This window comes from Lissotriton helveticus, chromosome 2_1 (genome assembly GCF_964261635.1).
Source record: "Lissotriton helveticus chromosome 2_1, aLisHel1.1, whole genome shotgun sequence".
In the NCBI taxonomy this organism is placed as follows: Eukaryota; Metazoa; Chordata; class Amphibia; order Caudata; family Salamandridae; genus Lissotriton; species Lissotriton helveticus.
The window spans coordinates 1,835,317,868-1,835,462,046 of NC_136059.1; positions in this window are offsets into that span (position 1 = coordinate 1,835,317,868).

Below are 144,179 nucleotides of genomic sequence, written 5' to 3' on the forward strand. Positions count from 1 at the left end.
TTAAAATGGTGCAATGAGTGAGTGCATTTCTTTGATACACTGGAGGCAGGTGTGGCGTAACTAGAGCTTTAGCAGCCCAGGGCAGTCCCTGAGTTTGCTGCCCAGTGACGGGTGGTGCAGGTAAAAGCAGGGGGCCAGTGGGGGGAGGGGGGAGATTTGACAGACGATGACGAGGGACAATACAATTTTAAGAAAACCTCTTACCTTGCACTCGCCGGAATTGCTCACCTCACCTGACCATACCCTAACTACACCACTGAGTTGAGGACTTTAGGGCAGTATTTGGTTGCTTCTGCTTGAGGGTAATAGGAGAGTCTGTCCTGGGAAGGTACTCGCTCTTTTGAGAGGGCTCTATTGAAAGCAGACAACAGTAGTTGATGTCTTTGTCTGAGGAAGCTGCTCGGTGATTGTTGGTAGGCTTTCAGGGCTCGCTGGAGAATGTTTTGTTCATACTCCAAGCATTGCTGAAAAAGTTCCGCAACGCCTCAGTCACAGGCCTTAAACCTTGCTGCGCTGTAAATTCCAGCAAATATTGTTTACAATGTTTTTGGAGTTTATTCTCGTGTCAATGAAGGGTCCTGTCAATGGCTAAACACGAGATATGAGATGTTTGATTTTTAATTAACATCAATCTGCAAACCAATGATAATCAATACAAGCTGTAACGACTATTACGAATGGGAAGTTTGTAACCCACGCACACCGCCAAGTAATTCACAATGTTTTAAAAGTAACTGTGCTTTTATAATTTGTGTCTGGGATGTTTCCTTTAGTTCAAGATTTCATTTCTTGATTAGTTTATGGATGTGTTTAATCTTGCATTTAATCACTTCATTATTCAAATGTAATTTACATTTGATTAATATTCAATTGCTTAATTTATTTAGTTGATGAGGAAGAAATATAATTAGAGTTTAGGCTGCTAAGTTGAAAAGATGGAAGTTAATAGGAAAAGTAGAACAGCAGAAGAGTAAAATCGTATTTCAGCATTTGATATACTTATTTTACCCATTAAGGGGTTCACAGTGCCGCTGTTCGACAAGAATTCATTATATACTTAGTAAATAATAATAATGCACTGTGAACATAAGAACACGTGTTTTATTGTGATGCACTCGTTTTCAGTCATTATTGTCCCTTGACCCTCATAAAGTTTATGAAAAACACCTATGAGCAATTTCTTTCGATAGTTCCTTATAAAGGTATTTGTCATATGTATAGCCCCCGCATCACTGGATTTCCTGAAAGAAGGTTCGTTAATGGACATATGTCTGCCATTGAATCGCATTGGTATAGTCGCTATGAACGTCATTCATATAAAAACGGCCGTATGTACATTTTCTAGTACTCAAGACGACGCCTTTCACATTTTTATACGAAGTGAAGTGGAATTAATTGGTATATGCACCAAAACTGTATCTTGTAGTGTTTCTGTAAATGATAAAAGCAGAGTTCCTCCTGGCGCCTTACTATATGTAGGAGATAAAGTACCGCTACCTCTGTTTGAGACCAAAATATCAATAATGTCTGATGGTGTCAAACATTATTTGGGGGTATTTGGCAACCACGCAAACCCCCAAAAAAATCTGCTTTGACTGAAGCTTAAATCTTGAGCATTGTTCAAAAATACTTAAGTAAATAACTTCTCTGTCATTCCTACAGCCAAAGTATATTTTTGGGAAGGGTCTATTTTGTTGCTAAGCAATGGATATTTTCCTTGTTAAAAAAAGGAAGCCAGCCCAGACAAAAAGGATCGAGGGGGTTGTGTACAATGCAGTGGCGGAGAGTGTGGTTAGCCTCCTGGGCTTAACAACATGCTCCACCACTTCGGAAACGCAAGGCTGCACCTTATTTACAAGAGTGAGGTGTGGCCTTGCGTTTCCCCCTGCGATGGCGCTAAGTTTAACAACTTGGCACCAACGCAGGCAACCTTGTACCAGAGTTCAAGGGTGTCTCTGTGCAGCGGAGGATTGGTTATGTGTAGGAAGGTGTCCCTTCCGCACATAAGCAATCCTAAAATGCCATTTTGTAACTTTCATGTGTGCTGCTTCATGCACCATACATGAAAGTTACAAAATGGCATTTATTAAAAAGGTTTGTTCATGTACAAGAAGGGGCACCTTTCTGTACATAAACAAACCGTGGCATTTTGCTTTTTCCATGTGTGCTGCACAAGGGAAAAGCAAAAACGCGGCGAAATAATGCATTTCACCTCGTTTCACCAACTTAAGACCAGGATTTTTCTGGTCTTTATTTTGGCGCTGTCTCCTATGTAGGCCAAGCTTGTACATAGGGGGCAGCGGCAAATATAATGGGTGTTGCGGTGGAACACCCACCACAACACCCACCACACGCCCTTTTCACGCTAAACATATTGTGAAAGGGGGACTTATATACAAGGCAGCGTTAACGCTGCCTTGTACCTAAGGAAAGGCCCCTATCACCACGGGAATGTCACAAAAAGTGACGTTATTGTGCCAATAGGGGCTTGTACATATGCCTCTGAGTTCTTTCTTACTTGCAGTTCAGCTTTGGAGCACTGCTGCTTCTGCTCAGTCAGTGTATTGTTAGCCCTGCTCTCTTTTAGATAGAAGGTTACGAGACAATGTTGGAAATCTAAAAAAGTCTCTGAGGCAAACTAGGAAGATGTTTATTTTGGGCAGATTTATCAACATATTGCTCCACTGCAGACACTGGCAAAGTGGTGCAAAGTGTCTCTAAGTTTGATAAAGTATTTACCATAGGGCTCAAATTCTTTGCCCTGGAAAACAGCCCTTTAAGTAAAGAAAATAGCATTTATCAATGCTTTGTGTCCAGGAGGGAGTAGCGGGTGGTGAGGCGGGGGATAAGTGGGGGAATGAAAAAAAAAAACCATTTACCTGGCTGTGGCCGGTGTTGCCGCCGACTCTCCCACGACCCTCTTCATCTTCTTCCTGTCTGGCGTCTGGCAGCAGGAAGCACTCGGGATACCAGGCTCCCCTGACCAATCACAAAGCTGCATTGATCTAAGCGCCGTAGTTTGGTGCTCGGTCCAAGCTTGGGAGCCTGGGGCATGCTCCTCACCCAGGCTGTAATGCAGCCTGGAAGGAAAACATGGCAAGTGTGCATGACTGTTTTGGGTAGCCCAAGAGTACCTGTCAATATGTCATGCTCACTTGGAGTGCCACTGGCGTCACAGGGGCAAGCCCCACCCCCAGGAAACAATGGAGCCACCACAGTAGGAAAAAGAAAATGATAATACTGTTACATTATTATAATTTGTTTTCCTTTTTTATCACTGCGGAGGAGACACCACTGCCAGGAGGTGTCCCCTGGGTGGCACATGGGTGTTCTTATTCTACCACCCATGTTTTTTTTACTCTAAGCCCTATCTACTAAAGTTTCTAGATAGGGATTTGCACCAACAAAAATACAACACCTTGAAGCAGGCACTAAGTAGGAGAATTGTGTTTATTTCTCCCAACTGGTCGCACATGGCATGTGTACTGCATTACACAGCAAAAACACCTAGTATGAAACGTTTACATTTTCTTTAGGGAGGGTTTCCCTTCTAAGACTAATCCTATGCTAGACCACAAGAGGAAGTGTACTTCACCAAGTTCATACATAATGTTGAGATTGGGTAAATCAGTGAGACATAGAGGAGTTGGGAAGTACATGCTGTGTGTGATCGTCAGTGCCTCCAGAATGTCACGAACGCATTGGGAGAGAATGCGATAGTGAAGATGTAAGCAAATGGTGTAGGGGAGTGTAAACTTTGAAGTGCAAAAAGATAAATGAGCTGTTGGTAAGAGAGATCACATAATGAGGGCCAACAAATTCTAGAGAGGCTAACATACCGGACACCTTTGGCACCTCTTTAGAAACCAATGATTACAAAGAAATACATTAACATTGAAGTATTCCCAAACATTTCTGTTCGATGTTTTAGGTTACTTATTCCTTATCTTGCCATTACTAATTTTGTCTTCCTGTTTGAGAATAATTTGCCCATCTGCTTCAGGTAGCAGAAGCAAATATAGATATTTTTGCTGGCTTTGAGATCACATGAGTATGAAACATAAATGCGGAAAATAATTAAACGTTGGTACAAATTTGAGTGTGTGTAAGCATAAAAGTAAATGCACTTTTCTAGGCCAAGAAAAACATAAATGTATACAATCACAAGAAAGAAAGGAAATGGCTTTACATTCATGCATTTCTTTCACACAAGTCATCATTCGTGGCTCATTCCCTTCAGTCTATGGTGGTCATCTGTAACAGCCTATTAACATAAAGAAGTGGGTATAGTGTGGGAGTGTGCTATGATGTAAGTGTGTGCTATATAATTTCTTAGGGCCTCATTTAGAGTTTGGCAGATGGCCAACCATGCCCCAGGTTGCAGAGCTCAGTACCTGGTGCACTCTTGCCTGCCATATTTAGAGATCTCCACCAGTCTGGCATCACAATGGCTCCTCGGAAGAAACTGAAAGTTTGCTGATACGTTGCTGATAGACCGTCATATTTCATGCGGGCTTTCAGCAAACTTTTTTATTTTAACAAAACAAATTCCGAAAACAGGAATTTGGTTTTGTAATACAAAAATGTTAATGACCCTGAAACCCTGGGAAATGCTCCCAGGATATGCAGTTATTTTAGTTTTTTTGTCTGTTTGGTAACACCAGACTTCCTCTGGTGTCCCTGAACAGATAGAAAGTTTATTAGACTGTCCTCTCTAAATAGTGAAGATTGTATCATGTACTGACATTGATAGCTTCAGGTCCATCGGGCCATCGGTTTAAGGTTTCCACGAGTGAAGGCAACTGGGGAACAACCGGCGGAACCATGCCTGTCAATATGACTCTAAATAGAGCAGGCATACTGCCAGTTTGGCACCACACTCTAAATGGGGACCTTAGTCAGAAAGCCAGGAATCAATGAAGGATAATGATAAGCTTCAAGAACTAACAATGTCACTGCTATAGAAACTGAACCAATATGTAAAAATGAACGAGTGCCAAACATAGGATTTGGCTTGCATTTAAGGCAGCACCAGCTTTAGTTTGTTCATGGTTGGGTGACAAGTGGATATGCTTTCTTCTGCTTCGAAATAGGAAGTTGAATCCGTGATTAAGTGGGCACAATCAACATCAATCAATCAATCAATCAGCCATTTGTTAAGCGCACTACATACCCGCGAGGATCTCAAGGCGCTGGGGGGGGGGGAGGGATGCATTGTAGTCGATTGATGAGCTTGGTCGGTGCTCCCGCGTAGAGGGCGTTTCCATAGTCGAGTCTGCTGCTGACGAGGGCCTGGGTGACTGTCTTTATTGCATCTGTCGGGATCTATCTGTAGATCTTGCGGAGCATGGGGAGGGTGTTGAAGCAGGAGGAGGAGACGGCGTTGACTTGCTTGGTCATCGAGAGTGTTGAGCCAAGGATGATTCCCAGGTTGCGTGCGTGGTCGGTGGGGGTCGGGGCTGCCCCCAGTGCCATTGGCCACCAGGAGTCGTCCCAGGCTTTGGAGCCGAGGATGAGGACCTCTGTCTTGTCCGAGTTCAGCTTCAGACGGCTGATCCTCATCCAGTCCGCGAAGGCCTTCTTTCCTTCATGGAGGTTGGCTTTGGCGGTGATGGGGTCCTTGGTGAGGGAGAGGATCAGTTGAGTGTCGTCGGCATAGGAGATTATGTTGAGGTCATGCTGTCGTGCGGCGTGTGCAAGCGGGGCCATGTAAATGTTGAACAGTGTTGGGCTGAGGGAGGATCCTTGGGGTATGCCACAGATGATCTCGGAGGCTTTGTAACGTAACAGGGGGAGGCGGACGCTCTGGGTTCTGCCGGAGTGGAAGGAGGTGGTCCATTCCAGAGCCTTGTCTCGGATCCCTGTGGCGTGGAGGCGTGCGCTTAGTGTGCGGTGGCAGAAGGTGTCGAAGGCGGCGGATAGATCTAGGAGGATGAGTGCCGCAGTCTCCTCATTGTCTAGCAGGGTCCTGATGTCATCGGTGGCGGCAATGAGGACGGTCTCGGTGCTGTGGTTGCTGCGGAACCCTGACAGGAAAGGGTCCAGGATTCTGTTCTCTTCGAGGTACCGGGTTAGCTGTCTGTTAACGATTTTCTCGATGACCTTGGCTGGGAAGGGGAGCATAGAGATGGGTCGGAAGTTCTTAAGGTCTCTTGGGTCTGCCTTCGGTTTTTTGAGAAGGGAGTTGATCTCGGCGTGTTTCCAGCTCTCTGGGAAGGTCGCGGTCTCAAGAGAGAGATTGATGACATTGCGTAGGTGGGATGCGATGGAGCTGCTTGCTTTGTTGAAGATGTGGTGCGGGAATGGGTCTGACGGAGAGCCGGAGTGGATTGGGCTCCTGGTCTTGATGGTGTCATCGACGCTCACGCTGGTCCAGGCTAGCAAGGGGACATGATCGATGGTGTGCGGATGGTCTGTTGTGTTGCTGTCTGTTGGGGCTGTCTGGGTGTTGAAGCTGTCGTGGATGTCTGCATTCTTGGGGTGGAAGAAGGTGGCGAGGGAGTCGCACAGGGCTTGCGACGGCGGGATGTCGTTGGTGTTGGAGCTGGAGTTGGAGAGTTCCTTCACGATGTTTAAGAGCTCCTTGCTGTTGTGTGCAATGTTGTCGAGGCGGTCTTTGAAGGAGGTCTTCTTGGCAGCCCTGATGATGTGGTGGTTGCGGACCGTGTCCTTGTGTGCTGCCTGGCTGTCCGGAGGTTGTTCACTGTGCCATTTCTTCCCTAGTTTCCGGCAGGCTTGCTTGGAATCTAGGACTTCTGCGGTGAACCAGCTGGCCCTCTTGCTGGTGTCTCTGTGGGGGGGTTTCTTCAGCAGGGCGAGGGTGTTGGTGCAGCCCTCGATCCAGCGTCTGAAGTTGTGGGCAGCGACGTTGGTTTTGGAGGGTTTGGTGGGTGGGCTGAGAGCGAGGTTTGCATGTAGTTGGTCTTCGGTGATTTTGCTCCAGCGGCAGCGGGGGATCTGTTGGTTGCGGTGGTGAGTTTCTGGAAGGTGAAGTGGATGCAGCGGTGGTCGGTCCAGAGGAGTTTGGTGGTGTGGCTGATGGAGACGTGCGGGCTTGAGGAGAAGACGGGGTCGAGCGTGTGGCTGGCGGAGTGGGTGGGCGTTGTGACGAGTTGTCTCAGTCCGAGGTTGGCGAAGTTATCGATCAGGTTTGTGGAGTTGTTGTCGTTGTTGTTCTCAAGGTGAAAGTTCAGGTCTCCCAGGAGGATGTAGTCGGTGGAGATCAGGGCGTGCGTGCTGATGAAGTCGGCGATGGAGTTGCTGAACTAGGGGCATGGTCCGGGGGGTCGGTAGACGAGGGTGCCTCTGAGGGTGGAGTTGGGGTCTGTGTGGATCTGGAAATGCATGTGTTCGGTGGTGCTGAGCATGTTGTCGGTGCTAGTCGAGACCCTGATACTATTCTTGTGGACGATTGCGATTCCTCCTCTGACTCCGTTAGTGCGGTCTCTGCGGGTGATCTTGTAGCCGTCTGGGATGGCTAGGGCGATGTCGGGTGCGGAGGAGTTCTTCAACCACGTCTCTGTCAGGAAGGCCCGTCCGGGGAGGTTGTGTCGAGCAGGTCCCAGAGCTCGACGGCGTGTTTGCGTGCGGAGCGGGTGTTCAGTAGTATGCATCGGAGGTGGTTGAGGTCTTTCTTAGCGGGTGGTTCATCGGCTCTGTGGCTGTTGTAGCTGCAGTTCTGGCAGGTGAAGGGACCATGAGTGCGTTTCGGGGTGGCCTTGAAGCAGTTGTGCGTGCTGGCGTTGTTGTGGTGGTGGTCATCATGGCTGGTGCAGGGGCCAGGGTTTCTGGCGCTGGGTGCGGTCCAGGCGCAGACGGGCTTGCCGTGTGCCAACGGCGCGACCACGCAGCGGCCGGCATGTATGGGGAGGTGGGAGTGAGGAGCAGCTGGGAGGCGGGAGGCTGGGGCAGCGAATGGGCAGTCGGGGGGGCAGCCGCAGGGGACGCAGTGGCGGGGGCGGTGAAGGGCGACAAAGGAAACAGAAGGCAAAAGGGTACAACAAGTGAGGGGGGACAAATGGCACAGAGGGAAGAAAGGTCACAAAAAGGGCAAAAAGGTCACAAGAGTACAGGGGGAAACGAGTGGCACAGAAGGCAAAACGGTCACAAGAAGGGCAAAAAGGTCACAGAAAAACAGGGAGAAACGAGTGGCACAGAAGGCAAATGGTCACAAGAAAGGGCAGAAAGGTCACAAAAAACAGGGGAAACGAGTGGCTCAGAAGGCAAAAAGGTCACAGAAATGCAGGGGCAGCTAAGCAACAGAAGGCAAAAACGGGCAGAGAGATACGGGGGCCGCGAGGGGGGCAGAAGGAAACACCGGGCAGAGAGACACAGGGGCAGTGAGGGGAGCAGAAGCGAAACCGGGCAGAGAGACACGGGGGCAGTGAGGGGAACAGAGGGAGAAAACAGGCACAGACCAGGTACAGGCAGCGGGCATTCAACAACAATTATACCGGAGGGTCTAATAAAAAAGTACGCACAATGTGTCCCAAACAGATAACCTAAGACAACCTAAACATATGTGTATCCATCTAGGGTCATCCCCACAGTGGTCAGGAAAGGATGCCCATCAGTTACCACATGGAACCGCCCTTCATCATTTAAGATTCCATCAAGACCACCACTGGGAGAGCCAGTCAACTTTCACGGTCGGGGGCCCAGGTGTAAAGAAGGAACTCCTCCGCCGATCAGTTAGGTCTAACTATGGTCTTGCTACTCAGTTTATGAGGATCTTAGCACACATACCAAAAGGGGGGACTGATGTTGCAGTGCTCAAAAAGTGTGAAAAAATGAAGAAATAAGTGATTATAAAATTGGATTGGGGGGTACTAATAATTTTATTCAGGTGTTACCCACCCTTCCAATGCTAAAAAGTAGTCAGTGACAGTCGCTATAATATGGACCGCCCGGATGTTCTATATGGTCGACATGTTTCAGCAATTAGTGACAAGTTCGTCATTGCTTTCTTCAGGACCGTATCTACTGATGGCTACTGCAAAACTAGTGATGATGAAAACAAAGATGTGCTCAAAATCAAAAACCAGATACAGAGATCACCTAATATCACTAGGTGTTCATATCGTTTTTCTTCACTCTTTCCAAGTTGTATGAATGTACTAAAAAAGAGGAAAGAAAGATGTGAAGGTCAAACCCAAAGTACCCTTTGAGAAAACATGGCGTAAAACATTCTCACCATAATTATGATTAATGTTAGGTATCATCAATGTATACCAATGGCACTGATCACTAAGTGCACGTGTATTTCCATTGGGTCTTATCTAGCAAATACCAATGTAGGAAAGCATGAACCATCTTACCATACTTGTAAGAGATATGGACCTCACCCCACCTGGCCACGGCTCAGGAAAAAGGGGACGCATCGCTCTATTGTAGAAAGAGATAAGTACACAGCACTCTGTTAACTCTATTCAATCTATTGATTACTTGAAAAAATCGAATCAGCACACATAAAACCAATCACTCACCCACTGTCCACTCGTATACATAAAGATAGTCAAGAACAATTATTAGTGGTGGAAGTCATATGTTTGGCGTGGTAGAACAGTAGCGGCTTAATAGAATGAAGGCTACTCGTTACACATATGATTTAAACGACCAACGCGTCATACGGAAACTACTACCTGTCGTTAAAGCACAGATAGTTACAGGCATACTCATCCGATCAGTTTCCAAAACACTCTTCGCCTACATGTCCGTCGGTACTCCTAGAATCGGCGTCCGAGCGGATCGGGGAGGTGCCGAGGGGTAGAAGAGTTTAGGATTATAACGTCTTGCGTGATTGGTCAAGAGACGATCACGTGGTGCGTTGCATATATTGAAAATGGCATCTGGCTTCTGATAGGCCCGAAAGAGACTTGTTACCAGCCAATCAAATGCTGTATTCACTTGATACCTGCTTCTCCTCTCCGGGATTTTTTTGTAAAATGTGATCTTTACTCATAACTTTATCAATACTGCTGCACAACAGACGTTTGCAAAACTTTATCGATAAAGTTAGAAAAACATGTCCATGTTAAGAACATAAACCGTCACTTTCACAGCAGGTAGAAGTGACCAACCGCGATGTTAGAAAGTGGTGTGATAGATGTTCAAGATATTGCAAATGACATCGGGCTTCTGATAGGCCGAAAGAGACTTGTTACCAGCCAATCAAATGCCGTATTTACTTAATACCTGTTTCTCCTCTCCGGGAATTTTTGTAAACTGTGATCTTTACTCATAACTTCATCAATACTGCTGGACAATCAACGTGTGTAAAACTTTATCGATACAGTTAGAAAAACATGTCTATGTTAAGAACATAAGCCATCACTTTCACAGCTGGTAAAAATGACCAACCACGATGTTAGAAAGTGGTATGATGTCAAGGATGAGGTTGATGTTCAAGAAAAAGGTATGGGTAAGAGATAACTCGCCACTCAAAAGGGGGACTGAACCGTGTCCTACAGTCCTACGGGGAACTATTCCCAAACCATGTTCCCTATAATTCAATGTGGACTGGCCCTTTAACAACAAACTCAATGATTGCACAGGGGTAACCAATCATTGTTATCTGAAATCAGAGGGTCGACCAAGGTATGTCGTCATTCAGACCCACTCGATTAGTGCCCATCTTAAACACCCATTTTTGTTCTTTCAATAAAAGGTATTTGGACACATCCGTAACGTGCGCATGGATGTAAGGCTGTTCAATCACTGTCCATTGGAACGCAGTCGAAGGATGGTGTGCTTCAAGGAAGTGATTGGTAAGTTTTGTCGCCTGTCTCTTACACCTGATCGTGCTCTTATGTTCAGAGATTCTAACTCTGTTTTTCCGGGTTGTCATCCCTATGTATTTCAACCCACAGGGACAGGTGATGAGATAAACGAGATTGTCGCTGTTACAGTTCGTGAATTTAGACTGAATCCACGGTCTAGAGGTACCAATGTCGATTTCAGTCGTCTTCCTCGTTTGTGGGCAGGATTGACACATACCACAGGGATGATGACCTGTGACTGGGGGAAGATCCCAGAGAGAACCTAGAGCCCAAGGTCTTTCTTCACGTGGTCGTGTATGAATCAAACGATCCCTGAGGTTGGGTCCCCTTTTGAATGAAAACAGTGGACTCTGAATTGAAACATTGTCCGAGTTGAGGATAGACCAATGTCTTTTTACCACTTTCTGTATATTGTTGGACAATGTCCCAAATGTGGTTACAAAAGTGAGTCTTTCTAGAGGAGGTTTCTGCACAGAAGGTTCAAGAAGAGCCAAACGGTTTTTATTACGGGCACGTTTAAGTGAGTGTTGCACTAGTCTAGGAGGATACTTTCTTGAGACTAGTTGCTCCTTAAGGGCCAAAGAGGGTGTTTTGAAAGCCTCTGCGTTGGAACAATTCCTCTGAACCCTTAAGGACTGCCCGTAGGGCAGGTTGTCCCGCAAGGATTTAGAGTGATGACTGTCGAAACAAAGCAGGGAGTTCTTCGTCAAAGGTTTCCTGTACAATTCGGATTGCAAACCCTCCGGAGTTGCTGTGATTAGTAAGTCTAGGAACGCTAATTTGTCCCTACCTACTTCAATCGTAAAGCGGAGGAAATTGTTCCGGTTGTTCAACCACGATAAAAATTAATTGCATCTTTCCTCAGTGCCCCGCCACACCACTAGGACATTATCGATGTAACTTTTCCAAGTTCTAATACAATCAATGAAAGGGTTCGTGGTAACCAGTACGTGCTCCTGTTCAAAGGAATGAACATATAGATTTGCCAAGCTGGGAGCGTAAACGCTCCCCATACTGGTACCCGATACCTGAAGGTACATCGAATCCTCAAATTGAAAAAAATTATTTTTCATTGCCAAGGTGGCACAGGCCATGATAAAGCTAGCTGGAGTAATGCTATCTAGATCTCTTGACTGGAGTAGAAGCTGGATGACTTCAAGAGTTTCATCCTGAGGTATTGATGTATATAATGCCTCTACATCAAAGGACACAAGAAGATCAGTGTTAACATCAAATTCAATTTCGGGCAATAGACGTAATACGTCAGTAGTGTCCTTTTAATAAGTTGGCATTTCTCGGACCATGGGACGCAAAAAACAGTCAACAAATGTTGACAAAGGTTTGAGAATCGACCCAATGCCCGAGATAATAGGGCAACCCGAAGGTGGTCTCTGCTTTTTATGCACCTTGGGGAGGGCATAAAAGTAGGGGGTAACTGGATGTGTGGTACATAGAAAAGTTGCTTCTTGTGACGTTATCCAGCCTTCGGACACTGCTTCTTCAGTCATGGTTTGAATTGTGGCTTTCAGTTCTTGTGTAGGATCAGTGTCTAAAAGGCGGTAACATCTCACATCGCCTAATTGGCGCAAGCATTCTGCACGGTAGGTGCTAGTGTCCAAAAGGACAATAGCACCCCCTTTATCTGCTGGCTTGATGGTCAATTGATCATTCATTGATAGTGCCTTAAGAGCCAATTGCTCCTCTTTAGGAAAATTGTTGTAAAACACATTCTCTTGTTGTGTAAAAAGGTTCTCAATGCTCTTCTCGATAGCATGTTCAAAGACCAATACCTTGGGAGGCATCAAGTGAGATAGTGGATAGAAAGTGGATTTCTTCTTTAACCCTGTATTGACATCTTGCATTTCAGTTTCTTGTTTATTTGCAAAAAAGAAATGTAATCTGATCTTACGTAGGAATTTGGACACCTCTAGTCGTGTCTCAAAGTGGTCATTCCTATACGTGGGTACAAAACCCAAACCTCTGTTAAGAGCCTTCTCTTCAATCTGTGTTAGTACATGTTGACTCAAATTGATTACGAGCCCGGTTCCAGGCTGGTTGTCGCCTGTTCCTTGTTCTTCGTGGTAGTACTCCTCAGGTTCCTCACTGATGTTGTTGGTGGACTGTAATGCACCTGTGGTTGTTGTTGGCCTCTTCTCCTGCCTCGGGACCGTCCTCGGCCTCCGCCTATAAAAGGCTGTCCTCCAAAGTTAGTGGGATACTGTGGTGGAAAAGGCCCCATGTGTGGTTGAAAAGGGCCCATCTGTTGAGGTCCCATTTGTGGAGGGAAAGGCGGACCACCGAAGTGCCACGGGTTGGGTGGCCACCACATAGGTGTTTGGTTTTGTTGATTTCCTCTCCAATTGTTGTGGGGATTCCTTTTGCCCCGACCTCTACCTCGAGATCCTTGACCAGTGGATCCAGTATCACTGCCTGATGAATTGTCATCAGAGCTTGACGTACCGTAACTGGACCCTGTTTTCCGCCCCTTCACAGAAAAATCTGGTTAAGTGTATGTCTCACTTGTATAAGGGTATACCTTATCGAACTTAAACTTGTCAAGATCTTTTCTAAATTTTTCAATTTTGACTGACAAAGTAAATTCTTTACACTCCCTGTTGTTCTTATTTGTTTCATCCACATTTTTCTGGAAGGCTTTACTAGAAAGGGTAGTCTTGATGTGGGACTCTAGGACCTGGATCTCAATAAGTATTGCATCTGCAATTCTCTTGGAGGTCTGGATAATCAGTATGAGCCGGTCCCTAGTGCATCGCCATGCGATGAGCGACCAGCTCTTTAAAAATTCTTATCCGTTAAGAAGAGTCTGGGGTTGTTTGTAACGATCAACCCAGTTGGTGCACAGTTGTTACGTAAGTATTGTGCCATCACAGTACCATGGAGGGTTGTCCGCGTGTGTGATATTTTGAGGACTAGAATTTTGCCCCACTCGTCCTCATTGCTAGTAACAGGAGTAGGTACAGTGTCCAAAAGATCAGGGTGGTCGGCCAGGACCAATTGCACATCATCCTCATCAAATGACAGGCCTTGATTCTCGGCCATGATGTTAACAAGTGAATGTAAGTGAAAACTAGCTATACTGTGCTGCAAGAAAAATTCAAGCAAAAATTAGAGCATAAAACGCTTAACACCGTCTTGTTGGTGGCGTGGGCCGACAGTCATTTGTACTGTTGCATAAAAAGGGTCCGCATTCACATCAACTGCTCAGGAACAAGCAAAAACTGGTAATTAGGACCAGGGGGAATTTTAAAGACCAAGCTCCAATATGTCCCTACAAGCATTCAACAACAATTATACCAGAGGGTATAATAAAAAAGACGAACAATGTGTCCCAAACAGATAACCTAAGACAACCTAAACATATGTGTATCCATCTAGGGTCATCCCCACAGTGGTCAGGAAAGGATGCCCATCAGTCACCACACGGAACCGCCCTTTATCATTTGGGATTCCATCAAGACCACCACTGGGAGAGCCAGTCAACTTTCACGGTCGGGGGTCCAGGTGTAAAGAAGGAACTCCTCCGCCGATCAGTTAGGTCTAACTATGGTCTTGCTACTCAGTTTATGAGGATCTTAGCACACATACCAAAAGGGGGGACTGATGTTGCAGTGCTCAAAAAGTATGAAAAAATGAAGAAATAAGTGATTATGAAATTGGATTGGGGGTACTAATAATTTTATTCAGGTGTTACCCATCCTTCCAATGCTAAAAAGTAGTCAGTGACAGTCGCTATAATATGGACCGCCCGGATGTTCTATATGGTCGACATGTTTCAGCAATTAGTGACAAGTTTGTCATTGCTTTCTTCAGGACCGTATCTACTGATGGCTACTGCAAAACTAGTGATGATGAAAACAAAGATGTGCTCAAAATCAAAAACCAGATACAGAGATCACCTGATATCACTAGGTGTTCATATCGTTTTTCTTCACTCTTTCCAAGTTGTATGAATGTACTAAAAAAGAGGAAAGAAAGATGTGAAGGTCAAACCCAGAGTACCCTTTGAGAAAACATGGCGTATAACATTCTCACCATAATTATGATTAATGTTAGGTATCATCAATGTATACCAATGGCACTAATCACTAAGTGCATGTGTATTACCATTGGGTCTTATCTAGCAAATACCAATGTAGGAAAGCATGAACCCTCTTACCATACTTGTAAGAGGTATGGACCTCACCCCACCTGGCCACGGCTCAGGAAAAAGGGGAAGCACCGCTTTATAGTAGAAAGAGATAAGTACACAGCACTCTGTTAACTCTACTCAATCTATCGATTACTTGAAAAAATCGAACCAGCACACATAAAACCAATCACTCACCCACTGTCCACTCGTATACATAAAGATAGTCAAGAACAATTATTAGTGGTGGAAGTCATATGTTTGGCGTGGTAGAACAGTAGCGGCTTAATAGAATGAAGGCTACTCGTTACACATAGGATTTAAACGACCAACGCGTCATACGGAAACTACAACCTGTCGTTAAAGCACAGATAGTTACAGGCATACTCATCCGATCAGTTTCCAAAACACTCTTCGCCTACCTGTCCGTCGGTACTCCTAGAATCGGCGTCCGAGCCGATCGGGGAGGTGCCGAGGGGTAGAAGAGTTTAGGATTATAACGTCTCGCGTGATTGGTCAAGAGACGATCACGTGGTGCGTTGCATATATTAAAAATGGCCTCGGGCTTCTGATAGGCCGAAAGAGACTTGTTACCAGCCAATCAAATGCCGTATTTACTTAATACCTGTTTCCCCTCTCCGGGAATTTTTGTAAAATGTTATCTTTACTCATAACTTCATCAATACTGCTGCACAATCGACGTGTGTAAAACTTTATCGATACAGTTAGAAAAACATGTCTATGTTAAGAACATAAGCCATCACTTTCCCAGCAGGTAAAAATGACCAACCACGATGTTAGAAAGTGGTATGATGTCAAGGATGGGGTTGATGTTGAAGAAAAAGGTATGGGTAAGAGATAACTCGCCACTCAAAAGGGGGACTGAACCGTGTCCTACAGTCCTACGGGGAACTATTCCCAAACCATGTTCCCTATAATTCAATGTGGACTTGCCCTTTAACAACAAACTCAATGATTGCACAGGAGTAACCGATCATTGTTATCTGAAATCAGAGGGTCGACCAAGGTATGTCGTCATTCAGACCCACCCGATTAGTGCCCATCTTAAACACCCATTTTTGTTCTTTCAATAATTCAATAGTATTTGGACACATCCGTAACATGCGCAGGGATGTAAGGCTGTTCAATCACTGTCCATTGGAACGCAGTCGAAGGATGGTGTGCTTCAAGGAAGTGATTGGTAAGTTTTGTCACTTGTCTCTTACACCTGATCGTGCTCTTATGTTCAGAGATTCTAACTCTGATTTTCCGGGTTGTCATCCCTATGTATTTCAACCCACAGGGACAGGTGATGAGATAAACGAGATTGTCGCTGTTACAGTTTGTGAATTTAGACTGAATCTACGGTCTAGAGGTACCAATGTCGATTTCTGTCGTCTTCCACTTTGTGGGCAGGATTGACACATACCACAGGGATGATGACCTGTGACTGGGGGAAGATCCCAGAGAGAACCTAGAGCCCTAGGTCTTTCTTCACGTGGTCATGTATGAATCAAACGATCCCTGAGGTTGGGTCCCCTTTTGAATGAAAACAGTGGACTCTGAATTGAAACATTGTCCGAGTTGAGGATAGTCCAATGTCTCTTTACCACTTTCTGTATATTGTTGGACAATGTCCCAAAGGTGGTTACAAAAGTGTGTCTTTCTAGAGGAGGTTTCTGCACAGAAGGTTCAAGAAGAGCGAAACGGTTGTTATTACGGGCACGTTTAAGTGAGCGTTGCACTAGTCTAGGAGGATACTTTCTTGAGACTAGTTACTCCTTAAGGGCCAAAGAGTGTGTTTTGAAAGCCTCTGCGTTGGAACAATTCCTCTGAACCCTTAATAACTGCCCGTAGGGCAGGTTGTCCCACAAGGATTTAGGGTGATGACTGTCGAAACAAAGCAGGGAGTTCTTCGCCTAGGGTTTCCTGTACAATTCGGATTGCAAACCCTCCGGAGTTGCTGTGATTAGTAAGTCTAGGAACGCTAATTTGTCCCTACCTACTTCAATCGTAAAGTGGAGGAAATTGTTCCGGTTGTTCTACCACGATAAAAATTCATTGCATCTTTCCTCAGTGCCCCGCCACACCACTAGTACATCATTTATGTACCTTTTCCAAGTTCTAATACAATCAGGCAGCGGGCAGACAGACAACAGCAGTCACAGACACAACAATGAAAATGCAGTCACTACAATGGGAGCAATGAAAGAAAATACAGGCAATACAATGGAGGATGAGCAAACCTACGGCCTACCACTGGCCACCAGGGATGAGGTGCAGGTGGTAGCCTGCGGGTGGAGGAGGGCCTCGAACTTCCTCAGCAGCGGCAGCTGGGCAGGGATGCACAGGCGGTGCTGTGCGGAGGGGGATCGACCTCCCTGGAAGGGTCAAGGGTCGCTCTCCTCACCACGCAGCGGCCGGCCTAAATGGGGAGGTGGGAGGGAGGAGCAGCTGGGAAGTGGGGTTTGCGAATGGGCAGTCAGGGAGGCGGGGGCGCAGGGGATGCAGCGGCGAGGGGCGACAAAGGAAACAGAAGGCAAAAGGGCACAACAATTGAGAGGGAAACGAGTGGCACTGAAGGCTGGGGAAACGAGTGGCATAGAAGGCAGAAAGGTCACAAAAAGGGCAAAAGGTCACAAATATACAGGGGGAAATGAGTGGCACAGAGGCACAAAGGTCCCAAGAAAGGGCAGAAAGGTCACAAAAAACGGGTCGAAACAAGTGGCACAGAGGCACAAAGGTCACAAGAAAGGGCAGAAAGGTCACAAAAAAGGGGGGAAACGAGTGGCACAGAGGCACAAAAGTCACAAGAAAGGGCAGAAAGGTCAGAAAAACGGGGGGAAACGAGTGGCACAGAGGACAGAAAGGTCACAAGAAAGGGCAGAAAGGTCACAAAAAACGGGGGGAAACGAGTGGCACAGAGGCACCAAGGTCACAAGAAAGGGCAGAAATGGCACAAAAAAATGGGGGGAAACGAGTAGTTTAGAAGGCAGAAAGGTCACAAGAAAGGGCAGAAAGGTCACAAAAAACGGGGGGAAAGAGCAGCAGTCACAGCCACAACAATGAAAATGCAGTCACTACAATGGGATCAATAAAAGAAAATATAGGCCATACATTGGAGGGTGAGCAAACCTACGGCCTACCACTGGCCACCAGGGATGAGGTGCAGGTGGTAGCCTGTGAGTGGAGGAGGGCCTCGAACTTCCTCAGCAGCGGCAGCTGGGGCAGGGACACAGAGGTGGTGCTGGAATACCCCATGTCCTTAATTTGAGGTGTTGGGTGCGGGTGGGCACTCATTTGTAGTTATCAGCACTTATTCTGCCTCCTACCATGGTCAGTGTTGCTGACCTGCCAGATCTTAATGTAAAGAAAAAGAAGCAGTAGTCCTTAATTTGTAGACACCTACTGCTATGTGCCTAGCAGTCTTCCATGAGACTACAAATTTAAATTTAGAAAAAGTGCATTTCATTCACATGCACGCAGGCAGCGTTTCACTTTAATGCAACCATCAGTCCAATGTACTAGAAGTAAACATTTCTCCTGCGCATGTGAAATACTTATTTTTTATTAAAAAAATTAGTATGACTTTTGCATGCAGAACTTTAAGTGATGTGGTCCTGCCAAGTAAAATATTACTTTAAGGAGGGTACCTATCATTCCCCATATTCATAATGTACTTAAATTTACAGGAAAAAATACTGATCCTTTTCTCAGCAGTGACTGCTATAACCCTTAACTTAATTTATGTCAGTGATGCAGCCCCAGTTTCCATTTTACATAATTTACTTCGTCTTGTATTTGTTTTCTCTAGATTTTGTAGATCTGCAGTTTTTTATTGTCAAAAAAGGAATAGAGCTTGTGCCTCGAACTGAACCACCAATAGATGGCTTACTGAGATGGTTACTTACACTATATGCACATCCATATATTTGTCTTTCTCCAGAGCGCACAGAATGGTTGTGTTGGAAAAGGGACCTTTCCAAAGGGTCACCTCAAACGTTCTGCCTTCCTTTTCCTCTTTTCTGCTGGTTCTTTTTGTTGGCCATAGTACTCTGAGCACTTTTCCATTGCTAACCAGTGCTAAAGTGCATGTGCTTCCCCCCAAAACCAGGTGACATTTATTTATGCCTGATTGGCATATTTGTTGTACTGGAAAGTCCCTCGTAAAGTGGTATACCATATTTGAAGTACAAGTACTTCAAATGCTACAAGTGGGCTGCATCACTGCTTGTGCCACCCACAGAAGTAGCCTTTCAAACCTGTCTCAGGACTGCCACTGCAGTGCCTGCATGAGCAGTTTACTGTCACTTCGACTTGGCATTTAAAACTACTTTCCAAGCCTTAAACTCCCCTTCTATTACACATACATCACCCATGAGGTAGACCCTAAATAACCCTAAGGGCAGGGTGCTATGTAAATAAAGGGTAGGACATGTAACTGTATGTTTTGCATGTCCTGGGACTGAGAAACAGCCTATTTAATTTTCGCACCCACAGGATTATTATTGAGATGCTCTACTTGCTCCTGGCGACTGTCAGGGTTTATATTTATTTCAATTCCTTATCTCCATTATTTTCAGTGGAAGAGCATTGACGTACCAATGTCAGGTCATGTGGTGCTGAATATACTACTTAGTACTAAATTATTTATTTATTTATTTATTTTGTGTATTTTGTGAAGCGGGCAGCTACCCCAACGGGGTGTCCGGGCGCTAATAGAACAGACAGTAGATGGGCACATAAGGGAGCTTATAAACCGAAAAGAAAAGTTTTGAGAGATTTGCGGAAGTCAGTTTCCGATCTACACAAACGGAGGGATAACGGAAGCTTATTCCAGCACTGTGAAGCGCAGACTTCAAAAGTTTTACCTCCCATTCGGGATCTCTTAAATCTGGGTGTAACAAGCAAAAATTGAGAGTTAGAACGCAAGGTTCTGGAATTGCAGTAGGGTCGAAGGCTAGCCTTAAGATGAGCAGATCCTTTGCCCTTAGTGGCACGATAGGCCAGTATCAAAGCTTTAAACTCAATTCTTTTCGATATAGGGAGCCAATGTAATTTGCGGAGGTAAGGGGTGATGTGTTGCCTAGGTGGAATACCCTCCACCATACGAGCTGCAGCATTTTGCACGGTCTGAAGCTTGTGACATAGACCTGCTGTTATGCCCAGATATAAGGCGTTGGCATAGTCGAGATGGGAAGTTATAAGAGCATGGACTATGGTTTTACGGCTATCACTGGGCAGATAGTTGATGAGCTTTTTTATGGTTCTAATCTATGAAAAGCAGGCGGCAGCAACTATTTGAACATGGGATCCGAAGGATAGGTGATTGTCCCATAGAACCCCCAGATTCCTAACCGAATCTTTGGGTACAGGAGCCTGGCTCAGATCTTCCTGCCACCAAAGATTAGAGTCTAATGGGGATGGTTGATTAAAAAACAGAACTTCCGTCTTTCCTGCATTCAATCTAAGAGAATTTCGATCCATCCATATTGCTATGTTCCTAAGGCATGACTTCAGGAGATCAAAAGCAGTAGACGTAGGCTCATCAAAAGAGAAGAGGAGCTGAATATCATCAGCATCTGAGGTAGTTTTAACACCAGCCTGTGCAATCATTTCCGCCAAAGGGGTGAAATACACATTAAAGAGGAGCGGGCTTAACGACGAGCCCTGAGAAACTCCCCATTTAAGTGGCCTTGGCAGAGGAGGTATAAGGAGGGGAGTATACCTGCTGGGTACGATTCGATAAAAATGAGGCAATTCACTTCAGCACGGTTCCCTGAATACCAATAGAACTCAATCTTCCCAGCAGTATCTTGTGAGAGATGGTGTCAAATGCCGCTGAAAGATCCAGCAGCACTAACACCGCCCTCGACTCTCGATCCAGAGTCCATTGCACAGAGTCCGCCATTTCAGTCGGGGCTGACTCCGTGCTGTGGCCTGAACGAAAGCCGTGCTGAGAGTCATGCAAAAGCCCATGGGACTAAATAAAGCTGGCCAGTTGAAAATGAGCCAGCTTTTCCAAGATCTTAGCTGGAGCAGGCAGGAGGGAAATTGTCCTATAATTTCTCGGGGTATCAGGGTCCGTATTGGGCTTTTTCAAAATTGGGACTAAGAAGGCATGTTTCCAGGCATCTGGAAACCTGCCCGTTCTAAGAGATTTGTTCCAGACGGCATTAAGATGGGGGTTAAGAAGGGTAGCAAGCGCCTTATATTGTTTTGCTGGCCAGGGGTCACTAGGAGATCCCGATTTGCATTTAAATAATTCAGCAAGAGACACCTCCTCTGAAATATCTGCAAATTTCGTAAAGATAGGGGTGGTAATGTTGTGAGTATTCAAATCCCCCTCAAAATCCAAATCCTCAATAATGGGTAAGGAAGCATAAATAAGCACAATTTTCTCCTAAAAAAACTCCGAGAGTAGATTACAGAAAGATAGAGAGGCAGGGTGATGCCGGTTCAATGCCTGAGGATCAGGAAAAGATCTGACAATGTTGAAAATCTCTCTTGGGCCATTCCTGGCTTTATCGATTCTACTAACTAGATAACCTCTTTTATGTTTAACAATTAATTTGCGGTAATCTTTGAAAGCTGCCCTATACTCAATCTTACGTTCAGGGGCATAATCTTGTCTCCAAGCCCGTTCTATGATTTTACAAGAGGCTTTTTTTGTCGAAGTTCATCCGTATACCAGGGGGCTGCCGGTGCAGACCTAAAGGTTTTGATAGGTCTTAGGGGGGGCAGAGAATCAATGGTCTGGCCCATTCAAGCATCCAGATTGGCAATACGAGAATCCAAATCTGGATCTAGGATTGGTAGGGAATCTTTTAAATGCTCTTGAAGGGATTCGATAGTAATTTTGCTCCCGTTTCTACCTACTTCCTTCAGGATCAAGGGGGGTCTATCAGAGTGAGTCATACCGATCGAAAAAGGGATAAGATGTTGATCAGACCATATCACAGGTAAGGTATTCTCCACCCGAATGTCCTCCAAATTAGAGCAGATTAAATGTACCGTATGGCCCGCTCTGTGGGTGGGTGACTTCACCATTTGAATAAGATTACATGCCGCCAAAATGGCGGTAAAACTCAAGCTATGAGGGCAGGAAACATCTTCTACGTGTAGGTTGAAGTCCCCCAAAGCAGTGAAATTTGCGTAACGTGTACTGGCTTGAATAATATAATCTGCTAGAGCAGGAAGGTGTGAGGTGCTAGAATGGGGGGGACGGTATATCAAGAGACCCGAGCAAGAAATGGATGCAGATAGCTTGATGCAAAAAGGAAGACCCTCAATGCAGTCAATTTGATCACATGGGGGGAGGTGACAGTCCATTTAGATTTATAGATGAGTGCCACCCCACCCCCTTGCTTTCCGTTATTTCGGTTGGCACCGATAATACTGTAGCCTTCGGGGATAGCCAGAGTCAGGGCTGGGTTAGTCATTTCACTCAACCATGTTTCAGTTAGGAAGAGAAAATCCCAGTCGTTATCCAAAAGAGTCTGCCAGATGTCCAAAGCATGTTTTACCACGGATCCGCAATTGACTAGTGCGGCTCTAAGAGTTATTGTTACATTAAGGCTCCGGGGAAGAGCAGAGCAGGCCCTGTGGATGAATCTATCTCATGTTTTATGATGCGGTAGAGAGAAGCCCCAACATTTACATATATGATCTGAGCAACGGGTATTCCATGAATGTAGTAGACAGTGAGGATGCCAAGTGGGTCTAAGGGCAAGAATCTCCATCCGATCATAAATCATTCTATTACTGTTTTTCAAACGGGCAGGGGGACCGGCCCCGGTCGTGTCTTGGTCCCGAACGGGCGCAGACGAGCTTGCCTTTGGCGCGCCTTTGGCGCGCCAGTGGGACGCCCCCTGCGCTCGTCGGCTGCGCTGCCGAGTTAGAATGGCCATTTCTATCAAGTGAGGGCAGGGGGGCCGGGCTACTAGACCGCCACCCCAAACTACCCGCAAGATGGCGGCTAAACTTCACTAGACCTCCGCTGCAGCACCTAATCGGCTGCGCAGTGTCAAGTGAGGTGAGGAGATGAAACACACTGCAAAATGCCAGCAGGTAGGACACAATAAAAATAGAGCAACTAAAAGCAAAATAACAATTTTTAAAAGTTCGCCACAAACTTCCCGGCTTTCCGCCTCAGGAAGGTCTGCTGTCTGTCTGATGCACGCGATACCCAGAGCGCGTTTTATGAGCAGGTGAAGGCGGGGGGGGGGGGCAGGCTACTAGACCGCCACCCCAAACTACCCCCAAGATGGCGGCTAAACTTCACTAGACCTCCGCTGCAGCACCTAATCGGCTGCTCGGTTTCAAGTGAGGTGAGGAGATGAAACACACTTCTAAATGCCAGCAGGTAGGACACAATAAAAATAGAGCAACCAAAAGCAAAATAATTTTTTTTTAAAGTTCGCCACAAACTTCCCGGCTTTCCGCCTCAGGAAGGTCTGCGGTCTGTCTGTATACATTCGGATATTGAGAATTTAAAGAAGTGTAAATTACTCAAAAGTGTAAGTTACCTTTATCAATCAGTCCCAACATCTCTGCATGCCCTGGGTAACCTGGCTGGTGCAGGACTACAAGGAGACCAGTACAGTCACCACACAATCCATTCACAGGGGCACACTCATCAGTGAGGCCAAGTTCAGACCTTGCCAGGCATCTGCTACATTGAAGCCTCTACCACACTGTATAGGAGCAGCAGCAATTTAGGGCCTCTCAGAGTCTGGCAGGCAACACAGTGCCTCTCAGGATTTAGGTTGCAGTGCCTTACATTTTGAGCCCTCCCTAGATTCTAGTATGCCTGCTCCTCTGACAAAATAGGCAGGTGCGCATCTCCAAGGCCCAGTGCTCCCAGCAGTGTGCTTAGATCCCCCAGGGCCCACCTTACTTTTGGGCCATGCGCAGGCTGTGGCCCTGGGAATGCAAGCACACTCCCCTGGGCCTCTCACTTATTTACCTCCTTTGACCACATGGCTGCACTGGCTTGATGCACTTATTGGGCACCTGCTGTAGCTCACAGAGCTGTCCGCCTGCCATCTTAGGCCACCCCAAGACCACCATTTTATTTCAGGGCTTGCGTGTCCCCGCGCTGTTCAATTTTACAGCATCTTGGAGGCTCCGCCACCTCAGGAAAAAGGTTAGTGCCACTTGAAAAGTCTTTGGGGTTGTGAATTGTCACAGATAAAGCTCTCTGGCCCATGGAGCTACACTAAGGTGTTGCATATTTGCCTCTGGCACTCTAGCACCAACTTTAAAATCTTAAAATATTGTTAGAAATATTGTGTTTTTTAGAGATTGATTTAAAGGCAGGGTACAGATTTTTAGAGGGGAAAGAAGCTATTTATAGAGAGCTCAAGTAGTTAAAATGAATAGTTTTGTTATAAGGTGGCTATTAGTTGTTTGGCAATTTAAATTCCACTTCAAAATAATTTTAGCTGTAAGCAAAACAGAATGAAACTTGAAACAAAATAAAAAATATACATTTATTGGCCATAAAATGTGCCTATATTTATACCTATAAATATATATATGGAAATAAGTAACGTATCAAGACGCTTTTCTGCATGACTGGACCGGGTGAGGAAATAGGCAGTGAACAAAGAAAATAGTATGAATATGACATTTTGAAGCATTTTTCCGACGTTGGGAACACTTTAAATGTAAGGAAAACTCATTGACTCTTTTGATTCAAGTACTTGTGGCAGCCGGGAAGAAGACCATTATCAGGTGATTATTCAGCCACCTGCACTCAAAAGTGAACGCTGATCTTCACAGGTACCTGTTATTGGGAACAAGGAATACTGATATATGGGTTATGATGGTAACAAAAACACGTCATTCCAACCTTGTATGGCATGAAGACTGCGGGCCTGGTAAACAAAGGGCCTCCACACTTGCAGCAGAGGCCCGCAGTCGTGGGGGAGAGTCCACACTCAGGGCGGAATCTCCTCAATGAGAATTTTCATTGCAGAGAATCTGCCCTAATGCAGACACTTCCCTAAGACTGTGGGTTCCCCGCCATTTAAACGGTGGTTTTTATATCTAAACAGTGGATGCTCAAGCCTCATATCTAGTTATTCAGTACCCTTAGCTCTAATCCTGGCCCGATTAACAAAATAAATGAGTAAACCTGTTTTCTTTAGTAGAAACTGCGGGGCATATTACCAACAACTAGCGATATTTATCGCTAAATGCGCTTAGCGACTTTTTTTTATCGCTGCCTATCGCTGGATATTTTAGCGGAGAAAACATGCTATTAGCATCGTTTATCTCCATAGCGCTAAAATATCCAGCGATAGCGGCGTAATGCGAGAATATCGCTGAGAATATAGCGATATTCTCGCATTAGTGACGAAATGCTCTTAGCCATGTTATCCACCTCCCATTGGATAACATGGCTAAGAACTGGTCAGAGCAGGCATTCGTTTTTGGCGATAGCGGGAATATTTCCATCGCTACGCCAGCCTTGTGAATAGGCGATAGCGGCGTTATCGACTGCTTTCAGTCTCTAACGGGTTGGGTACGCCCACTTTGCATGTCATTAGCGATAAATATCGCTGACATGCAAAGCGGGCCCCAAACCGCTCGCTATCGCCTTCAAGCTGTCGCTAACTGCTGTTAGCGACAGCTTGATAATAGGGCGAAAGAATTTTCGCCGCTTAGCGGAAAGTGCCTATCGCCCCCCTTGATTATATGCCCCTGCTTTCCTTAAAATCTCACCAATATTTAGAGAGTCTCCGCTTCCCATTACCACATTTCCAAACGGATTTAATCCTGCTTTGGACAGGAGTAAATATTCAAAAATTAAAAAAATGTGAATGCCCACAAATCCATGAGTTTGCAGATGTGCACCAAGATTTGAGGACCTGTGGGGAAATGTATTTGTGAAACAGACCCTACATGGTGTAGTAGAAGAAAAGCCACAGCAATAGTGTAACTAACGTTACAATATCTGGAGCAGTTGCAGGATGATGTTAACAGTAATTGACAAGAATATGAGTAAAGTTTGTTGTTTGTTTCAGGATTCCAGGTTCTTGAATTTCATGTTCATGAAAATCATTTCTGATATTTGCACACTGAAAATGTTCAAGGTTTTCTGATTCTATTAATGACAAAGCAGAGATAATTTTAAGATAGGATATTTTGAGTTTAGTAGTTTGCAGATCCCTTTTGTGTCTGTTTGCTAACAATCTAATTTAGAGTGCATAGTTTAAAGTAAGTAACATCTAATTTTCTGTGCTGGTTATTAGTATATATTTGCTAATGTCTTCAGCTAATGTAACAATGAGGACAAACATTGTCCTTAATTCATATTGGGGAGGCAAACACAGTCATCAGTATAATCACAATACTAATAATTGCAAATGTGCTTTACTCTTAGAAATCAGCAGGGCACTGCACAGAGTACAATGCAAAAATAATATATACCATAATTAAAATGTAATTAATGCAGGAAATCAACCATTAGATGTACATCCTAACAACAAGTAGATAATGCATTTCATACAAAATAAAATGTTACAAGAAGCATATTTAATTGTTTTTTTAAAGAGAATGAGAGGCAAAGTAAGAAAAACATTTGTTTGGTATAAGTGGAACTTAGGTGTTAAAAAAGTGGAAATTGGTCATGTTAAAAACTGGGCCACAATTCACAAAAATCAGATCCTGCGTAAAAGTGTGCAGAGCTTACCTTAGAGAAAGACCTCTGGTTGGTGCGCGTGGATGTGTGAATGAGTGTGATAAACTGAGTGAGAGACAGAAAACCTCAACACAAAAGACAGAGTGAGAGTCAAGCATGAGGAAAATGATGAACTATGTAAAGAAAAACGCCAATTGGAGTGTTGAAGACTAGTACTGAGTGAAATGCATGCTTTAGAGAGAGAGAAAGAGAGAGAGAGAGAGAGAGAGAGAGAGAGAGAGAGAGAGAGAGAGAGAGAGAGAGAGAGAGAAAGAGACGGATCATATTAGGACATGTGCGAGAGAGAGGTTTTAAAGAAACAAAGAAATAAGAAACCGAGAAAGAACATGCAGAGACAGATAACTTGTTTGGTTGGCGAGCTTGACCAGCGAGGCAACACTGCAAGCTGCCGCTCAGAGAACTGCAAGGCTGGATACCTTTACTGTGTGGTCCCACTGAACAAGCCAGGCAAAAAGTTCTGAGCATGAAAAACTTGGGGGCATATTTATGAATGCTGAAACACCGCTGCTTTGCAGCAGAGTTACATCAGAAAAACTTGCTCTGTGTTACAGCACTTCCTTGGACCATGGATGTGCTGTATTTATGGTACGGAAATTGCAAAAAACACAGTTGATGGACTGAATGTAGAACAATGTCATACATTCACCCCATACATTCCGAACTACCAAGCCATGTCTTTCCCAGACTGGACTGTTCCCATGAGGCACAGGGTCAGAGCTGATTTGCATATAGCCAGTGTCTAACCCAGGGTGGTGTGGAGTGTAAAAAAACGATGGATTTAGGCCCAGATCCTTGTACTGGGGTGAATGTATGACATTGTTCTACATTCTGTCCATCAACTGTGTTTTTTGTATTTATGGTACGGGCCACATATCGCAAAAACCGAAGGTCCATCAAAAATTGCAATGCATCAGTAACAAGAATGGTGTAAATGTTTGTAACTCAAGTACTACCTATATGACGCAAATCTGATTTGCATGTTATGAAGCACCTTTACATGCTGCAAATGAGCTTTGCATTATGCAAGAGTGATAGGAGTGGCAGGAAGCTTAAAAAATCAATGAATTTGAATCCACAGAACTTCAGAACGTCATTAACAGGAAATAATGGAGGGAGCACCATCTACCAGCCAGAAGGGCAATAACACCAACCCCAGTCAAGATGACCAGACAGCAGCCCAGGGGAAAAGAAAGTGCAATATCAGTGAGGAAGAGAACCAAGTACTAATCATTGAGGTGACAAAGAATGAACACCTTCTCTTTGTCACCTCCAAATTGCCATTAGGGAAGAAGGAAGCCATTTAGCAATGCATAGTGGATAAGATAAACAGCGTAAATGAAACAAAAAGAGCAGTACTAAAGTGCAAGAAGAGGTGGCATTAATACAAGCACAGGGCGAAAGAAAAACTGTCCTGCAAGCGATGATAACTGGAGGAGGAGCTAACATCCAGGAGTTGGACCTATTGGAGGAGCGTGTGGCATCACTCATCCCAAAAGAGTTGGTGGGAGGAGTGGAAGGACAAAAAAGTGCTGCGGTCGAGGACCAGGACTAACTTCAGGGTAAGTGAAAATAAGGGACAGTATGTTTCAAACTGTCATGCGGTGCAGTGCAGCTAGACTCTTGGCTGCACTGCACTACGCGTTGTGAAGCATCCATCACACAACTGTAATTTTATTGCCCAGTCACAATTTATTCAGTGTAAAGTAATAATTCTTGGCAGAGGGTCAACTTGTCACCAAAGAGGGTATCCAGGTGCTGCGTTCGTGCATGCCCTCCAAATAGGATGACTTAAAAATCCAGGTGTACTGTCACTAGAAAAAGTCTTATAATACGCAGCAGTCGTGATCTGCTGGGTGAATTTCTACTGGTGTTGCCTGCCATTTTAAGGTACCACCCTAACTCCTATCTCGCACATATGGATATTGGGGGGGGATTGAGTGCAAGTGATGCTGAGTGGAGTGCCATGATTGTTTGGTGGAAGAGTAGATGGTGTGTGAGCTACTTAGTGTAGTGCCTTTTAGATGTGGCTGAGTATCTTGAACTGCTAGTGTGTCTGAATGGGTGGGCATCATAATTTGATGAGGTGAAGTGTGATATGTGTGCCACAAGGTAGGAGTAATTGTCTGGCAGCGGTGTGTTTGTTAGTTTTCCTCTTGTGTAGCAACTGTGCAGACATGCTGTGGTAGAGGGTATTGGTGTACTACAGTATTCCTGTCATGAGGGCCTGGGTGATGTTCTCACGGGTTTTAGAGGGAGTCATATAACCAAATGTCTGGCCATGCTAATAATCTGGAAGGAGGTGGAGTTGATACTAGGATTATGAAGTCACATGGTGCGGTAGGTGTCCAGGATGAAGGATAGGTTTCTGGGATGGTTGGAGTTTGAAAGGTTTGGGCATAGTCATGTGGGCAACCAGGGTGAGTTCATGTTGCAGAATATTAGCACCACCACCTTGTGAGGTTGAGTATGAGTCAAGCAATTACTGTCACGTAAAGTTAGCTATGTTGGTCACTGGCATAATGTAACAACTGTTGGTGGTATTGGAGTCTCCTAAGAGTTGTGGATTGATTTGGATGTCTTCAGTGAGATGATGTAGAGTCCTTGGGTTGAAATGAGGAGTTATATACAAGTTGAAGAGAGTGGAGATGAGTGAAGAGATTTGCAGGTCTCTTCCAGATGAGCACCTTGGCTTCTGAGGCAATGCAGTGACTTTCAGCTGTTGCATACTTCCAAGTGTGGTGATAGCTATCCCTTTCAGAGATGGTTCTCAATGCCTACTGTTGTGGGGTCTGGAGATTACTGTGTAAGTGCTAAGAAACTAGAGGAGTCCTGTGGTATTCTTCTCTTCAATATAATAGTTGTAGTAGAATGTAAAGTGGTAGAATGTTATGATGCATGCTGGTGAATGTTCTGATGTAATCCTTTACTGATACAGTTGATGCCTATGTCTGCTGTGGATGAGATCTTTCCTTACCTTGAGCGTATGATAAGAGATTGTGTTGACTGCAGTACTTCAGACAAAGTTTGTAAGACTAGAATACAGCCTATAATTATTAGAGAAGCCCCTGTACGGTGTTGGCAAGATGTAGCGCTAGATATTCTAGGGCCAGTTTCTAACAAATGTGGTCAATTCCATATATTGGTCCTGATTGACATGTTCTCCAGATGGCCCGAGGTTAAAGTCACTCAAAGCATCGAAACCAAGGATATTACCAAGTTTCTACAAGACATTTTCTGTAGGGAGGGTTTTCCTGATACAATCCTTACAGATAATGGAGTCCAATTGTTGTCAAGGGAGATGGAGGACTTCCTAACCAATAAGGGCATCAAACATAAGCGTTGCTCTCTCTATCATCCGGAATGCAACGGAATGGTAGAGAGATTCAACCGGGTACTTAAGGAATCGATTCAAGTATCGAAAGATCAAGGCACTGATTGGAAAGCGAATTTGCTTGAAAGAGTTACGGCTTATAGAATCACACCGCATTCCACCACTGGTGAGATTCCTTTTGTCTTATTTAGAGGTCGCACACCGAACACGTACATGTTCCAATCTTGGATGAGGAACCTTGGTGTTGAGACTAAGAACTCTGACAAAGATTTGGGTTTGGTCAAACAACATTTTAAGTCTACAAATAGGAAAGTGAACTTTGACATCAGACATGCTGTTGCTCACACAAATGTTTCTGTTGGTGATTGGGTGAGGGTTTGTCTTCCCCTTAAGTCCTCTGGGACAAAGTTCTCCCCTCCTTTTCATGTTACTAAACTCTTTCGTAATGCTGTTAAACTAAATGATGGACGTATATGGAATTTGAATCGTGTTGCTCCTGTTTCTGGTTTGGCATAAAAAAAAAGTCAATCGAAAAGCACAAGCAATTCTCCTAATTCTTTCAACAACTGTGGTCAGACTGCAGTTCACACTCCTGTTGGGAAAAGTGCTCGTATGACTAGAGTTCCTGCAGCTCTTTGTGATTATGTTTTGAAATAATTTGTTGGTTTTTTTCAGTAATTTTGAACAGTTTTATGTTTGTGATTTTTTTTTTTGGGGTTCCAGGGGAAGGTGTGTGCTATCCTTCTCTTCAATATAATAGTTGTAGTGGAATGTTAAGTGGTAGAATGTTATGATGCATGCTGGTGAATGTTCTGAACAACTTATCCTGCACTACGTGGTCTTTAACTTCTTCACAAGTCCCTTGGAAAATCTAAATCACAGCATATATATGTCTAGCCCCTTTCCGGCAGTGCAGCAAGGTTGATTGCTGTGTAGAGTTGTGTGAATATGTGTCAAATATGACCCCAAGGGCACAATATTACACAAATTGCATGCAAGACAGTATAGTAAAGCACAATGGTCTGTTGTGCTGTTGGAAGGGCTGTGTACGGGGTTGTGAGAAATAACAAAGTATAACATATCTTGATTAGTGCTAGGGTGCAAATCGTTGACTAGAGCAAATGCAGACACCTTTGTGACATTGTCCAATGGTCTCAGCAGTGGTGTTAAGAAGCAAATATGTCATCAGTGTAGGGCAGAAAGCATTAATGAATCACAATATATAAAAAGTGGACTGTTCCTGCACCCACTCCTTAAGGCAGGTAGGCAAGCGAGCTTCCCAGCTGTGTTGCATTGTTTGGAATGACAGAAAGCAGCCCCCCATGTAAAAATTGAGGTTGTGTGAGCAATGTACAAGTATAGCCATGTGAAAATCAATAATACTGTAACATGGCCTTATTTACTTGTAGAAACATATGTTCCACAAACCCCTGTGTAATAGAAATCCATTGCAAAAATAATCTGAATGTCATAATAATTACTTATGTCAAATTCTATCATGGCTCATTTGTAACACATTCCTATCTCTTAACAGTGAGACCAAAAACAGCTCTTGTAGATGAGCCTGACCATGATGCCCAATGTGATGGTGATACCATCCTACCCACAAGGATGAAGACAACTTCGAACAACTCTTGGACTCTATTGAAAATGATCTTCCGGCGTTGGCGTAGTGAGAGGATGGTGCAGGGTCTCAAGCTGAACCGTCACACACTGAACATGGCCCATCACAGCTGAGGACACCAAGGTCCAAGTTGTCTTTCAATGATGAGTGGTAGTAATCCAGTAGCGAATGGCTGATGAAATCCTTCTGGGGATGACAACCATTGCAGGCACTCTTGAAGTACTCCATGGTTGTCTTAGCCCTAATAAGGATTTGACCAAGGCCATCACAGACACCTCTGCGGTCCAAGGTATTGGTGAGTCTCCAGCTGACATCACTGCTGTCATAAGGCACAGGGAACAATAACAGCCCTATACATCTGAAACCAGTGAAGTTACCAAACAGCTGAGGGCCATACAAAATACCATGCAGTCCTTGGAGTGCAAGATTGAGTCCTTCATTGCAACAACTGGTGCTCTCAAAAGCAGTGTTGTTGCTTTGTTGGCAAGCTAACAGACCCTTGTCAGGGATCACCATGCTGCCTTACTGACAATCACAAATGCTGGTGGGAACCATATCTTCTAACTCTGATGTGTGTGTACCGCATCTGCCTCCCATTTAAAGCCCACCAATTACTGGGGATGCAGAACATGCACCAGAGGAAGAAGATGTGGACTTCAGCAAATTTTGTCGAAGAACTGCTACATGAACATTTGCGAGTGCCCCCTGGTCAGTTTTACAATGGTCATGTGTCTAACATCATGCTACCTTCTTTGTCATCCAGTACAGTACTTTTTAAGTGTGCATTTGTTTATCTTATGCATTTAAAAGAAGCCTATGTTTTCTAATGGCAATTTTTTCCTCCTCACTGAAATACTCCTCCTCACCTCTAAATGTCATCCGACATGTGTCCCTAATGGACTTTGCCCGGTCATCGAATTGTACCCAATGACTATTGTTGTTGCTCAAATTTGGAATTCAAGACTCACCTGAATGAACGTGAGGATGCATTTTTCAGGAGTAAAGAATATTCTTTTCAATTGTGAGAACCATTATGAGTTTTGTCTGGTTGTTTCTGGAAAGTCTACCAACGACATGTTGTCTGTGTAATATCCTAAATAACTTGTTTGCAGCAGAAGATTGAGCTAAAGTCAATTGCAATAGTATAATGAGCAATGTATACCTTATCAATGTCATGTCAGGCGGTTGCAACACAATGTATTTTCTTGATCGACACACAGTGAGAAAGCTCTGACAATGTACACGCAAACTTACCATCTATAAAAGGGATGTGGGAGGCATTTGACTATAACAAATGTCAGCATCAATGTTGCAATGTAAAGATTAGAGCAGAATGTCCAAATGTGACAAAATCACTGTTGACACAAAATACATTCTCAAATACAAAATGCCTTTGGATGGCTACCCCACTACTAGCTTATTGGCCATGCTCATAGTCCTCATGGATTTGCTTTGTACTTGTGCCTCAGAAGGATTCATGAGGGCAATCTAATACTGTAAATGACAGTGAACAAGACCAGTCAGTCAGTCATAATTACTTTATTCGGTTATTGTTAAAAAACATAAAAACATGTTCAAAATACCCATCAGAAATACAAAACTAAACAAAGAATTTAGCATAAAATTATCCTTGATTAAAATATAGTCACAGATCAGAGTATGCATATAGCATCATAAAATGCAAACAATATAAAAACATTTCATATCAATAGGGCAAAAATACATACGATCAGGACACATGAACCTGCTTCACTCGCTACTTCCTTTTTTTCCTTGTTCCAACTGCTGCTCCTAGAGAGCGAGCAATGCTGAACATTTCCCAAAGGTTACTCAACATCTGCAGGTATAAAAGAGCTGTTCTAGCTTTCAGAAAACTTTTGTTCTTTAAAATTGGAAGGATATAACGCCTGCGTATAGACAAACAAAAGTCCCAGAACAGGACAAAATGTAGTGATCAAGGCATGCAAGTGCAACTTGGCTCCCCGTGTATACTGATAAGAGTTCAGTAACTTAACACAGGGATGAATATACAATTTATGTTACTCTGCACAGAGAGCCCTAACTTGTGGAGTGTGAGTGCATGCACATATCAAATCCTTTTCACTTACAAGTTTAGCATAGGTGGAAGACCAATGAATCTGTTTAAATTCTACCCCTCCCAAGGGAGATGTAAATAGGAGACATAAATTTGAACATTGTTGTTGTTGGCTCCTCCAAAGTGAGATGCATAAAGTGGCACACTAAGCAATAATATGTTAAAATAATGATGGACATTATCCAGGCAGGTGCCACTTCTTGCACATTTACAACACACCCAATTTAGACCAACTTACACAATGATGCAAGGGGGTATACTGTTAGTGCTATGCAGCAGTTTATGTCACAACGCAGGCAGGGTACAGCATTCTGTGTCAAAAAGTCTAATTAAACACTTACACACACACTCTCAAAGGGTGTTTCACTAGGTGAATACCTGTGTTGTGCTGTGTGTCAGATCAATTGCCGAGTCACCCTTATTCTGTCTCAAGTATGGAAATGGTTCTCTACAGAAAGCAAATCTGAGGACAAACTACAGTTGCCAATAGGCCTTTGTGAAAGCAACATATACCTATTAATACATCAGGTCAATTGGTACACCATGTAGCATAATCCTATAACACAATGGTACCAACTCATCTAAAGTAAACCGCAACCAAGTAGAGTACAATTATTTTAATGTAAAAGATTTGCTAACTATTCAAACTACCTAAGCCTACCTATCCAACACTAACTTACCTTAACACTATCTTACACTAACTTAACTTATCAAACCTTAGGTTAGGACATATCCACACATGACAAATTAAACAAATTAAGCATCAACCCCCACTTCCCTGCTACAAATAGAATGCAATTCAAACAGCACCTACATCGCAAACATATGCTACCCAAACATGTAATCCTAAACATATATATTTTTTGTATTTTGTTTTCTAATTATTCATTTTAAAAACAATTTATACACACCAAACATCAATTCGTCACCCTCTTAAAATTCTAACATTATAAAACCAGACTTAAAAATGATTAACTACTAAAATATTGATCAACTAAAACTTAACTATACTACTAAATATAAAAAATTCTACAGAAAATATAATGGGGAAAATCTATGCCTAGAGTGTCAATTTGGCCGGCTATCTGTTCCATGGCCTCCTGGATTGCCAACAATATTTTGCAAATGCTGGCCTGCTCCCTTTGGATGACAGCCATCCTCTGGTTCAACCTGCACATTGGTTTCACCATCCTATAATTGTATGCTGATGATCCTGCTCAGCTGCGTATCCTTGGCTGTTGCTCTACAGATGACGGTCCCTCTGTGGCCTGTGTGTTGGTATGTGGCATGTGCGACTCAGTTAAGGGTTCAGCTGTGGCCTGGGAGCTGGTATGTGACTGTGTTGTCTGGCAACCTCAGATCCTGGTTCTGCTGCTGGTGTCTTCTTTGGGGACTTTGTCACACTCTTCCAGGGACCACTGGACTTTGCCTGTTGGTAGATGGCAGCCATTCTCCTATCAGCCGTTGCTGTCTTCCTGATGTGTCTCTATCTGTTACACCTGCTCTTAAAGGTTCTAGTCATGACAGCTGTCATGTTATCTAGGGAGTTAAAATAACCACATATTACATATAGTTGCAAATGTCAATGATATTTACAAATGTTGGTTGACATTGTCATGCTATCATAAGTGCAAGTCCAGACCTAAATCAAATATTGAGATAGAGATATGGACAATACACAATCAGTACAATGACAACTCTCAATACAGTAGGTCAATGCCTACATATCTAGATGTGGAGTAGACTCCTTGGTTGGTAGCCAGATGTTGTTGTCCAGTTTTGGGGAAGAGAAGGTACTGGGATGTGAGTTTGATTATGGATTCCATAGCAGATAGGAGAAGGCAGAAAATGCTCCAAGTGAGCTTCCTGACAATCTGGCTGTTGTGACTAGAAAGGAACCTGATGCCAGCATGTGGAGCACAGCCATATGTTTTACATGTGATGGGATGTTGGTGGGTCTTACAGTTAGGGGCTGGAGACTTGGCACTATCTTCTCCAGCAATTCCATGATGGACTCCCTTTTGAGTCTGTAAAACTGTATGACCTCCTCCCTGAGGTCAATGAGGGATATGCATTGCCGGAACAAAACTCCTCCTTTGCTGCCTAAGTGGTGGTGGTAGTGGTGGTAGTGATCTCCTAGCTACTCCCAGTTGCAGAATGACAACCTACATGGCATAGTTGTGCTTGATAAAAAGTGTTCTGGTGTATTGTGATTTACATACTACAGTCACTTTGTCATTTCCTACACTTGGTTTGCCAAAGCACAGCAATTCTGGCACATTTCAGTCTTTGTGTTGTGCTATCGCAAGATGCTTGGCACAGGGGTACACCCATGAATACCACCACAGTACAGTTGTGTCAAGTTTTGCAAGGGAACGCCTGCTTTGCATGTAATAAATGTTGGGTGACGAAGCTGCTTTTGCCCCATGCAACCCTTAGAAAACAATGGATTTTTGTAATTGCATCATCAAATAAATATGACTTTCTGCATGTGCAGCCGTTACGTATACATAGTGCAATGCCGGCACAAGCCTCTTATAAATATGTCCCTTGATTTTCTTCTCTACTGCGCTTGGACCTTCTCTTGAAAAGTCTTTGCAGTGTGTCTCAGTTCCCCAGAGTATATGCCAGAATAATCAAAATAATTTTGGTAATTTTGCCTTACTCATTTGATGAAAAATAACTGCAAATTACACAATTATACCCGTTTGCATAATTACGCTGCATAAAATTACACTAGTTCTGCCCACCCCTAGTGTTAAAGCCAGGCTTCAATCATCAGCTCACTCTTCAAACAGGTATCCTACAGGGCCCGCCCTGTAGGATGGCCCCAAGATGGCCGTCAGGTGAGGAGCTCCGGCCAGAGATTGCTGTTTCGGCCTAAATGCCCCCTAATTCACCGGAACTCTTCCCCACCTTGGACTTCTTTTTACTCGCCTGGGTTCTCCCGTGACTGCGTTTCCCCAATCTCCTGTTTCTGGATTCGGAACCGTATCTTGAGTTCTGACTGTGGACCTTGAAAACGGCATGGCCGATGCCCGGTGGAGCCGCTTGGTTTGGCTATAGAGGAGTCTGGCTCAGGAGTTTCTCCCGCGGCCATCACCTACCCACCCAGACATTAGGGCATGGCATTCCTCATTCCTCTGCTGCTGTTTTCCACCTTCTGCCTCCCTCTGAATGAATCACTGCGGATTGTTGATAACTGGACCAGCCTTGGCACGGCTAAGGCTTGAATGGAAACTCTGGGGCGAGATTTCACCCTTCCGGACCATCCCATTTGCCTTCCGGGTTGGGGAGTAGCTGTCCGCCTCGACGCTCGATCTCCTGCTGCAATGTGGCTGTATCGGCGGTGAGTGCCATGGCGATGCTGGTCCGGTGCACCTGAATTCTTGCCTGCAATTTTCCGATCAAGGGGAGGCTCATTCTCACGTTCCCCGCTGCTGCCTTGTTGCCTCCCCCCATCCTTGCTGTCTTCTTGGGTGATCCTCGCCTCAGATCTGACTCCCGGGACCCGAGAGTCCTCTCCAGTTACGGGGGTGCAGGGGTGATGAATCTACTCGGCACTGCGGTGCGACACTCCCGGGCCTTTCTGTACCTTTCTGTGCATGGGAAGCGGGCCCCCCCCCAGACTTCGCTGCTGCCTCCCTTTTCTCCTAGTCTGCTCCCTAACTCCCAGGCTGTCTTCACCGGATCTACGCCTTGCGGATCGTTGACACCGATGCCCCCGTGATCCAGAGCCTGTTCACGCTTGCTACTGCCTTCCGCCCACCTTTGGTTTTTTGGCTCCGTCCCCCCTTTGACTCTATTCAATGAATCCTGCTCTCTGGGTTTTTCTTTCAGGATTTTTGACTTTTGTGCATCCTCCCATTTTGGTGTTGGTCTCTGTCGATACCCAGGACCTGGACCCGCCATCTTGTTTAACCTTTGTCTGTTCCCCCTTTCCTCCGGACTCCCCCTGACGACCCTCAAATATTTTCTCTTTCTTGCTGGACTGCCTTAATTCTATCCCCTCTTAGGTTCCCTTCTCTGCTCACACCTATTCTCAGTATCCTATTCTTGTCCCCCTTTGCCTTCTCTGCCCCCTATGATTTGCCATTTACTTTGTAATGACTGTGCAACAAATGTTTAAATTATTGTACCTTGTAACTCGCTATGTGGTTCCTTATGTAAAGCGCTCTGATACCTCCGGGTCTAGCCAGCACTATATAAAACTTAAATAAATAAAATAGTTGGGTACATCAGAAGAAAAATTATTTTTCTTCCAATGTTGTCTTGTTAGTTCCAGGAATGATGTGGGGAGGTGGTTCTGAGGTGCTAATCATATTCTGTGCACTAGCCAGAGAATTTAGAATGTCTTTTTTTTTTGTTTAAGAATTTTTATTAAGCATTAAAGCAATAATACACAAAACATGTCATAAAAAATTAGGAAAAAGTACATATGAGTATAATAATAATTGAAAGACATCAATCTACAGAAATTTATAGAGAGAAAAGAAAGGTATGAAAAGATAGAAAGGAGAAAGAAGAAAGGAAAGAAGCGAAAAGGAGAAAAGAAAAGGAGGAAAGTGGAAGAAAAGGAAAGAGAAGAGGAGAGAAAGAGGAAGAGAAGGAAGTAAAACTAAGGGATCATAAGGGACAAGAAGCACGCGGTACGGGAGAAGGATTAGAAGAGAGATAGGAAGTAAAGGGAAGCCATAATAAATCAGATTTAATTTTCAAAGGGATAGAGGTAGAAGAGGCAATAGAAATTCTATGTTCATCACATATATAATTCCACCATGTGTGGACCGAGAGTTTAGAATTGTCTTTCCAGCACGATAAAATAACTTTAAATGCAAGTGCAATAAAAAGGTCTAACAACTTAGCAGAGGAGGGTATACTAATATCAATATCATCAGCTAAAGAACCTAAAAATATGTGTATAAAAGACAATTGTGAAGAAAGAGATAACATTTTCATACAAATATTCCAAACTTTAGTCCAAAAAGATAAAACTGGGGAACAATAATAAAGTTGGTGTTGGAGAGTACCAGGGTCTTTAGAACATGACCAACATAAAGGAGAGGAGGTTGGAGAAAATTTATGGATAGTAACCGGTGTAACAACAACTCTGTGATAAATAAAAAGTAGGGATTGAGTAATGCGTGCAGCAACAGAAACTTTAAAGAGTCGAGACCATAAACGATCCCACAATGCAGTGTCAAAGGAGACATCCAGATCAGTTTCCCAAGCAGTCTCTACTATAGACTTAAGACGGACAGAGCAATCAGATAATAAAAGTGAATATACAAGGGCAGCTTTAGGTTGTTGAGTGGAAAAAAGAGGGTAAAGAGGGGTGACAGGAGTAAAAGAAGAAAAAGAATCAGAGGAAGAGGATAATGAGGATACATGAGATTGAATAGCAGAGATTATAATAGAATATTCAGCAAGAAAAGAGGCAGGTAAGTTAAACTTATTTTGTAGATCCACAAAAGAAAGGAGATTAGAATCAAGAAAAAATTGATGTACAAACATTATATTCTTTTCTTTCCAGTGCTTAAAGTAAAATGATTTACCTTTATATCGAAGAAATTTGTTGTACCAAACTACGGATGATAAAAAACATTGCAGAGGGGAAAGGGAAGAGGAAAAAACATTTTGCAAGGTAGATTGGCAATGTTTCAAAATAGGATACTTGGATATAAAGGTACAGTTTGACATGAAAGGAACATGCTGAAATGAGAAATCTTTCAAAAAAGAGCGTTCCAGGAGCACCCATTTAGGAACAGGAGTATCAAGGAAATCATATGCCAAGGAGAAGGATTGTTTGATAAGAAAGGCAGAATGGTAAGATCCAAAATCAGGGTAACGAACACCACCTTCATTTTTAGGGCGAACCAACTTATGTAATCCAATGCGGGGATGTTTATTGTTCCACAAAAATTTTGTGCATATGGAATTAATACGGGAAAAATAGGATTTAGGGATTTTGAAGGGGAGCATAGAGACTGTATATAAAACATGAGGGGTAATCATCATTTTGATAGTATCTAATCTACCCCACCAAGAAAGAAATAGGGGAGACCAAATCTGTAGGAGGGATTGAATTTTCTTAAACAACGAATCAAATGTTATTTTAAGGGTATCTTTTAGAGAGGAAGAAAACCATATACCGAGGTATTTAATTTTAGAAGGACACCATGCAAACTCAGTATTATTAAACATATATTGAAAACACAAAGAATTAAGGGGAAGCACTTCAGTTTTGGATAAATTGAGCTTATATCCTGATATTGAGGAATATAACTGAACTTCATCTAAAAAGGGAGGGAGGGAAGATTCAGGATTGGACATGTAAATGAGGACATCATCAGCGTATGCTGAAAGTTTGGTTTCGACAGAGGGGAATTGCAAACCTGTAATGTGAGGATTAGAACGAATACGTTGCAAAAAGGGTTCAAGGCATAGGATAAATAATAACGGGGAAAGGGGACAGCCTTGTCTAGTACCTCTTGTGAGAGAAAAAAATCTGGAAAATTGGTTGTTAACAAAAATACTGGCACGGGGAGAGGAATAAAGGAGTTTGATTAACGCTATAAACTTTGGTCCAAAGCCAAACCAGGTGAGGGTTCGAAACATGTATTGCCAATTAATACGATCAAAAGCTTTTTCAGCGTCAAGGGAAAGGGCTGCTAACGGGGTTTTGACATTTTTGCTGTGAGAAAGGACATTGGAAAAGAGACGGGCATTATCCGCAGCAAGTCTGCCCTTAACAAACCCCACTTGATCTGTGTTGATTAGGCGAGGGATAATGGAATCAAGGCGATAGGCAAGGATCTTAGCGAAAATTTTACAATCATAGTTTATTAAGGAAATGGGGCGGAAATTCTTACATTGGGAATGGTCCTTATCAGGCTTCGGAATGATGACAATGAGGGCGTCCAAAAACGATCCAGAGGCCTTAGCTTCAAATATAAAAGAATTAAACAATTGAAGGAGCTTGGGAGCAAAAAATGAATGAAAGGAGGAGTAAAATTCAATCGGCAGGCCATCAGGACCAGGGGCTTTTGATTTCTTAAGGGAATGAATAGCTGAGGTAATTTCTTGGAGAGTAATTTCACGTTCTAGGTGTGTGAATTCAACAGGAAGGTCAGGGGGGGGGGGAAGGTCTTCAAAAAAAGTTGTTAAGTTAGCGTCAGAAGGGTGAGTATCATCTGTATATAAGGCTTGATAATAATTGTGAAAAACTTCAGCAATGTCTTCATCGGAGGTAACCAGCTTGTTGAGTGAATCATTAAAAATTGGGCCGACAGCTTTGCGTTCAGATTTGATTTTCAAGTAGTTGGCCAGCATTTTACCTGCTTTGTTCTGACCCCCATGATACTTAGATTTTATTTTAAGGAGGGTATGACACGCCTCATTAGTTATAATTTTATTGAGATCTGTTTTGGCGTGAATCAGTTCCTGGAGGGCAGATGGGGATTTGGAGGAGAAATATGAATGTTCAAGGGTTTTAATATGTTTAAGTTGATCTTCATATTTTTGCTTGTTAAGTTTCTTTTTGGCAGAAACATAGGAAATCGTAAAAGCACGAAAAGAAGCCTTAAAAGCATCCCAAGTAATGGGAATAGAAGTATCAACAGGGTCATTAAAGGAAAAATATTCATTAAAAAACTCAGTACATTTTTTCATAAAAGTGGCATCAGATAAAAGAAAAGAGTTAAATTTCCAACGACTAAAATTGGAGGGACTAATGGATAAATCCAGGGTAGTGTAAACCGGTGCATGGTCAGAAATAAAAATAGAGCCAATAACAGATTTTTGAAGGGAGGGAAGGAGAGACTTACTGATCATAATGTAATCAATCCTTGAGCGTGTATGATGGACATTAGAGAAAAAAGTATATTCTAGTAAATCAGGATTACACACTTTCCACGAGTCATAAAGAGGACGAGAGGCAATGGCAGATTGGAAGGTCTTATGGGTTTTGTCAGGTTGGAATTTACTTGAAGACAAACGGTCTGAAAAAGGGTCTAACCACTGGTTAAAATCACCAGCAACGATGAAATTAGGACAGTCAATGGATGCAATAAGCAATTTAATGTCTTTCCAGAATTTAGGATCTGGACGAACAGGGCCATAAATATTCAGTAAGACCATCGTTTTGTTATGAATAACCACCTTTGCCATTGCCCAACGACCTTCATCATCATTTTGGGAGGAAATAATTTGTGCATTTAAAGACTTGTGAAATAATATAGCAACCCCTCCTTTTTTGTTGACCGCAGGGGAAAACACAACCTGACCCACCCATTGTCTTTTCAATTTAAGAGAATCAATGTCCGAGCAATGAGTTTCTTGAAGAAAGACAACCTGTGAATGAAATTTGGTTAAGTGAGACAATACCTTCTGACGCTTGACAGGATGACCAAGACCACGAACATTCCAGGAGACAAAATTACACATGTCGGAAGGAGGAAGGGATGGACGAAGGGTGGAGGCAACACACAGCAGGGAGATCACTATATAAGGGGAGACAAAAAATAACGGTTAAACATTGGAGTGTGAAAACGCTCATGTCAAGAAGGGAAAGAGAGATGAAATAGTGTGGAAGAAAGAGACGGAAAAGTAAATAAAACAGCAGAGGTAGCTTGAGAAGAATGAAGAAAGGAAAGAAAGAGAAGAGAAAGAAAGAGGAAAGATACATAAAAGAAGGAGATAGGGTTAGAAAACAGATCAAGGCACAAAGGCTTGATCTGAAAGGAGAACAGTAACCAAAATGTATGAGACGCGGGTACACCAGAGAGAGGACAGGACCCACGAGCAATCCAATAACGGACAAAGTAGAAAGGATAAACACAAGGATGTGAGAAGAAAGTCTAGAACAAAATAGAAGGAAGAGATATGATAAGTGAATATATAGAAATGAAAGCAGTAACGTTGGAAGAGGAAAAACATTGATAGAAGAAAAAGCATTAGCTAGCAGTTTCCATGTTGGACGGTGTGATGCTCATCAGGTAGTCTCGAAGTTTCTGTGGATCATCATACGACTTGGTACGGCCATTATGTGTGACCTTACAGAAACAGGGATGAAGAATGCCATATTGAATGTTGAGTTGTCTCATCGTGGGACGAAGGTTCAGGAATTCCTTACGTCGAGCATTGGTAGCAGAAGAGAGATCCTGGGAAATAAAGATGTTGTGTCCAGACCACTGGAGACGACGTTTAGCCCTGGCAGCTTTTAGAACAGCCATGAGTTCTGTGAACTCCAAGAAGAGCATGATGATTCCACGTGGTTTGGAAGCGTTGGAATTGATACGACCAAGGCGATGCGCTCTCTGGATGTTGAGAGGATGAGACGATGGGGAGAGTTCCAAAAGTTCTTGAAGAAATTTCCGAATAAAAGAGACCATGTCTGACCCCTCCAAATTTTCCGGAACACCATAAACGCGTAGGTTGTTGCGTCTATTTCTATTTTCCAAATCCTCGGTGTGCAATTTGAGTTTGTGGATTTCTTGTTCCAAAAGTGGAATCTTGGTTGAGAGGTCTTGGACATCGCTGACACATTGCTCTAAGTTCAAAACCTTATTTTCCATGACCACCCAGCGCTCCTCGATCTGCTGAAGTTTAGCGTTGGTAGCAGTCATAAACGGTTGAAGACCACGCACCTCCTCAAGGATTGAATCCAAAACAGGATTAGTCGAAGAGTGTATGGGGGAGGGTGGGTCATTCCTATGTCTTTTGGGTTTCGTTCCTGTTTGCGAGAACTTCGGCGAAGTTGAGGGATTTGCCATGATGTTGATTGAAAAAAGGAAGCTTCGTACAGTAATGCAGTTGAATATGAAATAAAACGTGGATACCCAAACGTGAAAGGGGCACACCTTGTGGCAAAGAAGAAGGCACTGAGACACACTATTTATCAGTGTGCAATTGAGGAAGCAGCCACACGAGGACAAACAGGAGGCATCCACTGACTCAGAAGCTTGATATTGCGGCAAAACAACATGGCATTATGGAGTATCAGAATAAATGAGGTAGAATACCAAGACAATCACATGGAGGCATAGATAGTGCAATAAGGCATTGGAGGAGACTGATGGTCATTAGGGGTGAGAGGAGTAAGAAACCTGTAGGGGCGCTGAGGCATTCATTACACTCCTTGAGCATAAGTAGGATTTCAGGCATCCATATGCACAAAATGGCGGTCGGTCCTCCTCAGAGAAAAAATTGCGCTTTTAAAATGAAAAGCGGTAGTGGTATCAACAATGAAAAGTAGACCACAGCAACTCAGGAGTAAAATAAGATGATAAGTAGTAATAGTGCCACATTAGCGCCAGAGCGGGGGAAGAGCAAAAATAATTGCAGAGAGATACGTCGGAACGGCAGCATACAAAATGGCGGCCGTTCGCGTTGCGCAGCAAAGGAATAATTACCAAAGCAAATTGTCTCTGCAAATGGGCTCTCTCCAGCCAGTAAAGTGCTTCATTGCGGAGTCCCCACCTTCCGACGTTAGTAACTGTGAAGAAAACCGCTCAACAAGCGGTTTCGACGGTGTCTCACGGCATCCGCAGAATGTCCGAAGCGGAGCTCACGGAGAACACGTCCTCGATCGCCGGCGCGCAAGCCACGCCCCTCAGAATTTAGAATGTCTAACACGTTTTTCTGCCTAGTCTCTCACACTATCCCTACCTCCTTTTTCAACACTCCTTTGGTTTACTACAAATATTCCCATAAGCCCAAAATTCAACATTGGTCATACCTCATTCCAGATGGTGAGCTCTGGCTCTACCCTAGTGACCCCCTATTTAGATAAGGTGCCTTTATGTTGTCAGGGTAAGTCACTTGTGTTCCCTCCTCCTGCGGTTGGAAATAGAATGAAGTCTAGGATGGTCCTGTGAAGGAAATAGTGCAGCTTCTGTGAGTCCCATTTGGCATGGTGTAGGAGAGCACAATTAGGTGCAAGAAGTGGCACTGTACCTTTGATGCAAACTTGGCTACATTGAAGTGCCCACTCCCTCCTAGAATTTGAAACAAAAGCAGACCTAGGATTTTATATAACAACCAACAGGTAGGAGAGCCTTATGGCTCCATTTTTAAATGCATCCTTTTCAAGAGTCTGAGCATCCAGGCAGGGAGTTCATAGGACGTGAAGAAAATCTAGAGACTCTTAGATGCTGGTTAGAATCGACTGAAACAAGTAGGCAAGAATGATTATCATTTGCATGTTCGAACCATCATCTAACAGAACACATTGTTGCCTCTGCTAAACTATGGCCTGGGTACCCTCTAAATGAAGAAATAATATATTTGGGGTATACCCATAATCATTTTTAGAAAAATTGGATTCCTGCACTTTTCCAGTAGACATACTTTATAACTAGCTCTCATCCAGTGGTTCACCCCATTCGGGTGGTATTAAATAAACATGGGCGAAATTTGCGGATCTGTGATCCGCAAATCCGTGCGAAATTGCCCCAAAAATCCGCAAGTTCGCGGGAAAATCCTCGAACTCGCGGATTTTTAGATTAGAGTACTTTCTGGCTAATCAGTAAGTGCTACCTCGTTGGTTAAATGTATAGTGCTTTTCCTAACACTACAGCTGCGTAAAGTGCCAGAAGAGTTGTCTCCAGTGACCATGTGTGTGTTACTATGCCATCGCGCCGAAGGGTGCAGGGGTCCCTTGAGTGAGCTGTCCATCACAGTGGGTAAATGGCGGGAAGACGGTGACACTACGAGTGTGTAGGCGGGACCAAACGGGCGGGCCTTCTATGCGAGTTCACATGCCTCTTGTGTTTAAAAAAGGTCGGAGATCGATCAGAGCAGCAGATGAGGAGACAGAAGCTCCTGGTCACAGGAACTGCACGGGATTGTGCTTGTGAAAGTCAAGGATGCAAAGGCCTCTATCCAGCATCACAGCTAATTTTCGACGGTAAATATGGGGAGAAAGCACACCTGCCCTGCCTCGACAAAGCTCATGATTGTTTTTCGGCTGATAAATGCATTATTGACCTTGAGCTTCAACTCGGGCACCTGCTGTAAGTGCTTCCTGTTGAGGTTTAATTTTTGTGACAGGAGCATAGTGCCAGAATGAACCCTGCCCTTCATATTTATCCAAGAAGATGCCACCATTTTGTGCGATACCTCTACTCACCTGGAGTACTTTCTACTGGCTAATCAGTAAGTGCTACCTCGTTGGGTAAATGTATAGAGCTTTTCCTACACTACAGCTGCGTAAAGTGCCAGAAGAGTTGTCTCCAGTGACCATGTGTGTGTTACTATGCCATCGTGCCGAAGGGCGCAGGGGTCCCTTGAGTGAGCTGGTCATAAAAAAAAGAAATCCGCCCGCTCACGAATTTGCTAATTTTCGGTAATTTTGCGAGATTCGCGGATCGCGAAATTGCCGAAAATACCCAAATTTCGAGAGCGTAACAGATTTTCAGACCATGCTTAGTATTTAACTACCTGAATGAGGGGAAGACACCTATGATGAAGCATGCCACTCGTATCTGTGATTGATGTACCTTCTCTTTATATCTAAATATTTCAGTGAAGTAGTAGGTGAGTCCATATTAAGGGATTCCTCCAGTAAGTTGTTTTTCTAGGTTTATGAAAGTAAGAACATATGGCAGCTGATGAAATCTCTATCACTCTCAGTTTTATGTGTAGACATGTTTATTGAATTTGCCATATCTTAATTCATACATGCAGGAATGGGTGACATTTTTGCCCATGAACTGGAACAGCAGATAATCTCTAATATAACTAAAGGTTAGTTGTAGAAATTCTATGAGTAAGGCCAAGACAGGGTAATTTCTGCAGGATTATGCTGAAAATCCTGGTTAACACCTGCAAATGTATAAGATTGAGATTGTTTAGCTTCAAAGCAAAGAACAGGTATACATGAATTAGACACTTTCTTTATGCTGAGAGTGCCATACAATGTTTGCTTGAATAGAAAACTGCCAAACTGCCGGAGTTTTGTCTGATCTACCAGTGCATTTGTAACAATTGTTCATTGAATGTTTTTCAGTTGAAGTACTGCTTTTTTCAGTGTTTTTCCTATGGGAAACATGTTTCCTTGACCACCCCAAGAATCTCTACAAAGTGCATCATTAGATTGAGGGGTTAATAGGCAAAACCATGGATTGTTCACACTATCCCTCTAGTTACACTATTAGGTTGTATGTGAATAAAGTCAGATTCCACTGAACTGTGAATGGCATTTGTTTGTCTCCAATCAGAGGCAGCCACACAGTTCTCTCTTAAAGACAATGTGAGCATGTGGGAATACTGTATGTGGACATCAGTGCACCACTCGTGACCTATTATCTATTGAGAAAGGTATCAAGCATTCTAGTGAAAGCCATTTATTGAAACCTGGGAAATGGTGGGAAATTACAGCACACACTTTGGAAGCAATATACTCAGTACTAGTTCTAAGAAATTCATTCCAAGTTCACTATGAGGATTTGTTCCCCATCCTTGAGAAACTGGTTTGTTGGGTGGGGTGTGGGGGGTGAGCCCTTCTCATGCAACATTCCTTATCAGGGTGAAACACACAGTAACTAAATTCACCTGTGCTTTACCCAGTCGTAGCTTGGCTCAAAAGCTGTTAGGCTTAACTTGGAGACAATGAGTAAAATATGTATACAGCGTTTAAATAATAATAATAGAGCTCAAACATAACAAAAGAAAAGTTCCATACTAATTTAGAAGAAGAGAGTAAATTTTAACAAATAATTTGACAATAACGTGACAAAAAGCTAATCAGAAAAACCGGAGATACGCAATTTCAATCATTTAAGGTAAGTATAGAACCTAAAAGCACAAAGCAACACACACAGTTATCTGATTGTGCTAGACCGAGTGAAAGTCACAATTTCAGGCTTACAGTGATAGAGCATGTCAGGCATCACAGCTGTCATTGTTGGAGCTTTGCATTGGCGATCATCGCAAGCTGCTGATGCTTTAGTGTAAAGTGCAGATGTCTCATTGCTGGTTGTCGCAGATGGTCCCTACAGTGGAAAGAGTTCACTGGAGCTTTGCATTGGTGGTCAGTATGATCTTGGTACAAATGGTCCTGTCGCAGTTGCAAAGAGACCAACACTTAAGGATTTCTACATCACTTCCAGGAGGTGCTCAGCTGTTTCCACACTAAATGGCCACGACCTGCTAGGCACCTCTTGGGTATCAGGAACTTACTTCAGCAGAGGTCAGCAGGGTTTAGGCAGATCCAGTTGCAGGTCCATGCAAATTCAGTTCAGCATATCAGCTGGGTAGTAGAAGAGAGGTCTCTGGAGCTTGTTGTGTCTCTGTAGCTCTGAACAGGAGGCCAGGTAACTAACCCTTAGAGTCAGACTTGTAGCCTGGGACGAAAGAAACAGGTCCAATCTTCCTCCTCAAATAAAAGGGCAGGCCTCAGGCAGCAAGGCAGCAAGGCAGTCCGCGGGCAGCAGAACAGTCATTCTTCTTTAGTGTCTACAGGTCCAGGAGTGTACTAAAGAGTGGGTATAGGGGTCCTATTTTTTTTTATCTGGTGCTATCTTTGAAGTGGAATACATTTTTGGAGTTTTCTCCTCACAAACAGAAGTTTCAGGATATTCCTGCCTCCCTGCCATGGACCCATGATGTTTAGGTTACAGTAGGCTAGTGGGTGCTGAGATAATATCTTTAAAGTGCAAGTGGGACTGTGCAGAGCTTTGCTCCCCATCCTGCTTGGATGGCCCATCCTGCCAACACCCATCCAGCTATTATGTGGCTTTTTTGGTAGAATACTTAAGGGTCATCTGCCAACTACACCTAGCCATGTGAAACAGGCTGCAAACACTAAATGATTAGGTCAAGAAAATGGCAACCTCATAAAAATGGCATCTTCTGATTTGTGACTTAAAATCTGACTTTACCATTAAAGAGGATATTCAATTACAATTCCTTAAATACCCAACATGACATTTATACCAGCTCCCACACAATGTTTAGCACTAATTAAATGTAATATCGTAAATCAATGTTATGCTATTTGAAGGGTAGGCCCCACTGTAGTGAGGACATTTAAAACTTAAAAGTATACGAACAAATTTTTAAATACACTGCACACTGCCCTTTGGACTGTTTAGGTTCTACCTTGGGGTGATTTATAACTACTAAAATTTGAGTTTTAGGCCTAACAAGGGGTTATTTTGCCAAGTCAAATTGGCTCTTTAAATCTTTAGACAGACAGCAATGTTGTAATGTGTTACATTAGTGGATGTCACAATAAGTGCTTCAGGCCCACTAGTAACATTTAATTTATCAGCCCTCGGTATATGCTACGCCACTTTACGAGGGACCTAGAAATAAATGAAATATGCCAATTGTACTTTGTTTTAGGGCATGAATAGAAGCATTTAACACTGGTTAGCAGTGGTAACGGGAGCTCAGACCTTTGCTGTTTTTTTTCTCTCGATGTGTCTACACGGCAAGTCATCATCCAGGCCTCAATTCTGTCAGGACTGGATTATGCCAGCTCGCTGTATCTGGGAGCAATTAAAGCAGAAATTCGTAGACCAAATAGAGTCCAAAATGCGGCTGCCAGAACCCTTCTTGTTCTCCGTAGAACCTGTCCTGTGTCAGATGCTATTTGCAGATTCCCATGGTTGCTAGTGGCCAGCCTGATTGAGTTCAAGGCTCTCTGCATAGCCTTTAAGGTTCTGAGATATGCCACCCCAGAAATCTTGGCCAATTTGCTTCTGCCATATAGACCTACCTGCCAACTCCGTTCCTTGGGGCAACACCTGGTTGTGGTACCCCGGGTAAGGAGGGTGCATGCGGGGGGACGTTCTTTCTGTACTATGGAAGCAATACTCTGGAATTCATGGCCTGTACAGATCCGTAGCATGAATAACCATCTAGATTTTAGGAAGACAAAACACACCTTTTTCCACTGCCATAGGCTTGTTTTCTTTCTGCCTCATCCGTCTCCCTGCTGTCAGCGCTGGGACGCTTCTCTGCTGGGGCAGCTGTCGCGCTATATAAAATGATATGGTATAACATAACAGAACATAACATAAAGTGCACACACAGAGTCCTAAGGCCAACAAAAATAAATTCAGCTAAACAGAAGAGCAAAAGGCTAAACATATGGGGGCGACCCTGCAGAGAGGGTCAAGTCCACCACATTCCCTCTGCTTCTGGTACTGAAATGAATAATGTAACACACGCATCACATTACTGTTGAGATTTATGTTTTCATTTCTTAGTCTGTTTATGACAGCCATTAACAATTGCCAGTCTTCTATTGTATTTTAATATGAACTTTACAAGATTTGTTACAATATGTTATTCTAACTCATTCATTTTCTTACATTCCACAGTCATGTACATTGGTTCAGATCAATTCTTACTCTTTCCCACCTAGAACACACATTATTTATTCTCCCAGTGAACTACACATTGTAAACCTGTAGAAAATTTAAGGTTTTGTCTTTTATTAAATTCTAAGTAAATTCCTGCACACTAAAATCTGTTTGGTCAATTGTTAGATGTAAAGCAGTATGATGTTATATATGTAATATGTAACTGTTAATAATAGAAAATCAGGATGAGTTGTTTCACGTAAAACCTTTGTACGGTCAAGGAATGGTGAGGTAAATTGCAATATCATCAAGACATACATCTGGGGGTATTTTATTCCTTATGAAACATGTCCACTTAAATACTACACACATGAATGGAAAGGGATTACAGAGATTACATCTGCTATACCTCCAAGCACACCCAGTAAAATATTACCCAGTTTGTGGATGGCATTAGATATAGTTAGTGATGAACAACAAAAACATAAATTACGTAAACTAGAGTATCCCAGCATTACAGGGTATTTTCGGCATGATTGGCTCGATATCCTTTGAAGGCCAATTATTTACAAGCTAGATAAAGTCTAAAAATATCACTACAGACGATTGGTTCGAATTGCATTTAAAGGAAAAGCAGTTCTTGGCATTGTGTTTTCTCCTTCTTTACTCACTTAGCGTGTCGAGAATATTTTGTATGTTTGGCCAGTACTACACAGCTTAGATCACACAAGGCACAATGACGTGGAAAATGAAGAGAGCAATGTTATAGGGCAATAGCATTTACCACCTTTTCTGTACAGAATAATGAAACTCTAATTATTTATTGTATGTGTATCATAGGTAACCGAGGATATCAGCGAAATACAAAACACCAAATTGCTGACTTACAATAACCTTAAGTGTACTGCATGAGTGTGTATTATTCCATATAATACCAAGGTCGCAGTTGCATTCCATTTCTAAAGGAGCCAGTAGGTGATTTTAATGTGAGAAATTTTTTTCAGTGTTTAGAAATTCTATTTGTTTGATTTGAAAGGTGCAGTTGTCTGAAATTTAATGAGGACTATTTTATTTCCTGTTTCCTTTTTAATCATGGTGTAAGTATTGTTGTTGCTCAGCAGGGCAGACCAGCACTAGCAAAGATTGTGTGGATTTTGATTTTATGAGGAGTAGAGGTGGTGAACAATCTTAAAATGTACGCTGGTCATTGTAATATTTACAAAAAACAGAAAGCTCAACAAACACATTTTAGTTTATTGACTGATGTTTTGAGAGCAATACATCTGTAGCATCAGGCAGTTGTATTGCCTGATTTTTTTTTTTTTAATAAGTCTACAGTTGTGATAGGGGGCCCGATTCACAGAACTAACTTGAGACAAAATCCTAAACTTACTACTTTTGGTATTCACAGAAGTTAGGATTTTGTCTTAAGTTTGTCTTAAGACAGACTTAAGACATACTTAAGTTAGGAGTTTGTCTTAAGTCTGTCTTAAGTCTGTCTTAAGACAAACTTAAGACAAAATCCTAACTTCCGTGAATACCAAAAGTAGTAAGTTTAAGATTTTGTCTTAAGTTAGTTTTGTGAATCTGGCCCATTGTATTTATAATGTGTTAAGTTTTCATATGTGTGTGTGATCTACCAATTGTTGTTATTAAGTTACTAAAATTATTTCAAAGGGTCTACTGATGATCAAGGCCAGGTGCAACTATGCTGAGACATGAAAGTGACTGCAAATATCAGAAGAAAATATTTCAGCAATAAAATAGGGCATTAAGGTTAAGGAATTTGGACAAAATCTGGTCATAAATTGATTCAGTAAATTAGATGAAATGCAAGTCAAAGAGGTTTGAGAATGGTTAGTAAGTTATTTCCAGAGAAATATGTAGTATCTTACCAGATGTAGCTGAGTTGTATTTTAAGAGTTCCTTTATTAAGATCAAGTTGCAGAATGGTAAATCTGTACAATAGGATGGTAATCATGTACAGTAGGCCATCAGCCCCACCAGAAGCAGCCTGCCTGCTGCTCAACCCACCTTCCAACTGTCACACCCCACCCACACAGGCACCCAAATATTCCAAGCACCACTGTCACTCACATATTCCACTCTCAGCACTCACACTGGCTGAGCAGCTAGGAGCAAGGTAAACTGGGATAAACATAAGTAAATAGGCATGATATAACATATCCCACTCCTTTTAAATGAAAAATGAAAATAACAATACTACATGGGAGGAACTATACACAAGTTAACACATATGCAGAAAATAGTTAAAAACTCAAGGATGCACATTAAAATACCACATCTCGAGAGAGTCTGAACAATTAAGAACCCAGAAAGGATGTATAATAAATTGACAAGCAAAATCAAATAAATTGACAATCAATTTTACCCATCCTCCCACATAAAAACAATTTTAAAACATTTTGTAGCGTGTAGCAAAGTATGTTACACACCAGAGACAAAATAACGTACACTGCGAAGATGGGAATAAAAACCCATCTTGACACCCATCATCTAAGGGTCAAACACTTGGGACTGTAACCCATACAGTCATCCCTCCTGTAAGGATTTTTAACTTTAACCATGCACATGGGATTGACACCACAGAAAACAAGATGTGCAGCACAAGGCGACTTATACACAAAGTAAAATAAACGTGCATCACAAGGTGACTAAAACTCCGTTGAACACATGAAAGTATATGTGTAACAGAAGGTGCCTTACACACCATATAAACAAGATGTGTAGCGCATGGCTACTTACACACCGTTAACAGATCCCACATGTAAAGTAGTGTAACTGCGAAACAGAAAGGTGGGAAACCACCCATCAAGAGACTAGAGCCTCCCTCATGTAAGGCAGTGTGAAGTGTAAAAATGGAACCAAACTCCATACCCATCCTTCATGTAAGAGACTGTACAAACCAAGAATTGGGTGACCACAAAAATGTTACAATCTAAATTAATTAGAAAAATGGGCCTATAGTTTTTACAAAGACTATGATCTTTACCCTCTTAGGGAAGAAGGCAAATCAGGGCTTCTTGAAAGAAGCCACTGGACATTTTGGAGGAATTAAAGAAATGAAATAACAGATGTAGTTTTGGGATAAGAAGACAAGAGAAAGGAGAATTATATTCAATCGCAAAACCATCAGGTCCTGGGGCTTTACCTGGTTTAATGTTTCCAATAGCAGAAAGAATATCTGATTCCCGAATATCTTCATCTAACACAGAGAAATCTAGATCAGGAGAAGAAGGAGGGTTAATAGAGGATAAGGCCCTGGGACACCGGGTTTTCAGGGGTGTAAATATTTTGGAAGAATTGGCTAAATTCTGACAAGATTTCTTCATTCTTGTAAACTAAATGATTATTAAAGGACAGAATACAGCTAATTTTGGTGCGCTCTTTCTTAACTTTAAGATAGTTGGCTACAAGTTTCCCTGCTTTGTTTTGACCTGCAAAATATTCAGCTGAGGATTTAAGCAAAAATGAATTAGTGCTGTCTGGCAATAATTTATTACATTCAAATTTGGTTTTGATTAGCTGATCCAAGCATGATTTAGAGTTTGTCTGGAAAAAAGAGTGTTCTTATTGTTTGATACATGTCGTAAGTGATTGCAAAATAAGTAAAGAGGATTTCTTTCATTGGGATACAAAGGAAATAATAAAGTCTCGAGAGATTGCTTTATAGGCATCCCAGACAATCTTCGGAGATATATCAGGAGTTTCATTCTCATGGAAAAAAGTAGTGATAAATGATTCAAATTGTTGGGTGAAATTGGAATCTAGGAAAGGAGAATTATTAAATCTTCATCTACGAGTACCATGGTTAAGGGGAAGGAGGTTGAGATCTAAAGAGACAGGGCATGGTTGGAAATCAGTATTGAACCAATATCTGAATGAATAATATGTTGTGCAAGTGCTTTCGAAGTGAATAGGTAGTCTAAACGAGATTGAGAAGAGTGTACTGGAGAAAAGAAAGAATATTCTCAGAGTGTAGGACTACATAACCGCGAGGCATCTACTAGAGATCTTTGTTGAATAGTGGATGTGAATTGAGAATGCATAGGAGAGGAGGTAAATCTAGAAAGGGAGTTGCAGTCAATAATAGGGTCCATAACCGAATTACAATCCCCACCAACCAACAAATATTTGTCATGAAAAGAAATCAATTTAGATAGTATTGTAGGCCAAAAAGTAACATATGAGGTAGTGGGTGCATATAAATTAAGAAAAGTAAAGGGAATTTGATTTAGCAACAATGAAAGAGAGACCAATCTACCCACATCATCGGAATCTTGTGAAATCATTTTCAAATCAAGACGTTTATGACATAAAATGACTACACCATTACGATTACCTGTACCTGGAGAAGCAAAGACATGGTCAACCCATTGATGTTTAAGTTTAGCTATTTCCTTTTCTAAAACATGAATTTCTTGTAAAACGCTATTATTAAATTAGATAAATGAGAAAGTACCCGTTGACGTTTTATAGGAGAACCTAAACCTTTAACATTCCATGAAACAACTCATAAGGCCATCTACAATAAACAATGAAATATAGGCTGAAAGTAAACATAATATAACAATAAAAATATAACAATAAGCTATATGCGATAATGATCAGTATACATTTTGCAATGTCATATTAACCAAAATAGAAAGTATAAAGAAGGAAATGGTGCTTATGAATAAAGAAAAAATGAGAGAAAGAAATATGATCAGTTGATAAAGAGGAGATATAAAGAGGTAAAAGAAGGATAGGGAAAACATTAGCAAAAAAGAAGAGGTGACGGAAAATGGATAAATAAGATACTGAAAGAAAGAGAAAAGAAATTTGATAAATTAGAAGTATACACCATGCATTCCAGAAATATGAGAAATGATTGGAAGAAATATGAGGAAGATGAAGGTGAGGAAGTCACTAAAAAAGGATGAAAGAACCAACCAAATAAAAGGAGGAAAACTATATAGGTAGAAATGAATAATTATGAAAATCAAGAGAGTGAGAGGGAATGACGTAAGTTGAATGGAGGGAAATAGTATAAGAAGAAAAAGGAGCATACAGTTAAGAAAGAGAGATAACTGGGAAAAGGAAAGGAGAATGGAGAAGAAAAAAGGCAACAAAGACAACAAATAAAAAACATATGTTATATAAACCATCAAGATAGTGACTAACTACAGAAAACATAAACAAAATGAGGGTGGTGAGGCCACATAAGGAAAATGGCACAACTATCCGGGCAACTCAAGATGGATCGGGGAGGGAGGACATCATCGAAACGGACCAGGGATACATAGAGCATATGAATACAGGAGATGCTGCACCTAATAAAAGAGAAAAACACAACAAGTGAGTACAACACGAAAACAAAATATGGGAGACCAAGAAACTTCAGTAAACAAATACATCACAACATTGTTTAAACAACAGAACAAATCAAATGAATGACAACATGAGATCAAACATTAGCTTGTCGGGACAGATCCATCTCCTCTTCTCTACATTGTTCCAAGAACTGTTGTAGCAATGCAGGATCTTCATAGTTTACGGTCTAGTTCTTATAAGTCACTTTAAAAAGACATGGGTAGAATAGACCAAATCTGGCATTGACATTATGGAGTGCTGGTCTCATGTCCAGGAACTTCTTCAGCAAAAAACAGATTGGAGCCTTGTCAGGAAATGCAGCCTTTTAGCTTGGCTACCTGTAAAACTTTCAATAAATCGGTATATTTCAAAAAATAAATTATGACTCCTCTAGATTTGGTTTAAGAGGTAGCTATAGTAGAAGTGCAACCTAAACTGTGTGCTCTTTTGATGTTTAGGACAGGAGAAGTAGGAAGACCAAGTACTTGAGGAAGAAAATATTGGACAAATTAAATAGCTTTTACACCTTCGAAGCACTCTGCAAGTCCATAAATGCGGAGATTATTATGCCTGTTGCGATTTTCTAAATTTTCAACTTGCTTAATTCATCAAAGGAACTTGGTTTTTCACAATCTGGACAGATTGCGTTTGATGTTCAAAGTGTGTATCCCTACTTTCCATACTGGGCCATTTGTCATCTAGATCCTGGAGCCTTCTATTAGATTTTCCAATATAAGGCCGAAGAGCTCTTATCTCCTCAAGTAGTACTTCCATAGTAATTGGTGGAGGAAATATAGAAGGAGAGGGAGGTTCTTTTTTGACACGTTTTCCAGAAGACGATATGCACAAAGTAGATGTGTTAGGAGTCAGATTGTTGATGGAAAGCGGAGTATTAGACGATGGATTTAGGCCTAGATGTCTGTATTGGGGTGAATGTATGACATTGTTCTGCATTCTGTCCATCAAACTGTTGGTTTTGCATTTGTCACCCCGAGTGGGATGGGTATGCTTAGACGTGAGCCCCATGCTCTCCACACCACTGGAGTCAAGCTATCCTGGCTGAAGACGGCTGATAGCCAGAAACCGGTCCTAGGATGCATGATTCCGGTCCAGGGAAGACATGGCTTGGCAGTTCGGGCTGGACTGTTCCCATGAGGTACAGGGTCAAGGCTGATTTGCATATGGCCATGTCTGACCTGGGGTGGTGTGGAGTGCAAAAAAAACGATGGATTTAGGCCCGGACCTCTGTACTGGGGTGAATGTATGACATTGTTCTGCATTCTGTCCATCACTTGTTGTTTTTGCATTTGTCAACCCCGAGTGGGATGAGTATGCTCAGACGTGAGTCCCATGCTCTCCACACCACTGGAGTCAAGCTATCCTGGCTGAAGACGGCTGATAGCCAGAAAGCGGTCCTAGGATGTATGATTCTGGTCCAGGGAAGACATGGCTTGGCAGTTCGGGCTGGACTGTTCCCATGAGGCACAGGGTCAAGGCTGATTTGCATATGGCCATGTCTGAACTGAGGTGGTTTGGAGTGCAAAAAAACGATGGATTTAGGCCTAGATCTCTGTACCGATGTGAACGTATGACATTGTTCTGCATTCTGTTCATCAAACCGTTGGTTTTGCATTTGTCACCCCGAGTGGGATGGGTATGCTCAGACGGGAGTCTCATGCTCTCCACACCAATGGAGTCAAGCTATCCTGGCTGAAGACGGCTGATAGCCAGAAACCGGTCCTAGGATGCATGATTCCGGTCCAGGAAGACATGGCTTGGCAGTTCAGACTGGACTGTTCCCATGAGGCACAGGGTCAAGGCTGATTTGCATATGGCCATGTCTGAACTGGGATGGTGTGGAGTGCAAAAAAACGATGGATTTAGGCCTAGATCTCTGTACTGGGGTGAATGTATGACATTGTTCTGCATTCTGTCCATCAAACTGTTGGTTTTGCATTTGTCACCCCCAGTAGGATGGGTATGCTCAGACGTGAGTCCCATGCTCTCCACACCACTGGAGTCAAGCTATCCTGGCTGAAGACGGCTGGTAGCCAGAAACTGGTCCTAGGATGCATGATTCCGGTCCAGGGAAGACATTGCTTGGCAGTTCGTGCTGGACTGTTCCCATGAGGCACAGGGTCAAGGCTGATTTGCATATGGCCATGTCTGAACTGGTGTGGTGTGGAGTGCAAACAAATGATGGATTTAGGCCTAGATCTCTGTACTGGGGTGAATGTATGACATTGTTCTGCATTCTGTCCATCAAACTGTCGGTTTTGCATTTGTCACCGCGAGTGGGATGGGTATGCTCAGACGTGAGTCCCATGCTCTCCACACCACTGGAGTCAAGCTATCCTGGCTGAAGACAGCTGATAGCCAAAAACCGGTCCTAGGATGCATGATTCCGGTCCAGGGAAGACATGGCTTGGCAGTTCGGGCTGGACTGTTCCCATGAAGTACAGGGTCAAGGCTGATTTGCATATGGCCATGTCTGAACTGGGGTGGCGTGGAGTGCAAAAAACGATGGATTTAGGCCTAGATCTCTGTACTGGGGTGAATGTATGACATTGTTCTGCATTCTTTCCATCAAACTGTTGGTTTTGCATTTGTCACCCCGAGTGGGATGGGTATGCTCAGACGTGAGTCCCATGCTCTCCACACCACTGGAGTCAGGCTATCCTGGCTGAAGACGGCTGATAGCCAGAAACCGGTCCTAGGATGCATGATTCCGGTCCAGGGAAGACATGGCTTGGCAGTTCGGGCTGGGCTGTTCCCATGAAGCACAGGGTCAAGTCTGATTTGCATATGGCCATGTCTGAACTGGGGTGGTGTGGAGGGCAAAACAACGATGAATTTAGGCCTAGATCTCTGTACTGGGGTGAATGTATGACATTGATCTGCATTCTGTCCATCAAACTGTTGGTTTTGCATTTGTCACCCCGAGTGGGATGGGTATGCTCAGACGTGAGTCCCATGCTCTCCACACCACTGGAGTCAAGCTATCCTGGCTGAAGACGGCTGATAGCCAGAAACCGGTCCTAGGATGTATGATTCTGGTCCAGGGAAGACATGGCTTGGCAGTTCGGGCTGGGCTGTTCCCATGAGGCACAGGGTCAAGTCTGATTTGCATATGGCCATGTCTGAACTGGGGTGGTGTGGAGTGCAAAACAATGATGAATTTAGGCCTAGATCTCTGTACTGGGGTGAATGTATGACATTGATCTGCATTCTGTCCATCAAACTGTTGGTTTTGCATTTGTCACCCCGAGTGGGATGGGTATGCTCAGACGTGAGTCCCATGCTCTCCACACCACTGGAGTCAATCTATCCTGGCTGAAGACGGCTGATAGCCAGAAACCGGTCCTAGGATGCATGATTCAGGTCCAGGGAAGACATGGCTTGGCAGTTCGGGCTGGACTGTTCCCATGAGGCACAGGTCAAGGCTGATTTGCATATGGCCATGTCTGAACTGGGGTGGTGTGGAGTGCAAAACAACGATGAATTTAGGCCTAGATCTCTGTACTGGGGTGAATGTATGACATTGATCTGCATTCTGTCCATCAAACTGTTGGTTTTGCATTTGTCACCCCGAGTGGGATGGGTATGCTCAGACGTGAGTCCCATGCTCTCCACACCACTGGAGTCAATCTATCCTGGCTGAAGACGGCTGATAGCCAGAAACCGGTCCTAGGATGCATGATTCAGGTCCAGGGAAGACATGGCTTGGCAGTTCGGGCTGGACTGTTCCCATGAGGCACAGGTCAAGGCTGATTTGCATATGGCCATGTCTGAACTGGGGTGGTGTGGAGTGCAAAACAACGATGGATTTAAGCCTAGATCTCTGTACTGGGGTGAATGTATGACATTGTTCTGCATTCTGTCTATCAAACTGTTGGTTTTGTATTTGTCACCCCGAGTGGGATGGGTATGCTCAGACGTGAGTCCCAAGCTCTCCACACCACTGGAGTCAAGCTATCCTGGCTGAAGACGGCTGATAGCCAGATATCGGTCCTAGGATGCATGATTCCGGTCCAGGGAAGACACGGCTTGGCAGTTCGGGCTTGATAAAGATCAATTCAAAATGGTCAGGTGATTTCAGTTGATGTTTCCTAAGTTAAATTTGCCCGGCGTAAAAACGCCTCTAATACCATACGAAGTTGTTCAATAAAGAGGCAGGCGCTGGAGACAGGAAGACAGGAAACAAGTTTATTCCGACGGAGTGGAACACATCAGATCAGACAACAAGGTATCGTCTCGAGGTGCTCTCCCAGTCTCTTTGAGACCTGGTCTTTTATACACTGGTTTAAGACATGTGAACGTTCTTTATTACAACAAGGGCATTGTGAAGTATGCGAACGACATCCCCGGCACCCCCCAGTTCCGGCCCATTCCAACACATGACAACAGTAGAGGCCCTTTCCCCTCATATGATTGGGAGGGGGCTATCACGCAGCTGAGTGTTCTGCCGATTCCTTTGGAATGTGTGCGCCTGATCGAATCTCAGGGGGTGGGGAGGTCATGATCAATAGTGGCTCCTTTCAGGAGAGGCGAGTGCATACAGTAGTGGGCAATAAACTGTATCCTCGGGCTAAAGGATGACCAGCGGTTCGTACAGGCAGTCGGGTTCAGAGGAAGGGGTCATCAAAGGAGGGGTATTCATGGACGGAAAGGAGGTGTTGGTCAGGCGCGGGGTGTGATTCCCTGAGACAGAGTCATGGGAGGGGAGTGTTCATGACTTGTGCATGTGGGTGCGGGGGCAGTCAGGGTGCGCGGGGAAGGCTTGCAAGGTTCAGGGAAGTGTGCTGACGGGCGATCGTGAACAGGGAGACCATGGTACCTAAAATGGCTGTCGTGTATGCTCATACGTGAGTCTGCAAGATGGCGTAGATGATGTTCAGTACACAAACTAAAATTCCACAGTCCTCCCTTTAACATGTCTCGCCAGCTTGTCAGTTCGGATCAATCCCCATGAGACCACACACCTCTATCTCGTATAGGGGACTCATGTGCTCAGTTTTAAAGTTCAAAGTCTTTGGGCACATACAGTTGGAAATGAGTGCACATAAAGGTGGTAAACATTGAATACCTAAGCAACACCCACACAGTATCATGATTGGTATCAATAAAAACGTAAACAATCTCCATCCCCAGTCCTTCAAAGTGTCCCAGAACCAGCCTCCAAGCGACCATCCTTCCTGCTCCTGGTGAACCTCCGAGGACAGTCTGTGGAGGTGTTTGATTGCTTTGTAGACTGAAGGTGAGTTATCTGGCACGTAGGTGCAACAGCTGGAGCCGATGATGCGACATGCACCTCCACGGTCGGCCAGAACCACATCTAGAACAAGGCGGTTTTGAAGAGCCACCAGGCGGACTGCCTGAAGCTCAGCCGTGTTGTTAGCAAGGATGCCAGCGGTGATGTTAATGGTTGTTTCTACTGCCTGAGTCAGGTGTCGGATAGCGCGGCTATTTGCCATTGGTCCCCACAGAGGAACAAGTCCCTTTGCTGCATCCAGGAACTGTGCTCCGGTGGAGTCGGCTTGTTCAACATCTCCGGCGCGCTTTTGCCGGTGGTGGTAGGCTGAAGCCACATACGTGGGAGGAAGAATGAAGGCGATGTAGCACGTACCCCTCCAGCCTTTTGGGAGCCAGGTGTAAGCTTTGGTGCCACAAACAAAGTACATATTCGGGGAAGCAACAAAGGAGGGGGGGTCAGCTGAGACCAATGTTTTGGTGATGCAACAAGAACTGTGACCCACCAGCTGCGTTCCTTGTCCTTCGAGGCATACGAGTCCTGTGACATTGATGACAGACAGGGCCACGGTCAGGGTGGCAGCCGTTTGTTTCCGCAGGTGGGAGAAGGTGGGTCTGGCTGGATTGTGGAGCACTTGCATTTCGACCCTTTCTTTGGCAGGGATGTTCGTAAGGAAGGTTGAACCTGAAATTGCAGGACAAAAGGGAGCAGATGTCTTTCCTGTTTTGTTCAGCCAGAACCCATAGTAGAAGTGTGACACTGTTTGACCAGAAGCGGTGTTGTCCTTGTGGCTTTCCTGCATGAGGATCAACCAGGCGAGGCAGGAGCCGTGAACTGAGAAAGGAGAAGGGATGAAGGGGATGGAGTGTCCGGTAGCATGTGGGAGCAACCCACATATCCAGCAGTTCGTGGCATTTGCAGCAAGGTTGTGCTGGTGCAACAGTTGTACGAAGGAATTGTTCCAGAACTCCTTATGCCTTTCTCGGAGCTGAGGTGAAAGGGTGATCAAGTGGTGCTCTTTCATGGTGGTTGGCTGAACAGTGGTTGGCAACATCTGGTGAGCGGGTGTGCTTTCCTCCAAGATCCAGAAGGAAGTCATGAGGAGGAGGCAAAAGAGGAAGACAATGAAGAAAGCGATTGTCTTTGATTTGTGCAAATTATCAGTCTTTGGGTTCCTGTAGCAGGTATTTCCTGTTGCTTCCGACGTCTTCTTATCTGGCGCTTCCATCATCTTCTTATCTGGCGCTTCCATCATCTTCATCTTCAAGGTGCTCGGTAGTGGGCAGAACCACAGACTTTGTTTAGCTTCTCTCCGGGTAACCCTTGGTTGCTTTGGGTCACCGTTCTGAGATTTTTAACTTAGTCAGTGGCCTACTTAGCCGAAGCTCCCTCCTTTCGACGCAGGAAATACCCTTCTCGGGAAGGCACAGTGGGATCAGAGTGTTTTGCAAGTTCAAGTGCCTCGGTATCAGGATAGCAGTTCAGTGATGGTCGGTCTTTGTTCAGGAGCTCTTCTTGGGTGCTGACGTTGTCTGTCGTGGCCAGGGTCGAGGAAACCTTCTTGCAGCGGTGTGCGTGCAGCCAGTTCTTCTTCCCCTCCACTCGAAGAGCCGTCCGAGTGGTGATCAGTACTTGCCAGGGGCCCGTCCACCGGGGTTCCAGACTCTTCGCTCGTTGAAAGTTCCGGACTAGGACGTAGTCTCCCGGTTGGATATCGTGACCGGGACCCCTGGAAGCATCGGGGATGGCCTGCTGCACCTGTTGATGAATGACAGACAACGTTTTAGTTAATTTGTATAAATAATCTGACAGCAGGACGTCGGGGACGTCGTGAATGGAGGTCGGTTTGGGGGCAGTCCAGAGGTTCATAGGCCGCCCAAACACAACTTCGTAGGGGGTCAAGTGGTGCTTAGTGGGAGTGGAGCGCATCGATAGTAATGCCAGTGGAAGGGCATCTGGCCACTTAAGTCCTGTGGTGGCCACTATTTTTGACAGTTTCAGTTGCAGTGTAGCGTTGTGTCGTTCAACCAGGCCAGCGGATTGGGGGTGGAAGACTGCATGGAACCTCTGTTTTACCCCCAACCCCTTCAGGATTAATTGGATAACTTCAGCTATGAAGTGGGGGCCATTGTCGCTCCATAAAATTCGACAAAGGCCGTAGCGAGGGAAAAACTCTTTCAGTAGTACTTTGGCAGTAGTCATGGCAGTGTTATCTCGGGTCGGATAGGCTTCCACCCATTTGCTGAAGGCACATACAATGACTAATACGTACTTCAAGCCTTGGCACCTCTCTAATTGGATGTAATCCATCTGGAGGACCTCAAAGGGGTGGTCGGGGATCCCAAACCCTCCCCGGGGTACCACAGTTCCTTTCCCGGGGTTGTGTTGTAGGCAGATAAGGCACTGCTGGACTAGGCGTTTGGCCGAGTCGGGGATCTTGTTGTTGTGCCAGACTTTGGAAATGAGTTCGATCATGGGGGCAGAGCCTATGTGTGCAGGGGAGTGTGCCATTGTCAGTATGGGGATCAAATATGCATCAGGCAGCAACCATTTGCTCGTGTCTTTTGTCCGGCAGCAGCCTTCATCATCCCTTAGACCCACCCGCGCCCACTCAGTCAGTTCGTGTGGTGTGCTGGCTGATTGGATGTCCCTGATCGTTTCCCTAGCGTCGGTCCATTTTTCTGCTTGTGACCTGGCCACATACATGCGTGTCGTTGTCCTATTCTCAGCTGTGGTTCGGGCAGTGATGTCGGCTAGTGCGTTTCCCTGTCCAACTAAATCTGTCACTTTCTTGTGTGCCTGGCATTTGATCACTGCTAATTGTTTGGGAAGAAGAACTGCTTCAATCAGGGCGGAGACTAAATCTCCGTGAAGGATGGGCGTACCGTGGGACGTCAGGAATCCCCTTTCCCTCCACAGGAGCCCAAAATGATGAACCACCCCGAAGCCGTACTGGCTGTCCGTGTAAATGTTTGCCGTGGTTCCTGCTGCTATGATACATGCTCGTGTGAGGGCAATTAGTTCTGCTGCCTGTGCGGATCGTTGTGTGATGCGAGCTGTTTCAACTTCTGTTCGAGCTGTCGTCACCGCATAGGCAGCAGAAGTGGTGCCGTCTGGGAGTTTGATACAAGAGCCATCTACCCATAGTTCTCCATCAGGATCTGTAAAAGCAATGTCTCGGAGGTCAATTCTACTCCTAGTCTGTTCGTCCGTGCGGGTCACACAGTCGTGTATAGGGGGCACATCGGGGTCATTTTCGGGCAAGGGTAACAGTGTAGCAGGATTCAATGTCGTGCATCTCTTCAGGGTGATGTGGGGTGCAAGTAGAGTCAATTCGTACCCTGTCAGTCGTGCACTAGTCAGGTGTTGAGTCTTGGTCTGGTTCAAAAGGGTGTCAACTGCATGGGGCACTAATACCGTGAGAGAGTTCGAAAGCACAATTCCCTCACTCTGGCGAATAGAGACAGCAGCAGCGGCTAATGCTCGAAGGCAGGCAGGTAGAGCTCTGGCGACTGGATCAAGAGTGGCAGAGAAGTAGGCACAAGGGCGTTGTTTGGCGCCGATGGGCTGAGTTAGGACAGACAATGCGCATCCCTCCCTTTCGTGAGTGAAGAGGGAGAAGGGCTTGGAGTAATCTGGTGTTCCTAGAACGGGTGCAGAGCAAAGGGCATCCCGCAACTCCTTAAAGGATGCTTGGCATTCGGGAGTCCAAGGGAGTGGGAACGGAACATCTTTGGCCAACAGGGAAAGTAGGGGTTTTATAATGAGACTGAAATTTGGTAACCATTGTCGGCAGAAAGAAGTAAGGCCCACTAATGAACGGACTTGCTTCTGTGTTTTTGGAATGGGGGTGTCTAGGATGGTTTGGATTCGGTCGGGCGTAAGTTTCCTCCCTTCTTTGGACAGGAGATGGCCTAGGTATGTTACTTGGGGCTGGCAGAACTGCAGTTTCTTTTTGGAGACTTTGTGGCCATTCTCTGCAAGAAAGTGCAAGAGTTGGATAGTGGCTGTGATTGCAAGTGGAGTGGTGTCGGCCGCCAAAAGGATATCATCAACATATTGGATCAACACCACTCCATCTGGTAGCTGGACGGCGTCCAGCTGTCTTTTGAGGGCCTGGCTGTAAATGCTGGGACTTTCAGTGTAACCCTGGGGAGCTCTACAAAATCGGTATGAACGGTTTTTTAAAGTGAAGCCGAAGAGATAACGGCTGTCTGGATGGATGGGGATAGAGAAAAATGCATTTTTAAGATCAATAACGGTGAAGGTGGTGGCAGTGGGCGGGATGAGAGTCAGAATGGTGGCGATGTCTGAGACTACGGGGTACTGTGGCACCACCACTTTGTTGACTTCTCGCAGGTCGATGATGAAGCGGTACGCTTTCTCATCTCCCTCACCTTGCTTCTTAACAATGGGTAGGATAGGGCTATTGCAGACATTACTAACCACTTCCTCTACCACTCCTGCATCTACCAAGGACTGAATAATCGCTACCAAGGCCTTCTCGCCTTCGGGCGATATCCGGTACTGTGGGAGTTTCGGGAGTATTGCATCTGGTCGAACAGTTATGTGTACAGGATCGATCATCATTCGTCCTACATCCGAGTCGTTTCTGGCCCATAGGTACAGGGGTAGGGTATCGAGCAAGGATAGGTCAGCATCTGCTATGGTGTACATATGTCGTGCGGGGTAGGGTCTGGACATGCTCGGGTTGTCGTACAGGATGACTCGGACTCCATCCGGGGAACACCTAATAGTAGCGCGGAAATGTTTCAGTAAATCAATACCCATAATGGCGTCAGGGGAGTTGGAGGAGAGCAGAAACGTGGTGTCAGTGGGATTGTTTCCTAGGTCAAAGGAGATAGGTACAGACAGGGGATTAGTGGAGGGCGTTCCATCGAAACCTATCGAGGTAATGTGTGAGCCAGACAAGGGTGCCCTTGGAATCAGTCGTTTTGATAATACACTACGTGTCGCTCCAGTGTCTACCAAAAATGGAGACTTTGTACCCAGGACCTTAGCAGTGACGTAAGGACCTTGCTGGTCAACACAGAGCTCGACTGGATCCCTCCCTTGCCCCTGGCAGTCCTATGCAGAGTCATGAGCATTGTTGCAGTCGGACTGTTGGCACTGATTCTGTCGGGGGCTGTCAAATGTGTTTGGTCTGCCAGGTCGGTCATTGGTGGTGTCGCGGGTCTGCCCTCGCCTCTGCCCTCCAGTTTTGGGGCCGTTTTCCATGTCCCTTGTCTCTTTATTTTTAATCAGTTCCCGAAGGGCCGGGCATTGGGACTTCCAATGTCCAAATTCTTTGCAAAATGCACACTGGTTCTCATCGAGGTCGGTTCGTGGAGCACCAGGTGTGGGGTTGCGGTCTCTAGGGGGCGAATTCCTAGGGGCATTCGACTGGTAGTTTCCCCTATACCGTTCCCTTCCTGTAGTCACTTCATGTAATTGAGCAATCATCACTCGTTCCTTTAAGTCCTTTTTCTTTTTCTCATTCGCCCTCTCGTTCTCGTTCTTTTGGTGTTCATAATAATGAGCCATCTGAAGGATAGCTGCAGGTTTGGAGGCTCCCCAACTACTCTCACTCGTCTGTAACTTTTGGGAGACCTCTTGCGATAGCCCCTTTACGTAGTTTTGCACGAATAGGTGTTGTCCGGTTGCGGTGGTCATGTCTTGGCCACTGTAGTCGGAGAAAACCGTCTCAAATCGGGAGAAGTATTCTGATACGTCCTCCTGAGGTTTCTGGCGGCAAGCCGTGACTACCGACCAGTCTACCTTCTTTTCTGGGATCAACGTCTTTAGCTTCTGCACTATTTTGTCGGGGAGTTCCAGTATGTCTTTTACAGGTTTCTTTCCGGGCACTCGCTGCCCATCTAGTTCAGTGAGTTGTTTCCAGGTGTGTCCGAACAGATCTGTGTGGTCGGCTTTCCGGATTTGCTTCCACACATCAGCCGGTAGACACAACCCGAAAAACAAATCAATGTCCGATAGAGTCATTATGGTTGAGCCCAAGGCTGTGCCTAGTTCGGTATAAAATACTGTAGGGTTCTTTCTTAAATCGAGCAGGGTTTGCCTAAAAGTTAAAATATCTTGCCGATCCCATGGTTGGTAAACCCAGTTGTACACAACCCTCCCTTTTGCATCTGCATGGTTGATATCATCGTTTGTTCCCTGTCCTCTTGGGGGAACCCAGTAGGGGGCGGCTTCTCTGATAGGCATCATAGTGTTGGCTGCTTCTAATGAGGGCTCAATTGTCTCAGGGACTGTGATCTTGACCTCTGGTTTCTGTTCCGCGAGGTGGCGGAAGACCTCAAGCGTTTGCATGAAGAGGTCCGTCACATCGCTCTCAGTCCCATCTCCAACATCGACCCTTCTATATAGAGCCGTTAGTTTAGCAGGACCCTTATTCTGGTACCTATCCTCATAGGCGTTCAGGGTGTGGTAGCTGAACCGTAAAATGAAATGCCGTCTGTGACTACCGGCATGTGAATTGTGCATATTCATCGTATACTCTTCGCTCTCCTTCCGTTCTACCAGGGTCTTTGCTATCTGGTCGATCCCATCCCGCTCATCTTTGCTCAACCTATTTGGTCTGGCTGTTAGCTGTTTGCCAGTCTCGAGTTCATCTGGTGTTGTTACCAATGCGGCCGGTACGAAGGCCGTAAGAGCCGGGGCACTAGCGCTAGAGTCACCCACGCCTGCACTTTGAACTGGTGAGTGTTGTGCTAGAGGTTGGCAGGGAGCATATGGAGGAGGCATGTAGATAATTGGAGGACCGAGCAGTAACTCGTCATTTGCCCGCTGTTTGGAGGGCATCTCCGGGTAGAGCGTAGGGGTGGTCCTGACAGGGCATTGGCCTGCCAGTCCTGATTCTTGTGTTTGTTTAACTTCCTCTCTTCTTCTTATTTCTTCATCTAGTTCTTTTGCGGCCAGATGGGCTGCTTTTCGTAATTCTTTCACTATTTTTGCTTCTTCTCTTTTCCTTCGCTGTTCTGCTTCTTTGCGCCACATGCCAATACTATCGAGCATAGTGGGCGTTGCCTTATTTATTTTTACAGCTGCTTCTAGTGTTTTTATTTTATTTTCATCAAAAGAACCTATCAGTGGCCATTGACTTTCAGGATCCTTTTTTGTATATTTATGCCATAACTTACTATAAGCTATAGCGACTAGTCCTTGCTTAGTAAACATGTCCTTATTAGGGGTGCCTTCCAGTGGAGCTGGATGGTTCATCTCTAATAAGCGGTCCGGGTTGACCCAACTATTCACCAATGGGGAGAAGATAGGCATGACGGATTACAATGGGGGGCAAAAGCCTGCACTACCTATCTTTTCACTACTTGCAAAGACTAGACAGAATAGTCTATTCTACGCTGTTTGCAAATAGAGAATACCTCCAGAAAGAACCAATTCCAAACAGTCAATGTTTGGACAAACAATCAATCAATGAGGAACGAAATAGGCACGACGTGTTAAAGGTTTGCGTTACCTACCCTTCACTATCTGCAAAGGGAGAGAGAATATTCCTATTCTTCCCCGTTTGCAGGCAGAGAAGATCCTTAAGAGAACCAACTTCGAACAATTCAATGCTCGATTCAAACAATCAATCAATGGGGAGAAAAATAGGCACGGCAGATTACAATGGGGGAGAAAAGTCTGCGTTACCTATCCTTCACTATCTGCAAAGACTAAACAGAGTATGGCGACTCTGTGCTTGTTTGCAAATAAAGAATCTCTCAGAAACAGTCAATAAGTAATACTAGTATTTTCAAACAATCAATCAATCTATTTCGCAATTTGTCGTGTGTCACGACCTTACCCGGACCGTATGGACAGTTTCTCGCCTTCCGCTTCCAGCGCCCGATCGTCCTCTACTCTCTGTTGCTATCGCGGCACTCCTGGTGGTTCCCAGTCAGGACCGTAGATCACTCGGGAGAGGTCTGCTCGGAATCAGTGAAGTTCAGATGATCGGCTGTCAGACGAGGGTCTATCGGACAGGAGCTCTCCCGATCGTTGCAGTCGTTCACTCGGTCGTCGGGACCTCTCCCACTGGATCCACGTGTCGCTGATGGGCCCCGCTTTTGGGACGCCAATTGATAAAGATCAATTCAAAATGGTCAGGCGATTTCAGTTGATGTTTCCTAAGTTAAATTTGCCCGGCGTAAAAACGCCTTTAATACCATACGAAGTTATTCAATAAAGAGGCAGGCGCTGGAGACAGGAAGACAGGAAACAAGTTTATTCCGACGGAGTGGAACACATCAGATCAGACAACAAGGTATCGTCTCGAGGTGCTCTCCCAGCCTCTTTGAGACCTGGTCTTTTATACACTGGTTTAAGACATGTGAACGTTCTTTATTACAACAAGGGCATTGTGAAGTATGAGAACGACATCCCCGGCACCCCCCAGTTCCGGCCCATTCCAACACATGACAACAGTAGAGGCCCTTTCCCCTCATATGATTGGGAGGGGGCTATCACGCAGCTGAGTGTTCTGCCGATTCCTTTGGAATGTGTGCGCCTGATCGAATCTCAGGGGGTGGGGAGGTCATGATCAATAGTGGCTCCTTTCAGGAGAGGCGAGTGCATACAGTAGTGGGCAATAAACTGTATCCTCGGGCTAAAGGATGACCAGCGGTTCGTACAGGCAGTCGGGTTCAGAGGAAGGGGTCATCAAAGGAGGGGTATTCATGGACGGAAAGGAGGTGTTGGTCAGGCGCGGGGTGTGATTCCCTGAGACAGAGTCATGGGAGGGGAGGGTTCATGACTTGTGCATGTGGGTGCGGGGGCAGTCAGGGTGCGCGGGGAAGGCTTGCAAGGTTCAGGGAAGTGTGCTGACGGGCGATCGTGAACAGGGAGACCATGGTACCTAAAATGGCTGTCGTGTATGCTCATACGTGAGTCTGCAAGATGGCGTAGATGATGTTCAGTACACGAACTAAAATTCCACAGGCTGGACTGTTCCCATGAGTCACAGGGTCAAGGCTGATTTGCATATGGCCATGCCTGAACTGGGGTGGTGTGGAGTGCAAAACAACGATGGATTTAGGCCTAGATCTCTGTACAGGGGTGAATGTATGACATTGTTCTGCATTCTGTCCATCAGACTGTTGGTTTTGCATTTGTCACCCCGAGTGGGATGGGTATTCTCAGACGTGAGTCCCATGCTCTCCACACCACTGGAGTCAAGCTATCCTGGCTGAAGACAGTTGATAGCCAGAAACCAGTCCTAGTATGCATGATTCCGGTCCAGGGAAGACATGGTTTGGCAGTTCGGGCTGGACTGTTCCCATGAGGCACAGGGTCAAGGCTGATTTGCATATGGCCATGTCTGAACTGGGGTGGTGTGGAGTGCAAAAAAAACGATGGATTTAGGCCTAGAACTCTGTACTGGGGTGAATGTATGACATTGTTCTGCATTCTGTCCATCAAACTGTTGGTTTTGCATTTGTCACCCCGAGTGGGATGGGTATGCTCAGACGTGAGTCCCAAGCTCTCCACACCACTGGAGTCAAGCTATCCTGGCTGAAGACGGCTGATAGACAGAAACCGGTCCTAGGATGCATGATTCTGGTCCAGGGAAGACATGGCTTGGCATTTCGGGCTGGACTGTTCCCATGAGTCACAGGGTCAAGGCTGAATTGCATATGGCCATGTCTGAACTGGGGTGGTGTGGAGTGCAAAAAAACGATGGATTTAGGCCTAGAACTCTGTACTGGGGTGAATGTATGACATTGTTCTGCATTCTGTCCATCAAACTGTTGGTTTTGCATTTGTCACCCCGAGTAGGATGGGTATGCTCAGACGTGAGTCCCATGCTCTCCACACCACTGGAGTCAAGCTATCCTGGCTGAAGACGGCTGGTAGCCAGAAACTGGTCCTAGGATGCATGATTCCGGTCCAGGGAAGACATTGCTTGGCAGTTCGGGCTGGACTGTTCCCATGAGGCACAGGGTCAAGGCTGATTTGCATATGGCCATGTCTGAACTGGTGTGGTGTGGAGTGCAAACAAATGATGGATTTAGGCCTAGATCTCTGTACTGGGGTGAATGTATGACATTGTTCTGCATTCTGTCCATCAAACTGTCGGTTTTGCATTTGTCACCGCGAGTGGGATGGGTATGCTCAGACGTGAGTCCCATGCTCTCCACACCACTGGAGTCAAGCTATCCTGGCTGAAGACGGCTGATAGCCAAAAACCGGTCCTAGGATGCATGATTCCGGTCCAGGGAAGACATGGCTTGGCAGTTCGGGCTGGACTGTTCCCATGAGGTACAGAGTCAAGGCTGATTTGCATATGGCCATGTCTGAACTGGGGTGGTGTGGAGTGCAAAAAACGATGGATTTAGGCCTAGATCTCTGTACTGGGGTGAATGTATGACATTGTTCTGCATTCTTTCCATCAAACTGTTGGTTTTGCATTTGTCACCCCGAGTGGGATGGGTATGCTCAGACGTGAGTCCCATGCTCTCCACACCACTGGAGTCAAGCCATCCTGGCTGAAGACGGCTGATAGCCAGAAACCGGTCCTAGGATGCATGATTCCGGTCCAGGGAAGACATGGCTTGGCAGTTCGGGCTGGAATGTTCCCATGAGGCACAGGGTCAAGGCTGATTTGCATATGGCCATGTCTGAACTGGGGTGGTGTGGAGTGCAAAAAAACGATGGATTTAGGCCTAGATCTCTGTACTGGGGTGAATGTATGACATTGTTCTGCATTCTGTCCATCAAACTGTTGGTTTTGCAGTAATCAGGTGTTGCAGCACAGCTAGGTTCCATTCTGGAGCCTAGCTGGGAACCCTATGATGAAGCATGCAGCCAACTATTTTAGTTGTGTGTCGATTTAGATTTTGTATATAGATTTCCTTATTTATGTCCTTATATAGGTACAATTCACATTGCCCTTATTTAGGCAGAGAAATCCAGCCCTTATTTAGGCATTCTCCATGCTAACCAAATACTGGCATGGCCACCTTCATCCATTCATCTACGTCACAACAAATTCTTGGAAAGCCAGACTCTTAAGCCTTTAGGACTTCCCCTTGCTTGAATACTGATTTCTCCAAGAACTCATTTACTATGCATGAACATCTATTCCTTAGGGTTCATTCATGTCATTCTTATGCCCGACTTTTATGTCAATACTGCCATTCCTAAACACCTTCAAGGTATAAATATAGCTTCACTTGCCATGGCGAATCACGGTCCACGGTTCGGCTGCCTATTTGCACGACGCAGCTCGCCACAGCAAGTTTGGAAGTAAGTCAAGTCCCCAACTGACGCACTGATCAGACACTGCCATCCTCCTAGTAGAGAATCCAGCTCCAGTGTTTTTGACTCACCTTGCAGGCTGTTAGAGATCGAGACCCAGAAAGAGATTCCAACCTCACTCATTCTAAGGTATGGAGCGGAGTAGAACCTAGAGGGGCTTTTGGCAAATCTTGGCAACTATAGCTAAACTAGGCTAGAGCTAAACAGCACCTACTTCTTGCCTCATACTACACTTAGGTTAAGTACATTGGGGTAGGATTATTTTAGAAGCACCAGATGAGTATTTTAGCATGTGTTATTTATGTATGTATTTTTATGAATATATGTCATAGATACAATCCATGCTATTACAGTATAATTTCATCTTACTGCTAACGCTGTACGTATTATACTTCGCATTCTGACTTGCGATTGTAGCAGTTCATATCTCTTGCACGAGAAATAAGGCTGTTCAATAAACACTTTTATTGAAACGCCCTTCTATCTATTTCTGTGTAACTCTGTAGAAACGAAGCATGAACGATTGACTGAGTGAAACGGTTATCTATTGTTTCCATGATTCTGAGATTGTTCAGATTCTAAGGCAAACAAAGTTGTCATGTTTATGCGGTAGTCAGAAACTAATCCCTTCTTGTTCATTCAAGAAGTTTCTAGTGACCTCTGAGTTAGCTGGAACACACAAGTAATTAAGTTTGTAGTCGATAGAGACACACTGACCTCAGTCCTATGTCAAAAATATAGTGTATATTACTCCAATGCGCAGAGCCTATCAGAGATATAGGAACTACACTAAAGGTTGGTGGGTGAGGGTTCTTTTCTAAAACTTGAATGGTTTCCTGCACTGCATTACGTGATATTAAGTCGGAATTTTTCCTAAGTTCTTCTTAAGATTAACTTACAGAGCCGTCCAAGATGTTGATTTAATTTAGCATTCCATTGTAAACATGCACATGAAAACTTGGGGGTGAATTTCCGTAGTATCCTTGCTCATCACCACAAAGAAAGATGGCGGCATGTACATGAGGCTGCGCCAGATGGCTCCAGGGGCGTCCGTGCTGGAGAGCGTCAGACAGTAGTCTGAAAGCCGCTTAGAAATAAATATGTCACCGAAGATCCTTCAAACCCTCGGCGCTGCACTATGGACGAGGTAAGCTGCACGCACCTTAAGCAGCCTGGGCTACTGATTTGAAAGCGAAAAATAATGGTATAACTGCCCTCGCATCCAGATAGTCATGGGGAAACAAATAAAAAATATAACACACCACTAAGTTTTTCTCACATCAGATGGCGAGGTGATTTCCTCTTCCATTCTGCAGCACACATAGAAAGATGAAAAAACAAGGATAAATGAATATATTGCTCCTCGTTGTGTCTCCCTACACCTCCCCTGGGGAGGCGTAGCATTCAGACCCATTTCCAGATTTACGATTTCACGTGAATCTGGAAATTTGTCTGGTTCCATGGGTGTTGTGTGGGAACACCTACAGCAACACCCAGGGAACGCCCCTTGCACGCAAAGGGCCCATAGTTACAAGAACAGGAAAAGTCACGTAGGGTGGCTTTTCCTGTGCTTGTAAATATGGGGCACTAACATGCGCCGCTGGTGCATCACAAAAAGGGATGCACCGGTGGTGCAAGGGACTTGTACATCTGCCCCATTGTTTTATACGTGTTAAGAGGAAGGGGTCCTATAAGGATGAAGAACACACATAAAACTCATTACATAAAGCAATCACATAGACATTGAATCAAGCCACCATGTTTTAATCACATTGGGGGTTCGTACCAAATAACAAAAAGTACGTTTTTGGAAATAGACAGGTGGAGCAACGCCCCGAAAGGAGGGGGGAAGTGCGTGATGATGTGAGGTATCGTGATAAGGAAGGGTTGGAGTGACAGAATAATCAATATTTTGAACCACAATAGTTATAATGGTTACATATAATGTACAAAAAAGAACAAAAGAACTTTGGATTTAGAATCACAATGTGTCATACTCCACATAGAACAACATATGAACGGTTAGGCCGAGGAGTTGACGTCATGAACAACCAAATAGTTGTCGACGTTTCGACCCTCTTAAAATTGCAGGTCTTATTGTGTCCTTGCAGCGGGGTCTTCTTCAGGACAGGGGAGTTGGGGCAGACCACCTATTTCGATATATAATGTCTGGTATTATTATACGATTAAATACGGAATTTAATTGTAATTATTTAATTGGTAGAAAGCACACACTAGAACAGTGAGGGAACATGCACCAATCTGGTGAGGTAATAGTGACCCCATGTGTGTGGGGTGCACACAATCGAATATTTAGCATATATAGTGAAGTAAGAGCGCGGAATACTGCTAGTGCTTCATATGTATCAGGTGTCATTAATAGATTATTTCACCGTGAATGGTGAGACCTAATTACAAAACGTGGACGTTGGACATAGGTGATCCGTTACCAAGTGGAGAGTCACCAACACGAGAATTTAGTACTAGTTAGCAAGGGGGAATGTAACATTACCTTAGAGGAAACGATTAGGAATTTGAAGGAGTTAAGGAGGACATCCTGATCGATGTTCCTGTGAGGAGTAAATAAAACGAGAGAGGTCCGACAGGTTGATATACGTCGAGACCAACATACCATATATTCACGGCATGCATGCGGGAAGAGAGCAGAGAGCCAAACTGGCACTTACCCCGTCTGTTTGAAGAGATAATGTATTCGGAGTCTTTATTAGATCGTCAAGAATATCTGCACATAGAGTAAACGGATAATATGATTGTGAGGGGGCGCCACATCAGACATTAAGAATCCGACCCTAAGCCGCCAAACGAACTTCATGACACGCTTACCTGGGGCCGAATGAATCTGGCAGATAGTCCGCTCGAAATCGCAATGGCGATTCTTCGGTTCCCGAGTCATTATGTTGCTCTGGAAACGGAGTCACGTGTCACTCGAGCTCGCATAGAGCTAAACAACAGACTAAGTCAATGTTTGGCGGTTGCTAGGACACCGCGTGCCGGAATACTATAGGAAATTTACCGCACTGGGGTGTTTGCGGAAGGGTGGCATTTGTTGCAACCACACAGAAGTGGAAATTGCCAGGGACAAATATAACTTATACAAGCCTGAATATTACCAAAACATCAAATAACACTCAGCTTACAGTTGTTAACACACGTGAGCCAGTATGGTCGTTCATATATCAGAGGCAATCATTTCAAATGCATCATATTGATTAATGGCACACCATCCACACAAAAGCAAATATTTTCAAGTGCATCATAATACTTAATAGCGTATTGCTCTCACATTGGGAAAAATAGATACTTTGATTGGCGTTGCAGGCATGTGTATATTGCGGGCGACCCCACACACATGGGGTCACTATTACCTCACCAGATTGGTGCAGGTTCCCTCACTGTTCTAGTGTGTGCTTTCTACCAATTAAATAATTACAATTAAATTCCGTATTTAATCGTATAATAATACCAGACATTATATATCGAAATAGGTGGTCTGCCCCAACTCCCCTGTCCTGAAGAAGACCCCGCTGCAAGGACACAATAAGACCTGTAATTTTAAGAGGGTCGAAACGTCGACAACTATTTGGTTTTTCATGACGTCAACTCCTCGGCCTAACCGTTCATATGTTGTTCTATGTGGAGTATGACACATTGTGATTCTAAATCCAAAGTTCTTTTGTTCTTTTTTGTACATTATATGTAACCATTATAACTATTGTGGTTCAAAATATTGATTATTCTGTCACTCCAACCCTTCCTTATCACGATACCTCACATCATCACGCACTTCCCCCCTCCTTTCGGGGCGTTGCTCCACCTGTCTATTTCCAAAAACGTAATTTTTGTTATTTGGTACGAACCCCCAATGTGATTAAAACATGGTGGCTTGATTCAATGTCTATGTGATTGCTTTATGTAATGAGTTTTATGTGTGTTCTTCATCCTTATGGGACCCCTTCCTCTTAACACGTAACTAACCCAGGTCCCAGGGACTTTACTTGGGTAAAACCCCCCAATTATACTCCCCATTGTTTTATACAGCACTTTTGCCTTTTCTAAAGGCTTTAAAGAAGCAATGCCTCATTTGCCAGGGCTTTACGGCCCTCAGATGGCCTCAGTCAGAAGCTTAAGTTCCCGTGCCTTAATTCTAATGGGAATGGCAGAGCTCAGCAGATGTCAGCCAAAAGCATTTAACTTGCCTGGCCATTTTTCTGACTTGATTATTACAATGCCATGCAAATTATTATTTTGTAGTATGAAGTTATTATATGGTACTGCTAAATTAAATTCTTCGTTAGCGAGTGGACAGGTACTGCTGACATGGAAACATGCCATGATAAAGGCGCTCCTGAAAAAGCCTACCCTCGACCCAGAGGTGTGGAGCAATTATCGACCAGTTTCTTTACTTCCGGCGACCAGTAAGATACTGGACAAATATGTAGATAAACTCCTCTCTGAGCATCTGTAGAACCACACTTTTCTGCATCCCACCCATGCCCAAACCATGGGACAGAAACAGCTTTGTTAGCAGTCGTGGAGGAATCCAGAAAGATTCTTGATCAAGGAGGGACAGTGGTGGTTATCTTATTGCACCTGAGCTCTGCATTTGACACTGTCAATTATAACATTCTGGTTGACAGACTCAGAATGGTCGGAGTCTCGGATAGAACTTTCCAGGTGTTCGAGGGGGAATGCACTTCAAAATGTTTACAGCTCTTGTGTGGAGACCCCCAGGGCTCGTCATTGAGTCCCACTCTTTTTAATATATACATTAAACCACTGGCCATATTAGTCCTACCTTATGGGATTCAAATTATCACCTACGCGGACAATACGCACTTGTGGTAGCCCTAAAGCACATTACAAAGTCACGGATCAACATTGAAGCATGTATGGAAGCAGTGGCCTTGTGGATGGATCAGTCTTGTCTCAAACTCAATGGAGACAAGACGGAGCTAATCATTTTAAGTAACCGCCCCAGGGTGGCTATAGAGGCAGCGGGAATATTCTGGCCCAAATGTCTTGGTCCTCCACCAACTCCCAAAGAGCAGATAAAACGTTCAGGAGTATGGTTAGATCAAGCTCTAAACTTCAACAGCCAAGCAATTAAGCTAGCCGCCACATGCTTTGGAATTATCAGAATGTTAAGGAAAATCCTCCCACTGCTCCCAGTCCAGGCTGGAAGAGTGATAGTACAGGCATTGGTACTCTCATGACTGGACTATGGGAACTCCCTTTTTCTTGGGCACCACAAAAGCCACTATAAAGAAACTACAGGTGGTACAAAACTGTGCAGCTATGCTTCTCCCGCCTGTGCCCCAAGGTGAGTCAGTGAAGCCTGTGCTAAAAAAACTTCACTGGCTGGCAATTACAGAGCAGATCAAGCTCAAAGCTTTGTGTATAGCTCATAAAACACTTTGGGGAACTGGTCCCAAGATAAATCAATCTCTGGTGGATTTTTACCCATCCACGAGACACCTCCAGCCTGCAGATACATTTTTACCAGTGGTCCCAAAAACTAAGAGAGTACGATCTGGGGGGCGCATGTTCTCCTATATTGCAGATAAGCTCTGGAAGGCCCTCCAGTTTCCATTACGTTCCACCGCACACCCTCTTACCTTTCGCAAACAGTTGAAGACTTGGCTGTTTCAAATATCGCCATAATCAGTCTGCCTTCCGACTTTTCATGTCACTGATAGTGCGGAAATGCCTAAGGGTAGCCAGGCGCTCTATAAATATTTAATAATAATAAGATTATGTTATCAGTTGTGTAACCCAACATATCATTAAGAGGCTGCTAAACTGTAAACTACCAGAGCAAGAGTAAAAGGACAAAAAATATTTAATGACTGGTCGGAAGTTGTCAAATGTAATCTTCTGACAAACAAGCATCCTTTGATGGAAAGCGAGAGCTTTCTTTACAGACCACTCTCCAAAAAAGGAAATATTCTTGTTTGTCAAAGAGAAAACTAATTATTCAAAACTTTATTTGTCTTAAATTATGGAAAATATATTAAATTTTAGGTCATTCCACTCTGCCCTTTCTCTGCCTACTGTGGGCACCTAACCCTAAATGACCCCGGTATTTGCACTCTGTTGTTGGCTAGTGCTGGGTTGGTGTCAACAACTTGCATAATATATAATTGTTTTGAGCTTGCAAAATAGTGCTTCTTCAAATGGACATTGTTGTGCAGTGATCAGCATGAGAGAATAGATTACTAGGTTGGAGGCAAGCACAGAGACAAGGGGAGCTGGCCGGCTGGGCTCCACCAGGGTCAGAGATCGCAAAGGATGCCTCTTCAATGTTTCACTGGGCAAGATGTTGTTATCCTTTCTTGTAGAGGCTGGCTTGTCTGTAATCAGACATCCTCCATGGCTCCCATGACGTGCTATAACCGGGAGACCTGGAGTCTTAATCTTTATTTAAGTATTATCGAAGGGGCTGCTGGAGCAGGAATCATTTTAAATAAAATGCTTGGGCATCTCTATCATGAACAAACAGAACGAATCCCTTCTCAGCGACAACTTGTTGTTGTTGCTTCTCTGCGTCAAACCTTTGCCATCGTGTATGAGAAGATCAGGAGCTAAAGTCACAAAAATCATAATCATAATATTGTTTATAAGTTCAGTCCATAACGAAAGTTTTGATTAGTTTTAAGGGCTTTTTTTCATTAAAAAGTATTGTGAGTTGTCCTTTATTTTTATTTAGTTAGTTAAATGTATCAGTCAAATTAAAGAATTGGTAATAAAATATGGTTAGAACAAATCATAACAAATTATGCATCAAGCGTGTTACATAAAAAAAGAATCCATATTCTAAGAATGAGCCAAAAAATGGTGTTAGCAGGAACCCATAAAGAGTTCAAGTTCAAGAGGAAAAAGTGGGATAGAGCACAACTCTGTAGAGTCTTAGCAATAAAGCAAATAATCATGCTGTAGCAGTAGCATCTGCAACCAGCAATCAGGTTTGATAAGGATAGCAAATCAGCATTCCGCTTTCAGCATTATGCCATTAAAATTTAGCTTCAGAATAGATATGGTGTGTTGGTAAGGGCACAAAGGGAAAAAGCATGTACCTACTCCAGAAACATGCACTAATATAAACAGTCAAAAAGAAATGTTGCAGTTCATGTCACATCCTCTTCTTCTCTCGTCCAATCAGCTTTAGGTGTTCTTCTGAGAACAGACTCTCCTCTTCCTTTCTCACAAAACCATACAATGGGCTGCAGAGAATTATCACAACGTATGAAACAGTATTACATTTGTGTCTACGCATGAGGCCTTTCGATCAAAGCTCTCCATTCCATGGGCATGTCTACATTTCTGACCTTCTAACAAAATAAATTGCATGTTAGCTAAACAATGAATTATGTGAAATAGAAACATCAGCTACAACATATATTATTCCGCACCACATCTTTTCATTATAAAGCGAGAACAATATGTTAAAAGGATCAACATTTCTATTCATGCATTGTATTTTGTGTGTGAATTAAGATTTCCTTCTATTCAACGATTAAGTATATTGTTAATCAGAAACATTCTGCAATGTAATGTGAAGCTTTCATTAAAGACATGTCAGGGTACGGTCAACTTTTTAAACAATTTATACCCGTCTCATCACATTTGGGATTCTGCCTGTAAAATGAAGCTTACTTTAGGCATTTTGAGGCGTAGTACTAATAGGTATAACTACATACTGCATTTTGAACATTTTAATGTCTTGTCAGTTCAAGATAAGTTGTACATTAACGTTCCACATGTGACTTTAACTATATTATTCTGCATTTTAATAAAAAATTATATTAGGGCCATGCATTGATTGGTATAGGATTGGACACTGGCTGCACCCCCTGAATGCTGTCTCCATTGATCTGTTGGCTGCCATGAGCGAGAGTTGAATGTCTGCATCAGGTAGGTGAAAAGACATGCCATTTGGTAATATTTTTAGCATCTGTGTTGGACTTGGGCCTTTTATTGGCTAAAGTTCCTTAAATGTTTTGCCTTCCCCTAGACCTTTTTTCTGACATGGTGTTGCCAACGTAGATGCTTTGGGCACTTTGCCACTGCTGATTAGTGTCAAAGTGAATGTGCTCCCTGTATAAAGTGTCATGGTATTTGGTTGTCCATGATTGGTATGGTTGCCTTACTAGTAAAAGCCCCTAGTAAAGTGCACTATGTGTGCCAGGGCTGGTAATGCAAATGCTACTAGTGGGCCTGCAGCACTAATTGTGCCACCCCCACAAGTAGCCCTAAAGAGAGAACTCAGGCCTGCCACTGCAGTGCCTGCACGCAGTTTGCTAACTTCCTTGTTGTCCTGACAAGTGTACCCACTTGCCAGGCCTTACCCTTCCCTTTTTATGCACATCAGACGCCCCTATGGTAGGCCCAAGGTGCCCTCTGGGCAGGGTGCAGTGTATGTGAAAGGTAGGACATGTACTGAGTTGTGTACAATATCCTGAAAGTGAAATACTCTCCATTTTATTTTTCACTGTTGCAAGGCCATCTTGCCAATAGGACAGACCGGGGAATGTTGTGTAATTAGTTTCCAGCCTATCTTCCCATAGACTTAAGATAGAGAGGTGAAGTTTAGTGTGCCTGAACTCACCATGTATTAACACAACTTTTTGTGGAGGTGGTTTTTGCATTGTGTGTTTAGAAACTGCGCTTTTAGAAGTGGCTGGTTTCTGTGTTCTAACAATTCTGTGTGTCTCTGCCTGGTTGTAGATTGATTGTCTGGATTTTGAATGTGATAGGCTCTGGTGAATGTCTTGACCCAGGGGAGGAGGTGAGACAGCAACAGGCTGACCTACATCTGGAGTGTAGGGATGAGGAGTAGCCCCTGGAGGTAAAGAGGCCTGGGCTGCTGCCATAAAGCAATGGCTCCATCTCCTGCTGAGTCACGAGGATCCAGATCCCCACTATCAAAGGAAGAAGGTGCCACTGGCAGGGAGATACCCAGAACTGGTTTGGACAGGGTTCAGTGCCCCCCTGAACACATAGACTGCAAAGACTTTTAGGGGTATAACTATGAGAGCTGAAACCCCTGAACGTTGGAATAGAATAATCAAGACTGGAAAGGATTGAAACCACTTCGTGGTAAGAGGAACCTCTGCCAATGAAGAACAGCTGAAGAGACTGAAGAGAAGGACTGACCCTTGCTGTGTGTTCTGGGGCTGGCCTGCAGTTTGCTGATTTAACTAAGGAGAGGCTAAGGGACTTTGCTGTGTGTTGTGTGTCCCCTGCTTGAAAGGACTTTGCTGTGTGCTGTGTCCCGACGTAACTTTTCCCCAAGGAGAGCTGGCTCCCTGTTGTGGAAACCCAGGAACATAAAAGTTTCCAAGTGTGTCTCATCGACGCTGTGTGCGTGTGCTTTTTGCAGCCTGAGACCTTCGTAAGAACTGCCCCATGATCGTGAACACCCAGAGTCCAAGTGAGTCTCAGCAACGCTGTGTACATGTGCTTTATGCAGCCTGAGACCTTTGTGAGGATTGCCCTGTGATCGTGTGCACCCGGAGTCCAAGTGAGTCTCAGCTATGCTGTGTGCGTGTGCTTCGTGCTGCCTAAGACCTTTGTGAGGATTACCCTGTGATCGATTGCACTTGGAGTCCAAGTGAGTCTCAGCGACGCTGTGCACATGTGCTTCGTGCAGCCTGAGACCTTTGTGAGGATTGCCCTGTGATTGTGTGCACCAGAAGCTCAAGTGAGTCTCAGCGACGTGGTGTGCGTGTGCCCTGTTGCAGCTTGAGACCTTCGTGAGAATTTGCCCCATGACTGTGTGTCCCGGAGCCATCTGGTTCTCTGTGTCAATCGATAGAGTGACCAGAAGTGCTGCGATCGTCATTGCGATCAGCCTGGAGTGGCATCCCCAAAGGAGCTGTGAGAATTCACCACCGCCGGCCCGAGTCTGCCTTTGCCAAGGAGAGACCTCAAACCATCACCGTCGGGGGTCCGAGTTCTACTGCCCAAGATCAACGAAGTAGCATCGGAGGCCCAAGCCTTGAGGAGAGGAGAGTAGAGTGAGATCGTACCCTCCAGGTAACGCTCAGTGAGCGTGCGTGTGTCGCCGCCTGGGGCCTGGGGCGGGGTGTGGGCTACAAGAAAAACGCTCTCGCCCTTTCCCATCTTTTGCAGCGCGTTCCTCCGCTCAAGTGCATATCAAGTCGGTATCGAGGCCCATACTAGCCGAGGAGTGGCAGTACCGGGGCCGGAGGGTGGAGCTGCATTTTGTTTTCCATCAGACCAGTGTTGGGGCATATTTTGGCAGTAGCTGACCGCGAGTCAGTAAGAGTGGCATAGAGTCCGTCAAGAGCACCCAGTTGGGAAGCCAATGATGGAGCATGCCACCAACTAGGTTGGTGGCTGAGGGTTCCTCTTACAAACCTACGTGGTTCCTGGCACTCCAACATTTATACTAGAGTCGTCCTTAGTGGGTCCGGCCACATTGTTTTTGTAAAGTAAGTAAATGGCAACTTTCTAAAAAGGGCATTTGCCAAACCGGAATTTAAAATCCAACTTCACCGTGAGTTGTGATATTAAATTGTGAGTTCAGTGACACTAAATTTGAAAAGTCAAACTCTTCACAATTTGGAGTTACACTGAAAAGACTTAATAAGGTAATCCCTGAGTTATCCTGTGGGAGAGCTAGCTGTTGCAGTAGTGAAAAAACGAAAATGTGAGATTTTCTCGGCTAAGACATGTAATCTTCAAAAGTACATGTCGTGCCTTTTAAATACACTGCACCATGTGGGATATAACGGGCCTACCTAAGGGGTGACTGATATTTATAAAAAGGGAAGATTTAGGCCTGGCAAGAGGGCTTATTTATCAGGTCAACATGGCAGTGTGAAACTGCCCACACAGGCTCTGCAGTGGCAGACCTGAGACATGGTTAAAGGCCCACTTATATATGCTCGGCACAATCCGTACTATAGGCCCACTAGTAGCATTTAATTTACAGGCCATGGGCTCATGTAATGCACTTTACTAGGGACTTCTATGTAAATTAAATATGACAACAGGGGTGAACCAATGGTACCATGTTTAGGGGAGAGAGCACAAGCACATTTACACTGGTTAGCAGTGGTAAAGAGTTCAGAGTCCTAAAGCCAGCAAAAAAGAGGGCAGAAAAATGGAGGGAGGCAGGCAAAAAGTTAGGGGAAGACCACCCTAATACTGTCAAGTCTAACACTTAGTAATAGATACAAGGGTTTACAGCCTGACTGTGCCATATGCCTTCCTTAACATGCAAAGGAGTGTAGGGCACGACGATGAGTCTGTAAGCTGGTACAGGCGTGCAACACCCATTGGACTCACCGTGCTTCAGCCCCCCCCCCCCCCGTCGTGTGTGGCAGCCCGGGATGAGACAGATCCCGGGCACACACACAGACACACCCAAACGTTTCACAGGTCTTTAAAAGACCATTTGAATGTTAATTAGGCCTTGCTGTTGTTTCACCCCTTGTTGGAGGCCCTTCAGCTCCACTCCGCCTACTGATTAAAGGTTCAGCCCCACCGAAATGTTTTCTTACCCCCCCCCCCCCCTCCCCCAAAATTTGGCTCTAGTTTCGCCTCTGAGCTGGTATGTGGCCATTGTGAAACATGACAAGATAAGTGAGCACACATTTATAAAAAATGCATGTGTGGAGCACATAAACATATTAAAATGAAACCTTGTCTAGATATAAATATTACATTATGCGACTAAATATTCTATTGAGCACTACACTCCCACAAGTATTCACACCTTTAACTCAAACAATAACATGTTGTACCATTGTTGGTGACAATATGGGCACGGGGAATAAGATCCTATGTCCTGAGGCAGTGCCCAAAGATAGACATGTTTTGGGAGGAGGTATTGAGGGAGAGCAGCACATTCACAGGTCTCTGGGGAGTCAGTAAAAACATTACTGAAATGGGAAGCTGATGTTGGATAGGGTGGAAGAAAGGACATCAAAATCATAGATATAGCCCTCCTCCTATGTGCGAAAAAAGCCCTACCATCCAAACACTATCCCCCAGATGCATCAACAACCCAATTTGCGATTCCTTAATAGCGAAAAAGAACGATTCGCTATTAAGGAATAGCAAAATGGAATGCATCAAGAAATCACTTAAAAAATAGCGATTTCTTAGAATTCCTTAATTGCGACTCGCAAATTGCGAGTCGCAATTAAGGAATACCTCCCCATTCATTCCTATGGGCCTAGAGGCCCATAGGAATGAATGGGAAGACAATCTCAATTTGCGACTCGCAATTAGCGATTCGCAAATTGAGATTGCGATTTCAAGGGTGCAGGGGTGTCCAAAGGACACCCTGTTGCACCCCTGAAATTGATCTGTGCAGATATGTTGCGCACACTCATGCCCTTAGTGTGTGCGCAATATGAAACTTTGAAAAATGCACTTTAGTGCATTTTTCTAAGTTTTTGCAAATTACCATGAAGTTGTAGTTCATGTTAATTTGCGTGCCCTATTAGCGAATTCGCTATTTTAAAAACTTTCATGCATTGCATTTAAGGAATCTCAATTTGAGATTCCTTAAATGCAAATAAAATTAAATGCAATAAAATTGCGATTTTTGCATTTGGTATGATGCATCCCAAATGCAAAAATACCGCTGGCAGCAGATTCTGAGAATCTGCCCCTTTGCGAGCGCATTTTTGTTTGATGAATCTGGGCCTAAACTCTTGAGCCTCCAGTCAAATTTGATTTGGACAGGAACTGTGGAGACCTCTTGCTATGGATAAAACTTACACGACAACGAGGGGACAGAGAAAAGATTCACAGAAATATGATAGCTCCGGCTGGAATGTTTCCCAGAAGACAACGTGTCACCTACATGCACGAGGAGTCTAAGGGCCCCGCTGATTCTTCCTGATGAGTTCTATCTGTAAGATATCCCGGAGGTGCAGCTATGACAGCGTCCACAACAGAACTGTAGGGTCACTGGTGCTCGCCTTATAATGACACAAGCACCATTAGCGGTACACTCCGAGGGAGAGGGGAGGGCGAAAAAAGAGTGGGAAGGAATTTTTATGTTTTTTTTTTATTGTAGGCAGAAAATATTGCACACCATTAGAAATATAGCCACATAAGTAGGCAATCCACTAAATTTGGTTTCTACAGAGGCAGCGACTTACTGTTAGCTCAAAATTAAATTCAGTAATAATAAATGTCGACTACGTTTTTCATTAAAATCTGTCACAAGAGAATATATGTGCGACACATCTTTAAATACTCGAATCACAACTGATAGATTTAAAAAAAGATTTTCTTTGCGTTTCTTAAATTACATTTGTTGTGCAGAGGCAGTCTTCCTGTGAGGATAATTGTCAAGACACAGCTGCTAATTGATGATAATCAATGTGTTAAATAGCCTCGAATACACAGTGAAAAGTTGGAGGAACATGCTGACAAGCACTACACCTTTTGACAGATTTTCGTTCTGAATGCACTTGTCAAAAAATACAAGATAACCAATTCAATTTCTTATTTTGATCTTTTAATCAAAATAATCCAATCCAATGTGAGTTATTCTGAAGATAGTGTGGGTATTTCGTAGTGTGAAATAGGATACTTTTATTTTACAGCAGCTGCATGTTTCATTTGCCAGTTCAGGAATAGCTCGGAGTTTGGAAAGCATTAACGCATACAAAGTTATGAGTTATCAAACGAGCAAAGATTGAAGGTAATGTATAAGGTAGCTTGTCATACCTTTGGAGACCTGATTGAGCTGACCTTTTAACTTTCTGTGAAGAACACGAGTCAATGAGATTACCGAAACATGGGAGGTTTCGGAAAAAAGGCAAAATAGGTAGCAGCAAGGGTAGGGGGATTGTCTTTGGAGGTGAGGGAGGCTTTTGCCATGCCTGCAAAGTAGGACCTGCTTACAAGGGAGATATGCCAACTTGATGAGCGGTATCTTATTTAAATAATTCTTTATTTTAATTCCTAAATAGAAGCGGAATGTGCCGAAGAAGTGTATTCAGGAGTATTGCATAGTGAAGTATTTGTGATATTCTGTACCGGTCGTACGATCTGCCAAGACACTAGTGCTAATTCCTTAAACATAAAAACTGAAGCACAAATGTGAGAGACTGGCGATTGCTTGTGACTGGTTGGGACGAGCGAAATGTCTGCAAGTTTGTGCACACATCAGGTAACCGTAACACATTCAGCAAATACAATACTTGAGGTTAATTTTCTGAACCGTTGATGAAAAAAAAAAAATAGAGAAAACAAATCCTAAAAATTCCCAAAGAAGGCAAAATGCCTAAATTATGCTGTACATTGTAGTCTCATTGAGTATCTACCAGCAACGAAATCGAACAAGATGCTTGAAATATGTTTTTCATATTACAGCTTTACCAGAGAATCCAAAAACAATTACACATTTTTTGATGTCAAACACTCTTATCTCTTGATGCAAAAGAGCTTAGGGTAGTTCGCATTTTTGTGCTTCCTGTCATATGCCCTGAGTATCTTGAATACCGCTGTGCGATGTATAAACGGGCTTTGTAGTAACTCTTTTGAAGTATTATTTATGGGCTAACTGACTCCCCCAGCCAGTTCCTTTGTAAGTGAGGAAATTCCAGGGTGGCTTGCAATATCCTTTTAAAACATTGCAGAGTGTATTTAATTTCTTACCTTACATAAGTATACCACCACCACTCTTCCCACAAACTGCTTATATCCTTGATGTCTTATTATTTCATATGAAAGAGAAAGTATGTTTGCAGACTGGAACAATAAAAGAAGAATCTAAGTGGCTTGTTGCCAAATTATATTAGCATTAGTTTAATCTAAGTAAGGTTGAAAAAATGCTACAGCTCAGAATGTTCAGAAACATGCAGAGATTCTGGTTTTCCAGGAATGACCTATAGCTTGAAAAAAAACTGGTTGCCAATATCTACTTTTTGCTGATTAATGTTTTTTTTAGAAAAGTAATTTAGAGGGAAAACCCAGCTCATAGTTTTGAGGTTTAACCACTTAGACTGCTAGAATGTGCCGTAAGCCTCCTCTTCAGCCCTTTCTTTTTTAGATGATTGGGGCAATTCACACACCTTAATACAGACAAACATGAGTGTGTTCCCTTACCCATATATTCAGGATTCTAAATGTGTCCAGAATGAGTGTGTTCCTCTGGGGGAACCAGAGTATGGCCAAAGTCGTTGGTACATCGAACCAACGACTTTGGTCTCGCGAAGCACACTGGACACGGCTCCTAGACTGCAGATCGGACCGGACGACTAGCAGGTCCTTTCATTTCCCTCAACGAGATTTCGCCCTTACATGGGACACTCTCTACTTGGGACCAGACTTTACATCGTGCGTCCCTGACACAACAAAATACATTTTGTTGCTACAAATACCATCTCTATTACAATTATTGCCCTGAAGAAGCCTGCTCAATGGGCGAAACGCGTTGGCTGTTGTTGATCCTGTGCATACTGAACACATCTGGCAAATAAAAGAAAACTTCAACACAAGAATTTTCTCGTCGACTTAATATGCACACTTGATTTGTTTTTTGTATGTTGCCTCTCATCCACAAATTGTTGTAGCCAAAATGCAGGAAATGTTTTTTGTTGGAAAATAGGAAAAAGCACTGTGCAAGAAAGCGTATTTTTTTCTACCCAAAATACATCAACAAAGGACTTGCTTTGCTAAGAAAACCAGCTTTTTGGAAAAGGCAGACTTGTACTAATTTTCTACCACAAATTTTGCATTTTTCTGCCAAAAATATTTCCAATTTTAGGGGCATATGTACAAGGACCGGCGATAACTACAGCTAACGCTAGTTAGTGACAGCTTTCTTACCGTTGTGTACCGCTGAAAACTATTGCCTTGTTACCGACGTATTTACAAGACATTGCTACATGGCGATGACTTCAGAGATCTGTGGTGAAAACTGGTTGTAACATTACCGTGATGGCGATAGTTATTCCAGCATTATCGGGCAGAAACGAACAAAAGGCCCATTAGTGGCAAAAAAATGCACATTAGTCAGCCCAACTTGTGTTTGTTTGCCTCTCTTGGAAAAAATAGCTTATCAGTCGACCTCCAATAGAAAATAGGCAACAAAAAAAATTAAATGCAGAATGGAGCAGCCAGGGCCAAGTGCAGCACACATCAACAAACCCCTCAAGCCACCCAACATCCAGGATGACCAGGGTGAGAGCCTGGTTGCCTCGCTGGACCTGCGTCTGGAGCTTGGGTGCCTCACTGGACCTCAGTTTGGAGCCTGGATGCCTCACAGAACCTGTGGCTGGAGCCTGGATGCCTCGCAGCCCTGTATCTGTAGCCTGGATGCCTCACAGGACCTGCTTCTGGAGCCTGGATGCATCGCTGGACCTGTGTCTGTAGCCTGGATGCCTCGCTGGACCTGCGTCTGGAGCCTGGATGCCTCGCTGGACCTGCGCCTGGATGCCTCGCTGGACCTGCACCTGGAGCCTGTAGTGGGATGCGGAGGAGCTTTTGAGTCGATGAGCAGTGGAGGTAGACATTGAAGCGCAGCGATCTCCCTTACCTGGTGGTGAAGTCTGGCAAGTCGCATGGAGTCACATTGCTGACCTGTGTGAGAAGACCGCCTTGAGCCCCTTGGAGCTGTGAATGGTAGAGGTGCTCCTGTGCACCAACGTAGGGAGGTCTGCATTGCATACTACGATCCACCACTAAACTGGGGTGCACGGAGGGGATTACCAATGGTGGACGGCACCTCTCTGCATCATAGGCCAGATGATGTTGCACTGGCCGGTCTCTGTGGACGAGAGGCCCCTGAGCTGTGCCGAACCTATGTGGTGGGAGCTCTGCAACTTCACTCCTAAGCGGGCCCTGCTTCATCAACTGCATCAGGAGGTTCTACAGCGGACTTGTCAACCCGTGTCCACGCCCCATCCAGTGTCCTTTCTGGTGTTTCCCACCTCTCAGCTGTCCAGTCCCCCCGCAGCACTTCTCAATGGCGGCCGCAGTGCGGCCATGCGCAGCGGGTATACCACTGGTGTGCCAAAGGTATATATGAAGTTACAAGACATACCATTACATTGCATTCCATTACAATGCATACTAACACTAGACATATTGCAGCAGTAGGGAAGGTGTTGGATAGCGGAGATGTAAATATGACTATTCCCACATCAGTGAGTGCAACCCTAAAACTAACGCTTGCAACCCAAAGCAAACCCTGAACCCTAAAATCGATCTCTGAGCCCCAAAAACACACCCTAAAAATCATATTTGACCCAAATGCACACCCCAATGTTCATAATTGACCCCAAAACACACCCCAAATTTCAAATTCTACTCCATAATACACCCCAAATTTCATCTCCGACACCCAAACTCCATACCCACCATAAATCCTAAAAATATCTCATTACTGACCTCACAATGCGTTGTAATGGGAATGCGATGTCAAGGCACCTGCGTTGTTGGGGTTGCGTTGTAAAGGCATTACTATGTAATGCCTGCATTGTAATGGATGTCTCGCGTGCCAAAGGCAAGCCGTAGACAAGCCTGTCTGTGTCCGTCTGCCCCCGGAACACGCTCAGCACCAAGCACCCTTCCTCTTGGACACTCCAATGCTACGACGCCATCAACCCTGAATGCCACATTGCCTGCCAGGAGCAACCTCTATTCCGGACCGGACATCGCTATCATGGACTGCGACTAAACAACCCGCAAGGACCACCCCGACCGTCCAGGAGGAGGGTTTGCCATCACCTACTATTGTGAACGTATCTAGGACCCTATTTAAATATTCCCGATTTATGCCCTTATGTGGTTATAACAAATCATATCCTTATAAAGGCATAAGAATCATATCCATATTTAGTCATCGCCAAGGCAGTCCAAATACGGCAAGGCTACTCCCATAGACTCCTAGAAAGTACAACGCGTTCTTAAACAAACCAAGCCTGCAGCAGCCCGGGAATTCCCCCTGCTTCTGTTTTGATTTGTCCAAGAACTCCTAGAGTCCTAAAAGAACTGCGAGTTCTTAGTGACGTCTTATGTCCAACCTTACGTCAAACACGGCACCTTCCAGGTATAAATATACCAACAGTTGCCCTAGCAAACACACGGTGGTTTGGAGCAGGTCGACTATCTACTTGCCCAACGCCCTGCTGTGGCAAGTGCCGAAGGAAGCCGACCCTCCCATTGACGCACTGAGAGGGGCGCTGTCTTTTCTCCTGCCGAGAAATCCAGCTCCAGTGTTTCCAGTCACCCTTGCGGATTACTGGGAGATCGAGTCCTGAGAACGAGATACAAGACCTCCTTCATTCTATAAACAAGGTATGGAGCTGATTAGACCCGTAGAGAATTCTTGATTCAGATTCTTGGCAAAACTAACTTAACTTAACTGCAGCTCACTTACTCCTTCCCACATACTAGGCCTAGGTTAGGTACACCGGGGTAGGCGTCTCTTAGAAGCACCAGTTGAGTACGTTTAGTCATTGATTTTATATATGGATATATTTTATCTATTGTAAACTCGGTGTGGCTTAGAAACTGTACCATGCTTTTACAGTATTATTTCATAATACTCCTTTTACTGTACGCACTTTACTTTATGACAAGTATTGCAATTGTGGCAACTCACTTCTCTTGCATAAGAAAAAAGACTGTTCAATAAATAACCACTTTTATTGAAAACGCCCGTATCTCTATTTCTCTGCGCTTCTGGTGAAACTAAGAATGCGCGATTGACTGAGTAAAATAGTTATCTATTGTTTCCGCGACTCTGGAGATATACTCCTTATTCTGGAGGGAGCAAAGTTGTCATGTTTATGCGGTTGTCAGAAACGAATCCCTTCTTGTCTATTCAGGAAAGTTAACACCTTCCTGTTTACTCGAGAAAGTTTCTAGTGACCTCTGAGCTAGCTGACATTCATAATTAAGTCTAACATATTCAATAGAGACCTAGTCGACCTAAGTCCTACGTCTAAACTATCGTTTGTGTTATTCCAATGCGCAGAGCCTATTGGGAATATAGGAACTACACTACATGGCGCCCAACATTTGGTAAGGCGATAATTTAACGCTAGATACTAGAGTAACTCAGTCGTGCTTTTCACACAGACCCCTTTTTCCCATAAAAACTCCAATAGACGTCTGGAGTGGGTGAATGGTTATTATTCGCCAAAACATAGTAGGATGAGAATCCTATGTATTAGTTTTTGGTTTAGTCAACGTTGAAGGATACAGTGTTCCAAAATATTGTGCACCTAATCTTTGTTTCCTTGATACTTGCTCTGCAAAAACTTTCTGTCAGTAAACATGTCAGAAAGTGACGACAAAAGGGAGAGAGCTAAAATAGCAGCCCAACTCTTAGCGGAAGACACACGTCTCCGGCAAGATGACCCGGATGCTATACGCATCCCAGTCAATTTAAGGAAGAGTGTAACTTACAAACTTATAGAAAATGGAGTATCATCAAGAGGTGGTACAGTCATATTAGTGGTAGAGGCCCATGAATATCGGCAGACAGAGGTATTCTATTCCTGGATACATTTTCCAGCAGCATATGCTGTGACACGCGATTTTCACTACTACAAAGTAGGGGAACTTCCAACGGAATACGTTCCTTTTGAGGACATTGAAATTCCACTAACATACCAAGAGCACCAGCTCTGGTTTAATGGCGCCCTAAAACATCAAAATCACTTCACCAGGCTCGGTCCACTAGGTAGACCAGGAGCCACATGGCCGGTTCTAGCCAGCTATACACCACATCCTGACATTGAAAAAATGTCCAGCGGAGAACTTTTAGTTCAGCTAAAACAACTAATCAAAATACATAGACAATTGGTCCAATATGTCATGCGGACTTTAACAGTCCAACCAGCAATAAAAATTCCACAGCACACCCCTCATCAGGGGAACACAAATACATTTACACCACAGACTAAACAATCAGTCATTGGCAAATTACCCGCAAAACGGGAACAAATTCCGTTCTGGTTAGCTCAAAAAATCACTCAAATAGAGGCAGTATTCCCTGATACTACACCTAATGAGAAACACAGAATTCTGACTATCTGCCTTCCAATGGGGATCACACCACATGTGGAGGACTGTGACACTTGGGGCACAGTCTTTGCTTCAATATACACAAAAACACATGGTGTTCCGTCTATGGCAGTTATACCAGACGTACTAAGACAGATTCAAAATGAATACGGTCCAGAGCCTGCTTGAAATCTAGGTATGAAATTACTGAAAGACTTTAAGCAAGTCTCGGCTATACTATTAGCCAACATAAAAGGAGAAGCAGCATCTGTGGCGATCCGCCAAAAATTGAAAGAAACAGATATAGCAGAACAACCTTTTTAACTTGCCAGAATAATTGAAAAATACTATGAAGAATTAGGTAGAGATAGTTTGGGTGGGAACGTTTGGGTGGGAAACCACTAAAACCAAAGCTAACTGAAAATCCTGAAAAAACCTTTATTAAAAATAATCTCATTACTCCCAGAGAAAAACAGTTCCAGTCCAGAGAAAGGTCTCCCCAATGGAGAAATAGATCTCCAGAAGGGGGGGCAGGTCTCCACAACGAGAGCCCTCTGAGAAAAGATACAACCTTAGAGATAGGGATAAATTAGGAAAACCTGACAGATATCAAGATATTGATACACGTTCCTCTCGATCTTTTCAGACTTCCTCACAGAAATCGGAAAGAAGAGGACGGTCAGAACACAAAGAAGAGCACGTCAAGTCCAAAGACAAGGAACCTGCTCATCAAAGTGAACAATTACAATTTCCAAGGAAGAAGGTAGCCAGTATTAAAATAAAACATACCGAGGATTCTGAGGACACAACTCAAGAACGGAGAATAGGCCCAGACAATGCTAGACAGCGTAGCAGAAGTAACCATAGCTCGCAAGATCCTGATGAATCTTCTGGAGACAGTGGACACGAATGAATACATTCAGGTGGAAACTGCAGACACCAGAGTTAGCGTACCCCATAAATTATATGAAATAACATTACGTATAGAGGGGGACAAAACTAGGGAAATAAGAGGTCTCTATTGGGAGAACCTATCAAAAGGCTATGATATCCTTCTAGCAGAGAAAGACTGGCCACCAGAGATTGTCAGAGAGTGCCCACATGGCGAAGAAATGATTATTCCTGCCTTCTCAAGTCACATTCCAATTCCTAAAAAATACACATTTGCTAGAAAATGGGCAGTGGCCCAAGCCCATGCATTATATAAAAATAATGTAGCATTGGATGAGGATTCTCCTCACCATAAACTTCAGTTAAAAAATCAACCTACTGCACAGAGGCAGTACCCTGTTAAGCAAGAAGCTAAAAAACAAGTCAGGGAGATCTTAGATCAACTTGAATACCAGGGGGTGATTGAAACATGCACCTCACAAATGAACAATCCTTTATTTCCTGTCTCCAAGCCAGACGATTCATATCGTCTAGTTTTGGACTACAGACACCTAAACTCTTGTTGCAAAACAGTTGCAGTACAAAACTCACACAGTGCAGCACTAATGAATAACATTGTGCGGAAAAAATATAAAACGACATTAGATATTTCAAATCGTTTCTTCTGTCAAAACATAGCGCCAGAAAGCAGGTATTTGACCGCTTTCTCCTGTATGGGGGCCCATTAGCAATTTTATTGTCTCCCACAGGGATTCAAGAACAGCCCAGGATTATTTTCAGCCAGGCTAACAGAATTACTACAAATGTATGATGATGGGGCATTATCCTATGTCGATGATATCTATCTTACAGACGATGACCTGGAGACACACTTGAAAAGAGTGAACACCATTATACTTGGGTTCGCAGCTGAAGGGTACAAATTCAACTTTAAAAAGTCACGAATTGCCCACCTCACTGTCCTATTTTTGGGATATGAGTTATCAAGTGAAGGCAAAAGCCTAGCAGACAACTTCTTAGAGAAGTGCGCAGTACTCCAAGCTCCAAAAACGCTGCAAAACGTACAATCAATTCTAGGTTTCCTGAATTTCGGAAGAACATATATTCTAAGCTACGCAGAGAGGGTTAAACCACTCTACGAATTAATAAAACCTGATTTCCAACCAATTAATTGGACACAAAATCACACAAAAATTTTAAGATCAATACAAACAGACATGTTAACTAAAACAAAACTGCAAACACGCGCAAACGAACGCAACCTTGTAATCCGAGTCATCCCAGGAAGATGTGGAATTACGTATCTGACCTCTAATGAGGGAGAAACGGTACCAATAGCTTATAAATCACACTTGTACACACAAGCTGAAATGAAATACAGTTCTACTGAAATTTTTTTGACTGCGGTTCAAACTGCTGTAGCAAAAGAAAGAGCCCTAGCCCAAGGCAAGAGCATATCTGTTTTAACAGCAGTATCAACCCTTGTGGCAGTAACAAGACCAAACATTCCAAATGCTATGGCATTAGATCCAAAATGGATAAAATGGGAAAATTCTCTTGCTGCAACAGATGTGAGACACACATTTGATCCAAAAATGAAAAAATTAGAAGATCTGAAATACGAACATGAATGTCCTCTGTCAATCAAAATTCTGCCTCTCGAACAGTACTCGTGTGTAATATACACTGACAGATTTGCACAACACTACGTTGTGGAAAAACAAGTTTACAATGCAGCATGCGCGATTGTTAAAGGTCGCTGGCGCTTAGGTCAATTCAGACCGATGGTCAACAAAACTGAATCACTCAGAAACTGTACAGCTCAGCGAGCTGAAATAAGATCTTTAAAGATGGCGCATGAAAATGCCGATCGCGAATTCCCCACACTAATAGTGTGCCATTCGCATTACTGCGTCCAGTATTACAATAATGACATGCAGACCTGGATCAAAAACGGTTACAAAGATGAGACAGGTGCCACAATAAAGCATAAAAAACTTTGGGAACAAGTAGTTCTTTTACAGAAAGAACTACAAAAGACTCACGTGATACATACACTGAGTCATCAACGTGATGGCGTTCACGTTGCGGGGAATTCATTGGCTAACAGAGCCACAGTGGCAGCTTTCAAAGCGGCTTCCGTAGCTACAAAAAAGCGTTCTAATTAATTAATTGGACACAAAATCTAATTAATTAATTGGACACAAAATCACACAAAAATTTTAAGATCAATACAAACAGACATGTTAACTAAAACAAAACTGCAAACACGCGCAAACGAACGCAACCTTGTAATCCGAGTCATCCCAGGAAGATGCAGAATTACGTACCTGACCTCTAATGAGGGAGAAACAGTACCAATAGCTTATAAATCACACTTGTACACACAAGCTGAAATGAAATACAGTTCTACTGAAATTTTTTTGACTGCGGTTCAAACTGCTGTAGCAAAAGAAAGAGCCCTAGCCCAAGGCAAGAGCATATCTGTTTTAACAGCAGTATCAACCCCTGTGGCAGTAACAAGACCAAACATTCCAAATGCTATGGCATTAGATCCAAAATGGATAAAATGGGAAAATTCTCTTGCTGCAACAGATGTGAGACACACATTTGATCCAAAAATAAAAAAATTAGAAGATCTGAAATACGAACATGAATGTCCTCTGTCAATCGAAATTCTGCCTCTCGAACAGTACTCGTGTGTAATATACACTGACAGATTTGCACAACACTACGTTGTGGAAAAACAAGTTTACAATGCAGCATGCGCGATTGTTAAAGGTCGCTGGCGCTTAGGTCAATTCAGACCGATGGTCAACAAAACTGAATCACTCAGAAACTGTACAGCTCAGCGAGCTGAAATAAGATCTTTAAAGATGGCGCATGAAAATGCCGATCGCGAATTCCCCACACTAATAGTGTGCCATTCGCATTACTGCGTCCAGTATTACAATAATGACATGCAGACCTGGATCAAAAACGGTTACAAAGATGAGACAGGTGCCACAATAAAGCATAAAAAACTTTGGGAACAAGTAGTTCTTTTACAGAAAGAACTACAAAAGACTCACGTGATACATACACTGAGTCATCAACGTGATGGCGTTCACGTTGCGGGGAATTCATTGGCTAACAGAGCCACAGTGGCAGCTGTCAAAGCGGCTTCCGTAGCTACAAAAAAGCGTTCTAAAAAACAAATAGATGGAGAAATGCTACTAGCAGTAAAAGCCTCAATGAAAGGCAACTATGCGGCGTTACCTCTAAATTATACACTCGGAAATATATACATAATTGATGCGAACTCCGTTCCGTTTGCTCGAATCCCTGGAGTGGGGGACACAGTAATTCCAAACATGAACCGGACAGCTTACTTGATTCAAGAAGCACACATGAGAATGGGTCTGAGGCACCAAGAGATCTTGAAATCTCTAATAGAATTGCAATCACAATACTGGTGGCCGGGGATGAACGTGCAAATTCACAACTTTGCAATGGATTGTCAGGACTGCAACAGAGATCGCAGTTGTGAACCGGATCAGCCACCTGCCCGGACACCTCTATTAGAAAGCATTAGGCTATCTATACGCAGAAATCCAGATGGAAAAATGCAATCCCATAATTATTAAGACGAGATTCATTTGGATGTGGCCCCAGCGCTCGGCTGACGCCAAAACTGTTATAAAAGATTTGCAAGTCTTTATCGGCACATACGCAATTGGCATGCTACATTCTGACCAGGGTCCTGCGTTTAGCTCTCGAGCTTACAAGGAGGCCATGGCCAGATTGGGCATTGCATTGCGGTACTCTAGTCCATTCCATCCCGAGGGAAATGCGGTAGTGGAGAGAAAAAACGGTGACATAAAGCAATCTATAGCAGCAAGGGTATTAGGTTCGGGTGACGGGTGGGTCAAACATCTAATAAGTGTCCAACGTAGTCTTAACAATCTGCCAAGATATTCTCTGAGGGGAATCACTCCGTATGAACTTTTGTTTGGTACTAGAATGATCATCAGTGACCTCGATTGTCGGACTTCAGTGGTGGAACAAAAAACCTTTGATATCAAAGATCGTTTGGCTGTTTTACAGGACTTAAATGAAACAAGAAGAAGTCTAAGTAACGTAAAGCTAAAGCCAACGGCCACTGAAGAAGAACCACCTGTCCCAGGAAGACCTGTCTGGATTCCAAAGATTGGGGATCTGGTCAGAGAAAAGATCACGGTGAAGAAGGAATTTGGGCCTTCTTACAGAAAGCACTACCTGTCTTAGCTGTCAGCGGAACAAGATCAGTAGTACTACCGCCCCTTGCTGGTAAAAAGGAGAACAGAGTTGTATCAATCGACCTGGTAAAACCACAATCATGTGGCCAAAAATAAGTAGTAGGCCCAGTGGACTCCCAAGAAGTAGCAGAAGACCAAACCTTGCTACAATTCAAGAGGTTTAAACTGAGAGACTAATCACATTTGATAAACCTGCAGTGAATAAAAAAGGACTATGCAAGAAAGCCATGGAACTTGTGCCTCTTGAAACCCAAATTGCAACAGTTTGTCAAGAAACACCAATCTACAATGATGTAGCCTCTGATTGCACAAATGCAAAGATTAATGAAAATCCGGAAGCAATTCCAACAATTGACAGAACTGCATCTGGCTACTTCATCAATTTCGATGACTTTTCTGATGATCCAAGTGAACATGAAGAAACGCCAGCAGCTAAAAATTTCAAAGAAAAAATGACTGAACTCTTTCATCAACTCAAAGAAACAAATCTGATTTCGCCATGGATTGAATTATGGATTATGTTAGGTGTACTTTTCCTCCTACTCTGGCTCATTTTGGTTTTAAGCTTAGGAAAATTCATTGATGGAAAATATAGTACAATGGACACAGCAAGTCAGAACATCAACTTGGTCCTAAAGCCTCACAGATCTTCTCACATTGAAAAAAGAGAACTATCATCAGTGAACATCACAGCCATTCCTATACCTGGTGGTGTAGCATGGGACCCTCCTGATTACGAAATCTATGGCCCGGTTGGACTCTTGAAATATCCACATTAGTGACTTTGTATCACCTAGTACTTTCTCTGATGATTGGGACTTTAAAAATATCAATAATATGATTTCAGATTTAGAAATGTCAGCAAAATTTACAGAACATGATTATTTAGAAGGCTCATCAACTTATGAAGAAATGTATTGCTATAATCATTATGGTCATCACTATTTGCATAAATCTGCTAATCCTAGAAATGTTTTTACTTATAATCAATGGGAACATTGTCCAACACCGCCAAAAGGCAGCTCGAAAACATTTTATGAGAAATTCCCATACTACTGAGGGCTCAATACAACTGATCCAGAAACGTTTTATTTTAAAATGTTAAATAAGACAGGAATGAAAAACATGCTGACAAATACTAAATTGATATATTCTACAAAATATTATGAAAAAATGTCTACATTTGATTTTGTATTTTGGAAAAACAACATTGAAACAAAAACCATTTGGGGTACAAAAGATTGGCAGGTACAAGGTCTAGAATCATTATTTAGAGCCTGCATGATCCCAGAACAAATAATGTTCCTGAATGAAACCATTCAACAAACAACCTGTCTTGGCCTAGCCAAGATAAAAGACTTAAACAAACCGTCTATACCAAAGCCCGTACCTGATAGTAATAGCACTACAGATGTGGAGATAGATGTATCCCATACTTTACAACAAAACAGAACAAATCCTGATTGGAAAAAATGGTTGATCTGGCCCACAGGCACTAATAACTGTCAAGATAGATTCCTGAATAAAAGACAGGGGTTCAAACAGAATAGGCCAGACCCAAGATATTCCCAGAGACAACATCCAGGAATAGTTACAACATACAGTGTAGGAAAGCTATGCCTCGAATGGCTACAGAGATCAACACTACCTTAAATTAAGCAACACTTGACTTTACTTAAAGAAGGTGCTGACTTGCGAGAATTCATAATGGGACCTCACAAACAGCGTCAAAAATGTTTCATATACGCCGGTATATCCGCTGCTTACAGCGAAGCTTGGAAAGTAATGCAAATTGAAACTGCTGAAAAAATATGAGAAATTGATCGTATTAATTTGGAAAAATCACTGCCTGTAGTGGACAATGGGTTAACGACTCTGACCTCCAGAATGTATTCACTGGACAACATTGTATCATCTGCTATTGATATAATAGAACAGGATATGCTAACGTTACAACATGGCCAGTCCCAATTACGTTCTATTGTACAGCTAGGCTGGACGTTACAAAATCTGCGTTCAGGCTACGTGCCATGGCGTCTAATCAACACAACGTCATTATTTTCTATCTTTAACCTTACAGATAAACAAATCTCTTTGGCACAAAAAGGAGCAGACTAAACAGTGCTGAGCATTGAAAAACTAGATAAATTGCCATTGACAGTCTCTGAAAGACCAGTCATTGAATGGATAATACATGGTACAATTACAATTCCGATAACGACTTTTAAGTTTCAATATTGCAAAAAGCACATACCAGCAGGCCTGTATGAAAGGTTGGGTAAAGGATACATTAAGTCGACCTGGAATCTACCTTATACACATAGATGTTACAGTGAAGGGAAAAAAGAGGTATTACTTAGTGGTAACAACTGTAAAAATTCACTAAGCGGTACACTTCTGTGTCAAGGTATTAACTTGCATGGAGCCTGCGAAGGTTCATCAAATAACCTTTCATGCCACCTGCACGGCACCCCTGCTACACAGATAGAGCCTTTTTTCAAACAACTTTCCAACGGCAGCTACTTTACAATAAGTGACCACAGCTGTTGTGGCTGGCATGGTGCCAGGAACGGCCTATCTCGTGAGCGTTACTTCCAGGGTCATTTGCTGTATGCAAGTATTGTATCCAAACAGCAAACCAGACAAGGAGGCAGAAATATGGCATTCTCTGAATATCTCTTCTATTCGAATTGATACTTCAAGCAGAATGAAGTCTATTCTTTTACAAACAACTATGCCTTTAACCTCGTCTAAAGAAACCTATGATCTGCAAGTTGCAAGGACAACGGCAGAGATACATACATTATTATCAACCAATTGCCCCGTACATTTCGCAGAAATGTTAGGTCAAATTTTAAACATGTCTGATACCAGTGTCATCGCACATGTATTTAAGACAATTTTTTCGGGACTGTTAGCACCCTTTGAAGCAGTCCTGAGCATCTTCCCGAATTTCGTGCACTCTGTGTTTGGCGGCCTGCCTCTCATCTTGGGACTCGTAGCAGGAATTTTATTTTTGTTCCTTCTGCTCCGATATGGCAAATCCAGCCACAAACAAAACTCAGGCAACCATGGAAGAAACGATCCTAGCGATGAGATACCGAGAAAGAATAACTAAAGTACTTGGCTTAGCTCGGCTAAGAGATCTGAATACCACATGGTTTCTTTCATTCAGACCAATCTAGCAAGATTGCATCCTACCTGTTCTATGATGCCTGCTATGCGGAAAAGAATGCGTGTTGGACGTCTGTCTCACACTACCATCAGTAGAACCTTTGGATATCGATACTTTGCTTGGTACGGCTCATGCAACGTGTTGTCCCCCAGCGGCTACCTATTCTGATGACGGCATTTGTTGAGACTTCACCATTACGATTAGGTGACGGTGAGGTACGAGATGAAAGCAGCACAAAGGTACAACCTCTGTGACCATTGCTGATCTAGACACCGAAGATGGCAATGCTTCTCATATATGCACTATTTCTACTATTTCGGACTTGGTCCAACTTTCACCTACTGTTGTAGACAAATTCTTTGCCAGCCTATCTGAGTTAATGTTCTCTCCTAGCAACGAGAATAACTTTTGAAAACATGAGCACACAGCATTCCCTGAACTCTGAATTCGGCCTTCAGTTTTGATAAACAGAACTCCTAAAAAACTATTGGAACTATATTTTTTTTGCCCTGAAAGCAAAATTCTTTCCCGTTCCCAAAATATTTACATTTTTTTGTCACATTGTACTCTGCTTAAAGTAGAACTATTCTTAGAGAACAAGATTTCTATTTTAAAAACTCTAGAGACAATATTTGGATTCAGCCTCTAGCACATGTACAGTATTGTATAAATATGTGATGAAATGGTCTCGACCTTCTCTTCTGTATTAAGAGCCATTTCATAAATGTAATTTTCATCATTCATTCAGTCATCATCCAATGTACGATATATGCATAATCTGAATGATATCATTGCTTGAAAAGCGTACAGTATACTGCTCATTTTTCGTGTACATACCATTTCAAATGCATTTTATGTATTTTGGGGTGGGCTGGAAAACACATGCATAGGTATATGTTTAATATTGCTTAGTATTTAGTAATGATGGACATTATCCAAGGAGTGGGTGTTGTGAAGTATCTAGGACCCTATTTAAATATTCCCGATGTATACCCTTATGTGGTTATAACAAATCATATCCTTATAAAGGCATAAGAATCATATCCATATTTAGTCATAGTCAATGCAGTCCAAATACGGCAAGGCTACTCCCATAGACTCCTAGAAAGTACAACGCGTTCTTAAACAAACCAAGCCTCCAGCAGCCCGGGAATTCCCCCTGCTTCTGTTTTGATTTGTCCAAGAACTCCTGGAGTCCTGAAAGAACTGCGAGTTCTTAGTGACGTCTTATGTCCAACCTTACGTCAAACTCGGCACCTTCCAGGTATAAATATACCAACAGCTGCCCTAGCAAACACACGGTGGTTTGGAGCAGATCGACTATCTACTTGCCCGACGCCCTGCTGTGGCAAGTGCCAAAGGAAGCCGACCCTCCCATTGACAAACTGAGAGAGACGCTGTCTTTTCTCCTGCCGAGAAATCCAGCTCCAGTGTTTTCAGTCACCCTTGCGGGGTACTGGGAGATCGAGTCCTGATTAGACCCTTAGAGAATTCTTGACTCAGATTCTTGGCAAAACTAACTTAACTTAACTGCAGCTCACTTACTCCTTCCCACGTACTAGGCTTAGGTTAGGTACACCGGGGTAGGCGTATCTTAGAAGAACCAGTTGAGTACGTTTAGTCATTGATTTTATATATGTATATATTTTATCTATTTTAAACACGGTATGGCTTAGAAACTGTACCATGCTTTTACAGTATTATTTCATAATACTCCTTTTACTGTACGCACTTTACATTATGACAAGTATTGCAATTGTGGCAACTCACTTCTCTTGCATGAGAAAAAAGACTGTTCAATAAATAACCACTTTTATTGAAAACGCCCGTCTCTCTATTTCTCTGCAGTTCTGGTGAAACTAAGCATGCACGATTGACTGAGTAAAATAGTTATCTATTGTTTCCGCGACTCTGGAGATATACTCCTTATTCTAGAGGGAGCAAAGTTGTCATGTTTATGCGTTTGTCAGAAACTAATCCCTTCTTGTCCATTCAGGAAAGTGAACACCTTCCTGTTTACTCGAGAAAGTTTCTAGTGACCTCTGAGCTAGCTGACATTCATAATTAAGTCTAACATATTCAATAGAGACCTAGTCGACCTAAGTCCTACGTCTAAACTATCGTTTGTGTTATTCCAATGCGCAGAGCCTATTGGGCATATAGGAACTACACTACACTACAGAAGCACACTCCCACTGACCACACTCTACCGGCCCAACGGTGACCATGGAACACCTCAACTTCCAGATCCGAACCAACCCCAAGCCCATCCACTGCAGCAGCCTCATCTGCAGGCCCCCGGGGCCATGGTTCTCCACTCTCTGACACCATTGTAGACCTCATTGCACCCCAGGCTTTCCCATCCACCAACGACATACTACTCGGTGAACTCAAGTTCCACCTGGTCAACCCCAGTAACCAGAAAACCACCCCCTTTTGTGGAAGCTCCCAAACATCAGGCTCAAGCAGCTAGTCACTGCAGCAAGCCACATAGCAGGACACGCGGTCGAGCACATCTCCTCTGCCATGGGGAAATTCAACAACAGCCACACCACAGGACTCTCCTGGACGACCATCAGTATCTACATCACATCTTCACCATGGCCATCTTATATCACCGCCATCATCCCCCCTCACAGCTGGACCAAGGCTACCAATGAACATCTCGTCAACTCCCTCAGCACTTCACTCCGCCTTCGCTTACAGACGATGACACCGCAGTGGGCAAACGCCACCAATGGATCTCCAACTGCGCCAACACGACGGCACCCCTCAAGAACGGCACTACATCAGTACCTTAAGCCTGTCGGATGGCAGATGTAAGGATGACACAGTGCCACAGGGATAGGCTGGCCCCATGCATTGCTGCAATTGCATCATGCTTGTGACACACTGCAGCAATGCTTAACTTTAGAGGAGACAGATATGTCAGGATTCCAGACGTATCTGTCATTCCTTGTATCATGGAGTGCTGTCCAGTGAATACAGCGCATCCATGGTGTCACAACAAGGGCATAGTGAAAAGTGTTACAATGCTGTCTTTTTGCTGCAACACTTTTCATGACTGCGGCCCAGGAATGCACTTATCAATGGGGCGCATTCCAGTCCTGTAGTTTTGTCGCAGGGCAGGGCAATATTGCTTGCAGCGCTCTCCAGCACAAAAACCTCCTGGAATGAGGCCCCACATGTTATCCACATTTTTAAGACCAGCTATTTTCTGGTCTTAAAAAACTGCCTCTAAATGCAGTTAGGTGCAGTTTTTAGGTCCTCCTACCTTCAAGAATTCCTTTGTAAATATCGCGAAGTGGGGTTAGCGGCAGTTTTTGCACGGGAACGCCACCCTTGCATGTCATAACAGAAGTGGCCATCTTTTCTATGGACGTTTTTGCCGGAAAACTGCTGCTAACCAAGGTTAGCGAAAGCCTGTACATATGGCGATAAAATTCTCGCTGCAAAACCGTCCGAAAAGTGACGCTAATGTGGCGTTAACTCCTTGTATATATGTCCCTTCGTTTTTGCAGTTTCAAGTTATCCTGCTTACAGTTTGTGAGGTAATCAGGTTTAAAAACCATAGGTGAACCCAGAAAGTTATACATTTTGGAAAACTAACCAAAATCCTTCATTCAGCAAGGGGTCATCGTTTAGATTTGAAATTGTTTTCTCAAAGAAACTGATTGTTGAAATGAAAATAAATTATGATATGGTGATAACATTTTCATCTATGATTTTTTGTCCCGATGATCAATTTGCAAAAGTAACGTACCATTTTGTCTGTCAGACACTTCTGGTCACAGGTAAATATCGTGGTTGTGGGTTGCCCAAAAACATGCAGTAACCAGAGGCAATACCTTGGCTGCAGCTTTTAATGAGTTTTCTTTGTGTAGTAACCATGCAGCCGTTCATATACTAAAATCTAATCAATGTAAAATGGGTGTGTATTTTTTAAAAGCACATAAAATGCTAAGGTTACAAATAGTAGGTGTTGTACACCTCTGAACTTGGGTTTTCTTATACTATAATGTGATCCACAGGCCAATTTGCAGAATATGATCTTTCTTGCACACTGATTTATAGTTGGAAGCCAATTATAGAGTGAAATGCAATTCAGAATGATAAATGTTACACTATTCTGTGGTCCCATACTTCTCCTGATAAAGATGCTATATTACTTGTGTGGCTTGGCCTCGTGCCCACAACAGAAAACACCAAAACACATAAGATGATGGACAGAATGTTGCACAACAGCAAAACATTCACCCCCAGTCACAGATCTGGGTTTAATCCATCATTATTTTGCTCACCAAGCCACCCCAGTTCAGACATGGCCGTATGCAAATCAGTCTTGACCCTGTGCCTCATGGGAACAGTCCAGCCCGAACTGCCAAACCATGTCTTCCCTGGACCGGAAGAAAGCATCCTAGGACCGGTTTCTGGCTATCAGCCATCTTCAGCCAGGATAGCTTGACTCCAGTGGCTTAGTGAGCACAGGACCCACGTCTGGGCATACCCTTCCCACATAGGGTGAACAGCAGAACAGAAAACACATCAAAGAAAATGCATTTCCTGTCTCAAAAAATGTGTTCCTCCCTAGACTGGAAACAACCATCCTGGGGCCGGGTTCGACTTATCACGTCTCATCAGCCAGGCTAGCTTGAATCCAGTGACACAACGAGCGAGGGACACAGGGGCATACCCTGGATAATCAGTTCCAGGACGCTTGTTTCTGATTCACAGAGGACCTGGCCTAGCAATTCGGGTTGGAACTTTTCCTTGAGGAGTAGGGTTAAGACTGATTTGCACATGACTGGGTCCAATCTAGGGTGGCATAGTGAGCAAAAGAACAATGGATTAAATCCAGATCTCTTGACTTGGTGTAAGTGGTTGAAAAGTATCAACACTCCATCCATCATCCTGTTGTGTTTTCTAAATTTGCCCTAAGTGGCCATGGGTATGCCCAGATGGAGTCCCATGCTTCTTGTGCCACTAGATTCAAGCTAGCCTGGCTCATGAGCGGTGTTACCCCGAAACTGGTCCCAGGATGCGTGTTTCCTGTCCAGGGAGAAACTGGCCTGGCAGTTCGGCTGGGCTGTTCCCATGAGGAGCAGGGTTAAGTCTGATTTGCATATGGCAGGGTCTAAACTGGGGTGGCATAATGAGCAAAAGAAGCATGGATTAAACTCAGATCACTTGACTTAGGGGTGAGAGGTTGAAAAGATTCAGCACTCCGTCCACCATCTTCTTGTGTTTGCTATTTTCACCTTAAGTGGCCAAGAGTATGCCCAGACGTGAGTCCCATGCTCACTGTGCCACTGGATTCAAGCTAGCCTGGCTGATTAGGGGTGTCACCCCAAAACCGATCCCAGGATGCTTGTTTCTGGTCCAGGGAAGACCTGGCCAGCAGTCCAAGCTGGACTATTCCCAAGAGGAGCAGGGTCAAAACTGATTTGCATATGACTGGGTCCAAAGTGGGGTGGCCTAGTGAGTAAAAGAATGGTGGATTAAACCACGATCTCTTGACTGGGCATGAGTGGTTCAAAAGTTTCAGCACTCTGTCCATCATCTTGTGATGCTACTTTCAGAAAGTGTACATTTCTCTGCTATTACTGCTCTGTGTGCTTGCAGCCTCGCTCCAATACACATCTGAGTTGGGTGACAGCTACACTTTGTGCATTCCCTCTAGACAGCCACAAACTACAGGAAGAGTAGGGGTGTCAGAGAACTCATTTGCATTCATCTGCATTGTGATAGCTCTTCTGGACAGGAAGGGGGCTTATGCGCTCCCACCTGAATAGGCAATGTCTTGTTTCCCACAAAAGGGCTCATTACCCCCAGCTGATAATCTGGAGTCAGTGCTGACAAGTATAGGCCTGTGGGAACTTCTAGGGCTTGCTTTGAAGTCAACCCCACTTCAAAGGCACAACTGGGGCTTGAACCCTACCAAGACAGACACGTCTGGATCTACAGCTGCATTTTGTCAGAAGGACTGTTGTGATGCTTTAAGGCATCATTGCTAGATTGCTGGCTTGGAAGGGCTGCTTTTCTCCTATGTTGCCCTGCTGCCTACTGCTCTCTGACTCGGCTGAAGGAGACCTGGACTCTGCATTTTTCTCCAAGTGTGCTCCTAGGGCATGTTGGCTAGCCTCCTGTTGTGTGAGACTCAGGGATATTAAAGTCTCTACCACCACTCCTTTGCCAAGTTCACTGGAAGTGGACCCAGATACTTGCAACACAAACATCGATGCATCTCATGTCTACGTCTATCAGAACCGGTGCATCAACCAATTTTTGGAGTTAAATTGGTGCTTCACTCTCTGAGCCAACACAGCACCTTGAGAGCCTGACGCATCGGAACCATGCATTGCCACCAAAGCAGCTAGAAGACATTGATGCATCCCTCGACTGCATGCAGAAACCCGACGAATCACTCCCTGGAATGAACACATAATGGCCCATCGTCTCTCCTGTGGAACTGATGCATCCCCATCACTGCATGGAGAACAATCAATGCATCCTCAACCTGTGGGATCAGCATCGATGCATCTCACAATGCATCTCACTGTTGCAACCGGGAAAGGTACTTTGTTCACCAGAGCCTGCGTGGGTCCTGCAGCCGGCCTGCACTTTATGGCGGTCAACCTGAACTTTGACTTTGCCCCAGTAAAGCATGACTTCAAGTAACCCCTAAAGCAAAATTTGCTTCTAACTGCTATTTTTCATTTATTCTTTTAAAATTCATATCTCAACCTGTATTTATCAAATTTTGATTCTGGTTTTGTTTTGTTCAGAATATAATATTCTATCTTTCTAAACATGTATGGAGTCAATTTGTGGTCTTTCATTATCACTTCAGACCACGTTGTCAAATGAACAGTGTCCCTCTTAACATCTGATTATCATCTATTCCTTCTGATATGCTTCAGGTTATATTTATTACACCATCTGTTAGATGTTTCCTGCTGTATCTCTTACGTATCTACCCTCATTCCATGTAGCTGTAATAATTCTTTAGCTCAGGATCCAATGCACTTTAATTGTTTTCGCACTTTCTACAAAAGCTGAAGGTCTTTTATTATCCCGTTGTTTACTGATAAGCACTTTGAAAAAGTGCGCCTTGCACTTTTTCATTAAGTGCTATTACCGGATGTCTATTTTTGTAAAGAAACAGACTAAAAACTGTCAGGGCTTTAAGTGGGAAAAGAACTGGGGGTGCTCTAAAAGGGGCGGGACAAACCTTGACAGGGTGTGGCCTAACAGGCTGTCAGCTCTAGGGCTCCTGAGAGCCCCCCCCCGCCCCCTCTGTGTGGCATTCTAGGCTGAGATAGTTTCCCGGGCCGCACCTGAGTACTTCACATGTCTTTAAAAGACCATTTGCATTTTAATGATTCTTTTTCTATTTTTTACCCCTTCTTAGAGCCCCTGCATCTCCACCCTTCCTACTACTGTGCCCACATGTGTTTTGTTCAACAGTGCAAATGCTCCCTCCTCCCCTTCATCGCCCTATGGGTATAAATCCAAACATACACATGCCATTAGGTGCTTGTCGCCAGGACACTGAATAGGTCCCTCTGTGGCTTTAACACTGGCGGTAAACACGCCGAGAGGCTTCTGGTGTTCCAAACAACTGGGCGATGCTGCAGGCCAGCATCGCAGCACACAAAATCAGCCTGCTGTTCTCACACTTGCAAAATAGGGCTGTCACATCCTCGTTATGATGCGGTCACATAAAATTTCCTTCTGTGCAAACACGTTTGTATTACTTCACGTCTAACTTTTATTTGACTGGACTTTTACAAGCAAGTTTCCCGTGATCAGAAGTAAGGAAGAGATTTCAAAATGAAGGCAGTTTATCACATGAAGTGGTTTAAGCTGCTAAATGATCCAACTTGAGTTACCATTGATTGACACAAGGAGTTGTGGGCACTCTAGTTGCACCTCTGATCGAGCTGGTGAGGTGATGCCAGGGATACTAGGAGCGCATTAGCTTGATTTGCTTAAGCAGTGCACCCGCATGCTAACCCGAAACACCAACAAAAACCGGGACGTCTGGTCACCCTACCTTTGACCTTTGAGGCCCGAAAATAGAGCCCCCTTGAGACCCGTTTCGAGGCCCTCCCCAAAAAACTGGGGGTGCTCAGAGCCCCCCACTTAAAGCCCTGAAGACTGTTGATTGATTGATTGATTCGTTTTTGTTGCTATTTATGACTTGTCACCCTGGCTAGACACCACATGTGAATGTCCTTATGGCTTTAGCTCCACTGAAGTACAATTTCAGCATTATTCAATGCAATCTCATTGAACTACCACAGTAATGTTGCTCTGCAAGAACTAATTTTAAGGCTAAGCTAGCAGAGCTTGGTCAGAATCATATATTTTCCAGTGAACTAAGAGCAAAAGCTGTGATTTATACGGATCTATGACATGATATCGACAGAGAATACAGACATACAAAAATATCGAAGCAAAAATATCGACATCAAAAATATCGAAGTTCTATCTACATAAAGGTAAGTACAAAAATATTGAGAAAAAAATATCGTAGTACAAAAATATCAAAGTAAAAAATATCGTTTTTTAAATGTATTAATAATAATGTAAAAATAATTAAAAAATACATATAATTGAACAAATTATAGATATAAACATTAAAACATATTTAAAAAATAATAACTAATACATATACATTTAAAATAAATTAAAAACTCTACATATAAATTTACATATATACTTACTCTACATATTGCATCAGTAGTGTACTATTCCCACTCCAGAGGGTGCAACAGTAGGGAAAGCGCTGGATAGCGTAGGGGTAAAAATTACTATTCCCACTCCGAAGGGTGCAACAGTTGGGAAAGCATTGGATAGCGTAGGGGTAAAAATTACTATTCCCACTCCAGAGGATGCAATAGTAGCAGAAGCGCAGGATAGCGTAAGCGTTATATTAACATACTTATCAATTAGATATTTTTTTAACAAAAAAAGATATAATATTTTATTTACAAAAATATATTACTAAATACCAAATATTTATAATTAATATTTACTTAAATAACAAAAAATTACTTCCCACGCTACTCCCCCTTTAACACACAACACACTACACATACAAAAAACACAATTAATATAAATATCAATTGATCAATTAATAACAATTAATATTATTAAATTGAAGTAATTATAATTTAACTAATTGACAAATATTAATTACCAATTAATAATGAATTACCAATTAATGAATAATTAACAATATATTTACAAGAATAAACAAAATGTATTAATAAATTATTTATAATTAATATTATAAAATAATAACAAAATAATTACCAATTAATTAATTAACAATTAATTAATAATAAATACAAATATATAAAACAATCTCTTTAATTAATTTAATTTAATTATTTCACACCCTATTCCCCTATAAACACACAACCCACTACACATAAATACATCACAATAAAAATGCAATTATCATTTAATCACTTAATAATAATTAATTACCAATTAATTATTAATTAACAATAACAAGAAATAAAAACAATTACTACATTAACTCTAATTAATTTCATTAACCAATTAATAATAATTAATTTCCAATCAATTATTAATTAACAATTAATTATTAATCAAACATATTTAAAAAACATAATAATTAATCAATTAAAATTAAATTACTTCCCACCCTATTCCCCTATAAACCCACAACCAGCTCTGATACTAAAACACAAAATGTAAACAAAATTACTAATTTCGAAACATACATTAAAACATGTTTAACAAACATATAAAATACTTAATAAAATACATAACACTAAACAAAATTTCGTTATTAGTAACATACATACCTTAAAATCGATATTCTGTCCATCGATATTATTGCACATCGATATTCTATACCATCGAAATTAAAACATCGATATTATTGTATATCGATATTTTAATTTCGATATTTTGTCTCCCTACCGATTTACACCACCAACAGGACTGACTGACCAAAGTTTTGATGGATTATGACATCTTCCTCATGCAATAGGTAAATTATTTGGACTGTGATAAGACACTTTGAAATTCAGCCACCTTAAACAAGCTTCTACCTCTTCAACTTATCCAAGCAAAGCAAACATCTGACAGAACCCTCTCAAAGATGACCTGGAATAAGCATATTGGATTAGACCACCAAACCAGGTCTGCCTCAAAGTTAATGAAAATATGTGAAGAATATTGTGAAAAAATCCCTCATTTGCGCTATCACCTCCATTTCTTAATTGTATTTTAGGTTTTTGAATTTTGCACACTGGGGTACTATTATGTAGGCCCCAGTATATGTTTTGTGACCCTAAACACGGTAAAATTGGCTGTCCCTCATTTGGAATATGTAACTTTCCAGTAAGGCCAGAGTATATAATGCAAGCAAATGCACCAAATCATGGAAAATTAAATGTCACCAGTGGACTGTAGCACAGGGTATGCTATTCCCTAGACTAACTTCGGGCAAACCTGGCAAGCCTGACTGCTGCAGCTTTTAAGCCAGCTGGAAGACCTGTCAAAATAGCCCTGTTTAACAGGAAAGAACCCTACTCCAGAATATTAAAGAAGTAACTGGTAAGTACTCCTTGCAGCCCAAAAGGTAGTGTACCACGTATGTAAAAGTGGTACATGAATTTAGTGTTGTCATGTATTTACACGTCCAGTGACCAAAACCTATTTCCATGCTAAAAAGGCTGTAGTTATTGCATGAGAAAAAAAAGTTCAGTCTGCTAACTCGGGTTTGGGGTAAGCTATCAAATTAATTGCACTATTATTTTTTATATTTATTAACAAAAACAAATTCCTTGTAAAGGTTGACCATGGCAAGGAAAATCATATGTTCCTTTGTGCAAGCTGTATCCAACTTGGCCCCAGCCCAATGGAAGAGGGAACTGGTACCAAAACGAGTTTGTTTGGGTTGAGAAGGAGAGGACAGCTCGTTTCTATAAACATACCACTGACCGGGCACAGGAAAACGTTAAGATCAGTAGAGACAGACATTATGGATTTTACTCAGAATATTGTTTGCTGGGAGGCTTTTGGTACAGCAAACATAATGTACTGTGAATATACGATGGTTTGCCCCTGGAAAGATTTTTCAAATTGGTTTGGGAGCATCCAGGAGTCACCCACCCCTACTGGCTAATAAATCCTAAAAAAGTGGCACCTCACCCACAGTTCAAAAGATCACTCGTAGACCAGAGGAAGAACAGAAAAGGATTGGCCCTGCTGCCTGTGAACTGCTTGGAGACCTGAGGTTCAAGTACTTTGACCCAGGACTGACAGGTCAGCTCCAAGAGTCAGTTGACTGCTTTGTGTCTGGGAACAGGGATTCAACAAGTTGTAAGAGGTCTTTTTCCTATAATGACCAGCTGACTACTAGCAAATGGGCCTCGAATGTTCACAGCTGGTGGCCTATTTTAGAGTAAGTTCTTTGATTTAAGTATTGCCCGTAACGTCCTGTAGAGCTTAGAAGAGACCAAGATGAACCAATAAAGTCTGCAAAGCTCAGACTTAGAAAATGTTTGGCTTGCAAGGCTTCTCAAGCCCCAAGCGGGGTGTCTCAGCAAAGGTGTCTGACTTTGAGAGGACTTGACTAGATACAGCTGCTAAGCTTGCTCACTCCAAAATATGAGATCATGGGCCTGATTTAGCCATTGTTGGACAGAGTAGTGCCCATAATTATGGCAGAGGGTGGTTCCTTTAAATGTACCAAAAGTTTGGTGGATGATCACCATCAATTTGTATGGCTGTCCTCCAAATGTTTACAAAACCTTTGCTTCTGAAAAACAAAAATCTATTGAAACTCACACACTGGGGGTATCCTCCCAGGGTGTGAAGGTCATTGGAGTTTTTCTCCTGATGGTGTAATTACATCATCCACCCTAAATGTGCATTGCCTTTCTCTTATGGGCCATGCTCCATCAGGCTATAGAAGGAAGTGTTCCATTGATAGAGCTGATGGAATGCTTAGGGTCTGCCTGTCACCAAATGAGATGGGTGAACCTAAAGGTTTGGGGGCAGGGTACTACATAACCTGTCTGCCAAGCTCTAAATCATGCATTAAGTTAAAATGTAGAAATCGTGACCAGGCGAAGGCACAAAAAGTATCCACCTGTCAGGATATCTTGGTGGCTAGCAAATGTTAATTTCCCAACTCTGAGGTTTCCCCGCCATAACCAATGGCTTCAGTGGAGTCTTTCACACCTGCTATTCAACTTCGAGAGGACTTAACCAGGTGCAGCCTGCGTCCTTGCCTCACTGGAGAATTTAGACTTTCTTTGAATCTTGGGATATCCAACCTCCACTCCAGCGCAGTTGGCCTGATATAATGCCTATAACCTGATAAACCATGAACAGAGGTATTAGTTTTTCTTTATGCGTTTTACTGTAAAACTTTAAAGAATTCATACCTCTATTCCCCTTATTCTATTTTGTTGGTTTGGGGTCATGTTTCCTATGGCATATATCTTTACTTTTAAAAATTCACTGTAGGAGTTGTTTTATAACTTGTTAATTGTTTTGGTACTGATAAATACTTTATACATATGTCCTTAAGTTAAACTTGTTGTAGAATTCAAGGAAAGATGTGATGCAGTTAAGCACAGTAGGCAGCTGTAAATAGACTTTGTAGACTTGCATATAGAAACATGAGATTTAATTACAAGCTACCATAACCCAAAAATAGCATTTTTTAAGGTGAGTAGTTTCATCGACACGCCACCAGGGGCATAGATGTTAACTCAGTTCAGCCCTTGATCTAATCTGTCTCTTAATTGTGACAGATAGAACCATCATCCAATAGAAGTGTATGGATCATGGCTCAAACAATCTACCACACTCACAGAAGCACTGATGATACACGCAGCAAGATGCCATGCCGTTCTTCTTTGTGCCATAGCTGCCAGGGAATGATCCCAATTTTATTTATTGTGCTTCTTTGTTGGACCTGACAGGATTTTGGACTTTTACTTGGGAAAGTCTCAAATCCTCTCCAACTAATAACAAGGGCTGTACTTAGACTGCCAGTCATTTTTGTTTTATCATAGGGTGGGGCTGGTTTCACTGCAACAGGGGGTCCTTTTTGTTGCTGGGAACTGTTCAGCCACATTTCTGCACTTTCATCGCAAGTAAATGAAGAATGTTAGAAAAAATGGTTTTGAAGTGTGATTTAAAACCTTTTTTTGTATTGTTTATTTACAAGCGCTAAAAGCAGAATCTTGGCTTGATGATTCCCAGCAATGAGTAGTTGGGTAGCCCCAGTACAGTTCTGCAAATAACCCATTTTCTTACAAATATCTTCAACCTCAGTTACTCAAAACTCCTCCCAACAATTTGAGCATCTGGAAGAGTGCCTTGGGTAAATCCTGCTTAGTGTGGTTGGGTCAGAAAAGTAATGTGAACTTATATATTGGATAAGTTGAAAGTGGACATTCCTAGACACCTGACTCACTCCCTTGCATGTCATACCACATTCTGCATCATTAGTAGGGTTGGGTACCACTTCCTGCTAATTGCACAATGCTCTCAACCTCTGCAGATGTCTATCAGCACAAAGGGCCCTATATAGATATGTAATTAACTTTCTAAAGTTTGACAGGGCAAATAGCTCGACTATGGCTGGATCAGTATGGGGCATCTGGTAAAGTGGGTTATATCTCCTCAGCTATATGCTCTATTTGTGCATATGGAAGGAAGTGGCCAGTCCCTACATTAAGGGGTCAATTCCGATATGGTAAAAACTGCTCCGAATAGCCGTTCGGAGCATTTTTCCCGTACGAATCGTACCCTGCAACGTCCCCCGTACGTACGACGAAGTACGATTCGTACCAGGAGCCGGACTCCGTACGAATCGTACAGAGACCGTACTCCTTGAATCCCCATACGAGTCTCCGTCGGAACCCGCTGTACGCGACATCTGTACTGCTCACGGCTGGTTTATATGACCCAGCAAGTACGATACGTGTCGGGTATGCACCGTACAACCCTTTTTCTACAGGAGCTGAAAACAGCCGTAAAAGCAGAGTTCGTAATGAAACAGGTATGGAACGGCCCCCCCGGGTACGGTGCATGATCGCAGGGGTATGCACCGTAAACCCAGCGTACATGGGGTACGGTGCGTACCCATGCGATCATGGGGGGTACGCACCGTACCCCATGCATGCTGGGGGTATAGTGCGTACCCATGCAATCATGGGGGGTAAGCACCGTAACCCATGTACGCTGGGTGTACGGTGCATACCCCTGCGATCATGGGGGGTATGCACCGTACAGTGTGTATGTGATTGTGCGCTTTTCCGTACAAATCGCCCTTACCTGATGTGAACCGTACGGATCGCGTCCTGATACTCTGGTCCGGATTGTACTCATCGGGTTGTACGGCATGTGTACGAGTCGTACAGAGAGGGCTCCAGATACGAATAGTACGGACAGTTTTTTTACCGGATCGGAATCGACCCCTTAGTATCTCATGTGTAACAGAAAAGGTCAGAAATCTGTTTTCAGGGTACAGGGGTGCCATTGTCTGACTTCACCCCATTCTCCAATGCTCCTCTGACATGTTGTGGAAAACCTGCTCAAAGGGCAGCTAAATACTCCATAAACTCATGTTTAGCCAAATGGCTGATGCAATAGCACCTTTTTGATTGCTTTCTCCCACATGCCACAGACCCATATTATAATAAACAGAGGATTGAAAGGAGCTTCCCTACCTCATATCAATAAGCTAAATCACTATAAGGCCCTCCTGCTTTTCCTGCAACAGTATTTTTCCCATTTCTCTTCTTCTGCCAGCCAGTATACTGAATACTGGAGCTCAATGTCTGGTATTTCCAGTCCACACTTGGTCCATTTTCAAAATGATCAGTTTGATTCTGCTTTGTTTACCTGCCCAGATCAGGTTCACTAGCAGTGAATCTAGTTTAACAAACACCTTTTGCCATGTCACAGTTTGTGTGGCTTGAAAAACATTCACAAATATACAAAAAGCGATGGATGGAATGCCTAAATTAATCTCAGTCACTGGTAATTACTCAGTCCTCATTCCAAGCCATTGTTCTGTAGCACACCAACCTCAGTTTGGACCCAATTATATAAAGAAGCTTTGGTCCTGCTCCAATGGTAACAGTCCAGTTTGAACTGCAAAGCTGGGTCCTCAAGGAACACAAGCAATCCAGGACTGGTTCTCCCCTTCCTATGGGCTCAACAGCCAGTTCCAGTAGCACAGTGTGCACAGGACTAAAGTCTGGGCATACCCATCCCATTTAGGGGAAAATACTAATATAACTTTGTTATTTTGCACACCAAGCCACCACAGTTCAGACCCAGCTATATGAAAATCAGTCTTGACCCTGCTATAATGGGAACAGTCTAGCACAAACTGCCAAACCAGGTCATCCCTGAACTGCAACACAAGCAACCCAGGACCGGTTTTGCCCCTGTTATGGGCTCATCAGCCAGATATATCTTGGTTGTATATACGTTGGTGTTAAAAAACATACAAACACCACGGCAGGAAGACCATCTTGGCTAAAACTACGATGCTCATTATGGATAGTGGCAGCACATTCCAGAACTTTATAGCAGCCCAAAGTCCCATCAACACCCATCTCATATTCAATTGAAAGCTCCATGTGCCATTCCGTGAAATGTGTATCCCTATATAGTGAAAGTGCAAAACAACCCATTCCAGACCACCATTGGCCCCCATAAATTCTTCTTTCAGGAGTTGGCATTGAGCTCTCCTGGCACTCTAGTGTAATCCTACCAGTTGAGAGTGCAGATAAATAAGTACCTATCTGCTGCAAATGGCTTCCCATGATGGCTATCTATATATTTGCCGGAAAATTGTAGCAAAAGTATCATTTATACCTGCTTGCATCAATACCTCACCACTCCGCCCATCCTTAATCTTCAGTATGGGGGGATGTAATGTCTCTTTCCTTTTAATCCATTCCAAAAGCCTGCCCGACTTGTCCCCCTTCATGTGTAGTCTTTGGCAGTAGGTGATGTGAGTGTGGCAGTTTCATCTATTCCTCATGTCATCCAATGTTTTCTTAAGGTTTCCCATTCAGTGACTTTACCTGGATACCCAGAAAGACTGGCATCCACATCCTCAAACGTTTTGTTCCACACAAAACAATGTCTCCTCTAGTTTCATTCTGATGCCATAAATCTATGACAGACAATTCCTTCTTATCACCACTTCCATGGCTTTCCATCAATGATTCTAGAATTAGCTGTGCCCTACTTAGTGCCAAAGTAGCTTTATAGACTCTCCTGTAGCCATTGCAAAAACATAGTATCAATTAGCACTTCCAACCTGAGTCTTCACAAGGAAATACAAAGAATTTTACAACCAGTGTTACAAACTACCATAAATGGGGAATGGTCCAAGTGGCATTTCACCAGGTATGTCACATCCCATGTTGAAAAATTGGTATTTATTTGCATCAATAGATAGTCTACCCTGCTTTATGTCCCTGCAGCTGGCGTTACATAGGATGTTGAAGTCACCAGACCCATCACTACATTGTTGCCCCAAGATATTCAGTCATATTAGGATTAGTGTTGTCTTTGGGAGGGGGGATCAGTACACAATTTAGATCACCAGCTAGATATTTTCTGTTTTATAAAGAAGTCTCCAGCATTGAATTTTGGAGTGCACAAGTTGACTAAGGGAATATAGCTAGCCTCAATGGCAACCAGTACAACAAGATACCTGCCCTCTGTATCCATCAATGTACCTTTATTCAAAAAGGCACCCCAGTTGTACCCATGTGAGGACAGTCTAGAGAATTCAGAATAAGGTGTGGCATAAAGCCGTCCCTTTTATTTCTTTTATTAAGTTTTGGCAATGGCATTTTCACAGATATGTGCTGTCTGCAACATATCAAGCCTCACCCGATGCCTCTTAGGAATACATGTGCATTCTAACACTTGACATGGTTATTTAGGCCTGGGAAATTAAATGTGATCAACTTGTAAGTGCTCATTGCCCATCAGATAGTGCACACAGTAATCACCCATGGGCACATAAGTCCTCCCCAGGTGCGTAAGCATATTATTGAGGAGTGATATGAATGGATTAACCTAAACTTGAACATCAACTCCAACAACCCAACATCCCAACTGACCCCCCAGCCTTCACTTGGCTGTGTGCCTACACATGGGCAAAATGCAACACTGCTGTCACACATTTGTTCAATCACCACCTAACACCATAGGAAACAGGTCAAAGCAGCAACTTATGATTATGCTGTAAAGGAGCACACTCAAACTGTTGGCACCACACCCCTAAATGGAGTGTGGAAATTGCCCTCTCGAACGACCACAGACAAATCAGATGGACCAATTGTGTAACAAATGAAGATAGTGTTGCAGCTATGAGGGATTTAAGCACCCAGGCCATTATAGACCTAAGGAGTAACTCCACTGTGGAGGTTCCGGTATCTAATGTTAGTAGGATCCATGATGTGTTTTTTAACAAACTGAGATTTTTTTTCGTTAAAAAGGTTATTAAAAGATAGAGTAGGCCTGTAAGGAAGGAGGATCAATGGTACGATAAATCCTGCAGGGTTGCCTACAGGTCCTTGTCAGATGCAGTAAAGACTAAAGACATAGCCAAGATAAAGGATGCCCGAGTTGTGTATAAAAAAACCCAACTCAGGGCAAAAGGTGAATGGGATGATGGATACTGGAGGGATCTCTTGAGAGTCAGCAAAGACAGCTCTATGTCCTCCTTCTGGGATATGGTTAAGTGGGGAAGGGGGGTAAAAAGAGGCGAACCCACGAACCATGTGTCACCAGACGCGTGGGTTTCCCATTATGCGTCCCAGTTCGCTTCTGAGGATGGAGATGAAGATGGGTGCGAGGCACTTCTGAATACAATTGTGAGCGCTAGCTACCTATCCTTTACTAAAGTCGATGTTCTAAAAACTCTGAACAACATCCCAAAAGCGAGGGCCCCAGGCTAGGATTCTGTTCCTGCAGATCTATTTATGCATGACAAGGACCTCTGGGCTTCCCATATCCAGTTGCTAGCCAATGGCATTGCGAAGGGTTCGCCTATTCCAGAGTCCTGGAAGGGAGCCGAGATTATCCCAATCTTTAAAAAAGGGGAGTGCTCGGATCCAGGCAACTATAGGCCTATTAGTCTTATCGCATGCATACAAAAAGTAGTGGTGAGGCTTCTGCTGCAGCGTATCCATGGCTGGATAGATGAAAATGACATTCTGTCACCCCTACAGGCAGGGTTTCGCAGCCATACCAGTTTCATTGATCAAGTTTTTAGATTTGTTTTATTATACTGGCGCGTAGTGTTACTTGGGGGGGGGTATGCTTCTTGCAGCCTTTGTTGATCTTAAATCAGCATTTGACTTGGTCCCTCGTGCCAAGCTGTGGAAAGCCCTACAAGAACAGGGCATCCCAATAAACATCCTGTCGTTATTAATCAGATTGCACAAGGATAATTTTGCTCAAGTCCGATGGAATCAGCAGGGTAGCGTAACTGACAAATTCCCCATTGAAAGGGGAGTACGCCAAGGATGTGTACTAGCCCCAACCCTCTTTTCGTTATACATCAACAGGGTGATCAGGTACTTTGAGCAACAGCCGACCGACGCACCCAAGTTGGGCGGAAAGCTGATCCCCCTGTTGATGTTTGCGGATGATACCCTACTAATTTCGAAAACACAACAGGGTCTTCAGAAGGCCATTGGAGTTTTTGAAGTGTTCTGTATAGACCATGGTCTTGTTATTAATACAGCCAAACCAAAATTCATGGTCTTGCACAAACAGAAATTTGTTAGAAGGGAGGTGGTTTTGGACGGGGTACAACTGGAACAGACCCAGGTTTTTAACTACCTGGGTATTACCCTGTCATCCATTGGAAACAGCACACCAACCAGCTGGTCACGAGGCATGCACAATTGACAGGAGCACTCACCAAGGAATTTTACTCATCACACACTAGGCCAATTACCCCGGTCTTAAAGATTTACAATGCCAAGGTTGGCGCAGCGGTCCTTTATGGGGCTGAACTCTGGGGACCCAGTAACCTTACAAAGTTGGTGGTTGCCCAAAATACATTTTTGCGCAACATCACTGGTTTACCGGTATCCACTCCCCTGATACCTCTCCACTATGACTTAGGGTCTCATAGCTTCGAGGATATGGCCAAATATAGATCGGTTGCTTACTGGAGGAGATTGTGGGTAGTCCCGGAACTCTCCCTGTATGCTCAGGGCTTCCTCGAGGTTAGAGACTCGGATAATGCTCATAAAATATCATGGATGAGGGAAGTGAAAGTAATTTACATGGCTATGGGTCTATCTCCATTATGGGATGACCCTGTGAGGAATGTTTTCCCACCTAAGAAAAACACTTCGCGATCTGTACTGGAACATGGTTGGGGCAAAGAGCTTTGGTCGCTGCATCGAACCATCTCTTACAACTGATTTCTTAGAACTCAAGCATGTACCGGCCCTAGAACCTTATTGGGATTGGATTACCATCCCAGGGGACCGGAAGAAGTACCATCAAATGAGGGTGGGGACATTACCACTAAATGCTTTAACTGCGAAATGGCGTGGGAACCAAAGTTCGGTGTGTCCCTTTTGTCCTGAACAAAGGGAAGACACTGGGCATGTATTGTTCGCCTGCCCAGAATATAACGCACCCAGAAGATCCTGGCTAAAACCGATTTGTGTTCAGTTAGGCCTCAAAACTGCTAGTGAGGCCATTAAGATTTTAAGAACTGATACCTCTCAGCCAGTTGTTATAGCCATGTCTAAATTCTTTCACTGGATGTGGATAATTCGGGCCCGCAAAATGAGTTTGCAATAACCCCTGGGCCCGCTGTTACACGTTGCCAATCGATTTTGTAAAATGTACTATGAGACTGATGTATTTGGCATTGAATGAATTTCTTTTTAATACTGTTTTATTCCTTTTAATATAATATTTTTTAAAGATTGCAATCATGGATTTGATGAGCCATTTGTTTTCTTCTTTTTTTTTCTCTTTTAGATAAAGTTGAAATGATTAATTGTGGATTTTACTATCTGTTGTGTGGGGGGGGCAAGTATGTAAATGTCTTTTATGATTGAAAAATATCGAAATAAAGACTATTTTGAATTTGAATTTGAGTAGATGCCCAGGTCTCCGAGATGTGCATCACTCAGCTATTCCTCTCTCTCACCTAGTCACTCTCACCCATACATTCAAATACTTCAACTTCTCACTTCTCCCTTATCATATGCTCAGTTAAAAGGAAGACATCAGGGGGCATATTTATGGCCCAGTTTATGTTGTTTTTACACTACGCAATGTGGTACATGCACAACAGAAACTTTGAGTGTCATTTATGAAGCCATGTATTAAATGCAAGAATGTACAAATTGTAAAGGAAATTTGTTGGTTTATTGTCAGGAAATGCAGTTGAAGCACAGCACATCAGTTAACATCCAGGTATCTTCTCTCTAACCGTCATACATGGAATCTGGAATGTAACACCATGCAAGGCCACTTTGCATGGCCCTGAGTGGCTCCATTAATCTGGAATAAAGAAACGCAGCACAAATCACTGTAGTGACATACTCTGTCCTGGGAAGGCAATCCACTGGCAAAGCATGGGTGTTCTCATTCAACTCCTATGGATGTTGATGCATTCACAGATTTATCAGGATTGGTAAACCTGGGAATGAGCCAAAAAGATACACCTTCCTACGTGAGGTGTAACTAGGAGAAATTTCTACAGCACACATAGAATGAGAAATATACTTCTTAGGATTTTTTTTGTGGGAAGCTGCCTCTGCCTGCGTAAAAACAATCCTCCATGCAATGGAAACACCCTGGCCCCATAGTGCAAGGCTGCTTGCGTTGGTGCTAGGCTGCCAAAAGGGCACCACTGCAGGGGAAAAGGCAGAAATGTGATGTATTGACTTATATTTCTGCCCTTTCCCTGTCACGCAGACCAGTCCACAAGGTGACTTGCTGCCCTGTATGAAAATTGGTAAAGCTACCTCCTGGAGTTCAGCACACTGATCAGGTTTCATAGGAATTCCACTCATGCATAATGTCAAATAATGCCCTCCCAATGATGCCACCAATGTGATACCAGTGAAAAATCGCAACAGTATTACGATATATGGCTATTAGTCATAGCTGAAGGCATTCAGCTATGGACTCATTGGAATTCTTGGTACTGTGTTCAGCAGGGTCTCATCTGACTGTAAAATGAAACTCCCTTCAGCTCCAGCCATGAAATTAACTTCCCAAAACCACTGTACCTCGGCACTCTCCAAATAACTCACAGTAATCATATAGTGTGACACAATTACAGTTAAGTAAATGATGTGATTACTCACAGGAAACCAATGCATACAATCAGACTGCTGCACAATATCATTTAATGTCAAGTAATTACATTTCATACAAAAGTGCATAACCAATAGCCAGGGTGTAGTCCAAAATACATATATTTCTTGACAAAAATTCTGTTGTCATTAGTAAATACACGGAGGTCAAGATCATACAGCCTCTCTGTTGGCAATGATGGAAAAACAGCTGACACGTGTTTTGTTTCAAGGTAACTTCTTCAAGGCTGCCAATGGTTTAGACATCAGTCAATAAACAGTTTCTTAAAGAAATAAACAATCTACTTGAATGCAGCAAGTTTAATATAACCGTTAGGACAGGGACCACCCTATAATCTGTGTTAATACACAAAAAAGTGAAAGAAAAAGAGGAAAAGAGAACCTTAGATCTGTGAAAAAGAAGATAAAGATGGGCCACTTAGGAAGGTGTGAAGAATACACCAAGTGAATAGCTTTAAAGCTTGATTAGCTGCAGGAGAAACATATAGATAGTAGTTAAAACCAATCACCACAAACATCCGATTGTGCCAGAATGTGAAAGCAATACGTATTGTGGACAAAAACTAAAAGAGATCAATCCATCTAGTGATGCCAAAAAGGCATAAGAAGTCGGCCAGGCTATTAATGCCTATTCACTCTAGCAATAGTCAAAAATGGAAAATGACTATATCTACCTTTTCATATGGAAGATGATAGTTCCAAGGAGAATTGATTTCTTCAAAAGCTAGTGTCCTATTCTGTATAAAAATGGAAGATAAAAAGAACCCTACAAAAAAATGAACGGTATCGTAAACAATGGAAATAAGAAAAAAACTTTAATGGAAGTAATCTTGACTAAATAAAAAGATTCAATGCAAAGGTGCAAAGGTTTTGTTAAGCTTTGCACAGGTGCTCTTAGGAACTCTTGTGTGGCGACATCTGTGGTAGTGGGAGTCTTTGTTAGTTTACCTTGAGTGGCACCAATATTATTAGCTTATACTGATTAATTGGAACAATCTACTGTTTATGATTGATGTGCAATCCTGTTAAACCATCACTTCCTTCTATGTCATATGGAATTAACTTCCATAAGCTGCCGTCTGATTGTACTTTTGTTCTCCCCATTTAGGTGACTGTCTCTCCACAGTTAGACTGTTAGGACCTCATCCCAGTCTTGCACATATAAAATGTTGGCCCAAGCTGGGAGGGCGCTGACTTTCTCTCTCCCTCCAGTGGTGGCTTCAACCATCACCTCAATCCAGGCACCCCTCAGCCAACCACTGCTCAGCTCCACAGGCTCTACGATGATTTCCTTTTCCTTGGAATGATCGCCTGTATGCTCAAGCTACAGAGGTAATACAAGGATCTGTCAGCTGGGCACAATTATGCAGGATTCACTGCTGGATTTATCCATTTTACGGGAAGCTTACAGCAGGCTCACCAAGACGGCCATTTTGATTGCCGCTGCCCCTATGAGGAAATGTTTATGTACTCGCGTTTACCCGGTATATATAGATAACTCTGTAAGACTCATATATTTGTAGGGTTTCGAAATGAACCTTTCTGATCTGGATTACTTTTCAATTTCAGAAATGTATGGGGGTGTTGGACTTGGCCCTTTTTGTAGGGTCATCCCTGAGCTTTTGGCTTCCTCCTATATTTTGTCTGACCTGTTGTTGGCCATTTTATGACTCTGCCTCGCGATGAACACCGGAACCGGCTCGCACATCCGTGCTGGCTTCCTCAAGTAAAAGGTACTGTGACTGAGTCTGTCGACATTTGAGTGGGACTGTATCGATGCGGTCCGCTAGATTTGCTAGACTCAACTACGCTGTAGCCAGACCAGGCTACTGACTCGCACAGAACTTTTAATTAAGCCTTTTTACCAAGAACTCTTGAAATCTAATAGTACTGTGGATTCTTTCTGTTGTTTATTGGTCTTGTGGTAACTCTATATAAAATATACTTATTTTTTATATAAAACCTTGCGTGGTGTCCATTTGTAGTGTTGTCACTGGGTTACTGTATGTGGTCATAAATGCTTAACTTGCAATGCCTCGGAGATAAAGCCTTGCTGCTCCTGACAAGCTACCAAGGGGGTGAGCAGGGTTTATTTTAGGAGTGTAATTCCCTTATCCTGACTAGAGGAGAGGGTCCCTATTGGTCACAAGTACCTACCTGTGCCAGCTAGAGACCCCCAATTCTAACAGAGGGCCAATCCTGAACAGGGCACTAAGACTCTCCCTGGTAAAACTGTTCAAACCAGTCTCCCAATGCACTCTGCATGTAAGTTGTAATATGCAAACGTGTCCCTTTGCAGTTAATTGGGGGGTGGGGGGATTTCTTCCTTCAAATAATATTTTTTAAAATATGGGTACAATATATACATCACAGAACATTTACTTTCAAATGTGTAGACCAAAAATCCATATAATTTGAAGTCATTTGTGAAGGGGAACTAATATCATTGCAACATATAAATGTCTGTCACAGAACCTGGACTCTAAGCAGCAAATATCTATGCCACGCAGTATGCAGTACGGAGCTTATGCAGTGAACCTCACTGTGTAAATGCTCCTAAAGAATCTAAAGCCAGACCACATGTTGTAAAAACTGTACCACGATATATTGAACTATTCAGTTGTAGTTATGAGTTCATCAAAAAATATGTTGCTGTTTTGATGATCGTGAGTGGGCCAGCCCACCTTGGGTGCTGCTCAGGTCTTCAATACTAGTCCTCAAAATGCCACCCTCTAAGGACTCGAAAAATGCCAACTTTTTATGACGAGCCATTTTACTTTATCAACGACCTTCTTATGGTTCTCTGGCTGCTGTTTAATGACGTATGAACGGTGCAGTGTACCTGTTACACTGCTTAAGGACTCACACATGTGTGGTGTACATTAGGTTACAGATACCGTCATGAAGATACCCACCACACTGTCCAGTATTAAAAGAAAATATTGTAATTCCAGTATTGCTTATGTGGTAGTAGCATGTATGTAAAGACTCACTGCAATCGCCGTATGGAATCTGTATTTATATAGCACTTTCTATGTTCTTTTGAGGCCTAGATCCATATTACCTCATTTGAAAAGCACCAGTTTCCACATGCTTACTCAGTATGTAAAGCGCCATTGCATTGCAAGAATCCACCATGTTCTGGTACTGGAAGAACCAAGAGCATGGATGCGTGCTTATTCCTCAGTTTGCAAAGCACCATCAGAATATCAAACCCCTTGCCATCAATCCATGCTACCAATGATACCAGTATGCCTTCCACTGTCCACTGCCCCTCACCTCCCATTCACAAGCTGTTGCCTGCGGCTCTCTGTGGAGACACCCCCCTGGACCAGTAGTCTCCATCCGCTGAGAACCACTTCATGTGCCAGTTACTCGGGGGCATATGAGCAAACAATAGTGATAATTATAGCTAAATGCTCAGCGCATTTTTTTTATCACCGTCTATTGCTGGATATTATCGCAGAGATAACGTGCTATTAGCAACATCTATCTCTAAAACGATAAAATATCCGGCGATAGCGGCTCAATGTGTGAATATCGCTGGAAATCCAGCGATATTTAGGCATTATCGCTAAAGGGGACTTAATAGCCACCTCCTATTGGATATACAGGTTAAGTCATGGTCTGAGCAGGCATTAGGTTCTGGTGATATCCGCGCTTAGCACAATTTTTTTAATCGCTTCACCTGCCTTGCTAATAGGCAATAGCTGTGTTAGCAACTGCTATCAGTCGCTAACAGGTTGGGTACGCCCACTTTGCATGTCATTAGCGATAAATATCTAAGCATGAGCACAAAATCCATTCCGCTCGCGGATTTTGCGGATTTTCGGTAAATTCGCGATCCACGAACTCCCGCGAATTTAACAAAAATCCGCAAAAGTTCAAGCCTTCAAGCTTGAAGTTGTTGTAACTATTTTAGGATGCTCGAGCACCTGCTTTATTTTATCTATTAGTGCTTCCTGTTGAAGCTAACTTAGTAACTATTTCAGGAGAGCGCTGGCAGCTTGCCGGCGCCATCCTAAAATAGTTACAGGATGATGGACAGCTCACTCAAGGGATATGCAGGGCAGGGTTCATTCTGGCACGATGGTCCTGTCACAAAAATTAAACCTCAACAGGAAGTACTTACAGATATCAATAAAGCATGTGCCCTAGTTGAAGCTCAAATTCAGTGACGCATTCATCAGCCCAAAAACAATCGTGAGCATTGTCGAGGCTGGGCAGGTGTGCTCTTTTCCCAAATCTACAGTCGAAAATCAGCTGTGATGCTGGATAGAGGCCTTTGCATCCTTGACTTTCACAAGCGCAATCCCCTGGCTGTTCTGTGACCAGGAGCTTCTTTCTCTTCATCTGCTGCTCTGATCGGTCTCTGACCTTTTATACACACCAGAGGCATGTGTGCTCGCATGTAAGTCCCGTCTGTTTGGCCCCGCCCACACACTTGCGGTGTGAACCGTCTTCCCGCCATTTACCCACTATGATGGACAGTTGAAGCTCAAATTCAGTGATGCATAAATCAGCCCAAAAACAATCGTGAGCATTGTCGAGGCTGGGCAGGTGTGCTTTCTTCCCAAATCTACCGTCGAAAATCAGCTGTGATGCTGGATAGAGGCCTTTGCATCCTTGACTTTCACGAGCGCAATCCGCCCAAAAAAAAAATCTGCGGATTTTGCGGATCAACAATACGCAAATCCGCAAAATTCGCGGATCGTGGATCCGTGAAATCCGCCCCTGCTTATAAATATCGCTGACATGCAAAGCGGGCCCCAAACCATTAGCTATCACCTATAAGCTGTCGCTAACAGCAGTAGGTTAGGGCGATAAAAATATTGCTGCTTTAGCGGGAAAAAGTCCTGCTATAGCGGTGATATTGCCCTTGCTAATATGCCCCTCACTGTTGCAATTGCAGCGATGGACGACAGCCCACGCATTAATACACTCCCAGGACTGGATCGTGGCAGTCCATCCAGACCTAACATGACCCCTTCTGAATTGCATCCAACCAGGGAAATGCAGAATGGCCGATTCAACAGTCGGGCCTGATTGTGGCTGCGTTGGTACCTTGGGACTCATTTATGAGGTTTTGCCATAGGGAAGCACAGCAGGCCTTCCTGCTGCGCTTCCCTATGGCAAAAGAAAAGGACAGGAATCCGCCATATCTATATGATATGGCGCATTCCTGTCCTTTTCCCCTCCGCCGGCGCACAATGGGCTGCCTGTGCCAATGTAGGCACCTTTGCAAAAGTTTGCAAGGGTGCCTGCTTTGCAAGGATGATTATTTTGTACAGGAAGGGAAACCTTTCTGTACAAAAATAATCACATGAGGATTTTCCTCTTTCTACGTGTGCTGCAGATTGCAGCAAACATAGAAAAAGGAAAAAAGAGTAGAAATAAAGATATTTCTACCCATTGCGCCGGAGGCGTAAGCTTTAGGCACTGCCTCAGATTCACGATTTCTCAAAAATCTGGGGCAGTGTCAAAAGGCCATGGATCTCAGGCAGCATTAAGCCAAAATAAAGTGGCTTAGTGCTGCCTGATATATATATATCATGCAGGCTTCTACACCACGGAACTTCACAAAAAGTGACGTTTCACTGGCGCAAGGGGACTCATAAAAGGTTTTGCCGTAGGGAAGCGCAGCAGGCCTTCCTGCTGCGCTTCCCTACGGCAACAGAAAAGGGCAGGAATGTGCCGTATCTATAAGATACGGAGCATTCCTGTCCTTTTCCCCTCCACCGGCGCACAATGGGCTGCCTGTGCCAACGCAGGAACCTTTGTACAATGGTGCAAGGGTAACTGCGTTGCTGGGATGATTATTTTTGTACAGGAAGTGTTAGATCTGGGGGTCTCTAGTTGACAATGGTATTCACTTTTGTCCAAATAGGGACCCTTACTTTTAAGTCAGTATAAGGGGATTACCCTCCTTAATAACCCCTGCTCAACCCCTTGGTAGCTTGGCACGAGCAGACAGGCTTATCTCAGAGGCAGTGTGTTACGCATTTGTGAATATACACAGTAATACAGTGAAAACACTACAGATGGACACAACACAGGTTTTATAAAAAAAGGTATTCTTTATATAGACTTAAACACAAGACCACAAACAACAAAAATCCACAATACTACAAATAAGATTGCGTAAAAGATGATTCAAGCTACTTAGTTCAAGTTGATGGTAAATACGACAAAGTTCTCAACAAAGTACCTGGATGCGTAACGCAAAGTAAACAAAAGGTTCGCAAAAGGGGAGATGCGTCGGTTCCGTGATCCGGGGGAGATGATGCGTCGTGCCTCAATGCTTGCGCAGAGTAGGGGATGCATCGTGATCCTTACCGGTGCAGAGGTGATGCGTAGACTCTCGGCCTGCGGGCCTGTTGCGATGCGCAAGATGGCACCTTGATGCGATGTGATGAGCCGGTTGAGATGAGAGAAGATGGCTCCCTTGATGCGGCGATGCGATGACGCCCTGGCAGCCTTGCGATGACTCTGTACTTTGGAGCCGCGACAGGCCCTGCGATATGCTTCTCCGGTGATGCGATGGCGACTCTGGCGATGGCGTCGTGGTTCTCCAGTGATGCGACAGCAGGCAGCTTTGATGAACACACGCTTCCAGGGAGATGCAGTGAAGGCTCGCTTCTCCGGCGATGTGACAATTTCAGCTCCGGCGGCGACATTCTTCTTCTCGATGCATAGCGCTTCCAGCTTCCAGCGGCACACCAGTGTTTGGAGTCAGAATTCCCAGCAAGGAAATTCAGTGGGGAGCTGAAGGTGAAGTCTTTTGTCTCTGAGACTTCAGCAGGAGGCAAGCACAGTTCAAGCCCTTGGGGAATATTCTGTAGATGAAAGTCCTTACAAAGTTCCTTCTCCTTTTCCCTTTGCAATGAAGCAACCACTGCAGGCTAACCCAGCAAACAGCACACTGGCAGAGGGGCAGTACAGCTCCTGCAGCTTCCTTGGTTCTTCTCCTTGGCAGAAAGGTTTCTTGTCCAGAAGTGATCTAATTTCTTAGGGTTCAGGGTCCCAATATTTATACCCCAAAATCCTTTGTTCTCTGAAGGCAGAGAGGCCTCTGCCTAGTCCAAACCAGTTCCTGAGCACTTTGTTTACATGACTCTCTTATTCCTTTCACTATGCAGGGCAGAGACATCAGCCGCCCCACAGGAGGTGGAGCCAGCACAGGGGAGGGAAGATACAGCTCTGTAGCACTCTGTTGACATGATTCCTCCTCTCTGTTTACAGTGCAGGGCAGAGACATCAGACAAGCCACAGGGGGTGGAGCCAGCATTGTAGAGGGAAGGCCCAGCCCTATTCAGGTCCCAGGTGCAACTCCTCCCTCCCATCTAGATGCAGATCCCTCTATTCACCACTAGGCTGCCCCAGCCTGTCTCTTGGAATTCCCCAGCCCTGTCACTCACAAACCCAGACAAGGAATACACAACCCAGCAGAGGCAGGCAAGAAAATACCTACTTTCTAAAAGTGGTATTTACAAACACAGAATATTAAAACCAACTTAACTAAAATATGTATTTTATTATTCTGAGTTCAGGCATACTAAATTCGAGTTTCTACCATGTTCCCTGAGTCAGTTAGGATTATAAGAATGCAATAATCTAACTGCCCATTCTGGCCTATGAGAACAGGTAGCCTTCAATAATGAAAAACAAACATGGCTGTAATTCACTTTTAGGACATGCTGCACACATCAGAGCATGTCCTACCTTATACTTACAATGCACCCCGCCCTTGGGCCTACCATAGGGGTGCCTAACATGAAGCAAAGGGAAGATTTAGGGACTGGCAAGTGGGTGCACTTGGCCAAGTCGACGTGGCAGTGCTAGACTGCCCAGAGGCCTTGCAATGGCAGGCCTGAGACACACTTTACAAGCTGCTTCTGTGGGTGGCACAACCAGTGCTGCAAGCCCACCAGCAGCATTTGATTTACAAGCCCTGGACACACATGGTGCACTGTACTAGGGGCTGACAGATAAATCAAATAACTTAATCATGGAGTAACCAATTAGTACCTCAAATTAACATAGGGAGCACTTGCACTTTGGCACTGATTAGCAGAGGCATAGTGCCCAAAGCATAAAACCAGCCAAAACAAATCAAAACAGAGGAGGCAATCCGTCAAAATGGAAGGGAGACTCCCACCAATGATGCCAGGTCTAACAGGAAGGGAAACCTTTCTGTACAAAAATAATCACAAGAGGCTTTTCCTCTTTCTACGTGTGCTGAAGAATGCAGCACACATAGAAAAAGGAAAAACGAGGAGAAATAAAGATATTTCTCGCCATTGTGCCTCACTTACGCCTCCCCTGGGGAGGCGTAAGCTTTTGGCGCTGCCTCAGATTTACGATTTCTCATAAATCTGGGGCAGTGTCAAAAGGCCATGGATGTTGCTGGGAATGCCCCAAGCTTCACCCATTGCATGCCCCTTTAATGCAGAACACTGCGTTAAAGGGACTGATATTCATCAGGCAGCATTAAGCCCAAAAAAGTGGCTTAGTGCTGCTTGATAAATATTACGCAGGCTTCTGCGCCACGGAACTTCCCAAAAAGTGACGATCCAATGGCGCAAGGGGACTCATAAATGAGGCCCCTTGTTTTTAGTGTTTCATTTGAGCTGGTGGTTGCAGTTGGGGCCCACTTGCGCTCGTTTTATGGGATCAGTGCTTTTTTTTCTCATTAGACCCAGAGCAAGAGAGAAAAGCACGCAATGAGGGAAGAAGTGGCGAGACAAAGACGGAAAAAATATGACAATAGGGAGAAAAGAGGCAGGAATAAAGAACTTACAAGAGTGAGATATGAGGCAGGGAGCGTTGGTGATGGATTAAAGGGTCATGAAGTGTAAACAAGACTACGCATTGATATACGGGAAGCAGACATTCAGTGATGTGCCCACTGGCTTCTGAGCAAAACTTTAGAGTGTGCCACTTTTTCTTTTAAAAATGAAGCACTGTACAATTATTATTATCCCATTAACTGAGCTGCAACGATCCCTGAGACTTCATGGTGCTCTAAAAACACAAATATTAATTTAAAAATAAATACAGGTACCCCTATATCCTATGAAGAAATATATGAAGTGATCTGCCAATTATAGTATGTTCTTTCAAAATGTTTCTAATTTGATTAATATGGGCCCGGAACAGAACATATTTTCTGGAATGCATAGAAATATATATATAAGTATATTTTTTTTTTACAAGGATCTCTCTCTCTCTATATATATATCTCTATATATCCATACTAATATTATAAAGAGAGAGCCCAAACGTTTGAGGCGGGTAATCTCAGTAACCACAACACCAATCACAACACCCAATACAGCGTTGGAAAGGGCAGTTGCAGCAGAAGGACAACGGCCACCATATACATTTAAAAGGTAAAAGAACCGTGCCAACACAGTAGTCCCTTGTGGGCGTGTCTGCGTTCTGCTGTGGGCGTGTGCTGGGTGCGTGACAAACGCTGGGGGCGTGTGGTACGTTCCGCCCTTCATGCCATGTGAGTCATAATTGCGCGGCATCAAGGGGCACGCTTGGGGTGTGACACGCTGGGGCCGTGACAAACGCTGTGGGCGTGTGTCCGCGCTGTGGGCGTGTGTCCGCCGCTTGTATGTCATGACAACACGTGGTATTACCATGCGTGCCATTACAACGCGGGAATTACAACGAAAGTCGTTGGAGGGCGCTGGATAGTGGAATAGTTTAATTTTCTATTCCAACTTCAGCCCACGTTGACAGCAGGGAAGGTGTTGGATAGAAAATTAAACTATTCCCTATCCAACAACGCCCTCCAGCAAAACTCGTTGTAACAACTTTCGTTGTAATCCCCGCGTTGTAATGGCATTGCGTGATAATCCCCGCGTTGTAATGGCTGTTCCCCGTGTCCGCCCGTCATGCTATGTGAAGCGCCAATTACGCAATTGCGCCGCATCAAGGGGCACGCTGGGGGCATGACAAACGCTGGAGGCGTGTGCTACGTTCCGCACTTCATGCCATCTGGGTCGTACATTAATCAGATCGTCTGCTGTGGCCGTGTGCTGGGGGCGTCACAAAGGTGTTCACCTCGGAGCGTGGTAAGTAACCATTCGCAAGACTCCCTTGGTGGACTGCCCGTTGTCTCACACATACTGGGGGTGCCGAATACAGTGTGTGCCTTGGCCTGGGTGCGTCTGAAAGGGCCGAACGCAGTGTGTGGTTTGGCCTGGGGTGTCTAAAAAGTACTCGGGCCGAAGAGCGTTGGTGTGGGTCATAAAAAACATAAGAACAGCGGGAAACAATCATTCAAGACTCACACAATTCTAATTGTTAGACGGTCGCCACTGGCCCTCAAGCGGGGGACACGCGACTGAGCGTGTCTGCGGGGACAATTACTGCAGCCTCTCATGCGCGCTGTTACTGAACTATCACATTAAACCAAATTACACGTGCCTGCTAACATCAGCCAGGGCTGTAGCCGGGCTCAGGCGGCGGATCACTACACTAATTACATGCGCCTGCTAACATGAACCAGGGCTGCAGCTGGGCCTCAAGCGGGGGGGACACGCGCCTGCTAACATCAACCAGGGCTGCAGCTGGGCCTCAAGCGGGGGAACACGCAAATGACCTTATCTGAATATGCACATTACACACATTCTATTTCATACCCAGACAACGTCGGGACGGGCTGCTAGTATATATATATGTATATATATATTTATATATATATATATATATATTTTTTTTAAAGTGCAGTTTCCACTTTTGCTCAAACTGACTCCCACAAGATTTATGTATACCATGCGTGATAAAGTTATATTTCACACGTTTCATTTCACAATTCTATTATGAAAGGCAAGAGAGTTTTAAAAGCTAAGGTATAACATATTGTAGTCTTGATTGTGCCCGAAGCCTCTTCTTACCCACTATTTTCTGATAGGGACGTGTTCTACTATGAAAAGTTACATTATGTTCATGGTAGCCAATGATGACCCTGGAGGTCAGGAATCCTAATAGGACTGGTCCAAAGCAATCTTAGAGTAAATGTGCAGCTCGAAGATTAGAAGCAGCGGATCAAACGGGTTCATGCTGGCCCATGATTAATATAACTTTAGGACACCGAACCAAGGGCCACATTACGGTGAAATATGAATGTGTACATAGCAAGCCAGCTGTACATGATCATATATATGTATCGGAAAGTAAGCCTATGACTGCCTTACTGGATTTAGGGTCAGAAAAGCCACAGGCAGAACTTTAAAATTCCATTACAGTTGCTTTTATTATTTTTGCTTGAACAAATAGCTTGGCGCACCGTAAACACGAGTCCATAAAGAGTTAAAGTGATTCCAAGGCTTACAACATTAAGTTTACGTGCATTGAATCGGTGACTTGTTAACACCTATACGTTTATTTTAACGTGATTTCAGCACATGGTCATATCCTTTACACGTCATCCTTAGAACAATTTCTTAAATGCGTTTTTGGTTCTATGGTGTTTTTGCAGGCGTCATTTATTTTGAACACAAAGCTAATTTTTAGTAATGTCCATAGTAATAACTTTTCTTTATAGCGCTTTGAAAAGGTGCAAGATGGAGCGCTAAATAAACATCCAGCTTTTGTGATGATACGACAACTTGATGGGCATTATCCTATTTCTTCCTATGATCGTTAATTATTACATGTCTGGAGTTTACTTAATGTTTATAGTTCAGTGCATGTGAAAAGTACAGTTGTATATTACATGGGATACAGGATTGGCTGAGTATACGTTTATTACAGTCGTAAATATAGTAATTCCGTCTATCAAACAATACACCTAAACTGAGAAGGTGGGTGTGGTGTTTGGGAGGGCACATCTTATTCTTACCCGTTTTCAGGATTCCATGTTGAGAGCGAATGCTTCCATCCTTCATTTAGATGGAACTGCATATCTCTTTACATTTTATCTAAACTAAAGAAAAAAAGATCCAGTTATTTTTTAAGAAGCCAGTGGCTCTGGGCCTATTTAGAAAAACTTCTGTTCATACAAGTGTCATTGCATGCGCAAAAAAATATTTACATTCGTAAAGGCAAGATACTGATTCACAGAATCAAAATTCTTGGAATTTTACAAAAGCAAATTACATGTACCAAAGTATATAATCTGCAAGTAAAGCATATCTTCCACCAGCATATGGCTCGAATTGGAGGGGACGGAAGGTTGGCCTTGGGAAATGCGATAAGCATTTTACGTAGGCAAACTTTGAGCCTATTCGGTAGTATTTGCAACGGATGTTTCATATGCTTAGAGCTACTCCGAAAAAGATTTAAATTACCATAAATAAAAAGAAGATGAAAATCCTCAGGCATTCCCTATTTGATAGATGTGAATGGGAAGAAGATTCTCTACATTAAAAAACAAGCATTTGCAATGCAATAGAGGTATCGCATTCACGTGAGTTTGATCTATTGGCATTGTAAATGACAATACTTTTATTTATGTTTGGGGTTTTAAAACATAAATAAAAAGCTTTGTCATTTACAATACTAATAAGTTAAACTCTCGCCAAGGCATGACCTATTGCATTTCATTAAAGGGCGTTCTCGACCGTTTGTTAGATCGTAAATATTAGAGGAAGAGACTGGCCTGCTATGTCTTCAAAGTAGTGCCAAATAGTGCAGTGAAGATGTGTAAGTGTTGTAAATTACACAGACACAAAGTGTGAAGTGAAAGTTACATATGATACAAGCTATAAACCCTAAAAAAGTGCTCCAGCACCTGTCGCTCTGTGATTAAACTGTTGCGGCTTATGAGGAAGTGCAGGGGGGGGGGCTTTTCCTGCCCTCTCTGTGATTTGAGTGTGCATTGTGGCATTGCGGAATGTCATTGCTATCTTTGGCCTAATAAAAAACACTCATGATGTAGTAGGTCCCTGGCTGCACCTCCTGGTGCAGGGTGGGCTGCGCTTTATAGCAGGCATGGACTGAAGGAGGGATGGTATCGACGGTAGCTCCGCACTCGTACAGTGCCCCTGCTATTACTAGTGAGCGAGAGATGCTGAGGTGATGCTTTTGGTATTGGTTGTTGTGGTATTGGTATTGGTGGTGGTGGTGGTATTGATGATAGTGGTGGTGGTGGTATTGGTGATGGTGGTATTGGTGTTGCTGGTATCAGTGGTATTGGTGGTGGTGGTGGTATTGGTGGTGGCATTGCTGGTATTGGTGGTGGTGGTATTGCTGGAGGTAGTGGTATTGGTGGTGGCGGTATTGGTGGTAGTGGTATTGGTGGTGGCGGTATTGGTATTGGTGGTGGTGGCGACCTCTGACTCTGCTCGCAGGCAGGTCGCTCCCCACACCACCACACGGCTGCCAGCTGCTTCGTGCCTGATAATGCTGCCCGCCTTCCCTCGCCATATTCCCGCCGTTCTCACTCCTCCCGCCTCTGCGTCCCTGTGGCCCTGCCCCCCTGCTTCCCCATTGGCCACCCCGCTCGTGCCTCCCAGCTGCTCCTCCCTCCCTCTCACCCTCTTACGGAGGCCGTGCGGTGGTGAAGGAGTGACCTCTGAACCTGCTCGCAGGCAGGTCGCTCCCCACGCCACCACACGGCAGCCAGCTGCTTCGTGCCTGATACTGCTGCCCGCCTTCTCTCGCCGTTTTCCCGCCATTCCCACTCCTCCCGCTGCTGCGTCCCCGCCTCCCTGCTTCCCCATTGGCCACCCAGCTACCGCCTTCCAGCTGCTCCTACCTCCCTCTCCCCCTCTTATGGAGGCCGCGCAGTGGCCGCGTGTAGCGGGCGTGCCTCTGGCGCGCCAAAGGCAAGCCCGTCTGAACCCGTCTGCACCTGGAATGCACACAGCGCCAGAACCCCTGGACCCCAAGAATGCCACACCAGACTCTGCTACAACGCCAGCCCCCTCTACGCACTCAAAGCCGGCCGAAACCACACCTGCTTCCAGGCCGCCCTGAAGCATACTCACTGACCTTTCTTCTGCCACACCTGCAGCTTCACCTGCGACAGAGCCACCAAACCTCCAGGGACTGGACCCAACCACCTCCGCTGCATACTCCTCAACACCCACTCCTCACGCAAACACGCCGTCGAGCTCTGGGATCTGCTCGAGACCTCTGCCCCAGATATGGTCTTCCTGACCGAGACCTGGTGGAACAACTCCTTGGCGCCCGACAGCACCATAGCCATCCCGGACGGCTAAAAGATCACCTGCAGGGATCGCGCCAATGGAATCGGAGGAGGAATAGCCATCGTCCACAAGTCTACCCTCAAGGTCGCCACCCACGCAGACGACACCCTCAACACCTCCGAACAACTGCACTTCCAGATCCACATCGACCCCAACACCACCCTCCTAGGAACACTCAACTACAGACCCCCCAGACCCTGAGCTCAGTTCAGCGACTCCATCGCCGACCTCGCCAGCACCCACACACTCACCTCCATGGACTACATCCTCCTCCGGGACCTGAACTTCCACCTCGAGAACATCAACAACGCCAACTCCGCCACCCTGATCGACAACCTCACCAACCTCGGCCTCAGACAACTTGTCAGTACACGACCCACGCCGCCGGCCACATGCTGAACCCCGTCTTCTCCACAGGCACCCATGTCGCCTTCACCCGCACCACTAAACTCCACTGGATCGCCCACCGCTGCATCCATTTCACCTTAAAAAAATCAACCACGCACCACCGCACCCAACAGCTACCTCGCTGCTGCTGGAGCAAAGTCACCGAAGACCAGCTGATCACCACCCTCACCCAGAACCCACCCACCGACCCCACCAACCCAGAAACCGCAGCCCGCAACCTCAGACAGTGGATTGACAACTGCGCCAACACCCTCGCCCCGCTGAAGAAACCCTCCAACAACCACATCAGCAAGAGAGCCACCTGGTTCATCGACGAGCTTCAGACCTCCAAATGCGCATGCCAGAAACTGGAGAAGATATGGCTCCAAGAAAGAAACACCGGACAACCACGCAGCCCACAAGGACGCCACCCGCAGACATCACCACCTCATCAGACTAGCCAAGAGATCCTCCTTCAAAGACCGCCTGGATAACAATGCACATGACAGCAAAGAGCTCTTCAGCATCGTAAAGGAACTCTCCAACCCCAGCGACAATGCCAGCGACATACCACACTCACAAGAACTGGGCGACTCACTAGCTATCTTCTTCCACCGCAAGATCGCTGACATCCATGACAGCTTCAAGACCAAGACCACCCCGACTACGCCAGACCCCACCTCCCCTGTGAACACCACCAGCGCCAACCGCCTGACCTCCTGGTCCAACGTCAACGACACGAGACAGGCAAGGTCATGAACTCTATCCACTCAGGATCTCCGTCAGACCCGTGCCCACACCACGTATTCAAACAAAGCAGACACAGCCATCGCACCCCAACTACAGAAGGTCATCAACATCTCCTTCGAAACAACGACATTCCCGGAAAGCTGGAAGCACACCGAAATCAACGCCCTCCTTAAGAAGCCCAAGGCGGACCCCAAGGACCTTAAGAACCTCCGGCCCATCTCCCTGCTACCGTTCTCAGTGAAGGTCATCGAGAAAATCGTCAACATGCAACTGGCCCGCCACCTGGAAGACAAAAACATCATCGATTGTCCCAGTCCGGGTTCAGAAACCACAGCCCAGAGACAGCCCTCATCGCCGCCACAGACGACATCAGGCGCCAACTTGACAATGGCGAAACATCAGCCCTCATCCTCCTGGACCTGCCAGCCACCTTCAACACGGTCTGCCATCGCACTCTAAAGACACGCCTCCTAGATGCCGAAATCCAAGAGAAGGCCCTTGACTGGACCAAGTCCTTCCTCTCCAGCAGAACCCAGAGCATCCGCCTCCTTGCCTTCCGATCCGAAGCCACCGACATCATCTGTGGCATCCCCCTGGGCTCATTACTCAGCCCGACGCTATTCAATGTCTACATGGCCCCCCTCGCACAAGTGGCCCGCCAACACAACCTTAACATCATCTCCTACGCTGATGACACCCAGCTCATCCTCTACCTCACCAAGGACCCGCACACCGCCAAAATCAACCTCCACGAGGGAATGAAGGCCATCGCCGACTGGATGAGGAACAGCCGTCTGAAGCTAAACTCGGACAAGATGGAGGTACTCATCCCCGACCCACCCCCTCAGCCTGGGATGACTCCTGGTGGCCGACCACACTGGGAACAGCACTAACACCCACCAACCATGCACGCAACCTAGGATTCATCCTCGACCCCTCCTTCTCCATGTCTAAACAGGTCAATGCCGTCTCCACCTCCTGCTACAACACCCTCCGCATGCTCCGCAAGACCTACAAGTGGATCCCGACCGAAACAAGAAAAACAGTGACACAGGCCCTCGTCAGCAGCAGACTGGACTACGGCAACGCACTCTACGCAGGAATCCTAGCCAAACACCTATGCTGCCTACAACGCATCCAAAACGCCTCCGCCCAACTGATCGTCAACGTCCCCTGCCGCAGCCACATCACCCCCACATGAGAGCCCTACACTGGCTGCCTGTCGATAAGAGGATCACCTTCAATCTCCTCACCCATGCACACAAAGCACTCCACAACGCTGGACCAGCCTACCTGAACAGCAGACTCAGCTTCTACACCCCCACCCACCAGCTCTGCTCAGACAGCCTCACCCTCGCCGCTGTCCCCCGCATCCAATGAACAACCTCCGGTGGCAGATCCTTCTCCTACCTCACCGCCAAGACCTGGAACACCCTCCCTACCCACCTACGGCAGACCCACGACCTACTCGCCTTCAGAAGACTCCTCAAGACCTGGCTCTTAGAGCAGTAATGGCACCCCCCTCCCCTCAGCGCCTTGAGACCCTCACGCGTAAGTAGCGTGCTTTACAAGTACTCTGATTGATTGATTGATTGATTGGTATTGATATTGGTGGTGGTATTGTTATTGATGGTGGTGGTACTGGTATTGGTGGTGGTATTTTATTTGGTGGTTGTATTGGTGGTAGTGGTATTGGTGGTGGCGGTATTGGTATTGGTGATGGTGATATTGGTGGTGGTATTGGTGCTAGTATTGGTGGTGGTAGTAATGGTATTGGTGGTGTTGGTGGTGGTGATATTGGTGGTGGTATCTGTGGTATTGGTGGTGGTATTGGTGGTGGTGGTGTTGGTGGTATTGGTGATGGGGTATTGGTGGAGATGGTGGAGGTGGTGGTGGTATTTGTGGTGGTGGTATTGGTGGTGGTGGAGTTATTGGTTGTGGTATTGGTATTGGTGGTGGTACTGGTGGTATTGGTGGTATTGGTGGTGGTGTTGGGGGTGGTGGTATCGGTGGCGGTGGTAGTATTGGTGGTGGTGGGATTGGTGTTGGTGGTACTAGTAGTGGTGGTGTTGGTGGCAGTGGGTGTCTTTGCGGTGGTATTGTTGGTGGTGGTATTGGTGGTGGTGGTATTGGTGGTGGTATTTTTGGTGGTGCATTTGGTGGTGGTGATTTGATGGTATTGATGGTGGTGGTGGTATTGGTAGTATTGGTGTGGTGGTGGAGGTATTTGTAGTAGTGTTGGTGATGGTATTGGTGGTGGTGGTATTCATGGTGATGGTGGTATTGGTGGTAGTGATGGTAGTGGTCTTGGGTGGTGGTGATATTTATGGTGGTGGTATTGGTTGTGGTAGTGATGGTGGTGGTGGTATTGGTGGTGGTGATATTGGTAGTGGTATTGGTGGTGGTGGAATTAATGGTGGTGGTCTTATTGGTGGTGGTGGATTTAGAGGTGCTGTGGGTATTGGTGGTGGTGGTGTATTGGTGTGGTGTTGGTGGTGGTGGCAGTAGTGGTGGTGGGGTTATTGGTGGACGTATTGGAGGTATTGGTGGTGGTGGTATTGGTATTGGTGGTGGCCGTATTGGTGGTGGTTGTATTGGTGGGCATATTGGAAGTATTGGTGGTGGTGGTATTGGTATTGGTATGGGGGTGGTATTGGCAGTGGCAGTGGTATTGGTATTGGTATTGGTGGTGGTTGTATTGGTGGTGGTATTGATGATGGTGGTATTGGTGGTGGTGATATTGGCAGTGGTGGTGACATTGGTATTGGTTACAGTGGTGGTTTTGGTGGTATTGGTGGTGATATTGGCGGTGGTGGAGGTGGTGGTATTGATGGTGGTGGTATTGGTGGTGGTGGTAATGGTATTGCGGTGGTGGTACTGGTATTAAGGGTGGTATTGGTATTGCTAGTGGTGTTGTTGCTGGCTGTATTGTCATTGGTGGTGGTGATCTTGGTGGTGGTATTGGTATTGATGGTGGTGGTGATGGTATTGGTGGTGGTGATGTGGTATTGGTGGTGGTGATATTGGTGGTGGTGGTGGTGGTAGTATTGGGGGCGGTTAGTGGTGGTGGTATTGGTGGGGGTGGTATGGGTGGTGATGGTGGTATTGGTGGTATTGGTGGCAGATATATTGGTGGTGGTGGTATTGGTGGTAGTGATAATAAGTGGTTTTGGGTGGTGGTCGTATTGGTGTATTAGTTTTGGGTGGTGGTGGTAGTATTGGTGGTGATGGTATTGGTGGTTTTAGTGGTGGTGGAGGTGTAATTAGTGGTAGTGGTGTTGGTGGTGGTGGTGGTGGCCATGTAGGTGGTGGTATTGGTAGTGGTGGTGGTGGTATTGGTGGTGGTGGTGGTATTGGTGGTGGAGGTATTGGTGGTGGAGTGGATATTGGTGGTATTGGGGGTGGTGATGGTATTGTGGTGGTGGTGATATTAGCGGTTGTCATATTGAAGGTATAGGTGGTGGTATTGGTGGTGGTGGTGGCATTGCTGGTATTGATGGTGGTGGTACTGCTGGAGGTAGTGGTATTGGTGGTGGCGGTATTGGTGGTAGTGGTATTGATGGTGGCGGTATTGGTATTGGTGGTGGTGGTATTGATATTGGTTGTGGTATTGGTATTGGTGGTGGTGGTACTGGTATTGATGGCGGTATTGGAATTGGGGGTGGTGGTATTGGTGGTAGTGGTATTGGCGGTGGCGGTATTGGTATTGGTGTTGGTGATGGTGATATTGGTGGTGGTATTGGTGCTAGTATTGGTAGTGTAGTACTGGTATTGGTGGTGTTGGTGGTGGTGATATTGTTGGTGGTATCTGTGGTATTGGTGGTGGTATTGTTGGTGGTGGTGGTATTGGTGGTGGGGTATTAGTGGAGATGGTGGAGGTGGTGGTGGTATTGGTGGTGATAGTCGCATTGGTGGTGGTGGAGTTATAGATTGTGGTATTGGTATTGGTGGTGGTACTGGTGGTATTGGTGGTGTTGGGGGTGGTGGTATTGGTGGTGGTGGTAGTATTGGTGGTGGTATTGGTGGTGGTGGGATTGGTGGAGGTGGTACTAGTAGTGGTGGTATAGGTGTGGTGGCAGTGGTTGTCTTTATGGTGGTATTGTTGGTGGTGGTATTGTCGGTGGTGGTATTGGTGGTGGTATTGATAGTGGTATTTTTGGTGGTGGATTTGGTGGTGGTGAGGTGATGGTATTGATGGTGGTTGTGGTATTGGTGGTATTGGTGTGGGGATGGAGGTATTTGTAGTAGTATTGGGGTTGGTTTTGGTGGTGGTGGTATTCATGAGGATGGTGGTATTGGTGGTAGTGATGGTAGTGGTCTTGGGTGGTGGTGGTATTGGTGGTGGTATTGGTGGCGATATTGGTGGTGGTGGTATTGGTTGTGGTCTTGATATTGGTGGTGGTGGTATTTGTGGTGGTGACATTGGTGGTGGCATTGGTGGTTGTGGTATTAATGATGGTGGTGGTATTGATGGAGGTGGTCTTATTGGTGATGACGGATTTAGAGGTGCTGTGAGTATTGGTGGTGGTGGTGTATTGGTGTATTGGTGGTGGTATTGGTGGTGGTGGTGGCAGTACTGGTGGTGGTGTTATTGGTGGACGTATTGGAGGTATCGGTGGTGGTGGTATTGGTATTGGTGGTGGTGGTATCGGCATTGGCAGTGTTATTGGTGGTGGTTGTATTGGTGGTCATAATGGAGGTATTGGTGGTGGTGGTATTGGTATTGGTATGGGTGGTGGTATTGGTATTGGCAGTGGTATTGGTATTGGCGGTCATATTGGTGGTGGTGGTATTGCTGGTGGTATTGATGGCGGTGGTATTGGTGGTGGTATTGGTGGTGGTGGTATTGGCAGTGGTGATGGAATTGGTATCGGTGATGGTGGTGGTTTTGGTGGTAGTGGTGGTATTGGTGGTGATATTGGCGGTGGTGGAATTGATGGTGGTGGTATTGGTGGTGGTGGTAATGGTATTGTGGTGGTGGTACTGGTATTGAGGGTGGTATTGGTATTGGTAGTGGTGTTGTTGGTGGCTGTATTGTCATTGGTGGTGGTGGTGGTCTTGGTGGTGGTATTAGTATTAGTGGTGGTGCTACTGGTATTGGTGGTGGTATTGGAAGTGGTAATGGTATTGGTTGTGGTGTTTAGGGTGGTATTGGCGGTGGTAGTGATATATTGATGGTGGCGGTAGTATTGGTGGTGGTATTGGTGGTTGTTGTATTGGTGATATTGGTGGTGGTGGTATTGTTGTTGGTGGTATTGGTGGTTTTACTGGTGGTGGTAGTGATATTGGTGGTGGTGGTATTGGGGCTGGTATTGGTGGTAAAAAGTGGTATTGGTAATGGTGGTATTTTTGATGGTACTGGTGGTGGAATTGGTGGTGGTGGTGGTATTGGTGTTGGTGATATTAGTGGTGGTGGTAGTATTGGGGGTGATGTTGTTAGTGGTGGTGGTGGTATTTTTGGTTTGGTGGTGGGGTTTTGCTATTGATGATTGTGGTACTGGTACTGGTGGTGTTGGTATTGGTATTGGCTGTGTTTTTGGTATTGGTGGTGGTGGTATTGGATTGGTGGTGATGGTATTGTTTATGGTATTGGTGGTGGTGGTGGTATTAGTGGTGGTAGTAGTTTTGGTGGTATTGGTGTTGGTATTGGTATTGGTGGTGGTGGTGGTAGTGCTATTGGTGGTGTTGGTGGTGGTGGTGGTGGTATTGGTGGTGAAGGTGGTCTTGGTGGTGGTGGTACTGGTGGTGGTGGTATTGGGTAATATTTGTGGTGGTATTAATGGTGGTTGTGGTATTGGTGGTGGTGGTATTGGTGGAGGTGGTATTGGTGGTATTGGTGGTGGTGGTATTGGTGGTGAAGGTGGTCTTGGTGGTGGTGGTATTGGTGGTGGTGGTATTGGGTAATATTTGTGGTGGTATTAATGGTGGTTGTGGTATTGGTGGTGGTGGTATTTGTGGTAGTGATATTGGTGGTGGCCTTGGTGGTTGTGGTATTAATGGTGGTGGTGGTATTGATGGAGGTGGTCTTATTGGTGATGACGGATTTAGAGGTGCTGTGAGTATTGGTGGTGGTGGTGTATTGGTGTATTGGTGGTGGTGGTGGCAGTACTGGTGGTGGTGTTATTGGTGGACGTATTGGAGGTATCGGTGGTGGTGGTATTGGTATTGATGGTGGTGGTATTGGCATTGGCAGTGTTATTGGTGGTGGTTGTATTGGTGGTCATAATGGAGGTATTGGTGGTGGTGGTATTGGTATTGGTATGGGTGGTGGTATTGGTATTGGCAGTGGTATTGTTATTGGTGGTCATATTGGTGGTGGTGGTATTGCTGGTGGTATTGATGGTGGTGGTATTGGTGGTGGTATTGGTGGTGGTGGGATTGGCATTGGTGATGGCATTGGTATCGGTGATGGTGGTGGTTTTGGTGGTAGTGGTGGTATTGGTGGTGATATTGGCGGTGGTGGAGGTAGTGGTATTGATGGTGGTGGTATTGGTGGTGGTGGTAATGGTATTGTGGTGGTGGTACTGGTATTGAGGGTGGTATTGGTATTGGTAGTGGTGTTGTTGGTGGCTGTATTGTCATTGGTGGTGGTGGTGGTGGTCTTGGTGGTGGTATTAGTATTAGTGGTGGTGGTAGTATTGGGGGTGATGTTGTTAGTGGTGGTGGTGGTATTTTTGGTTTGGTGGTGGGGTTTTGCTATTGATGATTGTGGTATTGGTGGTGTTGGTATTGGTATTGGCAGTGTTTTTGGTATTGGTGGTGGTGGTATTGGATTGGTGGTGAAGGCATTGTTTATGGTAGTGGTGGTGGTGGTGGTATTAGTGGTGGTAGTAGTTTTGGTGGTATTGGTGTTGGTATTGGTAATGGTGGTGGTGGTGGTAGTGCTATTGGTGGTAGTGTTAGTGGTGGTGGTGGTGGTTGTGGTATTGGTGGTGAAGGTGGTCTTGGTGGTGGTGGTATTGGTGGTGGTGGTATTGGTGGAGGTGGTATTGGTGGTGCTGGTGGTATTGGTGGTGGTATTGGGTAATATTTGTGCTGGTATTATTGGTGGTTGTGGTATTGGTGGTGGTGGTATTGGTGGAGGTGGTATTGGTGGTGCTGGTGGTATTGGTGGTGATGGTGGTATTGGTGGTGGTGGTATTGGTGAAGGTGGTATTGGTGGTGGTGGTATTGGTGGTGAAGGTGGTCTTGGTGGTGGTGGTATTG